This window comes from Onychostoma macrolepis, chromosome 02, assembly GCF_012432095.1.
Source record: "Onychostoma macrolepis isolate SWU-2019 chromosome 02, ASM1243209v1, whole genome shotgun sequence".
Lineage (NCBI taxonomy): Eukaryota > Metazoa > Chordata > Actinopteri > Cypriniformes > Cyprinidae > Onychostoma > Onychostoma macrolepis.
Window position 1 is genome coordinate 24,596,911 of NC_081156.1, and position 101,424 is coordinate 24,698,334.

General features: G+C 37.3%; 10 protein-coding genes across 15 annotated transcripts; 4 read left to right on the forward strand and 6 right to left on the reverse strand.

The window, feature by feature from the left end:
- Nucleotides 1-5,995: 5,995 nt before the first annotated feature.
- homeza (homeobox and leucine zipper encoding a) lies at nt 5,996-10,826 on the forward strand. Its single transcript, XM_058757114.1, has 2 exons — nt 5,996-6,279; nt 8,266-10,826. Exon 2 carries the CDS (start codon nt 8,283-8,285, stop codon nt 10,260-10,262), a length of 1,980 nt encoding a protein of 659 aa, XP_058613097.1. The 5' UTR covers nt 5,996-6,279; nt 8,266-8,282; the 3' UTR covers nt 10,263-10,826.
- Nucleotides 10,827-11,746: 920 nt separating this feature from the next.
- LOC131527900 (RING finger protein 212B-like) lies at nt 11,747-15,726 on the reverse strand. Of its 3 annotated transcripts, none has more exons than XM_058757118.1 (13): nt 15,629-15,726; nt 15,310-15,429; nt 15,160-15,212; nt 13,535-13,609; nt 13,267-13,373; nt 13,124-13,184; nt 13,010-13,038; nt 12,888-12,931; nt 12,763-12,787; nt 12,627-12,675; nt 12,446-12,506; nt 12,277-12,307; nt 11,747-12,170 (listed from the first exon to the last, which is right to left on the reverse strand). In XM_058757118.1, exons 2-13 carry the CDS (start codon nt 15,407-15,409, stop codon nt 12,095-12,097), a joined length of 711 nt encoding a protein of 236 aa, XP_058613101.1. In that variant the 5' UTR covers nt 15,410-15,429; nt 15,629-15,726; the 3' UTR covers nt 11,747-12,094. The 3 variants fall into 3 exon arrangements, with proteins under 3 accessions (XP_058613101.1, XP_058613098.1, XP_058613100.1); XM_058757115.1 differs by having other exon boundaries at nt 12,885-12,931; XM_058757117.1 differs by having other exon boundaries at nt 12,885-12,931; nt 15,310-15,708.
- Nucleotides 15,727-15,974: 248 nt separating this feature from the next.
- zp3f.1 (zona pellucida glycoprotein 3f, tandem duplicate 1) lies at nt 15,975-19,364 on the reverse strand. Of its 2 annotated transcripts, none has more exons than XM_058754763.1 (10): nt 19,207-19,321; nt 18,899-19,074; nt 18,415-18,512; nt 18,221-18,312; nt 17,961-18,141; nt 17,447-17,552; nt 17,280-17,368; nt 16,437-16,528; nt 16,211-16,295; nt 15,975-16,117 (listed from the first exon to the last, which is right to left on the reverse strand). In XM_058754763.1, exons 1-9 carry the CDS (start codon nt 19,286-19,288, stop codon nt 16,249-16,251), a joined length of 963 nt encoding a protein of 320 aa, XP_058610746.1. In that variant the 5' UTR covers nt 19,289-19,321; the 3' UTR covers nt 15,975-16,117; nt 16,211-16,248. The 2 variants fall into 2 exon arrangements, with proteins under 2 accessions (XP_058610746.1, XP_058610737.1); XM_058754754.1 differs by having other exon boundaries at nt 15,976-16,117; nt 18,899-19,077; nt 19,207-19,364.
- Nucleotides 19,365-20,180: 816 nt separating this feature from the next.
- zp3f.2 (zona pellucida glycoprotein 3f, tandem duplicate 2) lies at nt 20,181-24,966 on the reverse strand. Of its 2 annotated transcripts, none has more exons than XM_058752690.1 (11): nt 24,830-24,966; nt 21,928-22,112; nt 21,724-21,827; nt 21,542-21,633; nt 21,294-21,474; nt 21,086-21,191; nt 20,914-21,002; nt 20,726-20,817; nt 20,540-20,632; nt 20,416-20,454; nt 20,181-20,333 (listed from the first exon to the last, which is right to left on the reverse strand). In XM_058752690.1, the coding sequence occupies exons 1-9, from the start codon at nt 24,900-24,902 to the stop codon at nt 20,568-20,570; spliced, it is 987 nt and encodes a 328-aa protein (XP_058608673.1). In that variant the 5' UTR covers nt 24,903-24,966; the 3' UTR covers nt 20,181-20,333; nt 20,416-20,454; nt 20,540-20,567. The 2 variants fall into 2 exon arrangements, with proteins under 2 accessions (XP_058608673.1, XP_058608663.1); XM_058752680.1 differs by lacking the exon at nt 24,830-24,966 and adding an exon at nt 22,428-22,682 and having other exon boundaries at nt 20,184-20,333.
- nedd8l (NEDD8 ubiquitin like modifier, like) lies at nt 22,821-24,435 on the forward strand. The gene is made up of 4 exons (XM_058752699.1): nt 22,821-22,977; nt 23,190-23,237; nt 23,321-23,403; nt 23,486-24,435. The coding sequence occupies exons 1-4, from the start codon at nt 22,960-22,962 to the stop codon at nt 23,577-23,579; spliced, it is 243 nt and encodes an 80-aa protein (XP_058608682.1). The 5' UTR covers nt 22,821-22,959; the 3' UTR covers nt 23,580-24,435.
- ap1g2 (adaptor related protein complex 1 subunit gamma 2) lies at nt 24,941-34,222 on the reverse strand. Its single transcript, XM_058752668.1, has 22 exons — nt 34,186-34,222; nt 32,174-32,382; nt 31,851-31,975; nt 31,095-31,236; nt 30,869-30,965; nt 30,690-30,766; nt 30,516-30,611; nt 30,325-30,405; nt 30,135-30,233; nt 29,943-29,998; nt 29,564-29,677; nt 29,326-29,466; nt 28,837-28,891; nt 28,013-28,135; nt 27,798-27,887; nt 27,148-27,275; nt 26,771-26,875; nt 26,541-26,685; nt 26,321-26,453; nt 25,878-26,029; nt 25,189-25,287; nt 24,941-25,079 (listed from the first exon to the last, which is right to left on the reverse strand). The coding sequence occupies exons 2-22, from the start codon at nt 32,372-32,374 to the stop codon at nt 24,960-24,962; spliced, it is 2,379 nt and encodes a 792-aa protein (XP_058608651.1). The 5' UTR covers nt 32,375-32,382; nt 34,186-34,222; the 3' UTR covers nt 24,941-24,959.
- Nucleotides 34,223-36,233: 2,011 nt separating this feature from the next.
- Nucleotides 36,234-46,732, reverse strand: slc7a8b (solute carrier family 7 member 8b). 2 transcript variants are annotated; one of them, XM_058751154.1, is made up of 11 exons: nt 46,543-46,732; nt 44,390-44,594; nt 44,173-44,324; nt 40,382-40,507; nt 39,064-39,217; nt 38,561-38,684; nt 38,294-38,397; nt 38,082-38,178; nt 37,195-37,344; nt 36,825-37,002; nt 36,234-36,687 (listed from the first exon to the last, which is right to left on the reverse strand). In XM_058751154.1, the coding sequence occupies exons 1-11, from the start codon at nt 46,664-46,666 to the stop codon at nt 36,593-36,595; spliced, it is 1,509 nt and encodes a 502-aa protein (XP_058607137.1). In that variant the 5' UTR covers nt 46,667-46,732; the 3' UTR covers nt 36,234-36,592. The 2 variants fall into 2 exon arrangements, with proteins under 2 accessions (XP_058607137.1, XP_058607146.1); XM_058751163.1 differs by lacking the exon at nt 36,234-36,687 and having other exon boundaries at nt 36,860-37,016.
- Nucleotides 46,733-49,896: 3,164 nt separating this feature from the next.
- On the reverse strand, nt 49,897-63,525 carry prmt5 (protein arginine methyltransferase 5). Its single transcript, XM_058751143.1, has 16 exons — nt 63,208-63,525; nt 62,331-62,449; nt 61,550-61,635; nt 61,083-61,217; nt 60,051-60,163; nt 59,793-59,842; nt 59,519-59,682; nt 59,287-59,448; nt 59,105-59,182; nt 56,457-56,515; nt 56,207-56,329; nt 55,379-55,554; nt 55,075-55,278; nt 54,855-54,965; nt 54,445-54,509; nt 49,897-50,613 (listed from the first exon to the last, which is right to left on the reverse strand). The coding sequence occupies exons 1-16, from the start codon at nt 63,303-63,305 to the stop codon at nt 50,461-50,463; spliced, it is 1,896 nt and encodes a 631-aa protein (XP_058607126.1). The 5' UTR covers nt 63,306-63,525; the 3' UTR covers nt 49,897-50,460.
- A 3,639-nt stretch (nt 63,526-67,164) lies between these two features.
- psmb11a (proteasome 20S subunit beta 11a) lies at nt 67,165-68,322 on the forward strand. The gene has a single exon (XM_058764200.1). The coding sequence runs from the start codon at nt 67,165-67,167 to the stop codon at nt 68,320-68,322; it is 1,158 nt and encodes a 385-aa protein (XP_058620183.1).
- Nucleotides 68,323-69,396: 1,074 nt separating this feature from the next.
- On the forward strand, nt 69,397-78,394 carry psmb5 (proteasome 20S subunit beta 5). The gene is made up of 3 exons (XM_058762152.1): nt 69,397-69,644; nt 70,655-70,961; nt 77,548-78,394. Exons 1-3 carry the CDS (start codon nt 69,429-69,431, stop codon nt 77,832-77,834), a joined length of 810 nt encoding a protein of 269 aa, XP_058618135.1. The 5' UTR covers nt 69,397-69,428; the 3' UTR covers nt 77,835-78,394.
- Nucleotides 78,395-101,424: the final 23,030 nt, after the last annotated feature.

A 101,424-nucleotide genomic window follows, 5' to 3' on the forward strand; every position in this document is an offset into this window, starting at 1 on the left:
TGAGGCTTTCCTGTAGCTCAAATAGTAGAGCATGGCGCTAGCAATGCCAAGATCATGGGTTCGATTCCCAGGGAAAGCAAGAGCTGATAAAATGTAAAAACTGTAACTTGAATGCAATGTAAGTCGCTTTGGATAAAAGCGTCTGCTAAATGCATAAATGTAAATGTAAATGTATGGCAAGGTAGGAAACCTCAGTTGAATGTGCTTGACCTTTGAGGATATAAGGAAGTGAGTCTTACCCAAGAGTTTTGCGTCATCAGTAGGTTTGCAGTGTGAGAGTGATTGGATTACTGTGCAAAGTGGAAAGACGGCCGCTTGTCGAACTGTTGCTTCCTGCGAGCGGTGTCTGTTGCGTCGCGGAGTTTCACTTGACTTTTTAAGCGTTGCAATTCAAGATCATCTGGTTTTAGTAAGTTCTGAAGACAAGTGACGGCTGCTTATCCACCTGTCCTGGTGTCTGATGACAACCCGATACACTCTCCAGCTTCCTTCATGACTGTAAACTTGTGTGACACAATTACTACACGGATTTCAAACTTGAATTGACCCAAAGTGCTGAACTGTTTTTTTTTTTTTTGCTTATTTTTTCTTCTCTTGTTCCTTACTTTTCAAACAAGTTTTTTCCCATGGACATTGTGGAATAAATCTCCCTTGTGAACAGAGTTTTCTCTGACTGTTTTTATTTAATATTGTAACAGGTGGTTTCTTTTTCTGGGTATCCTGGGTTAATTTAAAATTTTGTCATGATTAAAACATTCTTTAAAAAGTTTTTCTATGCTAGGACGGCCTCCACCGTTACAACTGTGATTTCTCTGGATTCCCTGAATCTTTTCACAATATTCTGGTAGTTGGTGAAAGACCTAAATTCTGATTTTTGATTTGTTTGACACTTCTGTCATGAAATTTGGCACAAAGTGATGAGCCATGATCCAGCTTTGCTTACAAAGACTGACATGCTCCTTTTATACCCAAACATGATACCTGACCTATTACCAATTCGTCTGCTTACTGTGAGCTGTTTTAAAACAGTTTAAAGGGTCATGAAACCCCCTGTTTCAGCACTGGTTAGTTCTCACCACAGTTTTAAAAAATGCTAAAAAAGTGGGTGTGGTGTGCTGCGGAGTGGAAGAGGGGATACAGAAAACAGTGATGGGAAGTTAGGATCATTTTACTGACTCGGACCTTTGAGTCTCGTTCAGCAAAATGAACGAATCTTTTTTCGACTCATTTTGTTCATTTTAGCAAAATATAATTAAAATGTTACGTGCTACTTCCCTAACACATCTACTACTCATGCAAACGTTGATCACACTACAAACAATACAAAACTGTAATGGTATATGAAACAGAAAAGATTAATTAATTGTTTACCTGGGTCTTTAGTCTATGATTAGCTCACTTCACCTCTTATCTGATAAGTCTTCAGGTTTGAGTCGTTCGTTCATCACATGATAGCCCCATAAGCTAAACCTATGCAGTCAGAGCCGGAAAGAGAATTGATTAGTTCATCTCTTGAGTCTTCGGGTTTGGGTCGTTCGTTCATCACGTGACAGCCTCATAAGCTAAACCTATACAGTCAGAGCCGGAAAGAGAATTGATTAGTTCATCTCGAGTCTTCGGGTTTGAGTCGTTCGTTCATCACATGACAGCCTCATAAGCTAAACCTATGCAGTCAGAGCTGGAAAGATAATTGATTAGTTCATCTCTCGAGTCGTTCGTTCTTTTGTCACAGGATGTGACAGCATTGGATAGATAAATTAATTAATTTACAACCTTCCTTACAAACAGGTGCATAGTTATTATTATTATTATTTACTCTTACAGTTACGTGATGCATTTCTGGTCTCAAATTGTAGCTTTTTATTTATTACAGTTTATAAATGTGTGAATTTCTGTCATGATGGTTCTTTTCCATAACACTGAATGTGGTAACAAAGGTAATAAACTAAAGAGTTGGTTATTATCAAGTCTTTTTCCCTCAGACTGCATAGGTTTAGCTAATGAGGCTGTCACGTGTTGAATGAACGACTCAAACCCGAAGACTCGAGAGATGAACTAATCAAGTCTCTTTCCGGTTCTGACTGCATAGGTTATGCGTATGGGGCTGTCACGTGATGAAAAAATCAAAAATCGTTCAAGAACGACTCATCACTAACAGACATTCTAATATTGTATATAATTTTGGCGCTTCAGGGAGCCATCATCTTTATGCGGTGTATTTAAATATTTTTGAATGAGCGTTTGCGCTGTTTACTTCGATTTCGCGATCACACTGTGTAAAGGGAGCACATCTTACAAGATCAGGTATTTGTCAATGAACTCAGGATCTGTTGAGCAGCAAATACTCAAGCATATTCTTGTCAGTCTCTCCTTATTCTTGACCTGTGATCAGTAAAATCTGACTCCTGCAGCTCTTGTTGGATGCAGGGTTAAGTCCGCGTTTTTCCACAGAATTGGCCTACTTTTAAACTGTTGCCATGGGTTGATTTTCCCAAGTGGGTTAAAGGTTTGAAATATTGCATAAATTACATTTGACTTAAATGCTTGTATTGTAATGTAATGCTTGTAATGCTAATTCTATTTTTATCTGCTTTTTTTTTATTAAAAAACTTGACCCTCTAACATTTGCACTCTCTATTCTATTTCTAATTGTTTTATTTATAAAGAAAAAAGAGCATCTAACACTAGCATTCTCTATTCTTTCTACTTATTTTCTTTTTATTTATTATAAATAATGACCTTCTATCACTAGCATTATCTATTCTTTTTCTGTTCTATCTATTTGTTTTCTTTATATTTATTATAAAAACAAAATAAGAAACAAACAAATAAAAAACCTTGCTACGTATACGTATACGGCCTATGTCCCCGCCCACGAACCCCACCCCCTACTGTCCTCTTTTTGGAAAACTAAAATATGGTCACCCTAGTTCTTCAGAGTTTCATTTCGCTCCCATCGAGTTAAAAACACAAATGCAGAGCCATTTGCAGTCTGCATCGAAAACATATATATGAACACGCTGTTGCACCTCTGACAACTTTTTTGGCTTATTCTGCTGCGTTTATTTAAGACTTTTGACGGGTTGTGTCACGGAGTTGTAAAAATGGTTACAATCACTAAGGCCCCGTTTACACTTTCGTTTTAAAACGCATAACTTTTGCTACGGTTACGCCTATCGTTTACTGTAGCGTGGCTGCCCAGATTCGCACTATACCTAAGGCCCCTTTTACACTAGTGCGTTTTCATTTTAAAACAGAGTTTTAGAATGAAAACGATCCCCGTTTCCACTGCGTTTCAGAATTGATCTCCGTTTACACTACACAACCGAAAACGCATGTCACGTGACCATTCATGCAGGTACAACCATAGATATGTATAGGTAGATTCCTATTATTTAGATCAGCGGTTCTCAATTCCAGTCCTCGCATACCCCCACTCTGCATATTTTGCATGTCTCTCTTTGTTAACACACCTCATTCAGATAACCAGCTCGTTAGAAGTGAGCTCTGTGCATTAACTGTGTTCCGATTGACATGGTCCCTACACAGTGTCCATTGCTCCCTACTCCCTGAACACAGGAAATCCGTTGAAGTTTACTTCACTTCGGAACATTCATTCACGGATTTGCGCTGTGCCACAGCCTGCAGCGTCAACACATGCTGTTTTGAATAATTAAGTGAAGCGTCTTCTCATAGGATAAGAACACACAGTCTAATGAATAATTTAATACATCGATGTACCAATAGTCCATTAGGCGTGTTCGACTTGAAGCAGCGCTGCGCAGAATGATCATCAAAGTACCGCGAGAGCGATAAGAGAGCAGATGGATCCTGATGCTTTCTAATCGCTCTCGCGGTACTTTGATGTCATACACTGATCATTCTGTGCAGCGCTGCTTCAAGTCGAACGCGCCTATTGTCACGTCACAAATTGTGACGTCAACACGATGTAGTTTTTAAATCCGGAAGATGAAAATAGCGCAAAAAAGCTTAAAATGAACCAGTTTTCTCCAACAGTTAAAATGATCGGATGCTAACATTGTCTTCTATGATGTGCAACACAAACACCTCTGCTAAAATCTCAGAAGTAGTAGTCTGGGGTTTCATGACCCTTTAAAGTGGATATAGGCTACCTCTTCACTTTTATTTAGCCTCTGTTCCAACTTTTTTGGAATGCGTTGCAAAATTTGTTCATATTTACAAAATACATTCACGTTGGTCAGTGAAAACTTTGGAAACCTTTTCTTTGTACTTTTGTCAATTAAATAAAAGTTAAAGAGAATGAACAAATCACAGATTCTTGATTTTGTTGCATTTTTACAAAATGTCCCCACTTAATTGGGGTTGTACAGTTGTTCTTATGTTTTGTCTCTATAGACCCTTTTTGTGTCGACGTCACGATTACGTCACAGCGCTAGCTGCAGGCAAAACTGGAGGTGGCCAATTCAAACCAGCACAGATTCGGCTACATAATTAGCTTAAAATATCATCTTGTTGTGATGTTGGGTGCCAGAATCAAAGTAGTACAGGTTCCAATTGGAAATTGACATGCTGCCACTGCCAGACAAAAAAACAGACGACTGGTTAAACGCGATAAAACGAGCGGACTGGACAGAAACGATCGTCAAAAATGCTCGCGATTGCAGCGCACTCTTCTTATCAGAAAAGGTTAAATACAGTATTGTCTTTTGTTGTTATGAATTATGGTTTGTGTTACATGTCTAAAGACTTCTTGCATCTCACGACTGTGTCGTGTATGAAATAATGTCTGTGTGCATGTGTGTAAAACAACAAACTATTTATATGCTTGTAATATACATTGTTGTGATTGATAGTGGCTGGAATTTCTAAGAACTTGGTTTGAAAGAATGATCAAACACAAAGTTCAAAATTAGTTTCTGGAATTTTTATTTCTAGAAAATATTCACATCTTACTTTAAATGTACTGTATGTAAAGTATTGTAAAGGCACTGTAATGTCACCATAAACTTAACTTACATCATTTACAGGATGTATATACTTTAAAATAACAATTTGGCCATAACATGATACATACATCTTCAAGTAATATATCCATCACATTGAATGTTTAACTTAATTTTTGTATTTTGGCCCAGTTCACTCTCATGTAGCAGTAAAAATAGTTGCCTACTGAAATTGAAATATATACACATCTTCATGACTAGATAGACACAGGTGAGTTTCTCTTTACTACACGTTAGGTTTCTCTAGATGTGAGTCACTCAACCTGAGGTAATCCTGTCAGATCGTCCATCCCTTGAGTGAGTACAGGTCGGCTAATCTGGTTTCGTCCGTTAAAGTTAACTTATTTAAATAACAATCACGCTCCTGCACAGTTAGTGATCTTACATATGCAGGTAAAACCGGATTTTCTCCACTAATTGTTAAAAAAACAAGCTAACAAACTTCATAGCTAGCATCAGTGAAGCGGTCAGTGGAATCTTTCTGCCTTCAGCTAAGCTCCGCCCACAGAAAAACGTCACAATGTTTACTAACAGAAAAAGGGTCTATAAATACACTAATTAAAGTACTTTCACTCAAATCGGTATTTTTAATGTGCATTGTTATATAGCCATGTAAGAAGTTGGATAAATACCAGTCTGTTATTAGCACAAAACAAACACAGCTTCATTAGTTTTCCTGGACATTCTTCCTGCTCGCATTAGAATGATTAATCTCAAATTAGTAATTCATGTAATGTTATATTAATTTATGTGGTGGGTAGCCAAGTATTATGCAGGATAATTAACAGTCAAAAAAAAAAAAGAAACACTGACAGGGTGATCAGGACCCTTGTGCAAAGTGAAAGGCTCTTGTGTCAACCTTAAGGTTAAATTTGTAGATTCAGTTAATTGCTTTTTACTGAACTCAAAGATTCATAAAGTTATTCATAAAGTTACCTCTGACATGCCTGATCAAAGAATAACGATAAGCATCCTTACCTGCAGAAACCTTATCATGTGGCACAATTCACATGGTAATTACATCCCAGATGGGAAGTGCATTCACGGGGCCAAGTTTCAGCTGTGCTCCTCCTCCCATTACTCTCCTTCCCGGATTGGACCTGCATGGCCACGGCACCGTCATTGCATGAGAAAGAGGGGGCTGGTCCGAGAGTTTCCTGATCCTCTCTGTCTAGCCTCGGTCTGACCGGACAGGCGAAAAACACTTCGGGATTTCCAGAACAAAAGCGACAACGGACAATACAAACCAGCTGGAGTGGCGTATCTACATACAGCCTTGAGAGAATTTCAAGCGGTGAGTTGTTGTTTCACGCGAACTACTTTACAGCTTACGTTTGTAAAGTTTTTAAAGCAGAGCCGAGACGGAATTAAGGCTCTCGAAGCTTGTTGTTGCGTCCTAAAAGCCACGCGAGGAGTCAGGCGATTTTGTCTTACGTCGCGTCGTGTTCACATTATTTGAAGCATTTTATTTTGAACGAGGTCCAACGGTAACGTGTGGTTAAATGGGACAACGGGAGTTTGTTTATGTGCGTTACTGAAGCGTGAGCGGATCCTGCGCCACAAAAGGGCTGGTGTACAACAACTGTTATGGCACAAACCCTCGTATATTGCTGAAGCGTTCGGTTTATGATGGCCCTTACACCTGCTTACTGTTTGTTGGGTGAACACATACTGTAGTGATCTCATCTCGCATCCTACGACCTGCGTCAAAAGTTCCCCACATAAGCTGATTATAATAGAGGCCATGGACAAACATTGGCCACTGACGCAATTTCCAACAAGTCTAACCAAGTTTTAGTCTAAACTGCATTGTATTTCTGTTTCACAGACTGTATAGGAATTAATTACATTAATGTTCAGTAAATTATATTATATAGATCATTAACAAATATATATATATGTGTGTGTGTATATACATTGACAACTTAATGTATTTGTAAATTTGACACAAATGTACAAAATTGTAACCCTGCTAAACAAAAGCTACTCTGACTTCAAGGGACTTTACGCTTAGTCGAGTCATTCCAAGTCATCATCTGATAAATGAGGTCACCACAGGCGGTCGGGAATTTATCCTGTCAAGTTCACCTCCAGCTTGTTTTGCAGATGACTTGCCTGCTCATTGCGTATAGTGGTAAATTGCCTAATATTGGCAAAGCTTTTCCAAGCAGGATTGCCTAACACAGTTCACGTAGACTATCGGTAAAGTTTGTTTCTGTGGTTCACAGTTCAGCTTTGTTTTGGGCTCATTAAAGTCATAGGATGCCACATAAAGCAAAAACTTAAACTGAAAAGGTTCTATATCGCTGATTTACAAATTGGTGGCCATGAGTAAGGTGTCCTAGTCAGGACAAACTGAAAAATAAACTTATGTCATGATTAGATTTCAAAGTAAGAATCTAAGCCTTTTGATTTTGAGCACAGACCAAGTTTGAGATGACCAACATGTGCTGTGTTGGGTAGGCAAACTGCTAAACTGGCAAACAAACCAGGCTGACAAATTGCAACTTTTGTTACCTTTATTTAACCGAGACAGACTCTCTTACTATCTCTTGGCCATCTGTTGGAAGGTTAAACGAACTTCTATACGGTTCTCCAGGGTTAAGCAAATGGGGGAAGTGGACCATTACGTGCACTGGAACGGGGCAAGGGAGCTTTGAAGGGCAGGGCCCCCATCTCTCTTTTGCCCAAGTCCACCATAGTGGGGGTTGGGTGTGCATTGGTGTAGAGTATACGACAGGCTTTAATAAAAGGCTAATGTGTGGAAGAGAACGGCAGGGGGAAGGGGGTGACATCTGTCCTTCTTTCAACTTTAGAGAGGAAAGTCAATGGCTGGACTGTAGAGTTGACCGTAAAGTCCCAGTTTAATGACTTTCAGGGAGTTTGATGATTTCTCAAAAATCTCACAATTAAGTCACTTTGCATCTCTGGATGGGCATCGATAATGTCAGATTTTCTGAAGTTAAGTTTGCTGCATCTTGCAAATGATCTGAACGGATTCTATTGAAGATCTGATCAACCAAAGAATGACCGGAACCCCACCCATTAACCCCCTCCCCAAAGCACCATCCTAGCACACATCAGCCAGCAACAGCCCACCACCCCCCAGCATTCCAACCTTTTCACCCCTCACAAATCTGGCCTACAAACAACAAACAGGATTTTAACTGTTACCAAAAATGAACTGTTCAAAAGGCAAAAAATGCATTGTGGGTATTTCACATGGTCTACTATTCTGTATTCATTCTCAATTGACTCTGTTTCTTTGTTATTCTTACAGTCTGTGGCAATAGAAGTATGACATCTCTGATGGCGACGCACAGTGACCATGACTTGAAAGTTATTTCTCCGAGAGGGGTGGCAGCAAAAAGACAAGATGGAAGCCTCACCAGTCCACGGCAGCAAAAATCACCATACCACCACAATCCTGATGGAAAGGAACATGCAAGCCCCTCTAATCGCAGACCAAGAGACAGCAGTGCTGCTGTAAGCTTTAGCACTAATAATAACTCCGTAGTATGTCTTCCTTTGGTATCTGAAGGACTAAAGTTAGTGTGGACCCAGTCTGATCAAACACGTGAGCTGGATGGTATCCCTGAACTTGTTCAGGCCTTCAACATCTTCCCCTATCCAACATCTCAAGAGGTCAGCACGCTTGCCCGTGTCTGCGCTCTTCCCCTAGACAAAGTCAAAGTGTGGTTCATGGTGCAACGCATCAAGTATGGAATTAGCTGGGCCTCGGAGGACATTGAAGAGACAAGGCTCAAGCTGGCGAGACCAGTGCAAACAAGTGAAACTGAACACAAAGAGAGCAGTACAAAGAGGAAAAATGGAATTGAGGATTTAAAAGAAACAGAAGATCATGTAGAAGATCTAGCGCAAAATCCACAAGTGCCTCGTAAAAGACATAAAACTGAAAGCACAGAACCAGCAAAGCTCTTTCCAACTCCCTCACGTTTCCGTTCATCTCTCCCACCTCCCCAGGATTCGTACTACTACCGACAGCCAGTAGAAATCCCAGAAACACCTCAAGCAGCCACTCCACCTACTTCTACAGAGTCTCCTGTTGGATCTGAGCAGCCACGGCAGGGGCGCTACAAAAAGTCCAAAGCCCAGTTAGCTGCTTTGCGTAAGAGTTTTCTACAGGAGAATTGGCCTGATGAGACAGAGCTTCAGCGCCTACAAGAGGAGACGGGCCTAACTCGTAATGAGATTCGAAAATGGTTTAGTGACAGTCGCTACCAGCTGCGAAATGGTAGAGGGTTGTCGACATCCTTCTCCGCTACTCAAGGAGAAAAAAATGAACCCAACTGCAGTCTATCATCTCAGTCTCAGGAGGTTCAGCCTCTTCCTCTCACTACTAAAAAGCAAACAATAGAGCATGCTGATGATGAAGGCAAGGAAAAGGTTCGCATGAAAGGATCACGAAAGAATCGGCCAAAGAACTCTCAGTTTTTCCAGCTTTTCCTGTCTAACACGCTCGAGGCATTTGAAGAAGAAGCATTAGTTGTGGACGAGGAGAAATGTTCAGAGGAAAGTGAGATTCAGAATAATGAAGCTGGAAGCGAACAGGAAAGTGAGGGACGTTGTTTGACACCCCCAGAGCCAGCTGCACCCACTTCTTCCTCTTCTTCTCCATCAATCACCCCATCTAAAAAACACTCAGGCAGATCATCGAAATCTGCACGCTCTGTCAAAGCGAATGCTTTGAACAACTCCCTAAACTCCTCGGACAACACTTCACCTTCTTCAGTATTAACAGTGGCTGGACGACCAAGGAAAACAAAGGAGCAACTGGCTGTCCTAAAGGAATACTTCCAGCGCTGCCCATGGCCAAAGAGTGATGTATACACACAGATAGTGGAACTAACATCTTTGCCTCGTGCTGACATTATCCAGTGGTTTGGGGACACGCGTTATGCTGTAAAAAATGGCCATGTACGCTGGGTGCATGCTGATGTACGTGACCAAGTGCTTGCTGAGATAGCATTGTTACAAAGTGGAGGGGCTGCTGCCGATGCCACTGGAACCCCAGGAAGTGAAGGCAACAGGAAACGTAAGTCACAAGGGAACAACACACCAAAAACGCAGAAGTCTGCAACAGATTCTGTAGACCTCAGTCCGTTGGAGCAGTATTATCGACAGACCGGACCACTCCAAGAGAAAGACCTTGACCATCTCTGCCGGAAGTCAAAAATGAGTTATCAACAGGTCCGAGACTGGTTTGCATCTAAAGACAGTACAACACTGGAAACAGAGATCACTGTTATCAATTGATTAATATAAGAATGAAAACTGTTTGTGCTCATGTCTGTTAATCTGCTGCAAGTCCTGTAATCAGGCAAAACCCTTCTGAAGGCACAGTATAAAGTCACTTCATGCAATGCCCTCTATATAAAAAAAACAACAGCAATGTGAATTTTTTTTGTTTGTTTTTTTTTTAAACGCTCACTACATGATTTGTCAATTTGTTAAACGACAGGCAGTATTGAAATGTAAAATGTATTTTTGGTCTTTAACAAATACTAAGTAATGTTCCTGTGATGCTCTGGGAGTCATCTGTACACTGGCTGTTCCTCCAGTTTCCTATGTTTGTGTTGTTGGTATTTCTGTTAGTAATCCTTTAGAGCCTTAATTGCTGCTTCTTAGAACTGATATGATATTCAAACTGTTTAGATTTCCCAAAACCTTGGCTTGGTTATCTATTAGGTACTGTAGTTTTAGTTTTTTGGACCAGTAACTTTAGCAATGCGAGGGTATGTTTTTGTAAATTTTAGTTGAACTCATTTAAGATCCATATGGCACTATATATTGATTCCCTTACAAACTAATTAACATTAAGTTTTTCATATATATAAATAAATATATATATATATATATATATATATATATATATATATATATATATATATATTCATTCCTCCAATTATCTTTAACATTCCGCACTTAGAGGTTTATGGATCCATCAATGCTACTTCATTGTGTATTAACGTTTCATTTGAATACATCCCTACTCCACTGCAGTGAAAAGACAACAAAAGCCATGGTTTTTGTAAAATCTTGTGCCTTATTGTCTGTAAATTTGTGTTTCAGGGAGGCAAAATATTGCATTGAAATAAAACATGACTGATTATGTTTAACTCACTGTTGAATTCTGTTCAGTTAACCTCTTGACATCAATAATGTCAAATATGTCTCATCAAAAGATATCTTGTGGTGTATTTACCAAAAAATGGTAAATACCATTGTTACCATATTTGCATTAGGAAAATATGGCATTAATTGTAAATCCTTCACATCATTTAAAATAGAATTATATTTAGCATTAACATAAGGTTTAAATTTGCATTTCCCAAAAGCATAGTAGCATAGCCTAAGTAAATCGTAGAACCATTATCACCAATGGTAGCTACAATCTACTTGGCTCACAATGCTTTTGAGAAACGCAGCCCAGATCTTTTGGTATGGTTAACGATAAATTACGTCACAGTTTAGTGATCAAATTCCACCTATAAAAAGGGAACATTAATTAATTAACTGCTGTTAATTAAAATTATACGATAAATTGATACTGAAGAGTTTAAGATATTCCTCTTTCCAATTCCTTGAATAATGTAGCTGTTTCACATTTTCTGTTATAATAAACAGGAAAAAATGCAATTTGTTTGACTGATTTTTCTAACATAATTTTTTGTTGTAACTGAGCCCAGCGTGCAAAAATTTTGATATGTTGAAATATTTTTGATTATCACATTTAATGGTTTTCTCTTTTAATTCAATTACATTTCCATCGGAAAATGAAAGCGAGTTACATTTTGTACGTGTAATTTCAATTCTAACAATAACCTCATTCAAAAAACGAGCAAAATACTTGTGATACTGAGAGACCAATGTAAATGAAAAATATCTATTGCCCATACAGCCTTTATTTGTGCCATCTTTAATCTAACTAAAAATAGCATTTTCAAATAAATTAATTAATGTCAATATAATAGCATATACTGCTATGAAGGATGGATGAAGTAGATCACTCATCTTTTAGGTGATGTGGATGCATTAGTGATAAAGTGGCTTTCTAATGACCTGAATTAGCTACAAATGATTATTGGTTATGGCCTTGGGGACTGGAGTGTAGGCCTAGCCAGAAGCTGGAACTGAAAATTGTTTGGGGTTGTATGTTGGGACCTACAAATTATGAGAAGGGAAGATGGACAGTGCAATTGCTTAGTGTGAAACCTTTCAATTTAGGACATTAAAAATGTTTAGTCTTGGTAAATGCATAAAACGTTACCTTGTGGGAGTGTTAACTGAGCTGGGTGTCCCTTTAAGATAAAAAGAGAACATAAGCATACAATGAGTCTAAACAGTAGAATGTCTACCTTGACATTATCATTACTTTATGAACTCAAATAATGATATCTGAGAGATATGATTAACAATGTCAGTATTACATCACTTACTGAAACCATGTTCATGTACTGAACTCATGCTTGACATAGAGATGGATGACCCTGGGGGTGTCTAGAGCAGATCAGACGTAAAACAGTCACATGACAATTTCTTATTTCCATATGACTTGATAACTGACTATATTAAACTAAACAAACCATATACTAGAATATAGTAGAAAAGCTAACTCACTGTCATGCCGAGTCTGGAATGTCTAAACCTCTCCAAAGTGTCACCCGAACTTGCACAACAACCAGAATTGAATAGTATTATTTGGGAGAAAGCAAATCTACTATTAAAATAATTGACATGATAGAATGCAAGCTACCTGACAGCTCTAGAGCGAGGTGTGACTGTGGAAATACAATGGGAAATCCAATGTGATGAGAACAATTTATACAGTGTTTCAGTCTAGGAGCTTAAGTTTCTGTCTCAAGCTACGAAACTTGCTACCTGGTGATGTGACAGCTACGGGAAGAATCATCCTTGGAGTTCCTCTGTATATGGAAAGAATATATTTTAAATGTATATATTATATTATATTACATTACATTAAGACAATTATCCGTATTTACCCATTAATTGAAAACCTCCCAGGTGATGTCTGTGTGGAGAAAATTAAAATTATAACATCCAAAGAGAACGGAAGTTAGAAGGGAACCATGAGACATGCAATAAGAAACTCTCACCCTCCTCTGAGAAAGCGGCTTCTTTAGTTCTTCGTTCTCTTGTTTCAGCTCAGACACTTGCCTTAATAAAACACAAATAACTAAACAGTCCTATTTTTAAAGTTCCAATGAATATATCTTAGATCTATGCCACAAATGACCACCTGTAGCACTGATCACGGACTTCTTTCACCTTTCGTTCCAGTTCCACAGACCTGCTTCTTAAGAATGCAATGACTCGCTCCTTCTGCCTTTTCTGAAATATAGCAATCTGCAACAAACGCATCTCCTTCGGTTATAAATGGCAGAAATTTGTTTTTTTGCTTGATGTCACCCTGACATGATGTTTTCATGTACCAGAGTTCACAGCAAATGCAGTCAATTATAAATGAATTGGGACAAATAAAATGTATTTGATAAGCAGTAAATGACCTGTGCAATATGTTCCAGTCGAGTCTGAACAAGTTTCACTGGATCATTGAAAAACATCTTTTCCTGTGGCTTCATCTTCAAAAAAATGAAAGGAATATATAGGAAACATATGATTGTTTAAATGTTGTTTGTATTGTTTGTAACCAAAGTCAATCCTTTTTTCTAATTAATATTAATGCACGTAACCACAGTGACAAATAATAATAATAAATATATAATATTAGTAATGCACTCAGGGTTTTAGCAACTCATTCAGCTTTTATCTCCTTTTTAGTCAAACAATTCAGAAAAAATCTGCACATTACTGCTACTTCCTGCAATTTTTAATTAGAGAAATGATTCAGGAGGCTGACAAAAAAGATTCTTAGCATGTAGGCCTACCTATTTCTAACTGATAGTTGACAACTGTTCATACAGCACACATAACTGAACTCATTCTCAAAATTCAATTTTGACTTTAAACTTTCATGACCTTAATCTCTCATAGGTAAACTGTGTATAAACAGAATCATTTTAGCACTCCAAATGAGTTTTGACCACCAGGCCCACCTCCAGTGTGTGCAAAGGGACCCTCAGGGTTGAGCTGTAAAGTTGGGGGGTGGGTAGGAGGCTAGGAGCATAGTTTCCAAGGTGGGCCAGACCCACCTGTGGAGCAAGGCCTTCTAAAAACAATATTCTGTGTGAATGTTGCTGAGATCATCTGGGGCCTGTACCACGAAGCTGGATTAGCTGGCTAACCAGGTAAATTTCTGTTTAGTTTGCACCAATCCTGGGTTTTAGGTACCATGAAAGTGGCTTGGCTTTTAGCTGCATTCATTGCCATAGTAACTTACACTCCACGGCTAACCTGCTAACCCACGTGCAGGTTATGTTCTGAGTTAGAGATCTCAAACTGAAAATGGACCAATCAGATGTGAGCAAAGTGACACATGTCTGACACACAAAAAAATCACTCCCCAAGTGTTTCTTGCTCCAAATTAAAGGTCACTAGTACTAAAAAAAATAAATAAATTGTCTGGCCAAAACCAAAAATTGAGTTATTTTATATGATTTATATAATTATGATTTATATTATTATTAATCCATTACACACAAGCAATTTTAGTTTAACAGTTATTATAAATCATTTATTTTAAATGGATGTTCACATATACAGACCGTATATAATATAAATAAGCTGTAGAATCAATAGATAACGTTTTAAAAATGACTGTGACCTTACATGTTTGAGTCTCTATCGCTGTGTATTTCCAACTATATAAACTAACTTAAGTTTCACTTGTGACTGCACTGACAAAGCAAGATAATCTTTTATTTGTCCTCTTTCATCAAGTACTTTTTTCATTGTAATTGCATTTAAACTCATATTCTTCAATATCTTAACCTTTAACCAAGGCTAGTGATTGGCTGTTCGCCAGTGATGTCACATTCATGTACACATGCTCCACAAACTCAGGATCAAAGCCTGAATTGACAAAGAAAGTTGATGATCAGCATCATGATACCAACAAACCCGGATTGAAGTGGTTTGGTTTTGTCAAGTAGAAACTAATTCTGTAACTCTAAATTTGTTCATCTACCATCATGGTACAGGCCCCTGATCTCTCAACCCGGGTTGGACTTACCTGATCAGATATGTGAAGGTAGTTACAGTTGGCATGACAAACTCGGCACTGACCTTTAGGAGGATATTACAGTTACTTGGTGATTCACACTAGCCTCGGAAATAGAATAAAAACCACTCAAAATAAGCGTATTGTGTAACCGTTACTCACTTGTATTTACGCAAATCTCACAAAATATGTGGCCACAGCTGGACACAACAAACTTTTTCCCTTCCCTCACATAACAGTTGTTACAGTGAAACCAGTTCATTTCACTACAAAATAGGTCACCTACAAAAACGAATTAGTATTAAAGTGACATACCATTAACATTAGAGATGTACACGGTATGTTGGAAAAACACGTTTCATGCTAACGTTAATCATGCTGTAACTTGGAACGCTAGCAAATGGTCGATTGCGGTAAAATAATTTGTTTATACTGCGATAAAAATGTACTTTTACGAATGGCGTTTATCTGAATAATTTACCGGCGGTTGTTAAGAGTTTCGTGATAAATTGTCTCTCTCGGCCTCGAATGAGCCGCGCAGGCGTCACTAAACTAATTCACTAGTCGATGAACCGTTGGAGAACTCCTGAAGGAAGCGTTTTGGCGCCATCTCTTGGGCAGTTTAGTAAAATTATAAAAAGTGGTTTTAAAATTGGTCTTTGCTATATTAGTCAGTGTGGAGGCACAAAATCACTTGCCAAATTCACACTCCCTGTGCTTTTGTCCATCACAACTGCGAGAGAAGCACTCATTTGTTTCCAGAGGTTGGAAAGTATCAAATCGCAGAATAGATTGTGTGTGCAGGCATTTTTTCATACTCAAAACAAAATGGTTTTGGGGCACTTAAAATAAAACTCAATATTTAGTACAGGTAGTGAACATCCATATTTATTTAGAAATCACAACTGTTGAACAGGATCAGCTCCACCAAGAAGTCCAAAACATCTCCAGTAGCTTGGAGGCCCCCCATCTTTGGAAATAATTCAACATTGAATAGTGGTCACAAAATATAAAGCACAATATAAAATGGAAAGCAATAGAAAGCAGCAACAAAATATCAAACCTTGTAAAATCCATTGAGGTATGTTCCAGCCCTCAGTTTTAAATAATGACCAGAGGCCCAATAACAGAATTTACAGCAATGGCATCTGTAGATCATGCAGTTAGTCAGTTCATGTCCAGTAGTAAAACTCAATGACTCTTCACATGGACTCATGAAATAGCGTTTTTTTTTTTTTTACTTTGACAAAGTAACGTAAAAATAGTAAGCAAAAATGGGGAACAGTGACCTGCTGTTATTCCTCTTTTCTTTCTTCCTTGGCAGCTAGTGTCACAGCAGCTGCAGAGAGAACTCTGGGATGGATCATCAACCAGCACCCATCTGTAAAGAGAAGGAGCCCATTCAGAAGTTCTATAGACGGTTTCAACGGCAACAACAAACATTACTGCGCATGCGCGCTTTTGTGGCCCTAACTTAACTTCCGGTAGACATCCAAATACAATCAGTAACAACAGCTAAGTCCCTCTAGAGTAGATTATGTTTTGATAACAAGCAAAATATGTTTGCTGCGTAAATCAGACGGACTGAGATGCAGCGATAACTACTTGGACGGACTTATCAAAAATGCAAATTCATTCTCTGCCAGCAGGAGGCGCTTTAAAGCGGGAGAACTAGAGGTTCCCCCGGAAACGGCTGTTGGGCTGTACGTTACACAAAGCAGCGCTGAGCTTACAAACGCTGCTTTATCAGGCATATAACTTGCTAGATGAAATGAGAATGCATCGAACATTTTCTAGACAGTTGTCCTTCAGAAATAAAGTGATATAAAAACACCCGCGCCTCGTTTTGATTTTTAAACGTGCATTACGTGCTCATGTTTATTCAACGAAGCCATTTGGAAAATCGGTCCGTTTTGATATCATGGCAGATCGCCACACATAAATGTGAAACATTCCACAGCACAACAACCTGAGCCCAACTTCATCACTCATCACTTTAACTTGAACGGTGTTTGTAGCCGGCGCCGTGGACTAACAAGACCGATAAACAAAGACCGGAAGTTAACTTCGGTCCAGGCGCGTGCGCCCGATGAAACCGTCTATAAGAGGCTTTTGATTTTTAATTATCATACCGTGAGCTGGTTCTGTCATATTGACAAGCTTTACTGCCACTATCCAGGTCCCTTGGTTCCCATGCCACAAGCCTACAGTGCAGGTAGACCTGGGGATGATGCAAAATAAGTTCAAACACTTGAACAAACAAAAGAATTGAGTAAATAAATGAACCAAGTAAACTTGCATCTTCTCCAGTGGGAAACTTGAAAGCTTGAAGACTCAGCCTGATCTCTGACAACTGATTTCTTGGCAGAAACCTGGAGTTTGTATTTTTGCTGTCTACAAGACACCTTAAAGAAAAAACAAAACAGTAATCAGTTTTAAGTTGTAATAAGACTAAGAACGCTGCTAATCAAATGAAAACATTTTTGGCTTCAGAAAGGGCACATCTTGTCTACACATGTTTTATTAACAAGGTTCAGGATCAGATAAAACCAATTTGGCACAGGTGTAACGCATTTAGCCAACCATCCTAACTAGCACAATACATATGCAGCCCATCTACTACAGTTTTCAGCCACCCCTCCTCCACCCCAACTCCTCACTCCTAATCTATTTTCATCCCATATTAGGGATGGGGGGAGTTCTCTGGGTTCAGGCTATGTATTCCAGGCTCAGAACCCTCCCCCAGGACAGCACGCCAAAATATGCTTACTATTTGCCATCAGATTAAATGTAAGGGTGAACTCGTGAAATACCCCTTATTGGTAATGAGTGGGTAAACATGAGAATCTGGAGCCAATTCTGATGTTGTGGAAGCCAAACATTCATCCAGCAACAGTATTAATGGCTGATGGTTTTGCTGGACGACTGAGGCAGCAATTGGGATCATTGAGCCTAGTGAGAAGGTTGTGGTAGTGGCCACACCGCTGAAGTCATCTACAAAGAGAAAGTTATAAGACCATTGTAAATTCAAGTCATCAAGAACATCTCATTACAAAGTGCATACGTAGCCTACCCTTCATGAGAGCCATACGAAACTTCAGATCTCCCTGGCCATGTGTATGAAATCGCAGAGGATCATACAAAGGAGGAGCCCAGTCTTCTTCCCTGAAAGAAAGGCAGAAGTTTTGATCTGCATTAATCAAAAGCCCTTCAAGCAAAAATATTGCATTAAAATAGAGGGTCTTACATTAATAATAATAAAGTCACCTTTTATATGCACAGGCTACAGGGTAATAAACTGGTGTTGATTTTGACAACATGGGAGAAGTAATCTCAGTCTCAAATATAATCTCATTGGTTGTCACCTGTGAAGGGAAAGAGATTGAGAAGAGATTACTTTAATACTTTTCTGTACTCTATTGCCATTTGAATGAATTAAGATATAAACAACCTTTTGTAGAGCACTGCTGAATCCAACATGAACAAGCAGTGTCACTTTTCACAGCGATCAAATCTCAGTAACTTCTAACCGGGTCTTAGTCCATGTACAAAATGTCTCCAACACCAAAGTTTTAAGAGTTGAACATGGCCCAAAGAATTCCCTTTTAAGAACTGTTAAGTACCCCTTCTCTTCTCATAGGAAAGAGTTTAACTAATAGCTCAGTGGTTCATACTTCCAAACACGAGTAAATCAGATGGCAAATTGGTTACCATTTACTAACAAGGAATAACAGAAATTCACTGAACTCACCAGCCTCCTAATATTGCAGGTCAAAAACTCAGAATAGAACACTGCCTCGGACCCTTGAGAATTTACTGAAACCTGGGTTGGAGGACAGTTACCCAGGCGGAGTAGGGATGGATCCACTTGAGAGTTTACATCAATCCATCGTACAGAGACAGAGTTTTTGCCACAGTCCACAGTGACTGCTGAAGTGAAACGAATTTGGAAACAGACTTAGAATCGGTGTGTAAAAAAAAAAAATCAGCAATAGTGTACAATGCGAATGCTACAGGCTTGGTGTTAAAATATCCCATCTGGTATTAGCCTCACATTACCTGCTTGTGCCACAAAGAACACAGCCAGAGCTGAAACCACAAATAACAAAAAGGAAGGCATTCTGACAATATGCTGTAGCATATTCCAAGGAAATACTTATGCACTTTGACTGAGAGCTAACCTGATTAAAGGATTCACATCTGAAATGCATTGTTCAAATGAGCTTAATGAGCATCAGCTGCTAATGGTCCAACTCTGATCACATAAAATGTGACAAATATTTCTAGTATAGTGTTCAACACTCTTAAAAATAAAGGTGCTTCTAGCGATGCCATAGAAGAACCATTTTTGGTTGCACAAAGAACCATCTCTTCCTTACCTTTTTATAATCTGAAGAACCTTCTTTCACCACGAAGAACCTTTTGTGAAACAGAAAGGTACTTCCGATGTTAAAGATTCTTTATGGAACCATTTAGATAAAAAGGTTCTTCTATGGCATCTTGAAGCACCTTTATTTTTAAGAGTGAAGAAGAGATTAGTGCAACATTGTTTTATTATGTGGCATAATACTTATGTAAACTGGAAGAACTTTTTATTGGATACAGGTTTAGTTTTATATTGCTAGGTTGTGAATCTATTTGAACAACAGGTATAGGATTTTTGCAACAAGCAAATTTAACATTTACATTATGACCGCTCTGGCAACATTTACAAAAAGAACTCTTTAACACCATTACTTCCAAAAGTAATTACTCCCAGGCAGCATTACAACATGTATTGTTTTTATGAGCGTCGGGTCAGTGAATACCTGCATTTCACTTCACACCTGAGCTGAGATTTTCATCTTATATAAATCAGATTTCCTAGTTTCTGTAGGAATTTTAATGTACTCAGTTTTCCACAATGCATTCTAACCTGCTCCCTTAGTTAGGAGTAATCAGTTTAATATATCTGAAGGAAATATTGAGTCAATTTATGAGCCATTCACAGACAGAACAGAGTTGAACTTCTTATTTTAGAGGAAGCAATCACAGCAAGAAAGCTTCAAATAACAGACTCAAAGGACATTTCATAGACCTTTAATAAACATGTATAAAAGATGGAGCAGTCAAAAAAAAAAAAAAAAAAATATTTCATGACTTCTTGGGCCACTCCTAATCACTCTCTCCGATCAGGAATTCAGCACCTAAAAGGAAAAAATAAATAAATAATCCAACACAATGGTCATTTATTACAAGAATATAATGTACAGAGTACACTCCACTGACCTGCCAGTCATCCATTGCATCACTAGACAGACACTCAGCCTACCAGGGAGGAAAAACAAGCCACAATAAGCATAACACAATACCATCATAAGACAATATTAAACATTTCTAAGAACATAATTACAAAAGAGAAACGATGGCACGGATTAACATCACGGTGAAACTTCTGTAAACCTCAAAGGTCCCAACACTGACTTTAGTACCAGTCCTCGAGGTGCTGTAATCCAGACACATTGCATGTTAACATAAACCCATATTCCAGTCTTTGCCATATTTAACATCAGTTTTTGGCATTATCCTTTTTATTTACCAGAATCTGTGTCCCTCTTTCCATGGCCTTGACATGTTGAATCACAGCACTGACAAAGAGAACTCTGGAATGGGTCGTCTAAAAGCTCCCACCTTTTATGAAAGCAGCATTATGATATTTTCCAGTAAATCATATCAACTTAGATTAAATAATGAAGAAGTTTAAGTACAAATCAAGTTTACACTTACTCTTCTGTGGCTTTATTATAATTGCAGGCCTTCTTTGCTTCATTGAGGTTGTCAGGGTCCCATGCAATTAATTTGCAATGGATGTAGACCTGCGGAAAGAAAATAAATAACAGGCAGCAATAAATTCAAATGTTTAACAACTAGCCATTTTCCTCTGAAAGCACTCCCTCACCTCTTGTCCCACAGCGAATCTGAAAGCTTGAAGGTGAAGAATAATCGAGGAGGAGTGATACCTTGGCAAAAACCTGGAAAAACTCTTCTTACCATCCACGAGACACCTATGATGGGTTCACCTTAAGTTAGTTATAGAAACATGGCCACAATTTAATAAAATAATGTGCTGACTAATAGACATTTCAAATAATCATAAATGATCACACCCTTTGTTGGTGATGAGTGGGTATGTAAGAGTATCTGGGTAGATTTCAAATGTTGTAGAGGCTACACATTCCTCCAGAAGCAGCAGCAAAGGCTGATGAGCTTGCTGGTTAACACCAGCCCAAATAGGAACAAAAGACCCAAGTGGAAAGACATTGGATTCTGCAGGGCCACTGAAATTATCTGGAGGGATTATGATATGGCCGTTATTGTTATAACAAGACCAAGAGAAAGAGAATTTCCTGCTTACAATTGAGAACTGCCATGTGAAAGGCCAGTTCTCCATGACCTTGAATAAAACCAGCAGAAGCGCTCTGGAAAGCAGGAGTCCAACCCTTCGGCCTGATAACAGAATTAAAATGACTGTACATTAATGGGAATGATTTGAGTTTGAGAGTCCTGGTGAAGTCTTGAGTACCTAGTTGTGTTTACCTGTCATACACGCATCTAACCGGATAGCTAAAAGAAGGGGGGTGGGGCTTTGGCAATGGCCTGTAGTTTAGCTTGTTCTCATACACCAAGTACTTCCATGTTGCCTAATTGGAAGGGAGAGAGAAAAAAAAAAAAAAAACACATACACATACATTATATATATATATATCTCCATATCTTCACGATTCGTGAAATCAAACTTACCATTCGTCTGAAGCCACAATCATAAAGTCCATAATAAAAGTCTGCAACTGCTTCTTCATTTGACTGATTTGAGAAGTGTGAAGGAAGGCAGCTACCCAGGAAAAGACGAGTAGGATTTCCAGTCATCGATTTGTCCACTTTCCACTTAACATGAACAGAATGCTCTCCACATGTAATTTGGACATCTATAGAAAAAGGGAGAGAGGGAGTACTCATGTGTGCCTTAAAGTTGAAGAAAATGGAATGACTCCTTAAAAAGCCAATCCAAACCCAACTATCTTTGTCCAGAAGCCGGTTTCAAAGCAGATAACTAACAACAAACTAACTATCTACTTGCCTTTAAACTTTAAAGCATTGAGGTTGGTTAACTAGCTAATGATCAACTGCTGTAATCCAAAACACAACTACCAGCTAAAACTGTATTCTTTTAAATGCTGGTTTAACTTCTTGAAAATGTAGGCTATAACGCATCATATTATTTGTGACATAATAAACATTACCGTTATTACTATCTTCAGACGTTTTAAATGGCGTGGCAACTGCAAACAACAAAAATCCTAGCCACAGGTAATTCATGATCAGATAGTCAGAACCCAGTGAGATCAAAGCCAAATGCTCTCTGTGTGCAGCTGAATTCTGCTACTAGGTCTAATCAGCAATTTATATCAGCTGGCAATGAGGAGCAAATGAGAAAAAAAAAAAGAAAAAAAAAAGCAGTATTTACTAATTAATCGACACGTGTATATTTGTCTATATTCGGATTATAAGTAGTTCTTTAGCAATCCACAATTTTATATCAATTTGGCATGGTTTTATGGGGATTTTGGATCTAACAAGACCCCGAAAAGCGGAACCATGGCGCTCTACCAAAAACACCCGGAATTTATTTCGGATACACAGGAAGTCAGGGACATTTTTCCCCTTATAGAAGCGTTTTGGCCGGTTTATTTGCGTTAGGTTTTAACAATTAGTGTTACAAATATATTATCTAGTTTCTGTTTAATGTGTATTAGATAAAATACAGCCCTCAATATGTTGATTAAGGTTAAGGTAAGTGATTTTGTCGTTGCCGCTATGAGTTTATATAATCTGTTTTAACCTGGTTTATTCTGTCCAGTATTAACATGTTCAAACTGTTGGTGTTTGATTTGGGTAGGATTTTTAACGGAAGATTAATCGACTTGTCAAAGTGAAGAATAATGTCTTGAATTAGTAGTTGAGTGATTGCGATGTATCATAATTATTTTTGTACCGTGTTTCAGACACTCACAGGCAAAGAAATAGAAATTGACATCGAGCCTACAGACAAGGTATGCTTGTTGTGCTTAAAATGTGGATCGTATTTCTTTATCTTTGGAAATATTTGGAAATTAATGTTTTTTTCCCCGACAAGGTGGAGAGAATCAAAGAGAGGGTGGAAGAAAAGGAGGGGATCCCTCCACAACAGCAAAGACTCATTTATAGCGGAAAACAAATGTAAAGATCACTATTAATACGTCGGTTTGAATTCAACTCTTGAGGGGAAAAGTCATTCTCTCTTAATCTTTCTTTATTTCAGGAATGATGAGAAGACTGCTGCTGACTACAAGATCCAGGGAGGATCTGTCCTGCATTTAGTTCTTGCTCTCCGAGGAGGGCAAAACCTGCATTAGCCCTGCAGTCACCCAGTGTCTTTCCTCTAATCTATTCTGTGAAGACTGTAAATAGTAGAAATCTGTGTTATCATGTACGTCAAAACAGCAGATTTGCCAGGAGGCTCTGGTGGTTAAAGCCAAAAGTGGACATTTGGCTTTGCATAAATCATGTTAGTGTGATCACAGCTGCTTGGGATTGAGTTAACACATGCAGATGCATTCTGTTTACAACAGTTTACAACTTAAATGTTTGTTCATGTTGAAGTTTGTTTCTGCACTTTTCATTCGGCAGTATATGACGGTATAAAATGTGCACTTAAAAACACATTTGCTTAAGTTTTAAGGTGTAACTGCTCCCTTATAAGGGCTCATAAAGACAATTAGTTTGCTTTTTAAAAAATAAATAAATTCAACTCGTTCTCCTCATCCAGATCTTGACAGTTATTTTAGTGTTGTACATTTTATTAATGTTTAAAAAAATATATTTTTTTCATTTAGTTACTTTGTCATTTGTGTTTTTGTTTTTTAAATGCCTATACAGTTATTAATTTTCATATTCAAGTTCAACAAAAGAAATTAAGAAGTGTTGCTATGGCAACCGGTTCAAATGAATAAGTTTATTATTTTTTTTAAATATTTTATTTCAGTTAAAGTTATTTATTTCAAGGAACAAAAGTATTTTTAGTATAATAATTATGACCCTGGCTCTTGGAACACAATAAACGATATTGTATCCTAAAAGAGATGCTGACTAAACCATCTTCCTAAAACTCATTTCTTGAACGCAGTGCATTATACCGTATATATGATTTATTGTAATTTGTTTGAATGAAAGAAGAATAAACAATGGATATCTCTGGTTTCACACACACAACGAGATTGAGAATTATAAATCAGACATTGTAAATATGTGAGATGGTAAGGTCACATTCACTGTCAATATGATAAAGTGGTGCTCTAGGAATATCCTGAGACTTTGAGAGGAAAAGATAAACGACGAGAAAGGCTTTGATAACAGTAAGGCAATTGGGGCTCAACTGACCTCACAGCTCGTGTTGTTCGTTCCCAGAAAGTGAATAATCAGTTATGGAGGTACACACAAAGGATATCAGTAATTCAAGTTCAACTTATTTAGGGACAGTGCACAAAGGATCTTATCCCATGATAGTGTACATTAGTTTGACTGTTTAATCTTGTGCAGTAATGACAGCACATGAAACCACACTTTGTTCTAGACAATTCAAACCAAGATAACACTTCATAAAAACCTGTTGTTTCAAATCTGCTGGGACAGCGTTTAGTCCATAATAGAGAGGTTGTCAGACAGCTGCCTATTTCCATCGATCTCCATCTTAATAGGAAAGACGGTCATGGAGATTCTGGACAAGTGTAGGTCTGTCACAAAGGGCTGATTGATGGCTGACAGGCTGTGCTAGGAAAGGAGTCAATTTGTACTGTGTCCTGATGCATTGCACCCTGATTTGAGTAAGACACACGGATCCTCATCTTAAGGCTGACCTGCAGGGGGTGGGGGAGATATAAAAGTATAGTCAAGCTTGTGCATAAATAGTGCTGATAAGTTTAGTAAGAAAGACAGCTGCACAAAACTAAAGCAGGGTGGACTTGCCTTGTTAGGGTTGTTAAGTAAAACAGTCTGTGTGACTTGACCAAGACCATGTGCTGGAATCACAGTACCACTCGGAGCCTTCATTTGCAGCTGAACACTCTAAAAAGGGATTTATTATGAGATGACAGCATTCAAATGTTTCTGAATTATATAATTTCTTTCTCAAGTTAAATGTGTAAATAGATTCTTTAAAATGTATTTATTTTGTGAGAAACTGAATGAAATAGAAATAGTAAGGCCTGCTTTACACAAAACATTAAGCATTTTTACAGGATTTTTGTATGTTAAAAGCAAATATTTAAAGCAAATAAAGTTAAAAAGTCATAAAAATAGTGGGTTTTTAACAGGAAAAAAAAAAGAAAAATCTTAAAAGCTATAATGCAATCAACTGAAGGTAACCGGACAATAACAGGTACTTAATTTTAATGCATTACATCAAAGAACCACATTACATCAAAATAGTAATTAATCTACACAGAACGGAAACCAAAACTCTTAAGTACAGAATATAAACTAATTAAATCATTTGGATTCAGAGTGCAGCATGAAGCAAAAAAAGGGTTCAGGGAAGAATTAATATTCGTAACCTGTGTGAATGCTGTAACCTGTTAATATGGCTGCTGAAATGAATATCTGCTGCTTGTGTGTGCAAAAACAGAGCCAAGTTTAAAAATGGAGCGGATACAGACCTTTGGTACCGCTGCTTGAAGAGTGAAGTTGGTGATGTCAGTCTGAGTAGAGTTAGAGGCAATAAGGTTGATCACGACCTCGGTTTCTGTTTGTTTGTCACATTGGATCTTCAGGCTCAATCCATTCTTCTCATAGACTGACACAGTGGGAACTACGTGCACATAAACACAGCAATGTTTCTGCATTTCTGCTTAATATTTTTGTGGAAACCATGATACATTTTTTTCCAGGATTCTTTGATTAAGAGACAGTTCAAACAAACAGCGTTTATTTGAAATAGAAATGTTTTGTACCACTGTAAATGTCTTATTTAGTGGCATTTTTATCAATTTAATGCATTCTTGCTGGGGTTTTTTTATCTTTATGATCCCAAACATGTTTATCTTTCAGGAAAAATAGGTCAAATGGAGCAGGATGAATCTTCTGGTTTCTATGTTCTCACCTGGTGTCAGCTCCAGTCCTCCCAGCAGGTCGAGAAGATCTGCGCTAGAGGTAGTTGTTGGAGTGCTGGTTGGGGCAGGGCTGGGCTGAAGAGGTGTGTCTGTCCCACCCAAGAGATCCAAAAGGTCACACACCTAACAGAAGTGTAAATACAAAAAAAAAAAAGATTTAACTATTGTTTACCAGTTCTATTTCTAAATACAATATCCTTTAATAATTACCTGGCTTGCTGGTTCTGAGAGCAAACCTGCTTCAACTGGTTTGGGTTTGGATGTGTCAGGCTCTTTAATCTCTCCTGGTGTTTCTCCATTAGTGTGGCCTGGTGAGTTTTTGTCCATCACAGGCATTCTCTCCAATACCGCAGCTCTGAGAGGAAGACAATGAAGAGCAGCACCATTCATGCATCATGTTTTTTAATAAACAATAATACGCTACGAACACACAGCGGTACCTCATGTGGTCATATTTCTTGAAGAGTGCATTATATTCAACTGCTCTCTGCTGAAGTTCCAGGTCAATGCAGCTGCCATAAATGCTGACAATACTTCTGATTCGGCTGATTGAGAGAAAAACAAAGATGAAAAAGATGTAAGACCAAACACACTACAGAATCTACACAAAGTAAAATAACATGTTTGTGTGAGTGATTTCTTTCCTAGGGATGTACGCATTCGATACCATAACAGTTTTCAGCCCGTATTAATTATTATTTTTTAGCTATACAACAGGGCTGCACGTGATTTGGGGGGGGGGGGGGGTGATATTCAGGGGGCCCGGAAACCACAGCGGCACCCCTGCGAGCCAGTATTTCACAAAAGTGTGTCTCACTCGACATTGTCTGTGATACGAGTGCTCAGCTTCATGGTAGCAGTAAGTGCGAATCCTCTGGTTGCCGGTGAAGACATGTGAGACTGTAGAACTGTTTCCAAGGCATCCAGGACGTCATCCTCAGTAACCTAGCGACAGGAAAGGCCCAAAACTCAATTTAGAGGCTCCTTACAAAACAAGTACTGTGGTGGTACAGGAGTGGCATCAGATATTAGTACCATAGTAATTTCATACTATAGTCTAAGAAGTGCAAAGCTACATATTTTTTTAAATCTGACTGGTTAATTTCAAGGATAAATTACTATAATTAAATAGGTTTGTGAGACACAACTTCTCAGATGGGGTTTATCTTGCTGACAAACTAATAGTTACTATTAAACTTTACATGCAGGAGTAAAGCATGCAACCTTCAGCCCTACCACAATAACTAGCATATTCATGTACATTGGTATTTATTTACATGACACTCAACATAACCTAAAATGAGAACAACTTGGCACTACTGTGGTCATTTTTGAATAATTTCCCGTAAGTGACTAACAACACATATATATATATATATATATCAATTTATCTACCAGATTCATACTGATTCTATACTGACACTGATTGGTGCTCCACAAATGCTTTTTCTATGCATCTCCATTTACCTGCACAGGCTCAATCTCCTCACACTCGCCCTTCAGCAGCAGGTCTCCATACTCTCCTATACACCAGCATGCAACTTGGACCAAGGATTGCTATGAAGATAAACTGTCTATTACACACAAGCACTTACAAAGGGCACATATAAATCAAAATGCTTGAAAAAAGATGCTGTATTCATGGCCCAGATATGCTCAATGGTCAAAACACATATCCTTACCTGTGCAATATCTTTTACAAGTGCTCTGTAGAGTTTGTGAACAGTGTAACAGTGGAGCTCAGATGCAGTAGTGATGAGCTGGATTAGGTTGGGTACAGTCTCATCTCTTACATCGCCCCCTGCCTGAGAGACGTGTACATCACTTAAATTTAAATGATTGATTCTCTCATGTTGCTCAAACTCATTTTTATAGAGCCCTGAACATGACTCAAAACGTTCCCTTGTTTTAATTAAATCGTGGACACACTGTACTAATTTGTTCCCTTGTTTTGGTAAATCATGTTGTGTTAATTAGTTTCTCTTGAATTAGTAAAATGTGCCCATAGTTTAATAAAAAAAGGGAGCTAATTAATAAGTCATGGGAACAAATTTTTAATTCGTGGCCATGATTGAAAGGAATTCTTAATTTGTGGTAACTATTTCCTAATTTGTGGCTATGACAAATAACCTTTCGTCTGCATATTATGTGCAGGCTACGCACATTTTCTGAGAAACATGAAAGTGAGTTTCAGGAGATTTTACCAAACAATATTATGGGTTTAGAAGACATGAAATAATGCACACCAATCGTATGTACCAATTTTATAATGCTTTTTTGCATCTTGGCATTTAAAAATGACCATTTACTTTCATTGTGTGGAAATGTTAGTTAACATTGTGCTTAAGAATACAATAGCGTTGGAATGAATGACTAAATTATGACAGTTATTAAAACACTATGGTGTTTACAGACTGAACGTCATTGTTTATTTGTGAATGGGTTGACTTTCATCGTATTTTACGAGTTATGTAACTGGTTTGGTTGTGTAGCAGTGGCTATTTACCTTGGTGAGTACATGCAGGATGGTATCAATGTGCCAGCGCTTAGAAGGGGAATACCTGACCAAGACACAAAAACACGTGCTATTCATTGCCTGTGACTTGCCACATATACAAAAATAGACAAGTTAACACAGAACACACAAAAAAGCAATACATCGGCATTATGTGTTTTAGAATGGGGCAGACCAGTGGTTAGTGAGCTGAACGCTACTACGTAGCAAAGACTGAGCTCATAAATTTTAATTAGCTTACACTGACACTGCTAGTTAATCAAATGATGGAAATGTACATTAAACGTAGGCATGCCTTACAGAAATCAACTCACTGGACATTGTCCTATATGACAGCAAACGTATGCGAGGTGCTTGCTCAAATGTGAGTGTTTAATAGGACAGAAACACTGAAAAATGAACAGGGCTGAGCCACAGACACATAGACATATAATGAATGAAACTAACAGGTAGATATGAAGTACAAAGGACTGATGATACCTTTCAGCAGCGTTGAAGATGCCAGAAGCAGTTTGAGATCGAAGCTCTGGGGGACAGACTGAAAGAAAAATGAGGAGCTCTTTCATCATTGAGCGAACGTTCACGGCAGACACAAGGGCAAGTGACAGTTCCAATGCACGACTGCAAAAGAAAAAGAGCAGAATGAATAACTGTAATTACACAATTATTTGTACATCTGTAATTTCTATGCATCTTCACTTTTTAGAACTTACAGTACCGTTTCACTGAAGTGTCTTGATCTTTCAGACAGTCTACAATGGTGCCTCTGTGCCGCTGCACTGCATTGTGGTCCGTCTGTACAATCTTCTGGAGAGATGTCATTGAAATGTAACTGTACAGGATGAGAGGAGACAGAAAATGAGAGCGTACTGTAGTGAGGGTTGTGAAAATGAATTTACAATTTATATTTCCTGCTCTAAATTTACATTCTACTTATATTATATCTGAAATATAAAAAAAACATGTAATTTTTTATCTAAAGCAACAGCAGTAGTAAACCAAAATATGTATGTGGTGTTAAATTCTAAAATAAAATGGTTAGATCTGCTTTAATTAAATATTAAATATTAAAGCATTAAAATAAAGTAGAAACTTACCGAATATTCCTGTCATTATTAAGTAGAAATCTGCCAAGAATATTTACAGCTAGCACCTTTAAAGACAAAAATTAGATGCATTTAAAGACCTGAAATAAACTACAGAAACGCCAGTCAGTGCTCCCGTTTAAATCAAACCCCACTCAACATAAAATCGAATATTAAATTGTATTAAATTGAATTGTGACCAACCCTAAGCCCACTCTCTGAGTTGATGTCCATGATAGTTAGGACTGTTTCATATAGCACAGCACTGCCTGCAGTCTTACTGCTGTCTGTATTTGTAGCCACCTGTGCATCAGAATCACCAAGATCAAGCATTATAAACTCTGCTTTAAATATACATAACTACATTACACAGGATGTGTTTACTCTGCTGTACCTGTGCCAACAAGTCATTCATGGCATCACTAGCGGTGTCATTATTGTGACCCAGGATTCTTAGCAATCTAAGAATGCGAACCTGAGGGACAGAAAGAGACCAATAAAATCATAACATTCATAGACTTTACTATAAAATGTAGAAATTATGTTGTAAAAGAGTGATATTGAGTTTGACTGTAGCCAACAGACCTGTAGAAAAGGGTCACTGATACCAGCTACATTGTGCTCAGGAGAATAACTGGATGTCACAAGACCTTTCATAATCTGAACCAGCTCAGGAACAGCCTAATACAATGGGAAGAAAAATGTCTGTATAGCTGAGAAGTTAAAGTAAAGGTTTTAGAGAAACTTCACTTGAATTACCTTGCGGAACCGATCAAGAGTGTCAGGATTACGCACACACAATTCAGTGATAAGAACTACAGCCCCATGCAAAACCCCTGTGGAAACAGTCAGGCAATTATTAAAAAAGCATATTAAAAACACTGCACATAATACAAACTTTTTATGGTTATGCATAGGTTGCAAAAAGAAACACTAACCATGGTTCTTCTCAGAGAGCAGAGTCCTTGCTGAAGGAGTAAACAGCTCTGCGAGCTCTGGGACCTTTCTTATTATGTGAACGGCACACAGCGTGGCCTAAAGCATTAATCATTATCAACAGCCCACAGATACAAAAACATGATTTAGCAGGATTGTGCTAGTTTGGGTGCTGACATGACATGACTTAAACTGTAAGTTTATTGACATAAAATGTCAAGAACTGACCTTTTTCTTGATATAAGAATTAGAGGCCCTGAGGAGCCGCTCGATCTCTGGTGCCAGGTCCCGACACATCTCAGCTGAGCCCATGCAGGCCAGAGTGCATAGAGCCAGAGACTGAACATACTGACTGCTGTGGGAAAGGTCACTATGACAGAGATAAAATGGCCGGTCAGAATAATGATTCAAAACTTGAATTACATTCAATACAAGCACATAAAAATGTGTTTATATAATATAAATGCAAATATATTTAAAGGGATTGTTCACATTTGCTGGAATCTTACTCACACTTGGGCCATCAAGATATAAATGAATTTGTTTCTTCATCGGAACAGATTTAGAGAAATTTTGCATTACATTACTAACTCACCAATGGATCCTCTGCAGTGAATAGGTGCCGTCAAAATGAGAGAGAAAGCGGTTTTAAGTTAAAAATGTCATAATAATGGATTTGTTTATTGGAAACACAAAGCTTTTTGCTTCACAAGACATGACTGATGGACTGGAGTTATGTGGATTATTGTGATGCACAATATTTTATCAGCAGCAACTCTCATTCACTGCAGAGGATCCACTGGAGAGCAAGGGATGTAATGCTAAATTTCTTCAAATTGGTTTTATTGAAGAAACAAACTCATCTACATCTTGGATGGCCTGAGGGTGAGTAAATTTTCATTTTTGGGCAAGCTATTCATTTAAATAAAAAAATATTAATAAATTACAAAAGGCGTTCTGCTTAAAAATATGTAAAGTATTTACTTCTTGATAGAGTTGGTAATCAGTAAACTAGCATCCTGCTTCTCATCTAGGAGCATCATGGCTCCCAGGTAACCAATCCGCTTCTCGCTGTACCTGGGGCTGGCAATCAGACGTACACACTCCATCTGCAGGAGCCAATACTAAAGTTATCACCATATAAAGATATATAACAGGTGAAAAGAAAAACATAATATAAAGTACAGAGGGAGAAGGATGCACAGACAAGACATAAATGAGGTGGCATGATGTGATGGATCTATAATCAAAGATGTAAAACCTCTTTATCCATCAGTGCAATTACAAACACACATCTGGACAGTCACCTGGCCGAAGTGTGCAGGGTAGCCCAGCATGTGCACGTAGAGTAGCTTTGCCAGGCTGTGCGAACGCTCCCCATTGTCACCCTGGCGAAACTGGGCTCGGATATCCGCACACTCTCTTTGGATGATGCCCCTCTCCTCACCTTGTGTCCGGGCACTTCGGATGACTCGGATCATTTCCTGTAAGCGCACTGAGGGACTCATGACTGTATCTGTAATCAGAGAGATTGAGAGAGACATTTCTCACCACTGCACTCTGTATGAAACTGTAAAATGGCCCTCCCTCTCTCTCAGAAGGAAACTTCATTTATTGATTTTTATTGCCAAAGCACTAATGGGTAAATTACCCATTTACATTTCAAATTTACTTACTTACCAAAACAGTGTTTACAGAACAAGGTTGTCAAAAAAATTATTATTAATTATTCCATCAACAAAAACAGAATTTGGAAAAAAAGCTTTTTCATCATATGCACCAAATGTTTGGAATGAACTCCAAAACACCTTAAAACTAGAATCACTTCCATCTATTCATATTTTTAAAAACCTTTTAAAGTCAACTCTGACTGAACGTTGTAATTGTTTTTAAACTAGGTACCCTTTAAATTATATGCTTGTATTTACTTAAGTTAAACATAATGTTTTGTTTGTATATGTATAGTCTATGTATAGCGATTTGTTGTGTAGTATGAACATTTTATTTTATTTTTGTCCTGTCTTTTTAATGTTTTCTTTCTTTGAAACTTTGTGCCGCCTATCTTGGCCAGGACTCCCTGGGAGAAGAGTTATTGTAACTCAATGGGACTTTTCCTGGTTAAATAAAGGTTAAATAAAAATAAAAAAAAATTTCATAGAAATTGAAAGAGGAACCAGCACAAACAAAGGACTTTGCATTGGCAGTTTCTTGAAACTTTATTCTGTTGCATGTCTGTACATAATCTTGACTTCAATGATTTTTTTTAATATATTAATTGCAACTCTGTGGATCTTATCTGGCTTCACTTTAAATAAACAAAGAACTATTTGTAACTAAAAATTAAAAGATGTCGTTTAAGCTCATCAAGGCTGCATTTATTTGATAAAAACACAGTAAGAACAAAACAGAAAAACTGGCATTACTCCAGTCTTCAGTGTCATATGATTCTTCAGAAATCATTCTAATATGCTGAATTCATGCTCAAGAAACATTTCTTATTATTATCAATGTTGAAAACAATTGTGCTGCCAAATATTTTTATAGAAACGGTAATACATTTTTTTCTTTTATGAATACAAAGTTAAAAAATTTGTCTTTAATGCCACTTTTGATAACTTGGACATCATTACTGGTTAAAATATTTATTTATAATAATTTTTAATGGATTTATGGCACATCTTTTGGAGCATGACAGCCTGTGGTCATTATACTCTCACTGTATGAACAAAAGCAGTATTGTGTTCAAGAAATCAGACATTTTCGTCTGCACTATCACTTTAAAAACTGTTCTAAGGGCCTAAGTAGTTTATAGATTATTTGGGCCTGTCACATTACTTCCTCTTTGGCGCAGGTGAGAAACATACACCTGCCTTCACTTCAGATCTTCCCATGCATACAGACTACATTCATGCCCGCACGAGCTCCGCGGCCTTCGGTCTCTGTGACTTTCGTTCCTTACAAAACGCATTCCACATCTCATTATCGTTTTGACATCTAATACAGCCATCTTCATATATTATTTACAGCGCAGTGCATGTGTTCATATATAGCCACTTTCCTCGACCCACCATCTTCAAACAGCACAATCAAATGCAATAAAATGCCGATAGATCGTCAACAGTCGAATGATAACGCCAGGAAAGACATGAAACCTCTGAAAACAGCGATAAATTAGCGCTGCTCGTCGCTCTCGTCGTTTGCAAAAGATGTAAACATTTCTTGCTTTGTGGTACACTGCATATGTTTGTGATTAAAATGAGTATTATGATACTTTTTGATGGCTAAAGTCAAGTTTGTACAGGTCCCAAGTGTTGTCAACCTGTGTTTCTGTGGGCTGATGTTCCAGCATCTGATCCCAGGCTCATCGTCTTACCTTTGGCAGCGCAGTAATCTCAAACGCCGAAGCCCGCCGGCTGCTCAGAGCCTAATTCATCCGCTCTTCCTCTTCTGTTTAACCTTGCGATGTAACCGTTGGTAACCAAGCGAGGTCTTTTACTGTACGTGTAACTTTACGCTGTAAGAGCATTTACAAATGTATCCATAAGCCTCATAGTACAGCGCAACTTCCGCCATCCGGGTGTGCCATTCATTCTCGTCCAGCTGCTCTGGAACTGGAAAAATACTTGTGTGCAGTGTGTATTTAAAGGGCCCATACAGTATTTACTGATTTTTCGCATATTTTTAAGGTAAATTATACAATGAATGTTACAAAGTATGGCAAGCCTCCTGAACATTTATTCCATAAAATAACTATATATCATTTATATGTTATTGCTACTTTTTAGTAGCTAAATAATTAAATCGTGACTATAGTCCTACTGTCTTTTCAATGCCAGGAACTAGAAATCAGAATCTATTCATGAGATACTACTTATTCAGTTATATATATATATATATATATATATATATATATATATATATATATATTAATAAGCCCGCCTATTTAAATTTTACTAGTAGCCTACACTACCATTTAATTTTGTAATCTGTAATGTTTTTAGTCTTTTGCTCATCAAGACTCCATTTATTTTAATCAAAAATGCAATAAAAAATAATATTGTGAATGTTCATTAAAAATAACTCTTTCCTATGTCATGCTGATTTGGTGCTCAAGTATTCCATACGATTTCTTACTACTAATTTTTTTGTGAAAACCATAATTGTTTTTTTGTTTTTTTTTCAGGATTTCAACAGTATTTATATGAAATAGAAGTCTAAATTTGACAACATCTGTGCATAATAAAAGTAGGCTATTAATTTACTTTAAAAATATTAAATAAAAATCATACTGATCCCAGTCTTTTGAAAGGTAGTATGACTATGGTTCTAGCAACTAGCACAAATTAGATCTCATCATAAATAGGTTTGGTGAACTGGAATAGGATATTTTAGGAAGTGAAATCTGAAGCACAGACCAACTTAGAATAAAAAAAAAAAAAAAATGTCACTGCCAACAGAGCAATAGTTACTTGTCACTGAGATAGTAACTACTAGAAAAGAAACAGTACTAAGAAGTAAAAAGTAGTAAGAAAAATAGTTTAATGAACCACTAGTGAAACTGTAAGGGACTGTATGTTTTTTTAAATAACTTTTTAAATAAAAATAAAGGAAAAAAATATAGGCTACAAATGTCATAACAGAAATCTTTTTATTTATCCATTGTTTGTTCAGGAGCTGAACTCTGCCAACTCTGTTCTTAGACAGACAAAACTGTGCACTGGGGGAAGAACCCATTTGTTTTCCAAAGAATGGACACGACTGTAGTGGAATAAAGTCATACTGTTTTAAACATTGTGGGATCTGTAGAACAACAGCACATTGTATAATGTATTATATATTGAATTTAACGAGTAGATGTCACACATTCTGGTCAATTCTAAATTACTACCATAGTTGACTTAAATTCTGAACTTTGCTTTAGTTTTTATTAAATGGACTAATTTAAACATATCACCTTTCACCTTGATGAAGACCTGTGTGCTGAGATGAGTCAGTTTAAAATAAAGAATACATTCTCCAATGATTAAATAGTGGTTTAACTTACCTACACTACTATAGATACATGGCCCAAAATGTAACATAATTCTGAGCATGTTTTGTTGTCCTTGTCTAACATGAAAGCAGGGTGTAGGATGTGGGTTATATAACACAGCAGGCTATTCTTCCTATTTACTCCTAAATTACAGACATTTTCCATGCTGGCAAGATTCCATGCTGGTAAATAACACACATTCAAAACAGATTTCTTTCTTTCTCTCTCCTCATTTGCTGTTTGTGTTGTTTTGGGTCATAATTTATTTTCAAGTCTGAAATGTGAATAAAAATTAAACATTTGCATACACAAAAATGCAAAAAATGTATCTTCAGTATTATTCAACCATTTTATTATAGAGTATAAAATGTAGGGAATACAAACACCAGAGACGAGAATACAATGAAGAGAACACAATAATATGCGCAATATAAAAATACAAAATTATCTGTAACAGTCACAGCAACAATATTTTTATTGCATCTAATAATCTTGCCAATTGGTGGCAGTATTGCACCTAGAATGTTTAAGGCCAGTCTTTCAAATGAAAAATACTTTTTTTAGCTATTGCATTATCCTCCACACTATGTGCATGTTTGTTTTGCATTTTCATAACCTACCAAATTCATATTGCTTAAGTTTAGCTGATGAATGAATATCTATCAATGAATTAGTAAATGTACTTCTTGTAATCCTATCCAGCTTCGTCTTCATCTTCATTTCCATCTTCACTGCCCTCAGCCGGATATACCACCATGAACAACTTCTGCCCCAAGTGTGTCAGTTTAGCTGTAGACAGACAACAGCAGATGGAGTAGCCTCTGTAGGCCTCATTCACAATCTGTTTAGTCTAATGCAAATATAGCTGACATTTGTAAATCGTTTTCATCCATCAATATTAGCTGAGATTTAAGATAAGACCATACCAACAAATGAGTTGAAGCCCTTGGGCTTGTTGTCCCAATAGATGCCAAATAAATACACAGGAACACCTGACAACATAATGGCCAGACCAATGCAACACACCACAGGCTCCGAGTACAGAGAGAAGATCAGCAGGAATGCCCAGAAAATCAGGAAAATTACTGGCCACGCCAAGCTCACCTGTGGAGTAAAACCTGTTGATTTTGTTAAAGCACTACAAATGTACAGTACCCCCTCCCCCACCCAAAAAAGAAGAAAAAGAAATCTGTAATTATACATCATTACTGTTCTCAGCAAATGCTGAGCTCTGACAGCTCTTGAGGTTTAACGCTGTCAAAACTACAAAATAAAGTCAATAGGATTCAGCCTTACCTTGATTGGTCGATGTATGTCTGGTTCTTTGATGCGAAGCACAATCTGCCCAGCAACAGTGACCCCATAAAACAGGTAGTTGATAAAGCCAACGTAGTTGATGAGGGTGTATATGTCACTGGTGCACAACATCAGCAGAGTTGATATACACTATCAAATAAACCAGTATTTGATTTGAATATAAGCACCTACCAATACATTGTATATAATTTACAAAAATAAAGATTTTTAGATTATTTAAAGGAATAGTTCCCTCACCTACAGGCCATCCATGTAGATGAGTTTGTTTCTTCATCGGAACAGATTTGGAGAAATTTAGCATTACCTCAGTCTATTAGTGAGAAACAAATGATTTTAACTTTAAAACAATTGACTTCGGCCAAAACAACAGTCCATGATCCATACTAACGCTTACTCCAGTAGAAAAATCCATCCCCTGTTGTCCTCTCACATCAAAATCCACCAACATATTTGTTTAGAAATGTTTTTGCTTGTAAATGTTGCTTGATCTGTGCATATTTTTCTCCTGATTCAGACAAGATTACTTTTTCACTGGAGAAAGCAGTATTTTGGATAGAGTACTCATATTTCAGCTGAAAGCAACAGTTTGAAGCTAAAAATGTCTTAATAAATTTATTACGAACACAGCTTTTTGCTTCACAAGATGTTAAATGACTATAGTCGTGTAGATTACTTCTGATGTTTTTATCAGCTGTTTGGACTCTGACGGCACCCATTCACTGCAGAGGATCCACTGGTGAGCAAGTGATTCCTCCAAATCAGTTCCAATGAAGAAACAAACTCAGCTATTTCTGGATGGCCTGAGGGTGAGTACATTTTAATTTTTGGGTGAACTATTCCTTTAAGGAACAAAATAAAGAGCTCACAGAGAAAAGCAAAGCTGGGATGGGTGTACAGCGGTTCACATGAATCATTGCCAACAGACGGGGAAGATGCCCTTCCCTCGCACCTGCAAAGAATAACCTGAGAAAGAACAACTGTCAAGCTGTCAAGCTGATAATACAAAGAAATCCATTGACATTAAAATACAATGCAAACTGAAAGAGTAATTGTGCAATGACATGGCATCAAGACTGACCTAGATGATGTGAAAAGGGACCCATTAACCCCTCCGAAGGTGGACAGAGCCACAGAGATGGGCATGATCCATGACATCACCCCAAGCAGCTTTTCACCAAATGTCTGATGGAGATTAAAGAGAAAAAGAAGGCAAGGTTTCTAGAGGTAAGCAGACATTCAGCAAAAACGTCAGATGGCTCAGTCCGATCTGCTGATGAATAGGCCGTTTCATTTCCTGATGAAGGAAGAACTCAATAAGCATCTTAATTTGAGCAGAGTAACTCACCACAGCAACAGCATTGGAGGCCATCAGCTCCTGAGGGCTCATAGCTGTAACATATGCAATATTTGCAGATACATAGATGAAAGTAACCAGAGGGATTGAGATGAAGATTGCACGAGGCAGGTTTCTGTAAAAAGAGAGTTAAAACCTGGGTTGAATCTCGATTGTAAGTCTTGGCCAAACCTTTACTCCCCAGAGCAGCAATACTTTGGTATTTAAAAGGCATTATAAAAACATTTATGATATTTACGACACCCCAGTAGTTGTACAGAAATGATCGTTGTAGCCTACATAAATGATCTACTAACCTCTGCACATTCTCAGAAAAACTAAATGTTGCCATTTACGTTTTTGTCTTAAGCGTTTCTCATAAAATGCCACAATTATTGCCAATTATTGCATAAAATAATCTCAGAGAAACACGAGAAAGACAAAGCTGGGAGTTTTTTTATTTTGTGATAAAGACATCTCTCACTGTACATTTTCCCTGAAAAATGGCAGTGTACCTGTAGGGGTCAATGAGCTCTTCTGTTACATAATTAAGAAAGTTCCAGCCTGCATAAGCGAAGGAGCCCTGAAGGAAAGCGAGTGCAATGCGGCCCATGTCATAGGGCTGGAGAGGATGAAATGCATGTTCTGGCTCCAACCAATAAAAATGACCTGGAGACACAAGACAGAGAAGCATTTTATGTGCTATGCCTGAATTAATATGCAGAGAGCGTCCAAATGAATGGAGAAAGTGGTATTAAGTACTGCATAATCAATTTAATTCTTCATTTCTTTTCATCACATTTATTGCAGGGAAGCATAGTATGCATTGTAAAACACTCTTATTTAACCAAAGTACAGTTTCCATTATCAAAATCAATAGTTCTTTCTTTGACTCTTTTAAAAGGAAGACATTCAAAGTTCCTTTTTTGTCTTTGGGATATTAGACACATTAAAGCAGCAGACTACAAACGGCCCAGCATGACTTAGACAGCATTGTCTGTGCTTAATGGATTTATACTCTTTTGTTTATAGTGCAAAAATGGGTCAAAAATGAAAAGTATGCCTATGTAATACTCTTAGCTTAACGCCTGCCCTCTTATATTCAAGCCCTTTATGTTCACATCTAATACGAGTGAGACAAGCCAAACACAGATTTTATTGTTTTCTTGTACTGTATACTTGTACTGCATCTTTTTATCAATATAGATATATATATGCTACCATTCAAATGTTTTTTAATACTTTTATTCAGCAAGGTTGCAGTAAAGACATGTATAATCTTACATAAGATTTCTATTTTAAATAAATGCTGTTCTTTGAACTTTTCATTCATCACGGCTTTCATGAACTCTCAGAAAAATTGCACAAATCTCACTCTCTATGAAATTCCATTATTTGAATCAGCACATCTTCAAATGCCCACCATTTTATGCTGATAATGCAGAAAGAATTAAGGCACATGTTCTGGAAATGTCAAGAACTAAATACATTTTGGAATAATAAATTTGTGCTGTTGTCATCAATTTTAAAGAAAAAACTTGACTGTTTGGTGATTAATGGTGAAGTTGATTTGAAAGAAAGAAAATGGCTTTAATATTTATGACTGCAGCTAAGACATGTAGTTTATATCAAACATTTGGAAAACAGCAACTAAACAAAAATAATGCTGGAATGATTTATTGTCAGATATGCAGCCAAAAAAAGCAAAATATAAAGAGGCAACCTGACAAATTTGTTAAAATATGGAAAACAATATCTTTGAAATATGAGTTAAATGTATTTATGAGGGATGTTAACGAATGTATGGATATGCACTATAGACTTATAAGTTACCCTTGCAGATCTGCACAACGCCCATGATGATGATGAGGCAGAGGGCGAGAAGTTTGCCTGTGGTAAACACATCCTGTACACGCGTCGCCCAGCGGACACTGAAGCAGTTAATCCAAGTTAACAGCACTATAAACAAAAGAACAATTTATAAACATTCAAATTTATATTGATGGCAGTAACCAGAAGTTACATTAAATGAAGAATGAAGTCTGTCATATATATATACACTCTAAAAAAAATGGTGCTATATAGCACTAAAGGTGGAGGAACCACTTTTGGTGCTATATAGCACCATATCTTTAAAGGTGCTATACCTTTGTCGAATAGCGCTATGTAGAACCAAGAGGTGCCATATTATATTGTATTTCTTCAACAAAAATGGTGCTAAACAGCACTTGCAGTGGTTCTTTGGCTCGTAAAGAACCTTTAAAGAGGCTTAACAGGTTCTTTGTACGGCAGGGGTGCTTAATCACCCCAAAGAACCACTGAAAAACTGCTGAAGAACCATACAGGAGCTTAACAGGTTCTGTATATGGTAGCGGTGCTATAGCCCCTCAGTCATGCCAAAGAACCGGTGAAGAACCGCTGAAGCACCAAGATTTGGTGCTATACAGCACCAAAAGTGGTTCCCCTATGATTACGAGCCAAAGAACCACTTTTAGAGCTATATAGCACCATTTTCTTTTAGAGTGTACTGTCCAACTTAAAATTCAGACAAAACAAGCTGCTGTTTGAAAATACTTAATACTGTTACTGCAACAGCTTTAGATTAAAGAACGAAAACAAAGCAAGAACTGCCAACAGGTTTAAGCTTCAACAGTGATTAAAGTTGCCAGACAACACTGTTCAACGGCTTTGGAAAAGCCAAGGACACGTGGTCTACAAACACTCTCAATATGTACAATTTGAGCTCTTGCAAGAGAACACCCTGTATGATCCAGACCTGTATGAACAAGCTCTTTGGAAGCCCTCCCATTATGAGTCACAAAGCTGACATCATTCAGTTCATTAACCACAATTATATATTAACACATCACAAGCCAACACAAAGAGGTTATGAAAAGCCACTTTTCTGATTCAAAGTGCTAAATTCAAAGTACACCCCCTCTGAATAAATATAAAAGATGTATTTTTCTTAATGATCACTGATATAATTCATGGAACGATGGTAAAATTGAAATGTATTAAACATATACTTGCAGAAATTGCAGAAATGAGTACACCCTAGATTTAATTCAGCAAATGTATAATATTCTAGTACTTAGTATGTCCTCCAGAAATTGCTCTGACCCTTCTTGGCACTGAGTGTACAAGTGTACAAATTTTCACATCTGTCCCGTTTAACTCCTGGAGGATGACCTCCTTAAATGCTCTGGTCTTTACTGGGGAGTTTTGCTCAGCTCGTCTCTACAGAATCCACCACAGCTGCTCAAGAGCGTTAAGATTGAGTGAAATACATGTCCACTGAAGGATTTTCACCTTGGGAGAATGAATATCTTCATTGTCATGACAGCATTGATAAAGCACAACTCCCTCATCCCTATATAAGAGCTTTACTACCACTGAACGTCACTGTGGGTACCAAGCACTTCTCACTGTACTCCTCCTCTAGCAACACCAGAACATTTTGGATGCTTTTGGATCCGAAATGATTGACTTGGTCTCTTGAGACCAGAGTATGGATTCCCAGAAGTCTCTATTTTGTAAATATGGGCCTTGGAAGAGGTCAAATGAGTTTATTTTGCTTTGGCTACATAGGTAATTCTAGTGGTGACAATAACCATGCATGTCACTTCTGCAGGCTGCGTCATACTCTGAGATAAAGTGTCACTTTTTTTCATAGCTTTTGCTGGCTCTGAGACACTTGCATGTTATTTCTCAAAAAATCACTCATCACTAAATGAAAACTTAAAATGAAGACCTGATTATTTCAGAAGCCTTGTCACAAGTCCATTGTTTTTGAATGTTGGTGCTACTTCTGCTATATTTTCACACTTAAAACAATAATTTGGTATTCCTCTTGTAACATTGTCCTCTTTTATGCTAAGAAATAGGTCAACTGGCAGTTCTTTCCCAAGTGGTTCCACTGCTGCCAGCATTATGATTCAGTGAGCTATATAACAATTTTAATTGTCAGGAAATGACTTGTCTTTAAAGGTTTTGGTTCAATATTTTACCTGTTGATCAAAAATAGCCTTAAACCTATACACATTTTTTTATTTATTTAATCATTTTCAGGAGGGTGTACTCATTTTTTCAACACAACATTTTATCACTTTGATAAGAAAATCTTATTTTGCTGAATAATTTTGACATTCTTCTTTAGTAATTGATCAAGCAGGCTTGCTGGAACATTATATCTCCAAAGAACCCTAACATGTCTTCTAAGTAAAGAGTAACTGCTGAATTTGTTAAGTTTTAGAGGGGGTGTACTCATTTATGCTGTGCACCGTATATGAAGCATCTAAGAATTCATAATACAACTTGTGTGTGTTACTTCAAGAGAGCAACTATACATTTGTGTTGTTTTGCTTTCTTTTAAATTCATTAATTTAGCATTTAATCATTTTATTATTCCATTTAATCATATAATCATTTATAATCATTTTAAGGCATTTATGTACTAATTTCATTGATTCATTAATTGATTAGTCATTTATGTTATGAAGCATTTGGTATAACACTACTTGTTGGATGTGTGTTTGTCAGACAAAGTCTGAGCATTGATCCACAAGCAACTAAGTCTATTCAATAAACTCTGGTTCTTTTTTTAAATTATCATCATTACTTTGTCTCCTGTTTCTGCTCTTCACTGACTTTTCTCAGTCAGCTTCTTGGCTGATTAAGTTAATAAAGTTTTGGGTACCAGAATGAAGGATTTAGGAATATTTTGGGTATCTTGTCTGGTTTTGGGTACCAGACAAGACTTGCTGCTAACAGATATTTTCTGACAGGATCTGGCATCTGGGGCTGGATCTGATATTTCTGGCATGGAGCCATGATCTTACTAATATATATATATATATATTATATAAATACATATATGAAGAGTTCAGATGCAAAAGTCTCTAAGTGCCATTTGAAATTTTCTTCTAAATTGAGCATTTTTATCAGGCTCCTATGTGTAGGTTCAGTAGTTTCACTTTAATGGCAGTGAATAGGTTGTTTTCATTGCTATTAAAGTAAAATAACTGAACATAAACATAAGAGTCTGAGAAAATGCAAATTTTAGATGAAAATTTCAGATTATTAGAGGCTTTTGCATCTAAACTGGTCATATATATATATATATATATATATATATATATATATATATTTGACCAGTTTAGATGCAAAGCCTCTATATAATATATATATATATATATATATATATATATATATATATATATATAAATCAGACTATTTTATGATTACTTTTAGATTATTTTGACCCAACTCATTTAAAAGCTTATACCATATTGATACTGAAAATATATTCCATTTGTTAGGAAATGAAAAAGAACAATTAGGGAGAATCAATACATTATGAATAAATTATAATTTATTGCTGTTGTGTGTAATCATGTAATCAATAAAAAGTAACTGTAGTCTGATTTCAAATATTTTACAATGTAATAATCTAATTACAAGTACTTAATTTTTGGAATCTGATTATGTAATCCAGATTACATGTTACTACAGCTACTGCCCAGCACCACTACCTACATGCAGGATGCTCTTGGATAAAATGTTGTGTCATGGACAATGTAATGTAGTCCCAAAGCATGTTTTAATTGTCAGCCTTTACTCACGCAGGCAGACGGCGGCGAGCAGACCCAGCGCTCTCTCTGGAGGGAAGCAGGAAGGGAAGAGAGGCTGCAATGCGTAATTGGCAAATGTGAGGGCAATCACAGCCTGGCTAGTTGGATAGATCACCAACACTGCAATCCACAGCCTTAGAAACCTATTCAAAAGACAAGCCCTGTAAGACCTCACATTACATTATCTAAATAAATGAGTCCGTCTTACCCAGCTAGTCCTCCGAAGATGTCCTTAACATAGGAATAGTCTCCACCTGACTTTGGGATCGTGACTCCCAGTTCAGCATAGCACAGAGCACTGATGGTAGTGATGACTCCAGTGAGAGTCCACACTATGAGAGCCAGACCCACTGAGCTGCAATTTTCCAAAACACCCTTTGGACTTACAAAGATCCCAGACCCAATAATGTTTCCTGGGAAAATGAGAACAAACAGGCGAGAAGAGTTAACAGAAGGACTTGAATGTAGCTTTTTGATGATTTTGTCTGAAAGAAAGTAAATCCCCACTGTCTTGTTTCAGTATTTAAAAGAAAGCCTTCCCAGATAAGTGGAAGCTGTTAGGCCAACTCTCTAATGCCAGTGTGGTTTTGAATTTTTTTTTAAGATTTTTGGCGTTTTGTCTTTATTTTGATAGGACAGATAGTTGACAAGAAGCCTAGTGGGAGAAAGGGGGGTCCACAAGCCAGGACTCGAACTCAGGAACTGGGGGGAACAGTTATTTGAAATTTTAATAATAAGAGACTTCTTTCAGCAACATAAAAACTCGTACTGACTCCAAACCTTTGAACAGTAGTGTGTATCTTATAAAATTCGTTGTCTCTGTGTTCTGTGCTTCTTTGCACATGCATCAAACTGTGTTCTTCTCTTGCACAAGGTTTTCTTCAGTGCTTTGTGACCTTGAGGGTTGGTTTCAACCAGTCTGGTAAAATATTAAGAATGCTCGTTGTTAACACCTGTTGAGCAGTGAAAAGTTCCTTTGTTTAGAGATGGAATTCTCAAGAGATTTGGAAAAAAAATAAAGACAAGGGGAGAATGAAATAAGCCGTTTTGCCACTTGTACTACAGAAGCCCTGAACAACTTGATTATTTTTTTTTTTTTACTGAGGTACCTTCCTAAGTCCCTTTCCTCCATTATTTATTTTTGCACAAAATAAATCAATTCCTTTATATTAATTTCATATTAATTAAATATTAATTTATTGTCCTTGCAAATGAAAAAAAAAAAAAAGATAAAGAAGAAAATATGAAACAATTTAACAAAAACAAACATCTGTAAAGTACAATATGTAAATAAATGCAGGGGGGAAAAGGAAATTTATATATATATATATACACACACACACACACACACACACACACACACACACAGTACATATATATACATACATGTGTTTCAGGGCTTACCATACAAGGTAATTCTTAGGTTTATCAATCTGAATATTAAATATTAATCAGAGGTTTGAAAAACAGTTGTTGCCAATGCTTTAAGTATCACTGTTTTGGGGTTTTATCCCAAGCTACAACAGGAACAGACATGACATGGAAATATAATTATCCAATTTATTACACTTTCAAAAACCTAAACCTCCAAGTTTTTTGACAACAGAGATCCTTAACCAACATCCTACTTTTGAGTGTAAAACTTGAGGCCTTAAAACCAAATAATTCCACAAATGATCTCACACACACATATATTACTGCCAAAACAACAGTACCTGTTAATGGACAACACAGGTAGATAGTGACCCGACCTGCTGTAACCCAAACACCTACTGACAGATTAAATCTCAGATAACGCGCATTAACCCAGCAGTGAGGTAACTGGCACAGACATGCTGGTGAGCTTCTTGCATTCAAGTCTAAATTACATGCCGAGTAGTGACCCAGTTTAGGTTTAAACTTGCTACCTAACACCAGACTCCTACTGAGAAATCTCTTCACTGTTTATAATCCTTACTTGGGCCCTACCTGTGCTTCAGCTCCACGCTGTGTTTGTTCTGGATGGAGTTACTTTTCACATGCTTTATTTCTCATTTATACCATATTGATATATTAAAAAAATTTAATGAAATTTTGTCCTTTATGCATATATCCTACACTTAGTATGATGATGGAAGAGGATTTTTGAAAAATGCATTCATGTTTTTTTGGTGCCTTACAATGAAAGCAAAATTGGACCCCTTTCAGTTTCATTGTATGGTCAGTTCTTCAAAATATCATGGATATGCATCAAAATCTCATCTCTAATGAATTCAAGGGACACAAACTATAGGCCTACTTTTATGTACTGCATGCATCTTTCTACCATTTAAAGTGCAAGGAGAATATAAAGAAGAAACAATGCATAAAACACAGACTTACCCACAATAATACCACATGCACTGAGGAGTCCAATCTCTTTCTTCAAGGTCACTGCTGGTTCACCGTCATCGGTGTCTGTGTCCGGCACTGATGCAGCCCTGCGTCGGGCGCCACTGCTGCTCATTTTCACACAGACAGCAGCAACTCTGTGCTTAAGTGTTGATGTTCAGAGTCTCCGTAACTTTATCCTCCCGCCCCAAACTTAATGTGATAATCTGATAAACCCGCCCACAGTGTTCTGGTTTGATCTAGTTTAATAGATGAATGCAACAGAGGCAATATTATGCAACTACAAAGAGATTTAGCATTTAGTAATTTGGTAGCGCAATGGAATCACAATAGTCTTGAAGCACCAAATCTCAACTTAAGGTCAAAATAAATAAATCAATAAATAAATCTGGGTCATAATCAGGCAAATAAAATGATGGCATTTGAATGTTTTTCCTCTTAACCCACACTTACTGATATTAAAAATCAAGACATTAAAAAAATAAAAACCTATTAGGACAGCTTTTTCTGTAAGCAGCAGCGAATTATTTTACAAAAATATTTTTGAAAAAGATATTTAAAAAATGAATATGATGAAATAATTCATTTTTGTTCATAATATGGAACCCCATTTCCGCCACCTAAAAACTTGTGCATTGATAACCAATTATTATAAAATCATTATTGTTCATAAAAGTCACTATGACATAAGTCAAAATTATGATGTGAAAATTTGACATGCCAAAATTACGACAAAAAGAGATGTCAAAATTGAGATTCTGAGTCATAAGGCAAAAAGTCTGTCATAAAATGTAAATTATCACCATTTTTATTTTTACTTTATCTCATAATGATGACATTGCAAAATTATTTTTTTCTCAATTTCAACTTTTTTATTAGCAATGCTTCCATCCAAAGATTCGAATTTAACTTGTGCACAAAACTGGAATATCGCATAAAACATTTGCGAATAAAGCACACTTTCCATCCAACAAGTCGTCACTTCCTGATAAACTGCCACTAAACGGTCACTGCTTTTGTAGATGGATGCCTGCTGTTTGGGAATGCAGTCGTACAAGACAATTATATTGAAATACTTTGATGAACGTTTTTGCCGTCATTTCAGAACAACCAAAACAATATTTCAGTTGCTGTGCAACGAGATCGGTCCACTGCTAGTCAAGTTATCCTGTCCCATCACGCAAAGTCACATTTTTTGATGCGCACGGTGAAATTTATTCGGTAAGCGTGTTTCCACCATAGTTTACGCAAATTTTTTCTTATCGGACAAAATGTTTATCCTACTCGATTGTAAGCATAAGTGTTTTATGCAAAAGTTTAGAATTTATGTGCATCTTGGCATTTCTATCCAGCGTTTTTTCATGCAATATTCCAAAATGCGTGTTCCAAAATACCTAATTAAAATAGGTGAATGGAAACATAGCTATTGACACTTCTCAATTTTAACTTTTTGTCATAATTATGACCTTCTATGTCAATGACTTGGTACGTCACAATGATGCTTTACCAATGCATTTTTTTTTTCCTCATGTGGCAGAAATGGGCCACCATATAGGCTAAAAGTTTTTTTATATGATACTTGGAAGGCTGTGATAAATTATAATCTAATCATTGATTTGTAAATATAGACGGACACACATATGCATGCATAACGGGGCCGTACCAAATTTTTTCAGCACTTCAAAGGGCCAGAATTGTGTTTGCTAGGGGCAATATGACAAAAATTAGCTCTCTGGCCAAAGAACAAAGCTTCAGCTCAGCCAGCCATGCAAATCAATAAGCTTTTTCCTAAAGCTAAATTTTAATTTATTTGTATAGTGCTTTTCACAATGCATACTATTCCAAAGCTGATTTACACACAATAATGTCTTACATGCACTGTAGTGAGCTGCCAAATGCATCAGTGCCAGTGAAGAAACTCCCTAAGATGTTCTAAGTAGCTCTAAGTAGAAGAAACCAAAACTCAGCCGAGGAAGCCCACCTCCTCAGACTGGCACATTTTTAACAATAACCTAAACAATGATGCAATGACTTGTAAAATTTAACTCCAAAGAAATTAGTTAAAGAACAACTGAATAAAATTAAGAGAAGTCACAGACACAAATTACATTCATAATTAAATTAAGACAAAGCAAGGGCCTTTTGTAGTGTCAAACTTTGCTCACCATGAAGACAAGGATCATAATCAATGGTGCTTGAATGGATATTTGTGAATATTCCCTGCATGATGCTAACAAATAGGTTTAGATGTCTTGGCAAACACTCTTGGAGATTTCCCTTGTTCACGAGCTGTACTCTGTTAATGAGAGTTCATGAGTAAACAGAAAACAAAATCAGCACCGATTTCCCTGCCTATAATTGTTTAGCTACAAATTACTTCTCTCTTAAGTACATTCAATAGCAAATGTGACTGTTCTTTTCCTAAAACTATTTAATGTTTATGTAAATTTTATATACTTTATACAGCATTAAAATATTTACGTAAACACTGTGGCTCTGTTTGAGCATCCTGACCAGGCTCAACTACGGCTATCATGATTTCACGATTCATATGGAGTATTTAATAATTTTTTTTTTTTTTAAAAAGGTCAAAATTATAACAAAAATTTACAAAACATAAATTGTCATATAAAGTAGAATCTGTTGATTTCACTTTTTGTGTCAATTGTCTATTTATTCCATAATTGTGACATTATATTATTACTCAATTAAGATTTAGTATGAAAATGATAATTTAAAAATTTACTATAATGTGATCACAATATCTATAAAAAACCTAATTCAAATGATTCTTTAACTTTATTTTGTGTTTTTTCTTTTTTGGTTAATGAATCACACATAACTGTACAATAAGATACAAAAAGAAATGTTTCATGTTAATCAGCACTTCCTGGAGACAGGATGAGTGTTAAGGTGCAATACTGCCACCTATTATGAAGTGTCAACTAGAAATAATTATGAAAAAAGTACAATTTATGAGAAAGGAAGTCGGAAAGTCAAATGTCATAAGTAGTAGTTGCCAATTTTCACTTTTCATGCCATAATTCTGACATCTAATTTTGATTTTAGTATGTCATGGTCATGATTTACAATAATGATAATCGCAATATCTATAGAAATTGTGAAAAAAAAAAAAAATCTAATTCAAACTTTTCCTTTTTTTTTTTTTTTGGCTCTTTTGGCCACTGGATTATTTATGCGCAATAATAATACAATATAAATGTATATATATATATTTTTTTTTTTTTAAATGTCATGGTCACCATTAACTGTATCGCGACAGATTTATGAAATGGAGTGAGTTTGTCCTGGGAAATTTTACAAAATATAGCAGAGAGAAAGATCACAATTTTGTACCTTTTTATTCATGTTGTATGACAATACATTTTTTTTTAATCAGGAAAAAAAAAAAAAAACTATAAAAGTATGGAATATGTTTTCTAACATGGCCTGACTGGGGACATCATACTATGATTATTCTCACAACGGGGCTTTGCAGGGCACTGGTGGACAACTGGGAAATAAGGCTGATGTATAGAGTAACAAAATAGACTGTTGGACTCACTTAATCAGTTCTAGAAACAATAGTATTCAAAAACTAACAGCTTGTGTGTTATTAATATATTTTTGAAATATCAGAAGAGTTTGAACTAAGAAAGAGCACCAGGACATTGCGCATTACTTTAAAGGATACCTCGTAAGTGCTGTTTTAATTTCCATCCTTATGAACTTTACAGAAATGGCCAAAGATACATAGCTGTCATGGTGAACAATCTCCTTGAGTGTAATTGGGCCCTTGAAACAAGATATTTAAACCTGCCGCTTGACTGAAAATCAGATTGTTTATTAAAAAACAAGACAAAACAAAACAAGTCAGTGTAACCCCATGTGTCAGTAGATGTCAGCTTGCTACAGGCCGATGGTGTAAGAGCGCCCAGAAGGGTTGTGAATGGCGGAGCATACAGGCTCAGTCACAGCCCATTCATACCAGACCTTCTTTCCATTGTTACACCTCCAGAACCTCACGCTCACGTTATCGCCACAGGACAGCGGGATCGGCTGCTGCATGGGGAGAGGGAGAGAGGGGGGGAAAAAAGGTGTTAGGATTACACTCCCAACGTGGCTGTACACTTCAGTGCATTAACTGTGGAGTCGATAAACTGCCACGCTCTGACAGTGCTTAGCTGGCTCCTTTCAATCCGAAAGTGCTAACTGTATTCATGTCCATGGCAGACGTTCACACCAAATGGTATTACAAGAAAGTGCATGCATTGAGTAACAGATAACAGTCATATACCGAGATAAAACACAGTAGCGTTAATAATACGGTTTCAGTGGAACCAGACTGTTTGATAAAACTCAAATAAGATAAGCTGACAGCTATAATGAAGCACACTAGCACTCAATCGGAGCCGTTGAGAAACAGAGTTGTAACATGCTTTGATCTCGCCACCGCGCGGTCACGTCGTTCATGGAGCTCTCAATAGATCCAAACAACTCCGCGCTGTCAATATGTTTGAATGGGTTTAAGTAGGATAGACAGCAGTTTCACTATATTTGCAGCAATTTCTAGTGATTATTAACACACAATGTGCATTGATTGTGTACTGGTAACTATGCTGACTACGTTTAACAATCGCATTTTATTCTGGGGAGTGATGAAGAGACAGCGTTAATATTTTTTCTAATATGCTTATTACATATAATCATTTATATTACATATATAATTTATATTAGCGTAGTATTTAGGGTTAACAGAGAAAATATTTTTAAATTCCAGTGCAAAGAGGCAAATTAGAGGCGTTTGGTGGCCAGAAAAATTATATTCCTATGCCATGGTTTAACCACTAGATGCCCGTATGGCTGTTTAATAAATATAGCCTACATATATTTAGCTCTACTCTAGTTGCTGTAAAGAGTTTTACCGGTCATAATAGCTTATTTATTTATTATTCTTATGTTTTACATTGTATATTTAGACATTATCAAACACTCAATGTTTATAAGTTTTGCTTTTTTTTTTTTTTAAATGTTGAATTTAAAAAGATGAATTACTCACATTCCAGTGTTATAATATGACATTTATGTAAGAAGACAATATAAGTGAATGTTAAAAAAGGCCAGCAAATACGGAATTTAACCCGATAAAAAATTAAAATAACGTTTAAAAAAAACAAGGCAACCAACTGCATTCAGGGAAACTTTTTCTTGTATTCCTTTAATGGGCAGTCTTCACTGAAACTCACTCAACTTCCTACAGGGAGAGAAAAAAAAATGCAGAAAACCTAAAAACTTTCAAAATATGACAACTAGCATCTGGTTACGATCGCTATTAAGGTGTTTCTCATGTTATCTAACTAGCATAACTGCCTATTATCTAAAAAATAAACATTAACTATAACGTTTCATAAAATACAACTACTGGTCAGATTTCCGAGAGGTAAACTAATGCGTTAAAATGCCAAAAACGGCTGTAATGTTCTCAACTTTCTGGTGAGTGTGCTTGAGAAACACTGAAATGAATGGGCTTCAATACTGGAACTATTGGCTGTTCCATGACAGGCTTTACTTCCGCATTCCTCAGTTCCTATGGAAGCGTCGCAACTCTGTTTCTCAACGGCTCTGCACTCAATGAGAAGGGATTCCCAGAATGCAATGGGATGGGCTAAGTGAAAAATGCACTCCTAACTTCTGAGTATACTGTTATGGTATGTATATGATATCATCAGGTGGAGGAGCTACCATTATAAACAATAAAAGTCTTTTTCGTTTTTTAATAAATATACAGTCATCGGAGCTACATTTATTTGATCAAAAATATAGAACAACAACAGTAAAATAGTTAAAACAATTATAACATTTTAAAACAACTGTTTTCTATTTATATATTCATTTAAATTTTTTACATTTTAATTTATTCCAGTCACGGAAAAACTGAATTTTTAATAGCCATTTCTCTAGTCTTCAGATATCATTCTAATGTTGATTTGCTCAAGAAACATTGCTTATTATTATCAGTGTTGAAAAGCAGCTGTTCTGCTTAATATTTTGGTGGAAACCAAGACATTTTTCAGGATTCTACAATTAATAGAAAGTTCAAAGAACAGCGTTGATTTGAAATAGATTTTTTTGTAGCGATGTAAAAGTACTTTTTTACTTTTGATTAATTCGACCTTGTTGAATAAAATGTAGTGTATTCTTGTGTTTCAGTACAAAAATATAGTAGTAGTATTGATTTTAATGCCATGTCAGCATTTGAGGCACCTTCACGGTTAGCAGGTTTACAAAAATCCAAAAGTTATAGAAATACAATAATAATAAAAACCAAACCAAAACAAAGATACAACATTTAAAATTACACAAGGTGTTTCACATTTACATGAGATAAAAATGATAAAACATTTTCTTATTAAACAATCTTACTAAACCAGTGGTTCCCAAACTTTTTCTGCCGGGCCCCCCTTTTGCAGAATAAAAAAAATGAAGGCCCCCCCCACCCCCACATACACATAAACACACCTCCAGGAGGATTTGTTTGAAACATTGTAATTCATTAATGGTAATTAACACAAATTCAGTGTGTGACAACTTACTGAAAAAAAAAAAAAAAAAAACTAAATAAGGAACTAGTCAATAGTAGAAGCATTACAAGTAAAGCATGCAGCTTCAACATTTATTTATTTATTATTATTATTATTATTATTATTTTTAACTATGTAACAGTATTCATTTCAACAGATTTTCTCTTTGTTGTCAAAAATGAACATTTTTGAACTGCAGGATTTAGACTTATTCTTACTAGTCCCACAGTCTTTTCAGTGACTGGGATGGGCTTGCCTTGTGCTGCAGATCCTCTCAAATCAGGGATGCAGCTGTGAGACTGCCACTCTTAGCTCATTTTCAATGTCCAGCTTTGATCTGTATTTTGTCTTGATTGAGGCAACTGCAGAAAACCCTATCTAACATAGGTAGGATGTGGCAAAAGGAAGGAGTATTGCCAGGGCTCTCCTGCCCAGCAATGGGTAGTCCTTTTCCACTCCAATCCAAAATGCAGCCAATGCCTTGGACTTAAACTGAAGCCTTGTTGTTGAATCAGAGGTGACATCAATGGCGAAACCAAAACTGCTTTGTAATAATTATTTATTATTTTATTAAATAAGTCATTTTGTAAGACTTTTAATTTAACTCAATTTTAATGATACTGAATTTAAAAATCACAAGCCAATAAAATAACCACGTTTATTGAAAGTAACACGAAATTGGACAGAAAATATAGCCTATTAATATTAAATATCAATCAATATATTATTTTTATTCAGTTCTATGAAACCGAATCGGATATAACTTTTTTTATAGTCCTACAAATCTATTATTATCAGAGCACGTGAGCAGAGCATCGCGTCACGAGAGGGTGGCTTCATTTTACCACCGTTGTGCAGTACATCTGTACTACAGCATGTTACATCACAATAGCGCTATTGCAAAAAGGAACAAGTATACATTGAAATTTTCTGTTGGCGCGTTATTTGAGAGGACTTTGCTTTGCGCACATCCATAGAGCGGAATATTCAGCGGAGTGTCACGACTGCAGTGATTAGAGAGAGAGAGAGAGAGAGAGAGAGAGTGCGCGCTGAATACTGCCGGGCGGCGCGGCAGATATTTTCGGCTCATTGGACCGTTTTTCTCTTTTGAAATTTCGGTGCGTCCCTATAAATATCGGCTGACTGTATGTACACTAGCCTTGCCGCGCCCCCCTTATCATAACTCAGCGCCCCCCCTAGGGGTCGCGCCCCCCAGTTTGGGAACCACTGTACTAAACCAATCCTTAAGTGAGCTTGTATATTTGCATTAAAAGCGGGACAGTCCAATAAAATGTGTTTAATGGAAACTTACTTTCAAAGGGAATAGAATGGGGAACCAGGAGAACATCCCAGGAGAGTGTGTTTCAGGTTTTATACCTGCAAGCACGAAGAAAGAGATATTTATTTGTGTCACTAAAGCAACAGACATACGAACTGCACTTTTGTCCAGTAAATTTGATGCAATACAGTTAAATTAAATATTCTGTATCTACAGTGTGATGCATTTGATTCTATTTGGACAGAAATGTAATTATTTTCCTTTTTATAAAAATGATTCTCAATTGCCCTCTCCTGATAACCATGCCAATTTGAGGTCATTATAACAGAACAAACTCAATGTGGTAACCCAGAATTCATGAACAATGCAAGCCTTACATTGTGAAACAGCCATTAAACAGACATCGTGTGCCACAAACACTGCTGCTGCTACAAAAGACTTACTGAGCATGACATCTTTGTAGAGTGTGGCCTCAAAATATCCAGCAAAGCCGTGAAGCACTGAATTACATCCAATGGAGAACCGTAGACATTGATACCGGTTATTATTCATATCTGTACAGGGTAAAGATCAAGAGTTAGTGGCTTCATGGAAAGAAAAAAAAAAAAAAATGAAAGCAACGATTTTTTGAGTACATATGGTCTTTTTGGCATGATCTTGTACCTGTAGTGGGATGTATGAAGGTGAAGCAGGGTTTGGGGTCTGCAAGTTGGTGGAAGTTGTGTAATCTGACAACATATGGCGTCTCAAAATGGCACTCAGGGTCTTTGTCTCGCTCCCGACACCCACGCACTTCATTATATAGTTTAGAGGAGGACAGCGGAGCCAGGAAAGATGTGTAAGAGCAGGGAATGCTTATGCCATCATCTACGGGAAAACAAACATCCATGAGTGGATCAAAAGATGTAAAACAGGGCAAATCAAAAATCATAGAATTTTAAAAGACAAAGATGATTTAATATAAAACCTTTGAGGAAGTGCTGCGCTCCATCAAGGCACTCAGGTGAAAGCTCATTGTCTCCGAATGACCCTAAAAGCTCGCTCACAATGATATCCGCTTTCTCTGGAGCAGTCCATTCCCTCATGTCACATGACACAACAGTCACCTGATCACCCCACTCCTCAAATTTCCAGTTCTCCAGCCTGAAAGAAAGGGGGAACACCAAAGGAGTGTTGATTTACATAAATTATTACACTTGAAATCAAATTACACACTTTTCCTTTAAAGCATCACATTTACTTATTTAAAAAGTTTAATTGAGTTCAAAATGTTTTAATAGAAGTAATCTGTTTAAAACAAACCAACAAAACATATATTCATATACTCTTTAAACATTTGGGGTCAGTAATATTTTTTAAAGAAATTATTAAAATGAATAAAATACAAATTTTTTACAAAAGATTTCTATTTCAAACAAATGCTGTTGTTTCTACTGCCATTCTATTCATTCATCAATGAATCCTGAATAAGCACAACCGTTTTCAATGTAAGAAATTTATTAAGATCATCATAATAAGAAATATTTCTTGTGCACCAAATCGGCATATTAGAATGATTTCTTAAGAATCATGTGACACTGAAGACTGGAGCATTGGCTGCTGAAAATATAGCACTGCCATCACATGAATAAATTACTTTTTCGAATATATTAAAATAGAAAAGTGTTTTTAAATTGTAAAAATACGTCACACAGTTTTTACTGTATTTTGATGAGCATAAGAGACATTACAAATCTACAATTACAGTATTGCATCATCAATAAAAAAATTCACACTTTAACATTAAGTTACTTACGTGACAACAGCATTTGGGTTCTTCTCGACGGCATATACACGCAGTTTCCTCTTAGCCTGTTTTGCAGCACGAAGTGAGGCATTTACCAGTGGACCACGACCTGCACCTAGTACCATCAAAACCCTGAAAAGAAATCTCAGTGTTGACACAGTCTGCCAAGCAAACAGCATCTCTCTATATTCTATATATCATATTTCTAGTTCATTAAGAACTGACAATGGGACACCTGGAAGTATGTGAAGTCACTTACTGCACATTGGTTTCCATCTGTTCTTCAGGAACTCTGTCTAGTAGACATCTATATACAGCCTGTTGGGAAAGACAATTCACAACTTTTTTTTTTTTTCTTCCTCAAGTGGTGCCTTTCCTTCACTACCGTTCACCAGTTAGAAGACAGTAAGATGCACTTATTTGATAAAACTAACAGCTAATATTGTGAAATTTTATTACAATTTAAAGTACTGTTTTATATTTTAAAATGTAATTTATTTATGTGATGGCAAAGAATGAAATCCAGTCTTCAATGATTTGGTGCTCAAGTAAAATTTCTTATTATCAAGGTTGTGCTGTTTTTTTTTTTCCCTCAGAATTCTTCAATGAATATAAAGTACAGAACAGAATTTTTGTACAATGCAAGTCTTCACTGGCACTTTTGACTAATTTAAGGCATCCTCGATGAATAAGTTAATTTCTTTTGGGGATAAAACAAACCTTACTAACCCCAAGCTGTTGAACAGTCATGTATATGAATGCGAAGGTGCTCAAACATTTTCTTAAGTGTTTTTAACACATTTCTATGCGTTTGCTGGGGTATTTCCTTACAAACCCAAATGAACAAATTAATTGTTAAATAAATAAATGTACACTATACCGGTCAAAAGTTTTTGAATAGTTAGACTTAGTGTTTTTTTTTTTTAAAGAAGTCTCTTCTGCTCACCAAGCCTGCATTTATTGGTCCAAAATACAGCAAAAGCAATAATAGAGTGAAATATTTTTACTATTTAAAATAACAGCTTTCTATTTGAATATATTTAAAAATGTAATTTATTCCTGTGATCAAAGCTAAATTTTCAGCATTTTCTATATTCAAATAGAAAACAGTTATTTTAAATAGTAAAAATTTCAAAGTTTTACAATTTTTGCTGTACTTTGGATCAAATAAATGCAGGCTTGGAGAGCAGAAGAGACTTCTTTAAAAACATTAAAAATCTTACTGTTCAAAAACTTTTGACTGGTAGGGTAAATCACGGTGTCTACAGATATGAACAAGTTAGATTTAAGACTTTAAGACCTTTTTAATACCACCATATGTAAAATTTAAGACCAAACTTGTGAAGGAAATACACATTATATTACATACGTAAATGTAATATTTTAAGTTTTTTTTAAATTTAAAAAGAAAACTAAAATATCGTCGCTGTCAAAAATGCTATTTATTATTACGATATACAGAGAACTTTTCATATCTGAAGACAATATCCCATACAAAATATCCCTCAAAAGCTCCACATCAGCAATATTTTTGGTGGTGTAAATGAAGCAATATTTTCATCAGTTTTCTATTCAGCATTTACATATTTAAATCTGCATGTTTTTAATATTTACCCCAGGTTGTTATTTACCTCCATAAAGTCCAATATTTTTTAACCTTATTAAATGTATGTGTCATCTTTCATGTCAAATTCTTACAACCGATGAGGAAATTTAATATACACAACAGGGCTGTTAGCAATCAAATAAAATAATTTGCACTAAAAATTTACAACAGCAATAAATAATGTTATGAGATGAATGTTTTAAATAAATTTTTTTGAATATACAAATAAGAAATTTTGGTGGAAAAATGCATACTTTTAAACTAACTAAAGCACCAGTAGGTGGCGGTAAGTCACCTATTCATTCAACACACTGAATCATTCAGTAACAAAAATGCGAGTGCTGCTTGGAGAATGTGCAATACTTCTGATCTTTGTTTGGAACTATTTTCGTTGGTGAAATAGAACAAAAGTCAATATTCTGTCTAAAATGTAAGTAACTACTTGTTTCTTGAGCCAAAATCAATGTAACATTTGCAATCATGAAAATATTTAGCAAAATAGTCCCCTTGTCATGGTATGTTATCATCATCATCATCATCATGTTATAAATAAACTAAACATTTTGAATTTTTACCTCAGTATGTTTGTTCTGTGAGTTTCTTTATGTTTGCCGTTATGCTCATTAGATTTGATTTCTCCATATAAGTCTCTCACAGAGACAAACAGCATGAGCCTCAACAGCGCAACATTGATACCAGAAATACACTATCCATTATCAATCGCTGTTTATGCTGAATGTAATAAAAATGTCACTTAAGTTTTAATCAAGCTATTTGTCCCGTCGGGCAAGTAAAATCCTCGAGCAATTTTTCAGTAAACTTGCATTAACCCACTTAAAGCAGCTAGGAGGCTTGTCAGCGAGCTGGTGGTATTCAACCTGCATTCTGCTACCGCAATTCTCTCTGATGACGCAGTAACTACAGCGCGGGGAATCTTCCGTCTGTCCAATGATTGTAAACAGTCACTGGGTCCGTCAGACTGGTGAAACTTTTGCGGTAATGAGACCGAAGATATTTAAGACCCACTGAATCTGAATTTAAGACATTTTAAGACTTTTTAAGCAAAACTTTAATACATTTTAAGACTTTTTAAGGACCCGCAGCCACCCTGGTAAATGTAAAAGAGAACCCCCAACATTATCATATTGTGACCCCTAGATATGGCTCAGTTCCCCCTTTTTGCCCATTTTATCATTTAACATGAGCTATAATGATGCAACAAACACCACTAATGAGAATAAATAACTGGTGATCAAATGATGATAGATTCTGCTTTCCAATACTAAATTATTTTAACTCACCTGTTGATACTGAGAATATTTGATGGGATCCTTTTCGAAAACTTCATACGTCTGTGATTCCAAATTGTCCATTAAAGGCTGATAAAACAATTAGGCATACCATTAGCATAACTGAACCCAAAAGAATCAATAATGTGCTGAAAAACTCACTAGGCAAAATGTTTGTCCTTTGACAGGCAGACCTGCAGTGGTGACTGAAGGTAATCTTCATAGCCTTTGGCGAAGAGCTCGTAGGCATTAGGCGCTGGACGGTTTTGGTTGAGGTACTCTAGATACTGCAGATACGAGCGCAAGTCTTTCTCACTGTGGCGGTTTGCCCCTGTGAAAATAAACTGAGCCTCCAGCTAGGGAGACCCTAGAATGTTAGATAACCTCCCTGAATAGAATGAATGTGACAATATTAGTAACATTTACCTTGAAGAGGCGAAAGATGACTCGCTGGTGGGCTTTTGAAAGGACCGGAAACCCTTTTTTATTGGTTAGAAAAATGCTGGTGGGGAGAATGGCTGCTTTGATTGGCTCTCCAAGCCACTTGTCGATTAACGTGTCAGATGGCAGGTCTGCTCCAATTTCAATAGCTTCACAAAGAAGAAACACCGCCCCACCCCCCCAGAAAACTGTTAGTATTCACTGCTTAATTTTTAATAGGCAATTATAAGCACTTCACTTTTTAGTTTTTTGCTCTTACCAAGGCAAATCCTCTTGTTATAGTCACAAAGTGTTCTGAATGAGTGCCACCTGAATATGAAAAAGGAAATTAAATGATCAGAGGCCAAAGATGGCTTTATTCTCCTTGCAGCTGAGTGATTTAATCACACAGCAGACCCAAATATGGACTAGGAGAGAAAAAAAAAAAAAACTCACATTCATCCTTAATGGAATGTTTTAATTAGATATTTAATATCTTTATTTAATTGAACAAATGGCTTTGTTTTAGCTCTCTCACCATGCCCAGGTCTTCTCATCATTGCTGCCATCATCCATTTGTTTAGATGACTCGTTCTCGATGAGATCTTCACGCGTGTCCTCGGGAGCTAACAGTGGAACGCGTATCCAAAACTATGTAATTAAAAACAAATCAACATTGAACTAATTAATTCCTAATCAACAAAGAAAGCAGCATTACAACCAATAAAAGAGCAGCCAACTGAGAAAAAACAAATGGATTTTTTTCTGCTTGCACACTGATGCATTACACGTGGCTTTGCATTATAATTGAGTTTATACTGTGCCCTTATTGGAACAGAGGTTGTGTCTTTGTATTTTGTACAAATGCTTTTAATAACTTACTTTCTAATAAGCCAGCATGATAGAATACACTACCACTTCAAGGTTTGGAGTCAGTAAGATTTTTGCAATGTTTTTGAAAGAAATCTCTCACAAAGGATGCATTTATTTAATCAAAAATACTGTAAAACAGTAATATTGTGAAATATAATTATAAAATAAATATATTTTATATATATATATATATATATATATATATATATATATATATATATATATATATATATATATATATATATAAAAACAACTTTTCTGTCATAATTTAGAATGTGTGTGGCAAAGCTGAGTTTTCAATGTCACACGATCCTTCAGAAATCATTCTAATATGCTGATTTGCTGCTCAAGAAACATTCTTATATAACATTAAAAATATATTATTTTACAGTATAATTAAGCACATAAATGTATTAAAATGACAGCATAATAATATTGCAAAAGGATCAGATCATGTCATCTTTGAGGATAATGATGTAGTATTATTTTAAATAATAGATGGACAGCAAGTTAAAATGATAAACAGTCTACTCACATCACTAATTAACATTCCATCAGCGAAAAAAAAGAAAAAAACAAATGGAAGCAGCAGGAATGAAGATTATGTGTAAATGATAGGCCCAGGGTGTTTGCATAAACAAATAATGGTGTGTTCTGAGCATATTTGTTTTCATTCTATGCTACAGATTGCCATTACCATGCAAGAGTGGTGTCCTGTGTGGATGTGGTTAAGCAGGATTCGAGCCAGGTTGGCACAGTGCGGACCCCTTAGGGGGATCATGAAAGCTGGCAGTCCCAGATAAGCACAGAAATTGAGCTCCTGTACCAGCGCCTGCAGCAAGGGCACAAAAGACATTAGAAGGAGTGATCACATCAAAATAAACAACTACTCGGCTTCCTCTTTGTTGGGCAGATCTCCAATAAATGGCCCTCGTTTGCATCCGAGACTTGATTACAGCTACAATGACACTGCTGTTTGAACAAGCCCTTATCAAAAACCCAAAAGGGTCAAGATATTGTGCACATGTGTACGCATTATTTGTGACACAACAATAAGTTACAGCAAATTAATAATATCTGCCTATCAGATTAGACAAGGAATATATTTAGAAGAGGAAAAAATATAGTTAATTAAAAAAAAATAGTAAGACATTATGAACATACTTCTTCTGAATTCCTGCGTTCTGTGGTCAGCTCTGAGTCGGTCTCAATCCAGGGTGACAGCTTTCCCACAATAAGTGTGTTCCAATCTAATAAGAAAGAATGGACATCTTATTATTACGAAGATAAAATCACAACATTTAAGAGTATGCAATTCTGTAAATGTAATTGCACAGAGTATCATGGATAAAGAAAATGGAGAACAAGTTAGCTACTCAATCTTTAATTTAAAAAAAAAGCAACTTAATGAGGAACTGACATTAAAGAGTCTTATCACACAATCTTTAATCATTTTATTTTGTCCCCTGAGGTTCGTTTAAAAGCTAGTTAAGATTTTTGTGGCAAAAATAGCCGTGATTTAGGTTTCATAACCACTTTCCACTCTCTTTCTGACCCTTAAAATTTAATAGATTGCTTTTAAGTCTGTCTTTGAATGTGAAATGTGACTTTACAACATTTTACGGTTATCATTGATTCTTCTTTTCTCAGGATTAATATTATCTACATAACTTCCTCTTAATTATCTCACTCTCAAGTTTCTGAATACCAAATAGTCATTACTGATGTGCAAAGGTAGGGCCGCCATGTATTAGTAGTTTTTTTGTATCTGACATCAGGAAGATACAGATGTTTTGCTTCAACAAAAGGACAATTTTAAACAAAGGACAATTTTCTAATGACTTGATTACTTTAAGAGCTTGAAAACCTCAAAACCTTTGTTTTTCCTCAATTCACAATATTGGACGAGTGAATATTTAGATGCACAGAGTTTCTTATATCTCACCTCTGCCACATAACAGCAGGTCAGAGCGTGTTTGGGCTCCAGGTCGTGACTTAGCAGGGTCCAGTTCATACTCCCTTCGGAACCGCGGGTGGAACAGCGGCATGCACAGGAAATCAAAGCTATAGGACAGAATGATATGCATTTAGACAAACAGAGCACACAAAGAAAACAGATAGTAATTGTAATACATGTTTAAAGTAACTCCCAAAAGGTGTCAATGTCATCAAAAGGGAAGGGTCTTCCAATTTTGTCTTAGACTTTATTGATCCCTGCTTAGGAATCAATCAAGTACGCCTTTTAATTTCAGAATCACCAAGCTTGTGTGGCATTACAAAACAAAGAGTGTATAATTAGTGATATATCATTTATAATACTATGATTCAGATTAGATTATTTAGCTGTCAAATGATCAGCCTTTCTCATCAGGCTCACAATCCCATCAGTCAATGAGGTCGGATCTTTAAATATAATGCAAGCATGTCTAATCACCTCCACTTTGAATAATAAGTAAACTGATGTAATACTTCTGTAAACAATTTTTTGTGCTGGAAAACGAACATTTCTCATCAACAAGACTGAATGTATCCATTCAAAAACATCTATTAAATATTAAAACGAACAAAGTAAAAATTATAAGCACCTCTTCTGTAGGTGTTATAAAGGTTTCAAAAGAAAGCTGTATGTTCTTGCCCAAAACTGGTGTGCAGACTCATGTGCGAGTTAAAAGCAAATCTGAAGCCGCCGCTAATAGCTAGCTCATGTGCATCACGTGCAGCGACCTAGCCGAGCTAACTTAAACTGAGCACACTTCACCTCATTTAGCCACAACGCTAATATAATTTGACTGTTTACTGCGCCGAAAGCTCTCTTTGCTTACCCTAATTTAGCGACCGCAGCGAGGGTATCCGCCACTTCGGGAACACAACTCAAATCTCTCCCGCAGGAGACCCTGCTACCTGCACCGCCGGACGCCATCGTTAGGAGACGGGATGGGAGGGAAGATGAAACTGATACAGGGCTATGGAGAAACTGATGTCATGTTGGCTCAAAGTAAGAGGGCCTGCATTTTAGCAACAACGCGGGGATAGATCCAAAATGGCGATTGCCTGAAACGCAGCTTCTCTTTCTCGTACGACCTTCGCGAGACTTCAGAACGAGATCAGACTGTGGGCAAACGTGGTGCTGCAGAGAGAGACGATGCGCTCGCTGACGAGCTCGAATTCGCTCCAATAACTTTGAGGGAACGTTTAATTAGTTTTAAGGGGATGAGTCGTTTATGTAATAAGCAGCTTGTTTTTGATACAACAGGATCATTCATCATGAATTGAGTACCGTTAACCACGGCAACGATTTATTTTAATTAAACTGAGCTCTGCTTATTTCCAGATTAAACCCGTGTGCCAAATGGATTTTGCCCTGGAATTTTACAAATAATATTTGAAGGCTTTACTGTTGCCTGAAGCAGAATAGCTTTCCAAAACAGCAACTCACATCTCTTACCCCAGCCACAAAATATTGAAATGAACCAAATTGTTAACAAGAAATCACTTAGATTTAAATACTTTTATTAATAACCTATATCTGATTCTGAAACATTGAATAGAAAGCTTTCAGTTTTATGACAGTAAATCATATTGTTTGTGGACATCATGAAATTAAAATAAAATAGAAATTCTCAGCGAGTATTATAAACAATGTATTCAAATTTTAAAGACATACCTCTTTTCGCGACCCTCTTTACACTTTGTTTAGAGCCTGGTTGGCGGAAATAATTTATGAATCAAAACCATACAATGTTCCACCATGTATAATGGTTGTAATCGAATATTTGTAAATTATGAAAAAAGACTTGCATATAGCCTACACATATACAGGTGCATCTCAATAAATTAGAATGTCGTGGAAAAGTTCATTTATTTCAGTAATTCAACTCAAATTGTGAAACTTGTGTATTAAATAAATGCAATGCACACAGACTGAAGTAGTTTAAGTCTTTGGTTCTTTTAATTGCGATCATTTTGGCTCACATTTAACAAAAACCCACCAATTCACTATCTCAACAAATTAGAATACTTCATAATACCAATAAAAAAACAGTTTTAGTGAATTGTTGGCCTTCTGGAAAGTATGTTCATTTACTGTATATGTACTCAATATTTGGTAGGGGCTCCTTTTGCTTTAATTACTGCCTCAATTCGGTGTGGCATGGAGGTGATCAGTTTGTGGCACTGCTGAGGTGGTATGGAAGCCCAGGTTTCTTTGACAGTGGCCTTCAGCTCATCTGCATTTTTTGGTCTCTTGTTTCTCATTTTCCTCTTGACAATACCCCATAGATTCTCTATGGGGTTCAGGTCTGGTGAGTTTGCTGGCCAGTCAAGCACACCAACACCATGGTCATTTAACCAACTTTTGGTGCTTTTGGCAGTGTGGGCAGGTGCCAAATCCCGCTGGAAAATGAAATCAGCATCTTTAAAAAGCTGGTCAGCAGAAGGAAGCATGAAGTGCTCCAAAATTTAGTGGTCAACGGGTGCAGTGACTTTGGTTTTCAAAAAACACAATGGACCAACAACAGCAGATGACATTGCACCCCAAATAATCACAGACATGGACTTCAAGCAACTTGGGCTATGAGCTTCTCCACCCTTCCTCCAGACTCTAGGACCTTGGTTTCCAAATGAAATGCAAAACTTGCTCTCATCTGAAAAGAGGACTTTGGACCACAGTCCAGTTCTTCTTCTCCTTAGTCCAGATAAGATGCCTATGACGTTGTCTGTGGTTCAGGAGTGGCTTAACAATAGGAATACGACAACTGTAGCCAAATTCCTTGACACGTCTGTGTGTGGTGGCTCTTGATGCCTTGACCCCAGCCTTAATCCATTCCTTGAGAAGTTCACTCAAATTCTTGAATCGATTTTGCTTGACAATCCTCATAAGGCTGCGGTTCTCTCGGTTGGTTGTGCATCTTTTTCTTCCACACTTTTTCCTTTCACTCAACTTTCTGTTAACATGCTTGGATACAGCACTCTGTGAACAGCCAGCTTCTTTGGCAATGAATGTTTGTGGCTTACCCTCCTTGTGAAGGGTGTCAATGATTGTCTTCTGGACAACTGTCAGATCAGCAGTCTTCCCCATGATTGTGTAGCCTAGTGAACCAAACTGAGAGACCATTTTGAAGGCTCAGGAAACCTTTGCAGGTGTTTTGAGTTGATTAGCTGATTGGCATGTCACCATATTCTAATTTGTTGAGATAGTGAATTGGTAGGTTTTTGTTAAGGTTGTGTTTATGAGGTGGAGTCTAACATGTGTTCATGCTTCGTTTTTTTTAAAAACGCATTATTTTTCATATAATTTACCTTTATCCCACACCGCTCTGTCCCTTCTCTGACAAACGCCTGGATTATTTCCTGTTTTTATGAAGCCCCTCCCTCAGAAATACGTGATGGGCTCTGATTGGTTAGCTGGCTCGGTGTGTTGTGATTCGCTAAACCGCCGAGCGTGCGTCTAAATGTCCCGCCCCTCAGCTCAGCTGCATGTGCTCTGGTTGTATTGTAAACAATGGCGTCGTCTATATTGCTTATCAATTTGAGCCCGATTGAGACGCAGAGGATATTAGTGAAGAGGATCGAGCAGAACCTGTGCAAGCACAGCTCTTAATGGTATGTTTGTTTGTTTGTTGTCTTATACTTTTAGATATGCTGTTATTCTGCTACTGCTTATGTTAGCTTTTATTCTGATTAAAGCTTTAATACAGTACGGCAACCGCACAGACGTCCATGTATAACGCTTCTCATTGCTATGTGAAAATGCAGGGCGTCGCGAGGAACAGTATTAAGAACAGCTGTTTTAGAACATTAATTTTGAAACTTGTGAATCCATTAGAATCATTAGAAGACAGAATTGCGATTCATATATGAATAGATTTTTACGTGCACCCCTAGTTTTCTCTTCCTCTTCTCTAAAGCAGCACAGCATGGCCCTGCCCCCTTCCTTACATGTTCCCGAGGGCGGGGTTTATCTGGGTTTTTGACGTAACGGACCCGGGAAGTAGTTTGTTGTAGTCCCTTACCAGCTGTTTTTGTAGGCATTAAACTTCCAGAATTTTAAAAGATATCTCTGTTTGCATTGAAATTTCAGCGCTGCAACTTTGCAGATATTGTTTATGCTCAAACAGCAACATTACACACTAACTAACGTTAAAAAAGTGAAATTGCAATCAACCACCCCTTTAAATGTGAGCCAAAATCATCACAATTAAAAGAACCAAAGGCTTAAACTACTTCAGTCTGTGTGCATTGAATTTATTTAATACACGAATTTCACAATTTGAGTTGAATTACTGAAATAAATTAATTTTTCCACGACATTCCAATTTATTGAGATGTACCTGTAAGCAAAAGCATTGTCCCAAATCAAACCATTAAATTGTTTCGTGGTCAGTTACACATTTTGTTAGAATTTAGTGTTGTTATGGTTTACTTCCACTATGCATAAACATTTTTGAAAATAATTTGTGAGGTTTGCATTAGAGTCCTTGTATGTGTGTGGAAAAACAGACTGAGCTCATTTATGCTCTCATCTCAGCATTTTCATGATTATGTTTGAGAGTCGCTTCACTGTTGTGCCTCAGTGGTGACCACAGAAGCATATCAAATATAGCCCTGTATAGCAAAGATTTTTGCTGAGACATCACGTGTGTATGTGTGTGGGTGTGAATAACCTACTCTCCACCTCCACCATAAAAATCCTTGTCTCAGAGGGGTCTTTTCTGTAAGTGCAGCTTCCAAGGCTCAACGTTACACCAACTTACAAGCTGTTATCTCACTATAAAAGGAAAATGGCTCTTCAGGATGTTTGTGGCTTCCTGGACACCCTTGATGACACCAGCCCATGCACTTACCCTCCAAATGAGATGGGATACATGTGGAGGACACCGTTTGAGTTTGACAGAGATAGTGCTTTTCATTTTCTTTTCCCTCCTCAGCAGTGCAGCAGAAAAAACAGAGCACCAGCTCTTTTCTCTTCGACTTTCTCCAGTCTGTCACCTCATCAGCAACCCTTTCAGCTATCACACGGTACCACAACTTTGGGTTTTATATTTCAGGATGGCGTGATAGCTGCTGCGGACACTCGTGCCAGCTGTAAGGGTTTAATATGCTGCCCGATAAGTCAAAAAATTATGCCCATCCACTCTCACCTGGTGGTCAACACCTCGGGCAGCGGTGCCGATTGTATGCTGTGGGAACGGATCCTCACCCGTGAGATGAGGCTTTACCAGCTTCGCCATCACAAGAGACTAAGCGTCAATGGAGCTGCAAAACTGCTCTCTATGATGCTTCATCCATTCAAAGGCACTAATGTGTGTGTGGCAGCTACTCTGTGTGGATGGGATGGTGAAGAAACTCAGGCGCTAAAGTCCTGCATGGAAATTGCCAATGTTAAGGAAGCAGTGGAACAGGATACCGGTGTATCCACAATTTCAGATTCAGCTCTAAGTAGTGTGAAAATGGCCTCTGTAAATGAGCAGGAGATTTTAAAAGACGCTCATGCACTGAATCCAACTGTGTCAGATCAAAATACAAAAAACGTTCTGTCTACTTTTGGAGGACGGTCTGGTCCCAGGGTGTGCTATGTTTGCAGTGATGGCCTGCAACTGAAAGGAGAGATAATATCAGTGGGCTCAGGGTCACCCTATGCGTACTCTGTGCTTGATGATGGCTGGAGATGGGGGATGACTGTGGATGAGGCAGTGGCACTGGCCCGGGAGGCTGTTTTCAGAGCCACTCACTGGGATGCCTACTCTGGGAATAATGTAGACCTTTTCCACATCACTTCCCATGGCTGGCGACGCAGAGACAGAGAAGATCTGAAGGAGGAGTACTACAGAGAGAGGGAGAGAAAGAAGAAGACTATCAAGGAGAGGGAGAAAGAGAGACAGAAAAGAGAGGGGGATGAGCTAGGGGAAGGTGATATATATTCAGTACACTGCGGATAGGGACACAAACTGTGGAAATACAAAAATACATGGATGGAATGTGAATGTGATGGACAGAAATAGCAGTTGTGAGTAGAAAATTGTCAGGCGGTTCACTTGATAGTGCGGATAAAAAAGAATCCACAATGCACAGGGGAAGAAAATACGTTTTCATAAACTGTATTTCAACCAAAAAATACAATTTTCAACACAATTGTCATCAATACAATGCATTTTTTTTTCATATAAACAATTGTAATAATAAACAAATAGGATTTTCCTTGATATTGTAGGTCAATATTATTCCAGTTTTTTTTTATTAATATGAGTCAACAAATTTAGTCTGTGTACAATAACTGACAATGTAGCCTAGTCTATGTGCAATAAATGTGGCCTTGTATGGAAATTAATGTGTGACTCAGCAATAATTTGAGAAATCACTGATTTTTAAAAAAGTATAAACATTTGGATAAATATAAAAAGAATGAACAATTTGATAGCAAAGAAAAAAAGATAGTCTTATAATAAATAAATAAATAAATAAGTCCATTCCTCAGGGACCCATTGATAGGCCTACTATTGGTAAATTTTTGGTAATCCTCATTAAAAGTAGGAAGCCACTGGTTACAAAAAAACGTGATTTTAAACTTATTTTGGGACGATTTTTTATTAAACAAAAGGTATAAGGACTAGTTTGGTAAAATTGTGAGGTGTACGTCAAATACTTGATAAAGACTATGCCTGGGTCCCAATGTGCCCACTATCCATCCTAAATTCTATGTGATATAAGTAATTTTCAATACTATTTAGGGCAGATAGGGTGGGATGCAGGATATAGTGTTAGGAATGGCGTCAGTGCAAGCACTTAACAAGCTTTGACATTCAATGTACTGTAATGTTTGTGTATTTTTTATTTTTTTTCCAAACCAAAAACTGTCACTATGACAAATTACAGAGGGTCAGACACGTTTATGAGTAGCTGAGGCATATTTAGTAAAAATTCAAACAAGTGTTTCGCTACTGTCGTTCATCCAAGGCGTTAGATGGCGATGCGGCGCCACAATCGTTGGCATCTTCAACATGAACATACAAGAAGCAGAACGCCGCTTCTGGCTATTATCTGAAACATGGCGCTGTCTAGTGTATTGCTGAGTGAGTCTGCGAAATTTGCAGATAGCTTTAACCAGCCTTTTGCGCACGGTTGCGGCCTCAACCAGACAGATCTCGGCTTCGGAGCAGCGTTGGATGATAGTCTGAACTTCGCCGTGAAACCGCTGGGTGAAGGCGATGAACCAGAGAGAAAAATCGAGTTTCTTCACGGCACGACCACCTTAGCATTCAAAGTGAGTTCGTTTAGCCAGCAGCTAATAGCATCTGGGCAGTTTAAAAACTATTTACTCCCCCTTAAAATTAAAATCTTCATATCATAACAATTATGACATGCAGAAGCTTGTGTCTTTTATAAAACTGCTGTTATGTTTAACGTTATACAGTGTTTGTAATGAATAGAAAAAGGCTGAATGGTGGACAGAAGAGCAAGAGCCTGTTAGTTACTCACAGACGCTAAGTACAGGCAGTGTCTAATCATTTAACTTGTGTGTTGTAAACAATTAAAACGTCTTTATACAGCTTCGAAGTGTGTTAATGTCTGTATGAATGTTTAAACGGAGATTGATTACAGTATGAATACATAAAGTGAAGATTGTAAGAATCAGAAGACACATAATGACACAGCAACAAACTTGCTTTTTCATTGAGGCCTAGTGTCCAGTTGTTGCTGGTTCATAAGTAGATCTTGTCAGAATCTTATACAGACAGAAATGACATGTTTAATCTGCTTTATTATTACAGTTAATAATTTTTTTTAGTAGTGCTGAAGAGAGTTAGTGACAAATGTGTTATATGATCACAGCTCCGCACTGTTTACATGTTAAATCTGTTAAGGTTTACTTTGTTGTTTATTGTCCTCAGTGGCACTGATTGGGTGATCCTAAATTGCTTTGACTTAATAGATTATTCATAAGCCTGTGCTAGTCTATTAGTTAGAACAAACAAATTATGAAAACAAAAATCTGTACATAGCATCTTTTGAATGGCTCTCAGTGGAGAAGGATGCTTTATAGAACCAGATGGTTTCATTTCATAACCTACCTTCTAACTGTACCACACTAACCAACCAAATCTTGACTACTTAGTTAATTTATAGATTAAAAGTCATTCTACATCAGCATTTTGTCATTTTATTTAGTATGAACAGTAAAAGAATGTCAAGTAAAATATAAAAAGTTGTCTTTTTCCTCGGTTAATATTAAATTTACAATTTTCACATTTATATTTCTCTCATATTTCTCAGTTTCAGCATGGCGTCATTGTGGCTGTGGATTCCAGAGCAACAGCCGGTTCCTACATTGCTTCACAGACAGTGAAGAAGGTGATTGAAATCAACCCGTACCTGCTTGGCACCATGGCTGGAGGAGCCGCGGACTGCAGCTTCTGGGAGCGTCTGCTGGCCAGGCAGTGTCGCATCTATGAGCTGCGCAACAAAGAGCGCATTTCAGTGGCGGCTGCCTCCAAGCTACTGGCTAACATGGTGTATCAGTACAAAGGCATGGGGCTCAGCATGGGCACGATGGTCTGCGGCTGGGACAAAAGAGGACCAGGTGAATACCATATGCATATTTTTAAGGGACAGTTCATCCAAAAATGAAATTTCTATCATCATTTACTCATCCTCAAGTTGTTCCAAACCTGTATAAGTTTCTTTCTTCTGCTAAACACAAAAGAAGATGTTTTGATAATGTTGGTAACAAAGTAGTTGACTTCCATAGTTTTAATTTTCCATACTATGGAATGGAATTAAATGGCTACCCTCAGCTGTTTTTTTTTTTTTTTTTTTTCTCAACAGAAGAAAGAAAATGATGGCAGAATTTTTATTTTTGGGTGAAATATCCCTTTAAGTGGATTAAAACTTGATTAGACAATGTTCTTGCAATTGGTCAGAAACAGTTTTGGGCCTTATGCATTTGGCTAGATATTTTATTTACATAATACATACTGGTAAAATGTATATAGAGTTTATTGTAATGTATATAGTGATTATGCTCCATTGTCATATCGTCCTATCATCAGCCTGTGTGATCGCCAATACACAATATTATTGTGAAAATTTATTTATTTATTTATTTACTTAGTTTTATTGCTGGAAATTGAACCAACTCCAGTGTAAGGCTAAAAGAAGCCTAATGTTTTTAATATGACTGAATTTGTATTTAACATGATAACAGTTTCAAAGAAAGATTGTAAGTTACTAATTATTAGGCTTACATTTCCTCAGTTTTTCAAAAAGCAGCTACAGAAAACGAGCAAAGGACATTTACATTACCAAAAAGTACATCATAACTGACTTACGCATGTACAACGCACGTACATCACTTTGTTGTTTATGATGAGAATTTGGGAGGCAGAATTCAGTCAGCACGCACTGATCAACAAAACTCTGCTGTTTCAACGATAACTCATCTGAATGCATCTGATTGGTCGCAGAAAAATAAATATGATGGAGCAAATACTATCTAATTAACATTAGAGCTTATTACTAGCCTGATGATGATGATGATAATAATAATAATAATAAACGTCTTGCAATCATCAGAGGCATCTGGCACAGGCGATATCTCTCGATACATGATATTATCATTTCGATACATGATATTATTGTTTATCGGCACAACCCTAGTATATAATTGATTTAGTACTAAGCTTCTTATAATAAAATTATAAAATGCTTATATAAAACGTGTACTTATGTGTTAATGTATTATTATATATTTTATTATATAAAATATCATTTTATTATTATATATTTTATTATATAATATAATATAATTTTATTATATTTTATATATATATATATATATATATATATATATATAAGTAAGTTAATTATTGACTTTGTTATTAATGATATAATTAACCATATTAGAATTTTTAGGAAAATGTAAAGAATTAACATTATTTATTGACTTTGTTATTAATGATATAATTAACCATATTAGAATTTTTAGGAAAATGTAAAGAATTAACATTAACATTGTCGTAAATAAAATTTCCACAGCTATTCATACATCCGACCTGCTTAATATTCTCTTTTATAATTGTCCTGTGAGCCCTGAGACTGAGGATTATGCTAATTACATATTTCACAATGCTGTTTACAATAATATTTGCTTTTAATTAAAGGTGTTTTTCTGCTTTCGATTCCTTTCTGCTTCCATCAAAAGCATTGATCAGAAACATTCCAGTTGTAATCTGTCTGCATCTGCAATAGCTTTGTGATGTAAAAGACTGTCAGAAGGGACCTTTTTTTTCGTGCCATTTATGTTTTGACTGATTGCTGCAGTTGGCATGGGGACAAATTATGTGATTATTTTCTCTGCTGATTTGACCCTGCCTTTCTGCTGAAATAGCTTTGTAAAAATAGCTCTATCACCATAATTTCCTGCCAGTCTCCAGCAGTAGCCGGAAACTGGTTTTAATATGCAGCACCATGACTTTGTTTTTGAGATGAATCACAAACTTGCACATTAATGGACTCTCAAGACCTTTGCTTTTCTAGACCAAGATTGATGTCCATTTTTCTTAATTGGACGTTGCATTTAGATCTATAAGAGGCTTTTAATCTAATGGTCTTAATGGTGAGCTCTGCCCATTTTCAGTTCATTTTGTTTCTTCCTAACATGAGGTGTGCAAGCCTAAATGAAGCAAAACTGACTGAGAAAGACGAAGATAAATTACTGCTACAAAATGCGCGGTTCGTAAGCATGAGTGTGCAAACCAGAGAGTCGTTTTAGCCAGTACCACCAGATGGCGACACAGCGCTCTCTGATAGTGATGCATTCCTCAATTGCAGACACTGGGGTGCTGTAACCGCTCTACATCACGGCCGTTGTGTTTAAAGAGGCCCTGCACAGTGACACAGTAATGGGAAATCAATATGCCGGTGACTGTGGGCCAGGAGGGAGCAACACAATGATGGACGCGGCTCTCAGCCAGGGCAGTCGGGTCGCATGCAAAATCCCGTCAGCTAGATCAATTGGGGTTTATGCGGTGACACGGGCTAGCGTGGTCCCAAAAAAACAACCTTTGCCTGGCAGGCAAACAAAAGTATGTGGTAAATCTTCCATTCAATTTTGCAAGTAATGATTGCTGTTAGAAGTTCGATAATGACACTGGCTGTTACAATGCGTTGTGATTCAATAGAGAGGTAAATGTTCTGCAAATTAAATCAATCTTGATTAAACAGACCACATTGACTGTGTTAAGTGTCTGGCACTCTTATTCCTGCGATAAAGTGTTTGTTAGCTTTGAGGAATAAATTTGGTAAAAAAAAAAAAAAGTGAGATGATTCTTACAAAGATGGTGACAATAAAATGTAATGCAGTGCAACTTCTGTTGAGACCACCGTCAATGCCCCAGAGCTAGCCTGTGTTAGATCCGTTCTACAGATGCATTCTCTCTTTGCTGGTTGAGTTGTGCTCTAGTATCAAAATTCATGTCAAGTGATCTGATAACAAGTGGACAGTCAAAATGCATGTAATTGTGGTCCAGTTTGTGAGTCGATCACAGTGGGGTCCAAAAGTTCTACTCTGAGTCGGTTAGATGAAAAAAGATTCTTTGAACATTTGAATGATAATTAATGACAGAATTTTCATTTTTGTGTGAACTGTCCCTTTAAGCATTGAGCTAAAACATCATTGTAAACATCAGATGAAAACTTTAAAAACTATTGATGATTAGAAATAAAAGTTGAAGTACTAAAACTACTAATAATAGCAAAATTGCTAAAACTTACTAATATTAAAAGTAAAACTGAAAATGTAAATTTTAAATATGTTAAATTACACTGTTGCCAGCATGCATGATATGAAGTGGTAGTGGTTATATTTTAATTTATTCATTTAGCAGATGCTTTTATCCAAAGTGACTTACAAGTGAGGAATCCAACAAGCGATTGATCATAAAAAGGAAATTAAACACCAGATGTGCATGCAATACAAAGTTTCAGAAATCTTTTAGAATAGTACACGCTAGAGAAGGGAGGGATTATGGTAAAGTGAAAGCATAGAATAATTTTTTCAGAAGAGATTAGTTTTTAGCCGTCTCTTGAATATTGTCAGGGATTCTGTGTTCTGAATAGGGTTGGGAAGATCATTCAACCAGCAAGGAACAGTGAACAAAAATGTTCTGGAAAATGACTTTTTGCCTTTCTGTGATGGTTACATGAGATGCATGTTGAGAGACAGGTGTTTAGAAGCCCGACGTGACCCACTGGTCCAAAGTAGTTCAAGTGTTTCAAAAGTGATCCGGTTCCTGTTAAAGCAACCTTTGTGATCTATATTTTCTTTCTGAATTTTTCTACGTTACACATTCATTTTTGTATCTACTTATAATTTGTACTCCGATAGCTTGTTGTGCACCTACTGTGAAAGTATAGACATCTTCTGTCCTGCCAGGAGCTGCAAATATCAGCAGGACCGCTATCTCAAAGACGTATGAAGCTCTTTCAACTGGCACCTTTTCATGTTGTGTAGACGCGGACTGCCGATGTGCATGCATGCTTAGACGTCTGTAAACAGAGTTGCTTTGCTTTCTGAGCAGCTGCTCTCATCAGCGGCACTCTTAACCAACCATGGCTGTGTGACAATCAGCAAAGCAGTCAGCCAATCACCTGTGTATATGCCTTCCTTTTGTCTTGAAGTTGCCATTCATACATGCAGACAGCCACACTTTCAGTCTAGCACATCTAACTGCCTGTCACCTTTGTGATGGAGTGCAAGGAGCCAGGCTGTCGTAACATCCCGACATCGCTCCCGCTTCAGCGCCTCTGCTTTACGAGGGCTCGCAAATTCAAGTGCCTCTTTTGTTCACCTTTACTTCCCCACCCTTTCTCAGCGACGCAGGTAGCATGTGACGTCCGCTGTGTGATAAAACGATCCCAGGTGTTGTACGTTTAAAAAAAAAAAAAAATCCCAGACTGCTGAAGTACCCTCGCACTCCGCTCTTAATGAGAACCGGTGCCTTGCGGGTGAAAGAGACATCCTATTGCATTTTTAACCTGTTTTTAGTCGTCACACTTGGCTCTACAAAATGGTAAATTGCGCTGCATATATTCAGGGTGCTGTAACGATTATCAGGTCGTGCTAACGATGCGTACAGAGGGTGTAATTTGCTTGTTGAAGACTTCTGTGCCTCACTTCCTAAGATTGTCCTTAAAATGTCTCTCTGAGCCTATTTGGGGTCCTTGAACTTTACTTAAAGTTTAAAGAGTACAAAAGGAATGTTTCAGATTGCGTTTTTAGTGCTAGTTCTCTTCGAACTAGTCTGTCGTACCCAGACAGGATTCTAGCAGCTTTCATTGGCCAAGGACCGCCCAAGAGGCCGTCTGACCAACATGTAAAGCAACCAACCACAGTTTGTTTTGTTCAGCATCATGTTTAGGGGCGTGACGATGTAAAGTTGATGCTCCTACAATAACAGACTGGCATGCATCATTGAAGATTGATGTTTTTAGCCCTCAAGAGTCTATGCAGTGAACTTCACATACTTTTAAAAATCCAGAGTTTAGTTGATCGTGTTCATTGTCACAGCTGTAAACACAAGAGTTTTCTTCTTCCTTGAAGGGGTTTGATGCCACATTTGCTGAACATGTACTCACCCTCAAGCCATCCAAGATGTAGATGAGTTTGTGTCTTCTTCGAAACAGATTTGGTGAAATTTAGCATTACGTCACTTGCTCACTAATGGATCCTCTGCAGTGAACAGGTGCAATCCGAATGAGAGTCCAAACGGCTGATAAAAGCATCTCAATATTCCAAAACATGACTTCAGTTCATCAGTTAATGTGTTTGTAAGAAACAAATCATTGACATTTTACCTTTAAACCAATGCTTCTGGCCAAAATACCTGTCCGTAATCCATAATAATGCTTCCATCAGTGAACAAGGCCGTCCTCTGTTGTTCTTTCACATCAAAATTCACTAATATGAGGACTTTCATATTTAAGCTGGAAGCATTGGTTTGAAGTTAAAAATGGTTTAATGATGAAACAGACATTAATTGGTGGATTAATTGATTGGAGTGGAATATTGTGATGGTTTTTATCAGCTGTTTGAACTCTGAGGGAAGAACTCCTGGATGGTAAATTTTCGTATTTGGATGAACTATTTATTTAAAACTGACTTTTTTTTTTAAATTTTATCAAGTATTAAAATCATTGTCAATGCAAATGTGGCAGTAATTTGAAATAATTTATTCACCCTCATCCAGAAAGTCATTTACTCACCATCATGTGGTTCCAAACCAGACTTTCTTTCCTAGAAGAAAAGTTTTTTTTTTTTTTTTTTTGGCCATGTAGTCCAAATGACCACATTGATTTTCATTGCGTGGACAAAAACAGTTGAAAAATTCTTCAGAATGCCTTTTTTGTTCCAAAAGGTGAGTAAATGATGACAATTCATTTTTTGGGTGAACTATCCGGTTAACAGTCCATCTGCAGCCTGGTTCTGCTGGCGCACAGATGGGACGGAGTCACTGTTACTGTAGGAGTGAGCTTTGTCATTGCACAGCCTCACGGACACTTAAAAACCTTGAGGTGATCTGCAGCTGGACCATACAGTGACCCACCAGTTCACCGATTGTGATCTGCCTCGTCCATCATGTTTGGTGAGAGGTCGGATCTTCAGATATAGATCAATAATTAATTCTGTTGTTTTTAGAGCGATCAATAGCACCTCAGGCGATGCCCCAGGGTGGATGCTATGTTTGCCCATTCCAGCTTATCCCTAACCTACTGAATATTAGCTAAATGTAAGCTCTCCTTCTGTAACCCTTCCCGTTTTTTTCTTTCTTTCAGTTGCACTCATGCTGAAGCCCCTAGGTACCCCCCTGACCAAACTCTAGCTACCAAGCATCCAGCTGTCAGAAAAAATAGCCAACCACCCGTTTCCCATGATTCCTTTTTTCACATGTACTCACCAAGATAGATTTGACCTTGTATTGTTCAGAACATTATTTATAACCTTGTGTTCATAACATTACATCGATCTACTGAATTCTCTCTGAAGGCTTTTGCTTTTTTTTTAACGCTTTCATCTTTCGTGGAGGCGCCTGCCTTTTTAACACAGCAGGACGTAAAGCAGTGCTGATGGTCTCTTTCTTCCTCTTCCTTTTGCTTTCCTCTGATCGCAGGGCTCTACTACGTGGACTCTGAGGGCAACCGAGTGTGTGGAGACCTGTTCGCAGTTGGTTCGGGATCCATGTACGCCTACGGTGTCGTCGACAGCGGCCTTCGCTATGACCTGACTGTAGAAGAAGCGTGTGACCTGGGCCGCCGTGCCATCTACCAAGCTACTTACCGTGACGCCTACAGCGGAGGCCAAGTCAACCTCTACCGTGTCCACAGCGATGGCTGGGAAAGGGTCTCGCAGGAAGATGTGCTTCAGCTGCACCTTAAATACCAGAGCGAGAAAGCATAGAAGGAGGGGTTTGGAGGAGAAAAGGGATGAGGGAAAAGGCCACAGCGGTAGTTGGGTTTCAAAAGGGAAGGATGAGACCGGTCAGATGAGGAATGAATTGCAGATTCGTGATATAACCTAAAAGGCACTTCGGTTAACTTAATGAAATCAGATCTGCTTCCAAGAAAGTTAATGCCAACTCTTTTGTAAGAGCTGGCTCGTCTGTGCATGAGAACATGAGCAAGGCCTTCTCGCTCCCTCTCTCTTTCTCTCTTCCTCTCATCTCTCCAAGTTAGACCAGTTTCCGTTATTTTTCTCACATGTATTGTTTGAGTTTTCAACCCCTTTCAGTAGTATTACAACCCCAAGCCATTGCAGTTCCACTTGTTGTTTGTGATTATAAAATAAGGGGGCGCTGTATCCCAATGGACACCATGACAAGCCAAAACTCCAGTTGGCCGGCTCTCATTGAGTGGGTGTGGGCTTCTGTTCTTCACATCTCACATGTATCTGCAGATACCACAGTTACTAAACATGCTCTCAATAAACCTTGGATTTTTGCTATATAAGTGTTATTTTTTTCCTCTTGATCTTGATGTATCGGTTGGTAAGTGTTTTGACAGGTGTTTACAAGTTTGTGCAATGGCCCCAAAATGTGTTTGGAATCTTAAGTCACAGTTGATGTATGAATGCCATTGCATTAGATAACCAGAGGTGGAAAGAGTAAAATATTATACTCAAGTAAAAGTACCATTACATTAATTAAATTTTACTTAAGTACAAGTAAAAGTATCTAAAACTCTGCAGGGTTGTGGCCCTCCATGAACTGAGTTTGACACCCCTGGGATAGGCCTATAAATCTCAAACTAGTTGTTTTTAACCTGCAGTTACAAATGCAGAAATAATTTTTTGATAAGACATAAAATGTTGAACTCATTTGAAATTATATAAAAAAAAAACCTTTGAATGTGAAATTAAAACCGCCAGTAGGTGTCAGCAAGTCACTGTTAATAAGTGAGTCATTGCGATTGAACCGAATCATTTAAACGGTTTTTATTTTTTATTTATGTTTTATTTGTTAGGGACAGATACAATAAACATAGATGAAACTGAAACAACAGTCATCCCACGCATGTACCATAGTGCTTATAACCAAAGCTAATTCACAACACTTGTCTCTAGGAGGGCTTTTATAAATTACTATTACAAAAATAAACAAGTAGTACACAAATTTATAATACTAATACACTAAACATGACTACAAGTTTGTTGACGTATCAACCAAGATTTTGTGGCTTTTTTAAAATAATTATAATTTGCAGTAGATTTTAAAAGATCAGGCAACAAATTAAAAGATTTTACACCTTTCACTGAGAGAGCAGCCTGAGCAAATGATGTTTTACAATGTATAACTACAGTTTCCACTAGAAGCCGCTCTAGTGGATCTACTGCTTCCCTGTAATCTCACAAAAAAATTTACATAAAGGCATAGGAGCAAGTCCATTTAAACATTTAAACACAAGCTTTACATAATGAAAAAAGACAAAGTGAGCAAAGCTCAAAATCTTATATTTACTGAGGATCTGACAATGATTCAGTTGATTCATTCAGGAACGAAACGCCATCATTGCTCAGAGACGTAAAACTGTGCTATGGTGGCTGTGTTTGGAATTATTTTTTTGTCGAAATAAAGCAAAAAAAAAAAAAAAAAAAAGGCAATATGGTGTCTAAAACCCAAGTCTGTTACTTAACTTGTTTATTGAACTGTTGTAAAACAATCTATATGTAATCATGCTGATTTTTGGAGGAAAAACGGCACTCTTCGTGTGATATTGATTTACTATATGAAATGATATGAATATATACATTTTCTGCATCTATATCTTAAATTTTGTGATAATTTGAAATGCATTTTAACAGCCTAAATCATGCAGTGAAGGAACGCACTCGAATGTGCGCGCGCACTAGTCTAATCTACTAGACTTCACGGTGAGTGTTTTGTTTGGTTTTTGGCAAAATACTGATAATGTCAAATCGCACATCGTTAAAACAACAATTATGATATTATCCCGGGCCCACCCACTGAGAAGTTTGTAATTTTCCAAATGGGTGTAATTTATTAAACGATACTAATAAACGTCTTATTTCACTGTAACTATTTATTAACAATATTAAACGCTTGTTTTCATGGTCAATTACAGGTCGTTTCTTAGTTTTCCCTCTTCCTATAGGTGCATATCATACGCTTGTCAAAATGATGATTCGTCCGTTTCTGTTAGTCCCACCCACAATGTTATGTTTACGACGTAAGGATATAATAGTAAAATGCGCGCGTTTGTGAAGTTAAATTTGAAAATAGCCTAGTGAAGCAAACATAAATCAGATCAATACTTTTAAAAAGTAAGAGTCTTAGCAATAAATCCGTCTACAAATGAAACCCGACAGACCACCTGAGGATGCTGAAATCCTTATCGATCGGAAACGTCTGAACCAAGAGTGTTTGAAGCTTCATAGGTACAGTTTGATCCGCTAAACAGATGCGTCCTTTGTGGAAAGAAACACTTAAACATTGTGCTAGATCATCAGATAGATTATGAAATCATCAGCGAAGCCCTGTTGTTTCACACTGAGGTAATGCTTTTTAAATAAACTTCCTTTAGTTAACGTTAATGCATTAACTAACGTTAGCAATACATGTGTTACCGTGTTTATTCGTTAACCAGCTCATTCAAATATTAACAGATGCAACTTTTAATTTTAATAATGTCCTATTAGTAAATTCTGAAACCTTGGTGCTGTACTTTTTGTTGGCAATTTGACATGCAGTTTTAAATGCAACACACCTGGCCCACCCAGTTTTATGTAGGCCCACTCACTTCATTTCCTTCGAGTTCAACTTCAGCAGAATACTACGGGGTTTCATTTTCATCTGGGTCTGCTCCATAACGTCTTGTCCATCTGCATCTTTCTTGTGATTTTAGCCCAGTTTGTTCTCCCGCCCATTATTTACTGCAGCAGTTACTAGGGAGCGTTTTTTTTTTTTACTCCGTAATTGATGTGTTTTAAAATGTAGCGAAGTACAATAGGCTACTTCTAACAAAATATAGTTAAGTAAAAGTAAAATTACAGATTTTAAAAATTACTTTAAAAAGTAGAAGTACACAAAAAAGCTACTCAGTTACAGTAACGCGAGTAAATGTAATTCGTTACTTTCCACCTCTGTAGATAACAAAATATCAAACCGGCTGCATCTGCACAGTGCCAGCTAATTTTTATCAGAACTACTTTTCTTGTCCATTTTTGCAGTTACTTTTAGGTATTTTCCCCCCAAGCTCATTTTAGTGGGGTCTGCAGAATGTCTTAAAATGATACGGTCACACTTTATTTTAAGGTCCAATTCTTGCCATTAACAAACCATTAACTATGACTGTTGCCTCAATGAACTCCTAATTTGCTTCTTATTAATAGTTAGTGAGGTAATTTTTAAGTTATTGGGTAGGATTAGAAATGTAGAATATGGTCATGTAGAATATGTGCTTTATAAGTACTAACAAACAGCCAATATGTTAATAATAGTCATGTTAATAAGAAAGCAAGTTAACAGTGAGAATTGGTCCCTATACTAAAGTTTTACCGTATATATGGTACACACACACACACACACACAACTTGACAAATATCCCACATAAACCAATAACACAAAAAAACCCTTCAGTAACTATTGTTTATTAAGAGCATATATAATCAGGAATATTCTGGAAACACTTGAGTGTTTTTCATTTGATATCAACCTAATTTCTATTTATATATATAAAAAAAAAAGAATGTCAAAATTACAGCAGAAATACCATAGGAAATATATCAGACTCCGTCCATACAGGTTATTCAAATATTATATCAAATATTGTGTTGGGTTTAGAGCCACCATCTAAGTACTGCTGTCTTTAATTTCAACAGTATATTTGCCATATTATAATTTAAAATCCATACTTATTTTCGAGAAACTGTGTTTGTGCTATTTTTCATTCAAATAAATGTCACTTGGTTTGATATTTTATCAAATTAGGGCTGTCAATTAAATTGTGATTAATTATATACAAAAATGTGTTGGCAAAAATTAACGTAATTAATCATGCCCCCTGACCCGTATGTAGATTCCTTAAGGGATTTTTCTACTTTGGGAGTAGTTGAAGCTTGAAATATCACCATCATGTTTTTGCCTCAATGTCTTGGAATTGATCAATATTTTCTATGAAAAGCACCCAAATTAACATATTTGCTCTTAAATGGAAATACCTATATATAATTATGAATAAATTATATCATATTCGGTAGGGGGTGTCAATCTCATTCGGGCCCCCCTAAGGACATCATTGTGGGTCCCTAAGCACTCTGTCCCCTTCTTCTTTCCAGTTGCAGGGGGGCTGCAGCCTATCCAATGCAGTTCTATTCATACATTGTGTCCAACTACATTTTGTGGGCACTGTATTCAATTTTTTTTTCTAGGTGAACCTTTTAATGTCAGCTCAGATGGGTTTAAAAAAAAAGTACTACAATTTTTTGTAATGGGATTCGTTTTGGCCATCTTGCCCATTTGTCTCCATCAGCACAGGAACCTGAATATTTTCCTCTTCACTTTTGCCTGAGGCCCTGAATTAAGTGTCTTACTTTTTCCTTCCTCTTGCCATCACCGCTTCGTAATAGTATTTTAGAGATGCAAATAGTGCATTGTGCCTTTGTCTGCATCAGTCTTGTCTTGTGGGCTATTAGTGCTTGCGCTTGCTGAACTGAAGTAAACAATCTCTAACACCTTAAGCTGACAGGGAAAATAGTGATAGTATTTTGTGCTGTTCTGCAATTGTCCTCCGGCTTTCGGGTCTATGGTCTTAGTCCTTGGATGTCTTTTTTTAATTAGAGGGGGAATTTATTTCGGATTTTCATTTCGGCACACCTAGTTTCCCAACACCAAATATACTCTATCACGTTGTTTTACAATGCAAGGATTTGCTATAGCCCCCCTCAGTAGTTTTATAGCTGAAAATAAACACTAATAAAGGCTATGGGATGATGTGGTGGCCCTGAGCCCCAATGATTGTTAAAAACTAGTTTCACAGGTGGCTAGTTAGCAGATGGAAAGCAAATGGGTTTCCAATAAATGTAAATGGGGAGTTCTTCTCCATTACTTTGCTTGGAGAAAATGAAGAGATGAGAGAGTTGCTTACAACACAACTACAAATCACATTTGCTAATCATGTTTTTGAAGTCATTTAGTTGCAGAACATCTGCAGCATCGAACATGTATTTGTTTTAAGTGGTGAAATGAGATGTTGGGCAGGTCACTCTTGAAAGCACTTTGAATACTCATCAACTGTCTACTTTAATTATCAGTAATGGTTAGCTTTCAGAAAATGCAATTCACACATATTATTGCAAAATATTGTTGTTGGGTGCGCTGCAATGGGAGAAGCAATGGTTAGCCTTGATGACCCAGTTACCATTTGTCTCTCTCATGAGTAATTTGTATGAACCTCCACTTCAAGGTTTAAAAATGTAGGAAGAGCTACTTGAAATTTCAATAGCAGCACGCTTGTCGGTGTTATTTATGGATCATCTTCACACTATTTGTCCTGTGATTCAACAAGCATTGTGATACAATCCACGTAAGTCTGTAGTGATTTGGATAGTCAAACTGTATCTTAACCAAAGCCAAACCGAAGAATAGGATTGTGAGAGAGACCAGCTGGTTAGTTTGTTAGGTGCCAGCGAGATGATTTTCACAGTGTCAAAAAATAACCCCAATGCACCCACGTGCCACCATCTGTCAGGTGGCCATATAGATGATAAATCTCTCTTAATTTGATCTGCTCTGAATTGAATTTGTTTGAATTTCACAGAATGTACCCTGATGAAAAACATCTTAGAATGGCTTAAGATGGTTTGCTGGTGTTAAGTGATCTCCAAGTCTGATGAGGCTGCTCATATTAAAGGGGATTGGGCATTTTACAGCAGATCGGGCTTGGAGACCAGCTTAAGACCAGCAAATCATCTCCCCTCTACTAACACAGTCATTTTTTAAACACTTTGTGAGTTTGTTGAATCTGTTATTTGATTTTATTGTGATCATCTCAGACCAACTATATGGCCAACCTTCTAAGGTTCACGTCTTCATACTCGGTTGGCAGTTTTTCACTGTACTGATCTTAAATCAGTCTAGACTGACCTGATGATCTCCCAGCCTGGTTTTGGACACATGGATCAGTCAGGCTGGGAGATCTTAAACCATCTAAATGTAGAAAATCAGCTTTGGCTGGTTTAAGCTGTTTTATTTTATTATTATTATTATTATTTTAACAGCAATGCAGGTTAGGAGACAATCTTAAGACCAGCAAACCATCAAACTGTTTTTCATCTTTGTGGCCAGGTTCAGTCTTAAATGTGTTGCGGGTTTCTCTTCAAGGAAGATGTAAACAGATCAAAGAGAAAAAATACAGTGAGGTATGATGTACTGTGGTTGTGATTGAATATAGGAAAATAAAAGCCCCCCACCCCACCCCACCACCACTTCCACAGCTGTTCCGGATCGAAAACAAATGAGAGATCAATTTAGCAGGAAATCACTCTCGGTGCGATGCAGTGTCCACCTAAAGACTCGTGTAATCAGCGTGTTTCAGTCCTTGAGCTCGCGCCTCGTGTAATTGCATTTGGTGCCACTCGCGCATCCTTCTCTCTCCCCCTGCGCGCGTGAGGAGGCTGCTGCTCGCCTCGCGGTGAGAGGTGCCGTTTTTCATCTCTGCGCGCGACAGACACGCTCTTGTCTTGCCATTGCTGTTGCGTGTCCAGTTCGCCCATCCTCGTTTCTTCTCCTTCCTTTTCATAATAATGTTGTGCGGTTGTGCTCATTAATTCCAATGAAAAGCATTTAAAAATAAATCTAAAAACCTTAAATGATCAGGCGACCTTGGGCCAAACTGTATTATTATTATTATTATTAGTAATATTATTATTATTATTATTATTAATTTTTTTTTATATAACGCACAGCTGCCAGTGTCGTGGGGGCTTCAGTCATTGTGCATTTCATCTCATTCTCCTCAAAGTATCTATCTATCTATCTATCTATCTATCTATCTATCTATCTATCCATCTATCCATCTATCTATCTATCTATCTATCTGTCTATCGTTCTATCGTTCTATCTTTCTGTCGCTCTAAATACCGTATCGACAAATAAGCAACATTTCACACCTCTAATTAACAGAGTTAGCACTGTTTTTAACCCTGGGTTATGAAACCCTGCCCTAGAGACAAGACAACCAATCAATAACAGTCTCAGAACTTATCTTATGCTCAGGCATAGAATTTTCACGCTGTGTTTGGTCTCCATATCTGTGGGGAACAGTTAAAAATGTTATGTAGCAACAACTAACATTTTAATTGCAGTGATACGATTTTTGCCTCATGTTTTATAATATTTATAGGAAAATTTTGAGTTCAACAGAATTTAAGCTTAGTTGACATTGTGGCAGGAATGTCTTCACCCTCATTTTCAGACCAATTTGTGGAGGATTTAAATGCAGAAATGTAGAGCTTATAATATTGTAAAAACATGAATTATTCTGTTAAAACTTTAAAACAGAAAAGGTTAGTAGTTTTTCGTCCCAATAAAATCATGTAAACTCATAGTTCACATCATGTCGCTATACTATCAAAACTATATTTTAATGTTTATGGATTGACCTCATTCATTTTCACTGTAAGTGCCTCACTGAAACTCTGCTCACTGAGACTTTTATTTAATTTTTTATTTTTTTTAAAGAAAATGTGAGCCAAGTGGATTTGTGTGGCAATCAACATTATGCCACAGGCACTGTCAATTGAGCTTAACTTGTTCTGAAACTGGAATATTCCTTTAGGTCTTCGGAGACAGAGCATTTTCGAGAGCGGATATACAACATGTTCACAGATGGACAAACAGCTATTAAAACAGTTTGCATGATCACCGCACGCTGCGTTTGTTCAATCAGTGTTATCAACCTTATAAATATGCAAATAACAACTTTAATCCAGGGTTTATAAATGTGAAATCTTGAAAACTGACTACACTAGATTAATTAGTAACCCAGGGTGAAGTATCAACAGCGAGAAACAAGGCAACCAAGAATTATGTTTATCAAAGGAAAAAATAAATGTATTATATATATATATATTGTAGGGGAATTTACAGTAAAGACCCTCAGACCAGGTGTGTTGAATGAAGACCAGAAGTCAAGAGATTCGATCAAAAATGAAGAAAATTTACTGAAGATAGTTTGCAGTTTCATCAGCAGAAGTCAGCTTCAAGACTCACGATCGAGTTCGTAGGCCGCTCTGCGTACAGTTAAAAAACACCAGCAATTATACCCTAACAGAGGTTGCTAATTGCTTCAATGCATAAATCATCAAAATTCTGATAGGTTCTAAAACCTAGATAAACTTAGACAATCTCCACCTATGGACGTAAACGCTTCAAACATATCTCCATCAGATTGGGCAGACGTCAGTGATCAGGGATCATACAAGATAGGTGTCTTCCGGACACCTATTTTTGGTCAGGATGGCGGCAGCTGACAGAGACAGTCTTCTAACACACAGAGAGAGAGCCACCAGCACGCACACATACACACAGAGCACTTATCAGAACTTCAAGGCCACCTTGCCTTCATTACACACACACTATGAAGTCATCATCATAGAGAGTAGAAGTACAGCATAAAGCAGGATTCTTTAATATCTCATAAGCGCACATAAGGTTACACATTTCACTCTTGCCATAACTTGATTAGTAGTCAAACAAGAAATAATATAATTAATATCAATATGAAGGATAGGGCAGCTCGGCATCCACTCCTTCAATATATATATATATATATATATATATATATATATACACACACACACACAGTATATATATATGGACTGTATACAATGAATATTGACTATACAGGTGAATCTCAATAAATTAGAATGTCATGGAAAAGTTCATTTATTTCAGTAATTCAACTCAAATTGTGAAACTCATGTATTAAATAAATTCAATGCACACAGACTGAAGTAGTTTAAGTCTTTGGTTCTTTTAATTGTGATGATTTTGGCTCACATTTAACAAAAACCCACCAATTCACTATCTCAACAAATTAGAATATGGTGACATGCCAATCAGCCAATCAACTCAAAACACCTGCAAAGGTTTCCTGAGCCTACAAAATGGTCTCTCAGTTTGGTTCACTAGTCTACACAATCATGGGGAAGACTGCTGATCTGACAGTTGTCCAGAAGACAGTCGACACCCTTCACAAGGAGGGTAAGCCACAAACATTCATTGCCAAAGAAGCTGGCTGTTCACAGAGTGCTGTATCCAAGCATGTTAACAGAAAGTTGAGTGGAAGGAAAAAGTGTGGAAGAAAAAGATGCACAACCAACCGAGAGAACCGCAGCCTTATGAGGATTGTCAAGCAAAATCGATTCAAGAATTTGGGTGAACTTCACAAGCAATGGACTGAGGCTGGGGTCAAGGCATCAAGAGCCACCACACACAGACGGGTCAGACGTGGCTACAGTTGACGTATTCCTCTTGTTAAGCCACTCCTGAACCACAGACAACATCAGAGGCGTCTTACCTGGGCTAAGGAGAAGAAGAACTGGACTGTTGCCCAGTGGTCCAAAGTCCTCTTTTCAGATGAGAGCAAGTTTTGTATTTCATTTGGAAACCAAGGTCCTAGAGTCTGGAGGAAGGGTGGAGAAGCTCATAGCCCAAGTTGCTTGAAGTCCAGTGTTAAGTTTCCACAGTCTGTGATGATTTGGGGTGCAATGTCATCTGCTGGTGTTGGTCCATTGTGTTTTTTGAAAACCAAAGTCACTGCACCCGTTTACCAAGAAATTTTGGAGCACTTCATGCTTCCTTCTGCTGACCAGCTTTTTAAAGATGCTGATTTCATTTTCCAGCAGGATTTGGCACCTGCCCACACTGCCAAAAGCACCAAAAGTTGGTTCAATGACCATGCTGTTAGTGTGCTTGACTGGCCAGCAAACTCACCAGACCTGAACCCCATAGAGAATCTATGGGGTATTGTCAAGAGGAAAATGAGAAAAAAGAGACCAAAAAATGCAGATGAGCTGAAGGCCACTGTCAAAGAAACCTGGGCTTCCATACCACCTCAGCAGTGCCACAAACTGATCACCTCCATGCCACGCTGAATTGAGGCAGTAATTAAAGCAAAAGGAGCCCCTACCAAGTATTGAGTGCATATACATTAAATTAACATACTTTCCAGAAGGCCAACAATTCACTAAAAATGTTTTTTTTTATTGGTCTTATGAAGTATTCTAATTTGTTGAGATAGTGAATTGGTGGGTTTTTGTTAAATGTGAGCCAAAATCATCACAATTAAAAGAACCAAAGACTTAAACTACTTCAGTCTGTGTGCACTGAATTTATTTAATACACGAGTTTCACAATTTGAGTTGAATTACTGAAATAAATGAACTTTTCCACGACATTCTAATTTATTGAGATGCACCTGTAGATTCCTATAGAATTCCAAAACCACTGTTATGAAATATGTATTTTAAAATGTAACATAATGCACCCAGCAGGCAGAAGCAGACACCTTTGTGATTGTTGGTCAAGCCTAATGCCTGTGAAATTGTGTTCGATGATAGAGGTTTCCAATGATAATGATAAAGATCCATCGTTAGTCATCACCTGTCTTCTGAGTGGCTATTTCGACATAAGCTTTTCACCTCTGCTTATGACTTGACTCTATAAATGCAGCATGTCTGTTTGTTTTACTATCAGTGTCTCTATTTCAAGTGGTGGTGCAGTGGCCCTGGGAGGGAGACGGTGAGGCGGGCGATGCTGTTGTCAGAGGAGAGGCCTGTAAGACTGATGTTTGCGGCTGTGGTCACTTTGCTTTTGTGTCTTTTTTGTTTCTTTGCTCTCTGTGTCCTTTTGAGCATGCCCCATGGACACGACCGGCAAAAAAGCCCTTTATTGCTTTTCACAGCGGGTCACAGAGTATGTGGCGCTGTGCATCAAGCTAAATCGCATAGGCTGGTTGGTGGGGCAGGAATAGTGTGGCGTTTTGCTGTCAGCTATAGAAAGTAGCCCACTGAGCAAAACACCACTACCATATACTTGCTATTCTACAGCATAGATTTGTATGGATTGAGTGTATGTGATGGAAGTTATTTACTTAATACAATACAATACAATACAATACAATTTTTTTATTTTTTTTTGTATAATCAACCTTAACCTAGTTATTTGTAAAAAAATAAATAATGTTAATCTTTCTCTCTCAGGCTCGAAATAGCCTGCTATCATGGCAGAACATAGTTTAAAGAGAGTCTTGCTGTATCAGCGACCATACACACCACCTATGATTTCTTTTCTTCTTTTGCCTATTTACAGAGCTATAAAAATATTTACCCTTTATGAGAAGTCAGTTTCTGCTCTCAGAGCCTTGAACACTGACCTAAGTTAAAAAAACAAAAACAAAAACAAAACTTTAGTCGTCGTGTTTAAGTGTGGCATTGTGTACCCAAAGAAACTTTGTTGTGACTCTGATAAGAAGTCGGTTCTCTCAATATATGTGCAACTTTATTTCAACCTGAATCTAATTACCTACCAAAACTTGTTTGTTTTGTTGCTTTCAAAAGCAGTTACTTTTTCACAAAGGCAATAGAAGTAATCGGTGACACCTATCAAATAAATGAAATTTTCTCCAGTGCCCTTTGAGTAATATAAAATTTGATCTGATATGTAACATTCAGTGGGAAGATGCAATAAAAAAGAAAATCAGGCAAAGGCCCTGTTTACACCTGGTTTTAAGATGCGATTTGGTCGATGGGATCACAAGGGAGGCACGTTCCTGTTTACACCTGCCCTTTTAATCCATCTCTTTTTTTCCATTTTGGGTGTATGGATGGGACTTTTCTGATCTTTCGATCAGAGCACTGTAATGCATAAAATAGTTAAAATAGTCTACCTGAATTACCACATGTGGTTTAACAGACATCATACTTTTTATTAAAAATTTCATAACAAAAGACTGTGCTGACATATGCTGGACCTCTTCATTCATTAAGTTAACTTAAACCTTGGACATTTCTTGCAAATAACTTTAATCTTGCATTCCGATCTGCTTCAATCCAATCAACAACTGGTTGATTTAAAAAAAAAAAAAAATCTATTTCACTCAGATGAAACATGAAATTATCTATCACTATCTGTAAAAGATATGTCTGAAATTTTTATTTTTAAATGGAACCATTTATTGAACCTTTATACAAAATATGTATATAAAATGTGCATATGTATTTTTGGAGTATAATATCTGATACATCTTGCTTTTATGGCTCATATAGCATGATGTAAGAGAATATGGAGCTCATACTCAAGGAAAAAGGCCAAATATGAGCAAAAATATGAAATTTGATGCAATTGCTCATATTTATATGGCCAAATAGTAAAATGAGCTTGCAATTTAAAACATTATAGCAGACTACTTTCTTAAAATGCATATAAATATTAGTTGTCACTCTTCATATTATCTCCCAATAATATGTCTTAGTAAGATTATATTTAAATGCTTAGTTTTATTATCAAAGATCTGTAGTTTTTATTGTGGGGGGCAAAACATTTAATGTCATGCAATGTACTGATGACTGAAAAAAAACATTTAAAAGTTGAAGTTGCTTCAGTCCAGTAAGCATTCAATTTTAAAATATTACTAAAATATAAAACTGATTATGTTTACTTTTTAAAAATCAGTAAAGATTTGACAGAAAAAAGCACATGCACCATGACTTGAAAGAGGGCGTTTTTATAATTATACTAAAATCTTTTACTTGCAAAAGAGTATAAATGATCAAGCAGACAACAGAAGGCAAGTATATATTGTGTAAACAGGTCTTTGAGCAATGTTTTGATCATGTTGATAAGTTAGAGGCCTTAGATGTTTGCATATCAAATATGATCACTCTAAAAAAATTGGTGCTATATAGCACTAAAAGTGGTTCTTTGGCTCGTTCTATGGCTGTATAGCACCTTTAAAGATATGGTGCTATATAGCACCAAAGTGGTTCCCCTATGTTTACGAGCCAAGAACCACTTTTAGTGCTATATAGCACCATTTTTTTTAGAGTGTGAAATACTGAGGTTTGTTGTAGCTACATGTTCAACATTCACATCTGTGTACTTGCACAGAGTGCATTTCTTCCTCCAGTTCGGATAGTTTAACATCTTTGTGGCTGCTGTGACAGGGATGTTAGATATGCAGGAGCAGCCTCCTGCTCACCTAAGGCTCGAGTCTCTGAGGCGTGAAGTCCTCTCCTTTCCTGTAGTTTCCTACTTAATCTCCCCCGAGCGCCCTGTCTCATCGGCCATCTCCCCTGCGCTCCTGTTCAGGCTAATCAATGCCTCAACCCTCCTCACGGCGGTGGAGGACTAGCCTTAATTAAGGCCCTCCAGCTCGTTACTCAAGCCATTCCCCTCCGCTGCAGGCCTCTCCACCGTCGCCGCACTTGTAATTCTCCTGGCCCACGACATGAGGGTAATGAGAAGGGATGCGATCGGCCTGCCACCACTGATGGATGATCTAATGGGCAGGACGTCATGGAGCTGATTGACAGCCGCTGGATAGGATTGGGTATAATTGACGGATCTAGTAGTGGATTGTGTGAAAGTTGTAGTAATGGACGGGATGGGATGGGTGAAGGATTTGGGAAGAATGACAAGGTCAGCGGATCACAGGTGAGAAGATTAGATTCCTATCGTTCTATTCCGCATCGGCTGTTGTGGAAATGAATAGATCATGTTATGGAAATCAACTGACTTTGTATGGGACACAATGGGCTCAGGTACGGGAATGTGTTATGCAAATTCCAGGAGTATTTTTGGCGCCCATGTCGCTGTCCTTTGCACATCCTGTTTACCTGGCTGCTCTTGTTTTTCGTTTGCTTTTCTCTTCCTTTCTTTGTGCATAACCGAGTACTAGCTCGAATATCCAGCTGTGTTAAAATCTCGCCAGTTGCTATCTAGCCTATAATGTCGGCTTGTCAGCGCTGAAGCAGAATCCCTGAATAACTACACATGCCGTCCTTATCTTCTGCCTTGCTTCTCCTCTATCTACCTCAGTGTTTGTCTCTATTTGACTCATTTTGGTTATTCTCCCTAGGATCTCTCTCTTTTATCGCGCTCTCGCTTCTCTACCCACCCTTTCTCGTTTTATGATCTCTCTCGTTCTCAGAGAGGACAGATCTCCTCTCATTATGGTGATGGTGATGATTCAGTTCACTGGTGTTCTTTCCCTAGTGCCTCTCCAAGGCCTTTTTCAGCAGTCTGCTCATGAACTGTTTGTCTGTTCAAGGGCACATTGTGATGCCTCGGCCCGCAAATTTGCTTATATACACACCTACACGCGCTCTTAGCTAAAGATACACTTTGATTCCGTGACCTGTGGTGTCTAGTGCCTTACTAAACAATGACATCTGACCTTGATGTGAGGTTTTGGATCATACACTTCGCACTTTACTGTGAACTTTGGCCTTAGTTTTCCCTTTTGTGCGAAATCGAGTTGCACTGAGTTGGTAAGAGTATCGTTGCCATGGAAATGTAGTTTTGGGGCCGTATCTCTGCATTCCAGTCACCTTGAAAGTGGTTTAAAATTCTTAATGGAGCCACTTAAAGGATTTTGACCTACATTTATGTCATTTAACTCAGGTATTTTTCACTGTATATATGATTTCAGTGTTTATTCCCACTGTAGCTGGAATGTGATTGACTGATCTATTCATCTCATTCTTCACTGAGGGAAGCAGAGTTTTCACCCTGTATTTCAGAAGTGCTTTTGCCTTTTCTATACTCTCTGCCTTGTTATTGATGTTATGTTTAAAATAGCTTGGATAGAACTATTAAGAGTGATATAGGATTTTACAGAGGTCAGGGGGATACATTTGACACATCTGCATTTAAAAATGTGTGTTAAACTTTATAGAATGCAAATGGTCGTAACCAGAACAGTGCTGTTTCTTTCTCAGCTGACTTCTATTATCATGTTTACTATATACTGTATCTGTATGTTAGCACATTTGTGTAGGGCAGAACGTAGTTTCTGTAGTTACGTAGTTTTTTTTTACACAGTTTGTGGGCTAATGAAATGCAACTATCAACAGGCAACTGACACTATTTTTGTATTTTCACATTAAAATGTATGCTTTATTTTTTTTTGATAGTTTCAATGGTAACACTTTACAATAAGGTTCATTAGTTAAACATTAGTTAATGTATTAACTAACATGAACTAACCATGAGCAATACATTTGTTACTGTATTTACTAATCTTCGCTAACGTTAGTTAATAAAAATACAGATGTTCATTGTTAGTTCATGTTAGCTCACAGTGCATTAACTAATGTTAACAAGATTTTAATAATGTATTAGTAAATGTTGAAATTAACATTAACAAAGATTAATAAACGCTGTATAAGTGCAGTTTATTATTAGTTAATGTTAACTAATGTAGTTAACTAATGAACCTTATTGTAAAGTGTTACCGTTTCAATAATAACTAAAACAATAAGTAAATATTTATTTATTTAGTTTGTCAGTTAGTTAGTTAGTTAATATATGTTATACATAAAGATTTTTGAAAATGTTTTTGAAGGACGTCTCTTACAGTATGTTTACCAAGGCTGCATTTACTTGATACAAAAAAAAAAAAAAAAATGTCACAGCAATTTAAAACAACCGTTTTCTATTTTAATATTTTAAAATATTATTTATTCGTGTTATGGCAAAGCTTGTATTTTCAGTAGCCATTGCTCGAGTCTTCAGTGTCACAAGATTTTTCAGAAATCAGTCTAATATTCTGATTTATTATCAGTGTTGAAAACTGTTGTGCTGCATAATATCTTCATCAAGACCATAATAAATTTTTCAGGCTTCTTTGATTAATAGAACATTCAAAAGGACAGCTTTTATTTGACATAGAAATCTTTTATAACAATGTAAAAGTCTTTATTGCCACATTTGATCATTTTGATGTATAATACATCTAAATGAAAAAAAAAAAACCTTACTGACTCCAAACTTTTGTCGTGCCCTAATGGTTAGAGAGTCGGACTTGTAACCCAAAAGTTGCAGGTTCGAGTCTTGGTACCAGCAAGAATTGTAGGTGGGTGGATTAAATGACCAGCACTCTCTTCCACTCTCAATACCACAACTTAGGTGAGAACCTTGAGCAAGGCACCAAACCCCCAACTGCTCCCCAGGCGCCACAGCAACAAATTTTGAAAGGTGTGTGTGTGTGTGTGTGCAGGATGGGTGAAATACAGAGCACAAATTCCAAGTATGGGTTACCATGCTTGTCCACACGTCACGTCGCTTTCATCACTTTCACTTCTGAATGATAAAGTATACATTTTTATTTTTTCCTTTATTTAGAAATTATTGTATTATATATATTTCTTGTGGAGATTGTTTGTTTGGTTATTATTATTAATTGTCATCCTCCTTTCAGACCATTAGTCAATAAGTCCTTGGAAAACATTGCAGGTGTCATGTTGATTGCAGGCACAGAGGTGCAGCTGAGTTCTCCTTAAAAACCGCCTCACTCTCAGATCATCTTTTCAAGTCATTTAACATGGCAATATCTGAGTGGGTGAGTTGTTTACTTTAATTAGTCTGTCCATTTTCAGCATCTCAGAAAAATACAAAAGCTTGAGGCAGTTCCCTTTCAAAATGTACTAATACGTACCCTTTAGGTATTAATATGGACACTTTAAAATAATAATGTGTACCTTTAAGGTATATGCACCCTATAGAGGTGAATAAGGTACAAAGGTATACCTTTTCAATGGGTATTGCCCCAGTGACAGATTTTTTTTCTAAAAGTGGACCTATTCAGGCCTATTTGTAGACTGAATGTCAACATGAATGTGGCCTTTATTGCACTGACAGGGTAATAAGCCAATCAGTGATGAAGAGAACATAATAGGCACACATTATCACAATGACCAATCAATCAAAGGCCAATCAAAGTATGACTGAGACACTGCCGCCTCTCACTTGACTTTTCACCTGTCTCTTGCTGTTAAAGAGATGTTATTTCCCCTGTGAAACTTGAGTTGGTGTTGCACAGATTGTTGCACAGTTGCTGTATGCACTGTTTCGTCTCATGTTTTGTAATATTCATTTTGTTTTATTTTTGCAGTGTCCATTATTTTCTCATCCAGATTTGTTGCTGTCTCTTTGGAGAAAATGCCTCTGGCAACGACTATAATACAGTGTCCCTAAAAAGTATTTGGACACTTAAGCCACACTTAAAATGTATGTCATTGCAGCAAATAACAAAACATCAAACTAAAGTAATGTTTTGTAACTTCAGTGTTCATGCCCACACAGAATCTGTGCCTCCTGCGAATTTAGTACATCCATCATTCACACACAGCACAGTAGTACATTGCCTGTCCCTTTCAAGTTTCTTTATTAAAATATATTAACTAATTTGAAAATGTTTTCAGCTACTGACATGATGATTTAGCACTTTTTACCATGTTTAAAACCACTCCAAAATGAGTACACAAGGTGTGAAAAAAATTCACAGATTTTACATGATCATACAGTGACTGTATGATTTTGAGATCCATTTTTTCACATGGAGGACAATTGGGGGACTCATACATAACTATTATATAAGGTGATAACATTTACTGATGAGTTACAAATGACCTGCTTCTATCATCTGATCGTGGTTGTATCTCTTTATTAGTTCTACTGGATCTTAGCACTGCGTTCGACACAATCGACCACAACATTCTTTTGAATAGACTAGAAAACTTTTGTTGGCATTAGTGGAAGTGCCTTAGCATGGTTCCAATCGTACTTATCTGACCGCCATCAGTTCGTAGCAGTGAATGAAGAGGTATCATATCAATCACAAGTGCAGTATGGAGTACCTCAAGGCTCAGTACGAGGGCCGTTACTTTTCACGCTTTACATGTTACCCTTGGGACATATTATCAGGAGACATGGTGTTAGCTTTCACTGTTATGCTGATGATACTCAGCTTTATATTTCTTCGCGGCCCAGTGAAACACACCAAATTGAGAAACTAATGGAATGCATAGTCGATATGAAAAACTGGATGACGAGTAATTTCTTACTGCTAAATTTTGAAAAAACAGAGGTGTTAATTATCGGACCTAAAAACCCCACATGTAATAACCTAAAACACTATCTAACACTTGATGGCTGCTCTGTCAATTCTTTTTCATCAGTTAGGAACCTAGGTGTGCTGTTTGATAGCAATCTTTCATTTGAAAGCCATGTTTCTAGCATCTGTAAAACTGCGTTTTTCCATCTCAAAAACATATCTAAATTGCGACCTATGCTCTCAACGTCACATGCAGAAATACTAATTCATGCGTTTATGACCTCAAGGTTAGACTATTGTAATGCTTTATTGCGTGGTTGTTCTGCACGCTTGGTCAACAAACTACAGTTGGTCCAAAATGCAGCAGCTAGAGTCCTTACTAGAACCAGGAATTATGGCCATTTTAGCCCGATTCTGTCAACACTGCACTGGCTCCCTATCAAACATCGGATAGATTTTAAAATCTTGTTAATTACTTATAAAGCCCTGAATGGCTTAGCTCCTCAGTACTTGAGTGAGCTCTTATCACATTATAGTCCTCCACGTCCGCTGCGTTCTCAAAATTCTGGCCGTTTGATAATGCCTAGAATATCAAAATCGACTGCGGGCGGCAGATCCTTTTCCTATTTAGCGCCCAAACTCTGGAACAATCTACCTAACGCTGTTCAGGAGGCAGACACACTCTGTCAGTTTAAATCTAGATTAAAGACACATCTCTTTATCCTGGTGTACACATAACACACTAATATGCTTCTATTATTCAAATCTGTTAAAGGATTGTTAGGCTGCATTAATTAGGTCAACCGGAACCGGGAACACTCCCCATAACACACGATGTACTCGTTACATCGTAAGAAGAATGGCATCTACGCTAATTCGTATCCGATCAGATGGTGGATCAGCACCAAGAGATGATGTCTGCAGCCCTGATCGTCAGCGGAGAGCCCCTGAGACATAAATTTAAATTATAATAAACAAACAAATACTGTTAAGTGCTTTGACACAATCTGTATTGTTAAAAGCGCTATACAACTAAAGATGACTTGACTTGACTTGATGCTCAAGAAGGCAACACAATGTGTTAAGAGCTGGGGGGGGGTGTAAACATTTTGAATTGGATGATCAAGGTAAATTGTACTTATTTTGTCTTCTGGGAAATATTTAAGTATTTATGTAACTTCTTAAGTGCAGTACCAAATGAAAAAATATGATCTTTAAACAAAATAAGAAAAATTTGCACATCATCCTGTTCAAAAGTTAAACCCTCTGGCTCTTAATGCATTGTGTTGCCTTCTTGAGCATCAGTAAATGTTTTCAACTTTTGTAATAGCTGTGTATGAGTCCCTCAATTGCCCTCAGTGTGAAAAGATGGGTCTCAAAATCATACAGTCACTGTTGAAAAGGGTTCAAATATCCAGAAGATGCTGGAAAACCTAAGAATCTGCAGGAGCTGGAGGACTGCTCAGGACTAACAAGGGACTCATGAACAACTATCACAACACAGAAAAACAGTCTTGGATCATCCAGGAAACAACACAGATTATTAAGATTCAAGGGTATGTATATTTTTGAACGGGGTCATTTTTTATGAATTCAGTTATTACTTTGTCTTGTGGAGAATATATAAACATCTATTATGTGAAATTGCTTATTCAGGAGAGTACTAAATAAACATAACATACAATTTTCATGATCCCTCTTATTTAGTTAAAATTATTAACATATTTGCATATTATGCAAGGGGTATTTAATCTTATGAAAACAGCTGTATATATTAAATAACTTACTAACAGACTTCTTTTTGTGTGCTTGTGCTATATTTATTCCAAATTAGTTTCATATTTTGTTAATGCAGTGACATTGATTCATTTTTAATTGTGACAATGTCAGAATACTTTCTGGGATCACTTACACTAATCAGCCTCAACATTAGAACCACATGACTAACATCGTGTTGTTCCTCATCGTGGCATAGTAGACATAGAAGTAGATCCTGCAGTTTGCGAGGTGAGGCCTCCATGGCTGTACCAAAGCTCCTTAATTGGATTGAATCTGGGAAATTGTCATGATCCTCAAACTACTCCTAGACAATTTTTACAGTGTGGCAGAGTCCATTATCCTGTTAAAAGAGGCCAGCAGGGAACAACATTGTCTTGAATGGGTGTATGTACAGGTAGGTGGTACATGTCAAAGTAACATCCACATAAATGCCAGGACCCAAGATTTCCCAGCAGATCACTCCCCAGAGCTGCCTCCACCAGCCTGCCTTCTTCTGTCTTCTTTACCTGAACTCCAACGACTTTTAAAAATGGCACCTTTCAAACTGCAGTCTGTTGGAAGCGCCGCCTACTGACATCATAGCTTCAAGACCAGCAAGGATTCAGGGCTGGTTCGGAACCAGGATCTGGGCACCTGCCCAAGATTCTTTTGAATGGAAAAGCGCAGCCAATTTGGCTCTGGCATCAGCTTCAGTGGAAAAGTGGTAAGGTTGCCTTCCTTTTACCACTTTTGGTATGTACTAACCACTGCATACAGGGTATACTTCACAAGACTTACTGTTTTGGAGATGCTCTGACCCAGTGGTTTGGCCATCACTATTTGGCACTCGACAAAGTTCTCATTTTTTTCTGCTTTCAGTACATGAAATTGAAGCACTGACTGTTCACATGCTGCCTAATATATCTCATTCCTTGAATAGGTGCCATTGTTACGATATAATCAATGTTATTCACTTCACCTGTCAAGTGGTTTTAATGTTGTGGCTGATAACTTTAAACCTGTAAGGCATGAAAGTGGTAGACATGAGATATAAAACCTTTTTAAAATTCTACAAATGAGCTCCAGAAAAGCAATTTGTTTTAAGTATGCAAGTAGGCAAATAGCATATGCTGTTCTGTGTCAGCCACACCACATGGATACATTTTCTACACTTTCATTTGAACGAAAACAGCGTATCCTTGTGTTGTGGCTGACACAGAACAACACTATTTGCGTCCAGCAGATATTCTCCAAAATGGTGCTACGCTGACGCAGAGGAGACGAATTGTTGAATAAAGTCGTTATTTTTATTTTCTTTGCGTACAAAAAGTATTCTCGTTGTTTCATAACAGTCAGATTGAACCACTGATGGCAGATGGACTATTTTGCCTTTTCATACTTTTCTGGGCCTTGACAGTGTCATTTACTTGGCAGTCAATGGGACAGTCACAAGCCTCTCGGTTTTCATCCAAAATATCTTAAATTGTGTTCCGAAGACCAATGAAGCTTTTACGGGTTTGGAAAGACATGGGGGTAAGTGATTAATGACAACAGTTTCTTTTTGGGGTAGAGTAACCCTTTAAAGGGCACCTATTATTCTCCTTTTTACAAGATGTAATATATTGTGAAGTCTCAGGTGTTCCCAGAATGTGCCTGTTAAGTTTAAGCTCAAAATACCACAGATCATTTATTATATCATTTTGAAAATGCCTATTTTGAGTGGAAGCAAAAACAGGCTGTTTTCGTGCATATCTCTTTAAATGCAAATGATCTGTTGCTCCCCGCCCTCTTTTCCAGAACAGGGCTGTCATTACAGCTCCTTCCTCAGATCTCTGACAAAAAAAACCAAAAACAAAACAAAACAAAACATCTGTTTGGTTTTGATTATTATCAGTTTAAACTTCTGATGGCTTTCTGGGCTCACAATCTGATGCACGCGCACAGAAAGAGGCTGTCACACAGGATGTGAGTACTAAGTTTTCTTTCACACACAAGTTACAAAAACACAGTTATTTCTGTGAAGTTAAACAGCTGGGAAATAAATGACAGCAGCAGAATATACATTAAAAACTGATGTATGGAATTTTTTTTATCCTGGTATTTTTTTTTTACACACACACACACACACACACACACACACACACACACACACACATATATATAATGTGACGAGTCGGTTGCCTCCCCCCTTATTGTGATCACCACCCAGTCCCTTATTCGCCGCCCTTCACCAGGCTCCCGACAGGAGTGGGTGTGCGAGAGAGGAGGGGCGTGGAAACAGCGAGGGCTGGCGGCGTGTGATGAGGCACAGCTGAACCGAATGAAGCCTCATCACCGCCGCTGTTTAAATGCCAAGCGCGCCTCTCCTGTAGAGACCGGTCTCTTCCCCCGTGCATGCACGCTGGTGTCCTCGTGGGTCCAGGAAGGGAGCGTAGAGGGACTTCCGCGCCATCGGAGACGTGAGCCGCCGAACCCGCGGTCCGGAAGAAGCCGCACCCGCACCCGCACCCGTGGACGGTCGTTGGGCCAGGATGCCGGGCCGTACAAGTCCCGCCGGACTCCGCGGAAGAAGAGGAAGAGCCGCTGCTAGAATGAAGCCCCCAGTAAATACTGCTGTAATATGACCCCCCCAAAAAAAATAGAAGCAGAAAATCACTCACTGCTCTGGACTGAACAACTTCTATAGCTGTAATAAGACATTTCTTACTTGAATGCTTTTAAATGCTCTAGTGTGAAGATGAACATGGCTCACTCATTGTCCGTCAGCAGTGGTGGGTGGGTCTTCACACTTTATGGATTCTGTGATCGGTGAGACACAGCTTATGATTTATGGGGATTAAAAAAAGGAGCTGGCCAATTTTTATAATTATATATGGTGGTTGTGTAACAACACGTTCAAACAACATGTAAAAGTGAATTTTGCATAATAGGTGCCTTTTAAGGCAGAGTTTCCCAATCAATTAGCTGATCCAGCCTTACCTTGAGAGGATTTATTTTAGCCAACGGTGAATTATCTGATCCAGTAAATCAATGACAGGTTTATTACTTGTAGCGTCTTGTATGTGTGTGTCTCTGTAGCTTTGGAGAAGATATGAACTGTCGCACCCAGTGGGTATTTGAGAGGAATCATACACGGTGTCTTCCTTCAGCTCTCAGATTTATTTACCTTATTAGTAGATATTAAGTGTCTGCTAGTGCATCTGTGCCATAATTAATTGTGTTGTACAATCACAGTGTGTGTAGTACTTATCGGCGTGTGTATGTGAAGACTATAGTGCCCCTTTCTGAGAGACAAGGTTTAATAAAGACAGAATGACTCCTAATCTGCTGTTTACCACTGCTTCTCACCCTTGCCGCTTCTGTCTTCATTCCCATTTGCAGCTTTAATTAGTTTTACTAAGTCCCGGTGTCTGCTTAAGACGTGCACAATCGTTCTCTGCCTTACGACCTGCCGCACATCTACTTACGGCTCGATGTCTGCTTCGTTTCTAATCTCAACGGTTTGTTTGTTTGCATCACCTGACTTCGGTAATTCTTTGCTGTGATCGTGCCCGTGTAGACTTGGCTTTCATCTTATTAATTGGCAAATCTGTGCTGCGCTGGGAGCTCGCAGGAACACCATAAGGCCTGGGCTGGATACCAAGCCTTGAGCTGAATGC

What these genes read in the sequence shown, in the direction of transcription:
- zp3f.2 (XM_058752680.1), bottom strand. Translation starts at nt 22,503, where the DNA reads ATGAATTACCTGTGGCTAGGATTTTTGTTGTTTGCAGTTGCCACGCCA. An exon ending in GTCTGAAGATAGTAATAACG is followed by an intron (nt 22,113 to 22,427) that starts GTAATGTTTATT and finishes CTTTTTCTATAG; the next exon opens with ATGTCCAAATTACATGTGGA. An exon ending in TATAATAAAGCCACAGAAGA is followed by an intron (nt 20,818 to 20,913) that starts GTAAGTGTAAAC and finishes CTTTCATAAAAG; the next exon opens with GTGGGAGCTTTTAGACGACC.
- nedd8l (XM_058752699.1), top strand. An exon ending in ACATCGAGCCTACAGACAAG is followed by an intron (nt 23,238 to 23,320) that starts GTATGCTTGTTG and finishes TTCCCCGACAAG; the next exon opens with GTGGAGAGAATCAAAGAGAG. An exon ending in ATTTATAGCGGAAAACAAAT is followed by an intron (nt 23,404 to 23,485) that starts GTAAAGATCACT and finishes TCTTTATTTCAG; the next exon opens with GAATGATGAGAAGACTGCTG.
- ap1g2 (XM_058752668.1), bottom strand. Translation starts at nt 32,374, where the DNA reads ATGAGTCCCTCAGTGCGCTTACAGGAAATGATCCGAGTCATCCGAAGT. An exon ending in ATTCTTATATCAAGAAAAAG is followed by an intron (nt 30,966 to 31,094) that starts GTCAGTTCTTGA and finishes TTAATGCTTTAG; the next exon opens with GCCACGCTGTGTGCCGTTCA. An exon ending in AAGAAATATGACCACATGAG is followed by an intron (nt 26,686 to 26,770) that starts GTACCGCTGTGT and finishes TCTTCCTCTCAG; the next exon opens with AGCTGCGGTATTGGAGAGAA.
- LOC131527900 (XM_058757115.1), bottom strand. Translation starts at nt 15,409, where the DNA reads ATGAACTGGTTTCACTGTAACAACTGTTATGTGAGGGAAGGGAAAAAG. An exon ending in GACTGGAACATATTGCACAG is followed by an intron (nt 13,374 to 13,534) that starts GTCATTTACTGC and finishes CGTTTGTTGCAG; the next exon opens with ATTGCTATATTTCAGAAAAG. An exon ending in GTCCGTGATCAGTGCTACAG is followed by an intron (nt 13,185 to 13,266) that starts GTGGTCATTTGT and finishes TGTTTTATTAAG; the next exon opens with GCAAGTGTCTGAGCTGAAAC.
- prmt5 (XM_058751143.1), bottom strand. Translation starts at nt 63,305, where the DNA reads ATGGCGTCCGGCGGTGCAGGTAGCAGGGTCTCCTGCGGGAGAGATTTG. An exon ending in GATGAGAAGACCTGGGCATG is followed by an intron (nt 59,843 to 60,050) that starts GTGAGAGAGCTA and finishes TTTCATATTCAG; the next exon opens with GTGGCACTCATTCAGAACAC. An exon ending in AATATTCTCAGTATCAACAG is followed by an intron (nt 56,516 to 59,104) that starts GTGAGTTAAAAT and finishes CTTTCCCAACAG; the next exon opens with GCTGTATATAGATGTCTACT.
- psmb11a (XM_058764200.1), top strand. Translation starts at nt 67,165, where the DNA reads ATGGCTCTTCAGGATGTTTGTGGCTTCCTGGACACCCTTGATGACACC.
- zp3f.1 (XM_058754754.1), bottom strand. Translation starts at nt 19,288, where the DNA reads ATGCTACAGCATATTGTCAGAATGCCTTCCTTTTTGTTATTTGTGGTT. An exon ending in GTTCTTTGTGGCACAAGCAG is followed by an intron (nt 19,078 to 19,206) that starts GTAATGTGAGGC and finishes GTTTCACTTCAG; the next exon opens with CAGTCACTGTGGACTGTGGC. An exon ending in TCGTATGGCTCTCATGAAGG is followed by an intron (nt 18,142 to 18,220) that starts GTAGGCTACGTA and finishes TTCTCTTTGTAG; the next exon opens with ATGACTTCAGCGGTGTGGCC.
- psmb5 (XM_058762152.1), top strand. Translation starts at nt 69,429, where the DNA reads ATGGCGCTGTCTAGTGTATTGCTGAGTGAGTCTGCGAAATTTGCAGAT. An exon ending in CGACCACCTTAGCATTCAAA is followed by an intron (nt 69,645 to 70,654) that starts GTGAGTTCGTTT and finishes CATATTTCTCAG; the next exon opens with TTTCAGCATGGCGTCATTGT. An exon ending in CTGGGACAAAAGAGGACCAG is followed by an intron (nt 70,962 to 77,547) that starts GTGAATACCATA and finishes CTCTGATCGCAG; the next exon opens with GGCTCTACTACGTGGACTCT.
- homeza (XM_058757114.1), top strand. Translation starts at nt 8,283, where the DNA reads ATGACATCTCTGATGGCGACGCACAGTGACCATGACTTGAAAGTTATT.
- slc7a8b (XM_058751154.1), bottom strand. Translation starts at nt 46,666, where the DNA reads ATGAGCAGCAGTGGCGCCCGACGCAGGGCTGCATCAGTGCCGGACACA. An exon ending in GCTCGCCGCCGTCTGCCTGC is followed by an intron (nt 40,508 to 44,172) that starts GTGAGTAAAGGC and finishes TTTTGTTTATAG; the next exon opens with TGCTGTTAACTTGGATTAAC. An exon ending in TCCCAGCTTTGCTTTTCTCT is followed by an intron (nt 37,345 to 38,081) that starts GTGAGCTCTTTA and finishes TTTATTTGATAG; the next exon opens with TGTATATCAACTCTGCTGAT.